Genomic DNA, 133,541 nt, shown 5'->3' on the forward strand with positions numbered 1-133,541 from the left:
CAATGAAGAAATGGGCAGAGGACATGAACAGACATTTCTGCAAAGAATACATCCAAATGGCCAACAGACACATGAAAAAATGCTCCACATTACTCGGCATCAGGGAAATACAAATCAAAACCAGAATGAGATACCACCTCACACCTTTCAGAATGGCTAAAATGAACAAGTCAGTCAATGACAGATGCTGGCGAGGGTGTGGAGAAAGGGCAACCCTCCTACACTGTACGTGGGAATGCAAGCTGGTGCAACCACTCTGGAAAACAGCGTGGAAGTGCCTCAAAATGCTGAAAATAGAACTACCCTATGACCCAGTGATTGTAGTACTGGGTATATACCCTACAGATACAATCGTGGCATTCTGAAGGGGCACATGCACCCAAATGTTTATAGCAGCAATGTCCACAATCATTAAACTATGGAAAGAACCTAAATGTCCTTCAACAGATGAATCAATAAATAAGATGTGGTATATATGCACAATGGAATACTATGCAGCCATCAAAAGAAATGAAATCCTGCTATTTGTGATGACGTGGATGGAACTAGAGGGTATTATGCTTGGCGAAATAAATCAATCTGAGAAAGACAACTATCCTATGATCTCCCTGATATGATGAAGTAGAGATGCAACATAGGCGGTTTCGGGTGTACGAAAAGGAAAATAAAAGAAGATGGGATTGGGAGGGAGACAAACCATAAAAGACTGAATCTCACAAAACAGACTGAGGGTTGCTGGGGGGAGGTGTGTTGGGAGAGGATGGTGGGAGTATGGACATTGGGGAGGGCAGGTGCTATGGTGGGTGATGGTGAGTGCTGTGAAATGTGTAAACCTGGAGATTCACAGACGTGTACCCCTAGGGATAAAAACACATTATATGTTTATAAAAAATTTAAAAAAATAATTTAAAAAATCCATTAAAGAAAAAATACATATTGCAAGCCAGAGTTAATCTCATATTCAATCAAAAAAGTTTGAAAGTTTTCCTTTTAAAGATCAGAAAAAAGACAAGTGTGTCCACTTTCACTACTCTCATTTGACATAGTACTGGATGTCCTAGCCAGAGAAACATGGAACACAAAGAAATAAGAGACTTCAAAAAAAAAAAGAAGAGGTAAAATTTTCTTTTTTTGGATAACATGAACTTACATATTAAAAAATCCTAAACACTTCACAAAAAAATTTGAATAAACAAATTTAGTAAAGCTGCCAATAACAAGATCAATATATAAAAGACAAGAATTTTGTTTTGTTTCATTTTTTTTAATATGGACTGCTTCCCAGTTTTTCATGTCATCCTTGTTCAGTGATCACGCTAATTTTCTCTGCATCATTCCAATTTTAGTATATGTGCTGCCAAAGTAAGCACAAGACAGGAGCATTTTAACACTCTAATGATGAACTATCTGAAAAACTAAAGAAAACAATCTAATTCACAATAGCATCAAAAATTATAAAATACTTAGGAATAGATTTAACTAAGAAGATGAAAGATCTGTACTCCATAAATTATGGCATTGATAAAGAAATGGAAGGAGACACAAATGGAAAGATAGCTCATATTTATGAATGGTAAGAATTAACATTGTTAAAATGTCCATACTCCCGAAAACCATCTGTAAATCCAATTCCTATCAAAAATCCAATGTTAGGGGCGCCTGGGTGGCTCAGTGGGTTAAGCCGCTGCCTTCAGCTCAGGTCATGATCCCAGGGTCCTGGGATAGAGCCCTGCATCAGGCTCTCTGCTCAGCAGGAAGCCTGCTTCCTCTTCTCTCTCCGCCTGCCTCTCTGCCTGATTGTCATCTCTCTCTGTCAAATAAATAAATTAAAAATCTTAAAAAAAAATCCAATATTATTTTTTTACAGAAGTAAGTAAAGAATCCTAAAATTTATATGAAACCATAAAAGAAAACAAATAATCAAAGCAGTTCTGAGAAACAATGAAGAAGAGAAATTACACTTCTTGATTTGAAACTATACTACAAAGCCCTCATGCTCAAAACAATAAAGTATACTGGCATAAAAACAGACCAATAAACAAGTAGAACAGAATTGAGAGTCCAGAAATAAATCCTTTCATACAGTCACCTAATATTTGACAGGGGCCAACATATGTAATGGGTAAATAATCTGTTCAATAAATGATATTTAAAACTGAATAGTCACATAAACAGTATGAAACTGGAACCTTATATCACTCATAAGTTTTAACTTGAAATAGATGAAAGGTGATGCATGAAACTTCATTTCCTAAAGGAAAACATAGGAAAAATTCTCCTTGACATTGGTCTTGCCAATAGTTTTCTGGATATCAGACCAAAAACAAAAGCAAAAAAAGCAAAAATAAATAAATGGTATTACATCAAACTAAAGTTTCTGCATTGCCAAAAAAAAAAGAGAGAGAGAAAGAATGAAAACACAATCCACAGAATGTAAGAAAATACTTACAAATCTTATATCTGAAAAGATGTTAATAACCAACAGATACAAATAGAAAAAATATATATAATTAAAAAAATAGCAATAGGATCTCAATAGACTTTTTTTTTCAAAAAAGTTATATAAATGACCAACAGGAGCATTAAAAAGTGCTCAACGTAAAAAACTCAGGGCAAAGTCATTATGTTGTTGTTGCTGTTGTTTACCTCTGAAAAACACAGCAAGATATTACTACCTATTAGAATATATACCACCAAAAAATTGAAACTAACAAATTTTGGTAAATATTGGGGAAAATGGGGAACTTATGCACTGTGATAGGGATATAAATTTGTATGGAAAACAGTATGGAGATTATTCATATTATTAAAAGTAAAATTACCATATGATTCAGTAATCCCACTTCTAGGTATATATCTAAAGGAAACGAAGTCACTGTTCAAAGACATATCTGCACTCTTATGTTTATTATAAAATTATTAACTCTAAGCAAGAGATGGAAATAACTTCAGTATCCATTAATGGATGAATGAATAAAATAAGTATGGTAAATATATACTATGGAATACTACTTAACCATGAAAAATTAAGAAATACTGCCATTTACAACAGCCTGGATGGCTCTTGAAGGTGTTATACTAAGTGAAATATTTCAGAGATTTTATATATTTTTTAATTTATGTATTGTGATATCCCTTACATACAGAATCTGAGGAAAAGGCAAACTAATGGAAACTTAGAGTTGAGTTGACAAGGGGTGAACCTGGCGTGGAGTAAGGTGGTCAAAGGGTGCAAACTTGCAACTATAATATGAAAAAGTTCTGGGGATCTAATGTACAGCATCATGATCATAGTTAATAAAATATACATACTTTTTTATTGTGCTTCCCTTTATTAAACTTTGCATATATCACATTCTTACAAGTTGAAAGTTTATAGCAATCTTGTATAAAAGAGGTCTGCTGCCACCATTTTTCTAACAACATTTGCTCATTTTGTGTCTCTCTGTCACATGTTGGTAATTCTTGCAATATTTCAAGTTTTTTCATTATTATTGTATTTGTTATGGTGATCTGTGATCAGTAATTATGACCCACTGAAAACTCAGAACTAGTTTACTTAAGGTATATACATTGTTTTTGTTTAAAAACATAATGCTTTTGAACAGTACAGTATAGTGTTTAATTTTTATATGCACTGGGAAACATAATTTTTATATGCACTGGGAAACCAAAAAAAATAATAATAATTTGACTTAGTTTATTGAGATAATCACTTTATTGAGGCAGTCTGGAACAAAACCCACAAGACCTCTGAAGTTTATCTCTACTATACTATATACATAAAAGTTGCTATGAGAGTAGATCTTAAAATTCCTTACGATACATGCATAAAAAACAGTGGCCACTATACGAGATAGTAGATGTATTAACATTTTTATGTAGATTATATTGCAATAAAGATGTATACCAATTTATCAAATTGTACAAAATTGACACAATGTTAAAAGTTTGCAATGTTATAAGAAATCATTTCTTAAATTTACAAATTATAATATGTCGATTATTTTTCAATAAAGCTTGAAAAAACTTTTTGTAGAATTAATCTATTTTTCAAAAAAGGAAGTAAGGAAGTAGAAACTGCAACTAACTCTGAAATAATAGAATATAAAATCCATTTTCGTTATATACACTGTGACAAAAACTATTACTTAGTTTACAATGAAGGAGTACTTATGAAGCATGCAGGATGGTCTATAAATAAGGCTGAAAGAGCTCAGCTTTAAGGTTTAAATTTAAAATCTTCTTTTGAAATACTAAACTGACCACCCAGTTTTCCAAACATAAATGTCTTAACTGCATGAATTTATTTCATACAACTCTATCATCTAGGTTCATAAGAAAGCAGCATGCAAATTTTGAATAAGACAGACTTGCTTAAGCTTCTTTATGTTCAACAGTAAAGGATACTTCCCTCAAAATAAAGAGAAGAAAAATCAGCATATTTATTCTGATAATTATTATTCATAATGAGATTCATATTGAATTAGGGAATATATATCCTCAGAGGGGGTAAAGTAAAATGAAATTTATTTTGGTAAATGTGTCTATGAATAGTCAATACAATGCCTCAATATAAATGAATATTACCATTTTGAACAATTTAATTACTATTATTAGAATTATTAGAAGTATAAAAATAGCTATCATTTTAGCATGGAATATGAGACTCTCATGCTCCATGCTTCATCACACCCACAAAACAACTCTGCATAATAAGTATTATCATCACCATTTCATGGGTGAAAAAACTGAGGCTAACACATTTAGATAACTGGTTTATGATTACATGGCTAGTAAAGATGCATCACACTAATTTAGGCTTTATGATTTCAGAATTGTCCTCTTTCCACTGCACATTCTATTACTCTGTAAATACTTGGCCTGTTTTCATTTAGTTCTTTAATTTTGTTCATGTGGTGATGGCTTAAAGCTTTATTTAAAGGAAGCTTAAAAAATTCATTTAACCAAAAGCTCCCAAGAATTAAAAATGTCATGGATCTAATGTAGACATGGATATCATTAGTTAATGGGTAACTATTTTCCACTCTAGTAAGATAACAATCAGAGTATCTTTCTAAGTTTTAGTCTCTCAGTGTTAAAAAGGACTTTGTTAAAATAGAAATATTTAGACAAAGTGATCAAAAGTCTGGATCAGGTCACTTTAAGATAAATATTAGGAAACTGAGGAAACAAATGGAGATTTAAACACTGAGCTATGATATAATGAATGGTTTCAAGTATTTAGTAGTGTCTAGAAAAGCCCTTTAAAGCCTGGTCTTAGCCTAGCATTGCAGCTTCTGGGATATCTGTCTATCTATCATCTATCTATCTAGATATAAATTTGAAAACTTTTTTAACTTAAAGATTTTGAGAAATAGAACATAATCAGCACCATAGAAGATCTGTTTATGATAACAACCTAGCCCCTCATCCCAGTTTGTTAATATTCTCTCTTATTTAATGTAACATTGTGCAAATAGACCACTACTGATCTGCCGTTATGAATGAAATAGCTATAATCATCTGTTTGCATATCCTGGTGAAAATATTCATTTAGTTCCATGTTGTCTTTCTAGGAATGGACCAAATCTTTATTTTTATTTTTAAGTATTCTAAATACTGTCCAACTTACCTCAAATGTTTTCATTATGGGCACTTTCATTCTTTCATTCTTGCAAGACAATTTTACTGTTGCCCAATATGGTAAGTGTGTAATAGTATGTCATTTTAGGTTTTAATTTATTTTTAATTTAATTTAATTTAATTCCAGATTCATAATAAAGCTAAACAGTTTTTATATATGAGTGGTCATTTGGATTACCCTTTCTGTAAAGTACATGCTCCAATCTTTTGATATCTTAACATTGTGTCATACTGACTTCTTTAATAGTAGATTTTCTGAATGAACTTTTAGCTGTGTAGGTCTTCTCTATTTTATTTTGAACTTGTTTTCATTTCAAAATCTTTATATTTATTTTCATAATCTGCTTTTATTTTGCTTTGTCTATTATCTATCTATCTATCTATCTATCTATCTATTTATTTGCAAGCAAGAGAGAGCGAGCAAGTGAGAGCGCAGGGAGGGATAGAAAAAGAAGGGAAAAGAATCTTAAGCAGGCTCCAGGCTCAGCACAGAGCCCAACTCTGGGCTCTATTTCACAACCCTGACATCATGACCTGAGCCAAAGTGAAAGAAATAAAATAAAATTAAGGTGTTAAAAAAAAAAGTAAAAAGAATTGGAGGGTTAATTAAGTGAGCCACCCAGGCACCCCTGTGGTATCTTAAATTAGCTGTCATATCTATAAAGTTTTAGAGTATCCATTTGGTTCATTTATAAAACCTTTCTCAATATCATTTTTAGTTTCAGTTTTTTGTTCAATTTGCTTCCCCTCTCATTTCTTTGAGCAGAGTAATCAAGCCATTTTACAATCTTTATTGATCATTTTAACATCATACTTAATCCCATTTTGTCTATCAAATCTTGTTAATGGTTTTTCTTTGTGTGCTTTGTTCCATTTTGCTATGTTCAAGACATTATATTTGAAACTCTTATTGAGTAGGGATAATTAAGAGCTATAATAATGGTATGGTCCTCCTTGGCAGGATATCCCTTATATCTGAGACTCTACAAGACAATCATACTCCAAATTCAGTGATTGACTTTATCAGTTTACACAGAAGTCTTATTTCTGCTTCTCCTTGTGCTTTGGGGATCTCAACTTACATTTGGGTTGTACCAAAGTCCTCAAATTTGATTGCTGCTGGATTTTGAATTTTGTTTCTCTAGTGTCAAGAGTCTATTAACAACACAGCTCAGTGTGTTTTAGCAGTTTCAAATGCTCTCATAGCTAAAATGGCTTCAGGGCATATATCTCTAGGCTCTCATTGTATTTCGTATTTTGGCCCAGTAATCCCACACTTAATTTTTATAATCTTTCTGATATTTTTAATTTTAAAAGCTATTTTGTCTGGATTTTTAGTTGTCCTAAGTAGGAGTTTTTAGATCACCATTACTAGAATCAACACCAAATATACATGAAAATGTCCGCAGTAGTTTATCACATCTTTATGGCTTTGAACTTCCATAAGCTGAGGCATCCTTCTCTAATCACTTAGGCAAACTCCAATTTACCCTTTAAAACAACACAAGAATTGCTTCATTTAAGAACATGTTCAGGGATGACTCTTCCCCACTGTTCTTACCAACATTCCCACACACTCTTTGCTTCCCACACATTGTTTATGAACTTTCATTAGGTATATCACCGTGACCAGAATTTTGCTCTATTGTATTTTGGTCCTTTAAAGCTTTAATTAAATATGAATTCCATAGAAAGTCTGTCCCATTTCTTTCAAACCTGGGTTAGTTATTTCTAGTGTTAGTTATTTCTTCTCATTCTTTGTCCGAAGTTACTTTATTAGAGAAACTTATAGCTCTATTGTGACTTTGGATCCTTTACAGTTTTTTGACTGGAAAAATCACCCATCCCTGAGATTTTTACGCAGCTTCCTAGCTGATATTATTCAGAAATCTGTTCAAAACAGACTTTTTCAGGGAGGCCCTTTCGGACCACTCAGTTAAAAAGCCTCTTCTCAATCACTGCTCTTTTTAAAATGTGCTTATTTAGTTCAAATATGCATCACTATTAAAGAAAAACCAGTACTTTTTTTTTCCAGTAATTTTTTTTTAAGTTGGCTTACTTATCATCTATCTCTCCCATTAAAATGATTCCTCTGGGCTGGGGTTTTGTTGTGCTCATCTTAGGCCAAGCACTCAATAAATTGTCTCTGAATGAGTGAATTGTTTGACTCCCTTGCTAGATTCTCAACTTCATGAGGCCAAGGATTGTTCTATTCAGTCCTTCTTTATCCTCAATGTCTGTTATATTGCAGTCACTTACGTGACTAATGGGAAAAATCACAGAAAGAAAGAGTTAAAACTACAGAAAAACCCTGTAGGTTCAATAACACAAAGCTTTCTAAAATTATTTAGCCCAGGAATTGAATACTGGCTGCACTTTTGATTTTTTTTTAAATGGTATTGAATTTAATTTAAATTGAAATACTTGAATGGTAGAATAATAAAACAATTATAAAAGCAACTTGCTCCTTAAAGTAAGAATTATATAGGGCATGTCTTCTAGAAGCAATATTTTCAAATGTCAAATATCTGAAAGCATAGAAGGAGAAGTAAGAGTGTGAATTGTATTTCAATGCTCTTTTCTTTATATTCAGCAAACAGCTTCATTCACACCTTTCCAATTTTTTCAACTCTTTTGACAAAGCCTTCAGAGGAGTTACTGCTGATGACAACCATCACAGCCTAACAGGAGAAATTTTATAAAGAAAAATAATAGCATGTTTTTCCCACGTTGTTAAGGATATGGTGAAGCTCTGTCGGATTCAACGGAGGAATGTGCAGTTCCATGCTATATATAATAATAACTTATTTTAATAGTGGCTTTGCAATTTTTCAGATATATCCATTTACTGAAACCACTATCAAATAAACAAAAACAAACAAATTAACAGGGGTTCGAGACAGAAGTTATCTAATCTAAAAATAGCACATGTTCACAGAATACACAACACATATCCCAAGTACTACTCTAGGTTTCAAGTAATAGTCAAAACAATAGTAAAAATGATTCAGACCCTACCAGTCAAATCATAAATGGGACCTTAACTGTAAATCCTTATCTTTAGATCAAAGCGGGTATTTAATTGGGTGCTGAAGATACATTATAGAACTAATATGTTATAGAACTCCTCTGAAATGAGTCATTTCTTCCATCACTTTTCTTGCACAGCTGCTGACCCATGTTTTGGTTCCTGGAAATAGCTGCTACCCTGTCATACTTCTTAAAAGCACATATATTGATAACTCTACTCATTCCTCCATTCCTCTGTGACTGTCACTGTGTTAAAATGTGGAGTCAGCTGACTCACTTGTGGTGGTAATAAAGTAGATGACTTTTCAAAGTATTTTGTTATTTCTAAAAATGCAAAAACCAAAATCCATTGAAATCATAAGGGGTATTTCAGGGAGAGCTGTAGGATGTGGTTTCTTGTGTAATCCACAGAGATTAGCTCCAACACATATTTAAACTCTCCTCTAGGAGCAACCTTAGTGGTAAAGCAAGAAGATAAACAGATGTATACACACCCTGGCACAAAATTATCACTTATGTTTGGCTTCCTAGTCTCCTCGTGTTACTTATATATCCTAACTTCTCTCTGAAATCAGGGAACACAGAATCTCAATAGTTGACATTTTTCTACTGAATTACCCAATAGTCTGATCATACCCCTAAGACTTTTTTAAATTATTTCACTCATAATCCCAAATCTGCTTTGCTTCCTCATCTTAGTACACTGTAATTTGATTTCAAAATGGGGACAGTTGTCAGTAATGCCACATTCATTCATCTATTTTACAATTCCATGTACTTATAACTATGAAGATATGTTAATAACATCCATTCCAATAAGCCACCCTAAACTTATTGTCATGAAACAAGACCTCAAGAAAGAGAATTCAAAATCATCCATGTATTTGCAACTTATTGCAATAAAGCCTTTATCAATAGACTTCCCTGTGCACATGGTGGTCAAATTGCTTGTGAAAAACAGCCAGATCTAGTATAAGCTTTCTTATGCCTTCTAGGTAACCCAAGTGAGCCTTTATTGATACTGGGAAGGGATAAAGCAGGAAAGGGATAAACAGTGATGTAAGAATTGGCTAGACAAAGTAATGACTCTCATTACAAAGTGAGTATTTTAAAGCAAAGAGTCTGTTGGGAATATTGTTTTATAAAATAGTGGTTTTATAAATTAACTTTTTAAAATTCAATTAGTTAACATATAGTGTACCATTAGTTTCAAATGTAGATTTCAGTTATTCATCCATAGCATATAATAGCTAATGCTCAGTACTTACTGTTATAGCTTCTTGAAAGCAGAATTTTAACCCACTGAGCCACCCAGGCGCCCTTGAAAGCAGACTTTTAGATCCCATTTTCTGATTACTTCCACATAGTACAACACTTTCCTGCTAGCAACTTCAAAACATACTGTTTGTTAGAGGAATTTCTTGAATAATAAATAAATAGGAATTTATTTAAATTTATAAATATATAAAATAAATAGGAATTTGTTTAAATTTATTTAAATATTGCACACTGTTTCATTGTTCATAAATAAGGTGATGATATTATAGCCATTAGTTGGTAGCACTGATATATCACTTTCTTTTTACTTCTCAGTGCATTCTCTTTACACAAAATAGATATATATTTTAAAAGAATCTGAATCTGTGGCAAACTTTTAGAAAGCCCTATACAGTAAAGTTTATCATTTTAAGTAATCTCAATTATCTTCCCCAATTGTGATAGTATATCCTTCTCTCTAGGCCAGATATTGTATGAGGGATTTGAAGAGACATACTTTTCTAAATTTCACATTTCTCATCTGCAAAATGCTTATCATGATCCTACAATAAAATACACTTACAATTTTTTGATGAAAATTTATTTATTTATTTTAAGATTTTATTTCTTTATCAGAGAGAGTGGGCGAGAGAGCAAGCACAGGCAGACAGAATGGCAGGCAGAGGCAGAGGGAGAAGCAGGCTCCCGGCTGAGCAAGGAGCCCGATGCGGGACTCGATCCCAGGACGCTGGGATCATGACCTGAGCCAAAGACAGCTGCTTAACCAACTGAGCCACCCAGGCATCCCTTTTGATGAAAATTTAATCTGTATAAACAATATATTTGCTGTAATGCGTGGTTCATGGAAAATATTTAATTATAAGCAACAACAGTATTAGAAATTAAGTAAATGTGTCTCTAATATTTAAAGTTTTAACACATAATTCCAGTGCTTTGCCTTATTTTCTCAAATCCCTTTACCACTTTCACTGACAGAGTCAAATGTACTTTTTCTACTAGTAGCCAGCTCTTTGTCTTTTGCCAGAAAGATGCCCTTGTGAATTATTTATAATAGAGATATTAGCAATAATAATAATAATAATAATAAGTAGCAATAAAAATGTTTTTAAAAAGTTTTCTTAACTAATTAGGGTTCTTAGACATCAATTAGAGGAACCACCTCCGGCAAGCAAATTAATCTGCAAAACATTCCCAGAATTAACAAGTCAGTCAGATACAGGGTTGTCCGTAGACTGAAAGGTGAAGCAAAAGGACTAGGTTTGGAAAATAGGTAAGGACACTGAAGAAAATGATCAAATTTTTGGGCAAAATAAATTCTTAGGTGTCCTTTCAATGGAGTCCTGGGCATTATGTGGCAGAAACTCTGGAGATTATGTCAATCCATTGGAGTCACCCCGTTTATTAGCTTGCTATTGACAAAGGTATTTACAAACTGTAGAGCAAGAGGTTGTAATGTAGAAAACTGATGATAATGCACAAGATTCTTGTTAACAATAATGCTAGTTAGTGATTTTTCATTAGAGAACATAAATTCTATAACCCAAATTATGGGCCCAGAGCACTTCTGCTGCACAACTCTGCTTATATCCCAAATACCCATGTGAACTAATTTTAATATCTGCTTCTCTTATTAATTTTTGAATAAAAATTCTTGACACAAATATTTTTATAATTGTGTGATAATCATGCATTTAATTTCTTGGAGAACAAAACACACTTTAGCATAACTGGGTTCGTTCACAGAACCAGCCTTGATAAAACACTTCTGTATGTTAGAAATGATGTAATAAATGTAGAATATTGGGCACTTGTTTGGTATTCTTTGCCATGTTTTGCACTATCTAAAAAGAGATCAGTGAACTTGGACTGGAGTTAGTAGACATGGAAGAAAATAAAATATTACAGAGAAGAATACTCTGTGGTCCACAACCTAAACGGGCTGGGATTCCCATCATTTGGATCCCTGTAGCTTTACAAAAGTCCATTAAATTTTTGTATCTCCGATTAAAGTTGATTCCCCAGTACTTTTTCAAACATCTCTTGTCAAGTATTGTTTCCCAGAAAAAAAGGGATGTTGCACATGTATCTGCCTTTGTCTCTGGTCATGATCTCAGTCAGGATCCTTGGATCGAGCCCCATATCGGGCTTCCTGCTCATTAGGGAATATACTTCTCAGTCTCTCTCTGCCGCTACATCCCCCTGCCCCACTCATGCTCTCTCTCTCTCAAATAAATAAATACAATCTTTAATTTTTTAATTAAAAATAAGATAAATAAAATAAAATAAAAAGTCTGGTCTTACTGCCCCATTTAGCTCCTTTTTTTTTTTTGAGTTGTATTTAAAGCAGCATGAGAGAACATGAGACTCTCAAACTTAAAAAAAAAAGGAAAAAATTGAGTTTTGTTAGGATTTAAGATCTTGTCTGCTAGACAAAAACATTGGCTTTGTTAACATGTGAAAATTAACAAAAGAGAATAAGATAGAATTCTAATAATTTTTGTAGAAATTAGAAATTTCTTCCAACCCAATTACATACAGACCCATTAAGTAAATTCATTCCAATGTCCCAAACCAACCTTTTCTAATAGTAATGCATCTGTGTAAACAGGGTCAACCCAAGGAATAAATAAATATTATTATTTTTTTCCTGTCTCTTCCACAGTCACATATGGGTATATTGGTAGCAAGACAATTATCTATCTTCTAAGACATGATATCATAAGGAAGGGTATTCTGTCCATTTGGAACAACTGAAAATCATTGTAATTTTATCTTGGTGCAGTAACTTGAGATGGCACAGTGTGGGTTATGAATATATTTTATTTTTTTTTACTGGGAAGAAGAGATTATAGAGATATTGGTTATCCAAGAGAGACTGACAGGTGTTGATAGTTGCCAGGTCAATATCCATCTGCTTTTTCCTTTAATATCAGAAAGCACTGAGGGATTGACAACAAAGAAACTTAAAACAACATCAAATATTTTATTGTCTCTTTTCTAGTTACATTGCAACCATATGACAAGGTATCAGTCATACAAGATATCATTCTCTTTTACCTCTATCTTTCTGCCAGAAATGTGGGCTTAATAGTGAGAACCACAACAGCAATTTTTGCAACTGTGAATAAAAAGCCAGGAAAACCTCTAAGATACTTCACTTGACTTTCTTAAGACTCTGAACCAACACCAGAAAACACTCTCTGTAGTCTTCTTGTTAAATGAAAAAATATGGTTAAACCACTTTTGACAGTCTACTACCTACAGCAAAATGTAAATCTTAATTGAAATAGGTCCTCTCAGCTGTGCTTAAGCAACTGAGTCCTGAGCTTTTCAGGTTTTCAGTCTGAAAGAGTACACCTCTGGTGCTCTGAAAGGGAAGAGAAAGGACACCCTGTTCTCCATATAAATTAAAGAAGAGAAATCTGTGCATTTAAGTGGGCCATATAAAATTTATCAAGCAATTATCTCCTAACTCCTTCCTATCCAAATTACCTGATATGCTCTCCCTACTCCTTTATTCCACGTTACTGCCTTTTCCAGGATTCTGTATCACATCACAACATGTCTTCTGTTATTTCCTTCTTGCAAGCTAGTTTTGTTTTCTCCATCTAAAAAAATCAACAATCATTGTGTATTTCAATTCCCATTTTCCTCAAATGCACTGATTCTTCTTATCTATTACTCTTTTCTCATACTCAGTGTCTTTGTCTTTATGGGGTTTGTACTTTGCTTTTCCCCATCCTTTACTGCCATTATATAATCAAATCTAACAACTTCTTAGAGAAAGTTAAAAATTCCTGCATAGCCACACGTGAACACAAAGTCACTGATTTTTAGCAAACCTATAAGATAGTCAGACATCCATTCAATTTCTTTTTATTAAGATTTTATTTATTTATTTATTTATTTATTTATTTATTTATTTGACAGAGAGAGATGACAAGCAGGCAGAGAGGCAGGCAGAGAGAGAGGAGGAAGCAGGCTCCCTGCTGAGCAGAGAGCCTGATTTGGGGCTCTGTCCCAGGACGCTGGGATCATGACCTGAGCCGAAGACAGTGGCTTAACCCACTGAGCCACCCATGCGTCCCTCCATTCAATTTCTTTTTTTTAAGGATTTTATTTATTTATTTGAGAGAGAGAGACAGTGAGAGAGAACATGAGCGAGGAGAAGGTCAGAGGGAGAAGCAGACTCCCCATGGAGCTGGGAGCCCGATGTGGGACTTGATTCTGGGACTCCATGATCATGACCTGAGCTGAAGGCAGTCGTCCAACCAACTGAGCCACCCAGGCGCCCCTCTCCATTCAATTTCTTAACTGAGTCTCAAATGCATCCTGAGTTCTAACCTAAATCTAAATTCTACTTCTTACACGTTGTTCTATGACCAAATTTTCAGTTCAGTATTTTGTAACATTTAAATATTAATCAATTGATGCTTTGTTTGTGTATTTCTATGAAAATAATTTGAATACTGTAGATTTATTGTTATATTTATAGATTTATAATCAAAGTTTCATCAGTTGAAGTTTTTGGAAATTTAAGATATAATGATTAACCTAAAGTGATACTGCCTCAAATCCCTGTGATATCAAGGCCCAACACCTGATTATAGCCAAACCTGTGGTGGATAGTTCCATGGGAAATTGCAGTTACTTAACACTGATAGCATCTCATGTTCTCTCTCTCATTTTAGAATGTCTCCAACACAACCCAAAAGTGTAGGAGAGTTAATGTCCTCTGAGGACAGCTCTCAGTGAAGTGGAAATAAGAACCATAGGTAAAATTGTCAGTTTTCAGGTCTTCATGAGGACAACTTAAAGAAGTTTCTCAGGACCTTTCAGTAAAAGCAAGCCTTCATTTTCTATCCACAACAATTATATCAACAATGTACCTCTTTGACAAAGTTGCTTCTTCACTGTATCACTTTCCCATTCTTTTCTACCTTGGATAATCTCCCAGATAAACCAACAGTACTCAAATCCTTTGTCCTACTCTTTGCTCTCAGGATAAATGGAGCCAAAAGACTTAGATTAATATCAAGTTCTGAATGGGATCTTAGAGCTATTTCTGTCCAGATTTTCATAAACATAGGGACCTTTGAATTATCAGGCTATAAATAAGTTCTAAATGGAGGGGGCAAAAGCAAAAAGTAGAAATGTTTATGTTTGATTTTTCATCATGATTAATTGACTTTATTGATTATTAAAAATACTAACCTTATAAAAGTGTGGATCTTTGTAAAACAATGTCATAATGTAAGAAATAAGTTGCATAGTCCTTTTGAGAATATTAAACCAAGTGTTCAGGTGCCATCTAATTTCTTGTTTAATCCAGAACTTTGGTGTGCATTATCTTGAGGAATAGGATTTTGAAGTCCAGACAGACTAACAGAAAACTGATCCAAATGTGTGTGTTTATATTTGTGCTTTTGTTGTAAAAATCAAAGTGTGATTGCTGGTTTAAAATGGTAAAACTAATAATGTTCATGGACTCTATTATAAATTTTCTAATTGTATGGGAAGAATCCAATAAACATAGAATTAATTGATTTGCAAATCCTCAAAGAGCTACAGGATCAGTTAGTGGTGTGTTTTGATTCAACAGCATCATAATGCAGCATTTTATATGTGTGGCTAATGGATATTTTCATGAATGTTTGCTAGCTAGTCAGCCAATACAGAGAAATATTAGGTAGAGTAATTACTCACAGTTGTGTTTAATAAAATGAGAGAAAATTATCAAATGACACTACTAATATTAATCCTATAGCAGGCTAAATAATTCAATGATAATTACAAGTATTAATCCAGCTTTCTTCCCTGATTATGACTCTTCTCTCCTCTATCCTAATGGGAGTAGCAGATTGTCTGCAATGAATTGTGAAAACCCAGCAGTGACTTTGGCAGTGAAGGCCTCCCATCAATTTTGATAGGTTAAAATGATTCTGGTTGGTCTTGAGCAAATGTGTCAATTTTTTTTTCTGTGTGTGTCATAAAAGAAAGAAGCAATAGTAAATTCTTGCTGTTATTCCATGGAGCCAATAAAATCATACTGCCAACAAGAGGCTGTTGACACCGTAAGTATAGTTAACTGTCTTGAAATACTAGGCCTGGAAATAAAATTCCAATATTTCACATAACCTCTTTTTTTTAAAGAAAACAAAACAAAACAAAACAAAACAACTATACTGCTTACATATAGGGCCCTGCTGTTGTGTAACTATTTTTGAACATGTCTACTGTAAGTGTATATATATATTTTTTTTTCTGTGCAATACATTCATTTAGAGATAAATTTGGATTGCAAATTATTTTGGGGGAGGCATGGTATTTGTGGCTAGTCTTACAAGTAAAAAAGACTAAAAGAAAGAAGAAAAACATTTTTTATTACAGCATATTTACATCTGTCCAAAGTACTTATTTACTATAATACTGACTAATGTATAATACTGTACACAAAGAAAGAAGTTAAATGAGTTATAATTCAGTCGAAGTATAGCTGGCCATTTTACAACTTACCACTGAATCTGTCTGGTATGAAATGTGATATCTGGCAATCTGGTCCAGTTCATTACATCAGGTCATTTGTATGTTCTTATTACCATTTTGATAGCATAGCACATTTTATAACCCAGACATTTAACAATGGAACTATGATGCATGTATTTTCAAAAGTATAGACATACACGAAGCTATGAGGTCAAAAAAGATGAATGTCCGTAGTACCATATAGACTCAACAAATAAAAGTGTCCAAGGCTCTGAGTGAGATTTATGAATATTGTATAAGATTAGGCCAACATGTGGTTTTGATATAAATAATCTGTTCTTAAATTAGAATTACAATCGTTGAGTACAGTGTTGAAAATGGCAGATAGATTTTAGCTATCTTTGCTCACTAGGGAAAATGGAAAAATGTTTAGTTTGGTCAGATTTTCACTTAACTTCTGAAAAATCTTACGTTTGAGAGAACCCTTCTGAAATAAGAATCCTTAAAGACATAACCCCTTTGGCACAAGTTTCAAGAAACTTGTTTGATGTTGTAGACAATTATATGGCACACGTACTGTTCTAGATGTTTCTGGCCAATAATATGTAAGCCATACCAAGGCTACTATTCATATAGAGATGTTCCTCAGCTTACAAGGGGGCTATGTACAGAGAAACACATAAAAAATTGAAAATGCATTTAATACCCCTAAACTATCAAATATCATAGCTTACCTTAAGCTTATTTAAACATACTCAGAATACTTACATTTACCTGCATTTGGGCAAAATCATCTTAAGCAAAGCCTATTTTATAACAAAGTATCATATATCACATGCAATTTATTAAATATTACACTAAAAAAAAGAAGAATGGTTATATATAGAATGCTTGTAAGAATATCAGGTGTTCACCCCTGTAATCTTCTAGCTGACTGGGAGATGTGGCTCACTGCCGCTGCCCAGCATCACAATATGGCACCATACCACATGTCACTGGCTCTTTTTATAAAGAACCAAATTCAAAATTCAAAGTACAGTTTCTACTGAATCACTTTCACTTTCACATCATTGCCAAATATATCATAAGTTGAATCATTGTAAATCAGGAGCCTTCTTATTTGAAAGTTAAATCACAGTCACCCATATACACACAAAAAAAGGCCTTCATGTAGGGCCATCTATGCATCTCTAAACAACATAGCATGACTTATCAACAGCAAAAAATGGATGTGAAGGAGACAATTGCTTTGCGTCAGTACTCTGAGCAGTAACATACATGGCCTTACTCACCTAGCAGAACTCCAGAGCTAGCTGATGGCAAGGAATTTTCCAAATGTTTGCTGAACAGGTTAAGCACTATTCTTTTTAAATTAGTGTGCATATCTGTTTTCTAAAGATATGTTAATTTATTTTATTGACTTATTACAAAACCAAATAATTTCCTCTTATTTAAGTGGCAGGCAAATAGAATTCTTTGTAATTGAAATCAAATGGCTCTTTAGGGAAAATATACTAAAAATTCTGAAACTTGTATTGCTTATGAATCTTTTATTGGAATCCTTATCAAGTTGTATTTTTCAAGTTTTTCCTAAATAATCTTCAATGAATTGAAAATATTTTTTGGATTTTATTCAAGGCTATTAACACACAATTTCACTTTGTTAAATATAGTGCTAAACTTTCAACCAAAACGTTGTGTCTTTGTTTTCCCACTACCACATCAACCATCTACTGACTGGATTCTCTCCCCAACTAGCACATATATACCATGGTCTATCTTTAGGATAAGTAAGGGTCATCTTTTGTCTTTATTCTATTCCTCGTATGCTTCTGAACTTGTTGAATTTTAATATAGTCACACCATAAGCATCACATATTTGATTCCCCTTTAAATAGTAAACAGTGCACAACCAGAGCATACCTTCAAAGCTATCAATATACTTACTCTGATATACTATTTTTGTATTTTTGTAAATTAAAATAATTAAATTATAGAACAAGAGTTTCAGGTGGTAGGTGTTGTAAGTTTTACCCAAACTGACTTTTGTCAAACTGGTTTTTGTCATCATATATGTCAAGTAGTTTTCTCGGGTTTATTTTTAGAATATCCTTGTATAATGAATATTTACACTGATATCTAGTATAAAAATCTTGCAAAATATTTTAGAAACATTAAGATATTGAAAATCAATCTATTTCTTTAATTCACTGAAGACATTTTTGGCTTGTTTCCAGTATTTTCTTACTGGTTAAAAAATGAATTTGAAGTAGTCTGAATTTCATTATTATATGGCACTTTCCCTTTGATGAATACAAAGATGATATTCTATATTAGCTATCTGAGAAGAATTCATTTTTTAAATTTTATTTATTTGTAAGAGAGAGAGTGAGAGAGAGCACAAGCAGGGGGAGCAGCAGGGGGAGGGAGAAGCAAACTCCCGGCTAAGCAGGGAATCTGTTGCAGAACTGAGTCCCAGGACCCTAAGATCATGACCTGAGCTAAAGGCTCAGGCGTTTAACTGACTGAGCCACCCAGGGGTCCCAATCTGAGAAGAGTTCTGTATGTTATTCCTATTAATATGCAGTTTAAAGTCTAGGTAATTAACTTAATATTTTAGTGGCTATTACATAGATAGCACTATGTTCCAGGCAGAGAGTAAGAAAGAAATATTAAATCAACCATATTCTATGCATTCTAAATGAAAATAATTAATCAATCATAATAAATCCTTCTATTTATGGAATATCAACTTATAAGCTTTTCTCCATATGAACAATGCCAAATACCAGAATAAAGGGTCATCTAATACAAATAAAGGATAGAATTAAAGAACTCTGGTAAGCCATTTAATTTTGAAAAATGGTGTTCTATTGTTGCTGAGTTGTGGTTTTCAGTTACATAATATCTGATAAGTGTAGAAGTAACATGAGTGTTACATGAGATGAGAAATGGTATATAATTAAGATATTTTTAAAAGTACAGATAAATACAAATTTGTAAACATAGCATTATGGAGGAATAAAAATAAAATACACACTCTAAAGTGAATAAATCTTGGAAAGCTAATAGAGAAGTAAAACAAGGACAGTGCAAAAAGTATGGTGCATTTTTATAAAGTTCAAACAAATTCTGTGAAACCATAGATGGACTTAAAGGTACTATTGTGTATCAAATATTGTAAAAATTAAGCAAGGAAATAGCAAACATAAAATAACCAAAGCATACAAACTTGGGTAGATACAATAGGTGTGATCATGTTCTACTTCATAAAGAGATGAGTTAATAGATAAATAGAAGTAACTAGACTTTTTAGAAGTTAATAAAACTTTGCCTGTTATTTCTTAGTAATATAAAATATATGGTTTTCTAACAAAAACGTTTATCTTAAAAATATTTAAAAATAAATTTCAGGCTACTCATAAGGTTATATTTACTTTTCCACTGAAGGAAAAGCTGGTTGTTGTAGTTGTAGTTGTAGTTGTTTGTTTGTTTTAGTCTCCTCCTAGTTTTTATTATTATAATGTGGAATGAGGAATGTTAGATGGAAAAGTGAATTATTTTATAGACAAAAATCATTACTTGATTCACTTCCTGGTACAGCAGATGGAACTCCTGAAAATATGCCCTTATGCCTTATGGAAGAGTAACAGTTATGCTTACTTCTGAAACATACTTGGTGGTGGCCCTAAATAGTGACACCATAGTAAACATTTTGAAAATTTGCAATTAATCTTTATAGTCATAGGGCTCCAAAAGGCACTGCTGGTATCTTAGCAGGTATTTCAATAAAGCTAAAAGTTGCCTGACTGTTTAAAAATATTAACAAGGCACAAAACATGGCAGAAGTATTGTCCTCAGATATTATTTTTTTCCATATGCTCCTGATTCCAGACATGACAAGTTATTTTTAAAAATTTTTTTATAAAAGATTTTATTTATTTATTTGACAGAGATCACAAGTAGGCAGAGTCAGGCAGAGAGAGAGAGAGGAGGAAGCAGGCTCCCTGCTGAGCTGAGAGCCCAATGTGGGACTCGATCCAAGGATCCTGGGATCATGACCTGAGCCAAAGGCAGAGGCTTTAACCCACTGAGCCATCCAGGCGCCCCCATGACAAGTGATTTTTGATAGATATAAATACAATGTATTTTCAAGTTATAGGAAAAATGGTTCTGCTATTTTTAACCTTTTTTTTTAATTACATAATTTTTAATTAAAATTTTATTTTTTAATGTTTTACATTTCTTTTCTTTTTTAAAGATTTTATTTATTTATTTGACAGACAGAGATCACAAGTAGGCAGAGAGGCAGGCAGAGAGAGAGAGAGGGAAGCAGGCTCCCTGCGGAGCAGAGAGCCTGATGCGCGGCTCAATCCCAGGACCCTGAGATCATGACCTGAGCCGAAGGCAGCAGCCCAAACCACTGAGCCCCCAGGCGCCCCAATGTTTTACTTTTCAATATACTACTTAGAACATAAAACCTATTCCATTTTGTAAGAAGTTTAACCATTTTAAAAATGGTAATTTTCTCATTGTGTCTTCCCCTCACATTGCTTTATTTTGAATAAAAAATTTCACAATAAACATAACTGATGCTTTCCTTCTGACGGTCCCTCTGTTGGTCATATTGTATATGAGCCATGACATTTAGTTTTACAAAATTTATTGATGTTTGTTGATATGTTTTATCATAACTAATTTTCCCTCCCTTATCTAGATTCCCCAGCTTTCAGACAGGTGGACACTTCAATAAACCATACCCAAGGGATGTATCAAGTACTTCTTAGACATTCTCTCAGATCCTTGAGGTCTCCTTTTGCCTAGGGATTTGCAATAGGTTCTGCCAGAGGCACCACTGTGACAACTGATGTCCATGGTCTATCTCCTGCTAAGCTCAAGAGGTCACTGGTTTCCAAGTTTATCTATACAATTAATGCATTCCAGCAAGTTCTTTTTTTTAATATTAACACACTTATTTTAAAGTTTATATGGAGAGGCAAAGACTCACAATAGTCAACATAGTGTTGAAGGAGAACAAAGACTGAGGACTGACTTCAATGTTTACCATAACGATGGGGCACCTGGGTGGCTCAGTGGGTTAAGCCTCTGCTTTCGGCTCAGGTCATGATCCCAGGGGCCTGGGATCGAGTCCCGCATTGGGCACTCTGCTCAGCAGGGAGCCTGCTTCTCCTCATCTCTCTCTCTGTCTGTCTCTCTGCCTATTTGTGATCTCTCTCTCTGTCAAATAAATAAATAAAATCTTAAAAAAAAAAGTTTCCCATAACGATAATTGTAAGCAAGATATTGTAATACCACAGAAAGACTAGATTAAAGCAACAGAATATATATTATCAATTATATTTTATATTTAATATAAAAGCAAAAGCAATACAAGAGAGCAAAATACAATCTTTTAAACAAATGGTTCTGGAGTAAAAATATAATATAAAATAAAATAATAAAATAAAATAAATCCAGGCAGATATCATACACTCTTCACAAAAATTAACTCAGATTGGATTATAAACCTAAACATGAAACATGTAGAAGGTAATATAGAAGAAAATTTAAATGACCTTGGTTTTGGCAATAACTTTAGCTACAAAAGCACAAGCACTGAATTTAAAAATGTCTACTCTGTGAAACACAATGCCAAGAGAATGAAAAGGCAAAGCACACACTATGAGAAAAAATTTGCAAAATACACATCTGGCAAAGGACTGTTAATCAAAAATACACAAAGACCCCTTAAAACTCAACAATGGGGGAAAAACCTGATTAAAAATGAGCCAAAGACCTTAGCAGATACCTCACAAAAGAAAATATTACAGATGGCAAATAAGCATATAAAAAGATGCTTCACATCATATGTCATCAGGAAAATGCAAATTAAAACAAAAAAGAGACACCAGTACATACCCAGAATCCAGAGCACTGACAACAGAACACGAAATGTTGGTGAGGATGTGGAGCAACAGGAATGTTCTTCCATGTCTATTGAGAATAAAGAATGGAAAACAACTTGGCAGTTTCTTACAAAACTAAACATTTTCTTGCCAGATGATTCAGCAGTAGCAGTTCTTGGTATTCATCCAAAGAAGATGAAATCTATACCACAAAGATGTCTATAACTGACAAAAGCTTGGAAGCAACCAAGATATCCTTCCATAGGTGAAAGGACAAATAAAGTGTAGTACATGCAAACAATGGAATATTATTTAATGCTAGAGAAATGAATTACCAAGCCATGAAAAGATATGGATATAAATATTTAATAAATATTTGATTTTAGGCTTCTACCAGTCTATCAATAGTATTAGTATATTTTAACAGTGAATGCTCAGCATTCATGAATTTACCTAATAAAATATTTTGGGTTCAATATTTTAAATACTTCAACCTCTATGATTATATTCCTAATAATTTTATATTGGGTTAAATAAACCTTAATTTTTTGTAGCTTGTTTCTTATTGCAAAAGAGCTCAATGAAATTTGAGAAAATAAAAATTTACCAAAAAAAAGTTTAGTTTACTATTGCCAAATAATTTAAAACTTTATCTTATATTCAAATACATACATTTTTCTAAATTGATTTATATGTTACTAAAACCAAAAACTTTTAGTTATACTAGATTTCATATCATGCAATCAATGCCAGAAATCCATCTGGCAATGATTTGTCTTAAATAGAGTTAAGATGGGTGTTATAACAATGCAAGATGGAAACAAAGATAGTATAACAATTGGTGTTACATAACTTTTCCGTTTTGATCAAGTTCTAATCTACAAAAGGCTTTTATCAGTGACAGACTTGAGAATTTAACAAAACTTTAAAACAAGCATGTGCGACCCATTCCTAGAAAACAACACAATCAGTAACACTTTATTTAGATTAAATCATGACTATTTCTCCATTTGAATAAAAAAGGTAGCAACCCCAATAAGTTTACTGAACATGAAAAGTTGAAATGCTATAATGTTCCTAAGGAATTAAATGATCCAGTCATGAATTACAAAAAAAGGATATAAATTACCAAAGTGTTTGTATAATTGTAATGTACAACTGCCCATTATCGTTCAATAGTGTAGGCTTGTACAAGAACTCTATAAAAGAACTCCATTCTAAACCGTGGAAAATATGTTCCCTTTCCCCCGATATACAACTATTAAGCCATTCATTTAGCTTTTAAAATACCCACTTAATACAGGCTTTTTACACATTTGAACAGGCAGCAGGCCTCTATTCTTATGGCTTACATCTGAAGGATAGACTTCTAGCGTAAGAGGTAAAGCCCATAAAGGAGCCCAATAATAACAACAAAATACAGTTTAGTGAGCCCTTACAATCTGCCAGCTACCTTTCTGAGAATACTTCAATTAATAAAACATATAAAATACCTGACCACAAAGAGCTTACATTCTTTTGAAATATAATAGTGAAATAATCCAATAATAGAGGGGCACCTCGGTGGCTCAGTCCATTGAGTGACTGCCTTTGGATTGGGTCATGATCACAGGGTCCTGGGATGTAACTCCCCAGCAGGCTTTCTAGGCAGTGGGGTGTTTTCTTCTTCCTCTGCGCACCGTCCCAATTCTCTCTCTCTCTGTCTCCAATAAGAAAATAAACCAGTAATAGAATAATGATTGATGGTTGATGGTGATAAGTGTTACAAAGAAATACAAGAAAGGTAAAAGCCATTGGAGAATTCTGGGATGAAAGTTAATTTTATTTTGTGTTGGGTGGTTATATCTCATTTATGAGATGTTATTTGCACAAAGACCCAGGAAGTGAAGGAGAGTGTTATACAGATATTAAAGGAAAAGATTGCTCTAGGCAGAGCAAGTAAGTATATAGACTTTGTGTGAACAGCTTGTCTGTTACTTTTGAGGAAAAGCAAGGAGGCCAATGAGGAGTTCATAGTGGTGGAGAGAGGAAGAACGTATTGATGTATGACCTTCTAGTACATTGAAACACCTTCAGTTTTTATTTAATATGAAAGGGGAAGATACCAAAAGACTTTCAACAGCAGAATAAAATCATCTGACTTGATTTTTAGGTTAAATTGCTGTACCAAAATAAATTTGCAGGGAGAAAGGAGTGCAGTATGTGTGGAAGTGGGGTTATCAATCAAGTCAATAATTCAGGAACATATGATGGTGTTTTTAGCATGCGGGGTGGTAATAGAAGTGGTGAGGGATGGTTTTCATTTTGCATATATTTTGATGGTGAATATTCTGGTGAACAGGATGGGGTATGTGCAGAACAGACGATATCAACATTTATTTTACCTGCACAAACAGAAGGGTGGAGTCTTCAATCCCTGATATGGAGAGAACTCAGAGTTCAAATGTTCTTTCTCATTAAATGGCATAGTGATGATGAGGATTTAGTCAGACAGTGAAAGAGAGCAGTAAGCATAGTGTAAAGCGGTATGGCATTATAATACATTTGAACATCAAAAAACGTTGTGTTGGATCATCTTTTTATGTGAGTAAATAAATAAATAAAGCTTCCTGGGGTTCTGATAGAGGTAAAGAAGACTGCTATATGATCCAAACGGGCACGTGCACCAAAAGTTTATAGCAGTAATATCCACAATAGCCAAACTATGGAAAGAACCTAGATGTCCATCAACAAACATCAAAAAATGAATGGTGTATATATATATATATACATATATATGTATATATATATATAATGGAATGCTATGCTATATATGTACATATATATATATATATATATATATATATATATATATATATATGATGGAATGCTATGCAGCCATCAAAAGAAATAAAATATTGCCATTTGCGTTGACATGGATGGAACTAGAGGTTATTATGCTTAGCAAAATAAGTCAACCAGAGAAAGACACTATCATATGATCTCCCTGATATGAGGAAATGGAGGTGCAATGTGGGGGGTTTGGGGGACAGGAAAAGAGTAAATGAAACAAGATGGGATTGGAGGGAGATAAACCATAAGAGACTCTTAATCGCACAAAACAAACTGAGAGTTGCCGGGGGGGGGGGGGAGGGTAGGGAGTGGGTGGTGCGGTTATGAACATTGGTGAGGGTATGTGCTGTGGTGAGTGCTGTGAAGTGCATAAAACTGGCGATTCACAGACATGTAGCCCTGGGGCTAATAATACATTATAGGATAATTAAAAAAAAGAAGAAGACTACAATAAATCAAATGCTATGGTGTTCAGCAAAGAGTGTCTAATCAGGCATATTTTATTAAAGTAACCAAGTAAAATGATGGTCGAAAATTGAAATAACAGAAAACATAAAAATCTGAGATTTTAAAAAGAGGTATGGGACAGTGTAGAGAATATAGTCAATGATATTATAATAGTGTTATATGGTGACAGATGGTGGCTATATTTGTAGTGATCATAGAATAATGTATGGAGATATTGAAAACCTGAAACCAATGTAACACTGAATATCAACTATACTCAAATAAAAAAATAGTAAAAATAAAACATTTTAATTTAAAAAGATAAAAAGAGGGACAAGAATTTGAAAAGTGAATTTCAACAAGAGTAAAGATGAGGCTAAGACATACTCTGAACCTTGAGGAAAACACCATTTTGAAAATTCTTCCCATTTTGAGAAAACTCAAATGAATCAATACCTTAAAAGAACCCATTTTAACTGAGAGATGTAATGAATGCTCAAGAAATAATTTTATGAAAGGATAATTCTTACCTATGAAACAGCATGCAGAAACCAGGGGAAACACCTGGAAGCAAAATAAACTATACTGAAAATAAGAATTAGGAAAAAGATAAATGATGAAAGATAATAAATTAGACCTGCGACAGAGACCTAGTGAAGAGAATTTTTAGCTTGTGGTTTAATGTTTTTGAGGATAATCTAGAGTTCATAACTGCCTGGAGGCAGGCTGGTTGTAGTCAGTTTAGGCAGACCCCTTGACAGGCCTACTTTGGGCAGGTGGTGTTGGAGGAGGCCATTGGGCTGGACAAAGACAAATCCAACCATTTGACTAAAGTGTTTTTGAAGATGTTGAAGTCAGATGCAACAGAGAAAGACCGGTCAAACCTAATCTCAGAAATGGAGATGATGAAGATGATTGGACACACAAGGACACCATCCACCTGCTGGGTCCTGCACACAGGACGGCCCTTCGTACACTCTCATGGAATATGCCTCCAAAGACAACATACAGGAGTACCTGCAGGCCCAGAGGCCTCCTGACCTGGAGTACTGTTACAATATCAGCCTCAATGCAGCAGAGCAACTCTCCTCCAAGGACCTGGTATCCTGTGCCTACCAGGTAGCCTGAGGCATGGAGTACCTTGCCTCCAAGAAGTGCATACACCAAGACCTGGCCACCAGGGAAGTGCTGGTGACAAAGGACAACATGATGAAGATCTCAGACTTCAGCCTTGCCAGAGATATCACCACATCAGTTACTATAAAAAGACAACCAACAGTGGACTGCCTGTGAAGTGGATGGTCCCTAAGGCCATGTTTGACCAGATCTACATCCACCAGAGTGACTTCTGGTCTTTTGGGGTGATCCTGTGCAAAATTTTCACTCTGGAAGCCTCCCATATCCTGGAGTGCCTGTGGAGGTGGTTTTCAAGCTGCTGAAGGAGTCATTTGATGGATAAGCCAATAAGTGCACCAGAGAGTTATACACAATAATGAGGGGTGGCTGGCATGTGGTACCTTCAAGCTGCTGGTAGAAGACCTGGATCATACTGTGGCCTTGACCTCCAACCAGGAGTACCCGGACCTGTCCTTGGCCCTGGAACAATACTGTCTATGCTTTCCCAACACCCAAAGCTCCACCTGCTCCTCAGAGAAGAAGAATTCCACCTTCTCTCATGTGCCGTTGCCCAGGGAGGCCTATCTGCCCTGACACCCAGCCCAGCTTGCCAATGGTGGACTCAAATGTCTAGTATCCCTATTACTCCTGTCCAGATTCCATCATAAGGTGTAACCCTTACCCCCCACCCTCCCTGAAAGACTCACTGCCTCTCCTTTGTCCCTTTCCTACTGGCAGGAGCCAGCTGCCTACCTGAGGCCTTCACCCCTTGAAGTTCACCTCTCTTCCCCTTCCTCTTCCTCCTCCTTACAACCTGCTCATGAAAGAAAGGAACAGAGAGGCAGGTACTTGCTTGTGGCTACTTCCTTCCCTCCCATATGTTGGACCAAGACCCCTCCCTGTCATCTGGTACTGCCTGGACGTTGAGGGAGTTGGAGATGAGGCATGCCAGTGAAAGCTGTCGGAGCTTTCCTGTTTTGGTTTTGTCTGCTTAGCATAACATGTAAGACTGAGTTCTGGTGGCAGGGACCTACTCCTTGGGGCTATAGCACTAGCGAGGGAAGGTCCACTGGTCTGGGCCTTGGCTAAGAGCAACCCCTGCTCCAGAGATATGGTGCCAAGGGCTTATTAATATTGATACTAATTTGCTTTGCTGACCAAATACCTGGTATCAAAAGATGGGAAGGCAAAGACTGGAAGCAGTGTTGTGACCATGGGGTCCAGCCCCAAACTATGAAGAAAACACAAAGTGTATAAATCTGAGTAAGTATATATTTACACACCTTTTAAAATAGGTTGTTATCAAAGATTTAATCAATGGGTAATATGCTCCTCGTGGCTGGGAAGCATCAGTTGCCATATATTAAAAACAAAGAAAAGAGGTGTCTGGGTGGCTTCCTCCATTAAGTGTCCCTTCTTTTCAGGTCATGATACCAGGGTCCTGGGATGGAGCCCCACATCAGGCTCTCTTCTCAGTGGGAAACCTGCTTCTCCTTTTCCCTCTGCCCTGCTGTAGTTCCTCTTCCTGTCTCTCTGTCTGTCAAATAAATAAAATATTAAAACAAATACAAGAAAGAAACAAAATGTTTTTAAAAGGTCTTTTTTTTTTAATTTTCTATGGGTGCCTGGATGACTCAGTTGTTTAAGCAGATGCTTGCCTGAGGTCATGATTCCAGTGTACAGGGATCCAGCCCTGCATGGGACTACTTGCACCCCAAGGAGCTTGCTTCTTCCTCTCCCTTTGCACGTGATTCCCCCTGCTTGTGTGCTTCTTCTCTCTCTCTCTCTCTCTCTCTATCTCTCTCTTGCTGTCAATAAACAAAATAAAATCTTTTACTAAATAAATAAATGAATAAATAAATTTCTAAACCTACTTTCAGTTTAGGTCCCTTAACAAAAATTGCTACTGCTTCATTTAAAAAAAAAGATAATTTAGAATGATGCTTCCAGAGTTAAAAAGCTGTTTTGTTACTTTGTCAAAATTAAATATAGAAGTGCTTTAAAAAGTAAAAAAAAAAATATGCTGTATTAACACTAATCACACTATAACTTTGGTGGTTATATCAAGATAATGAAAAGTGATTTTAAGCAAATTTCATTATCAGACATAAAGATCACGTCAAAATTACAGAAGAGTCAAAGGATGAATTCATCAGGGAGTATAATAATTCTTGACTTTTAATACTTAATAACAGATTTGGGGATATATAGGGAAATACTAAGAAGAAAAATCATAACTTCCACCTTAGAAGAGAAACGGAAAAAAATTTCAACACCCTTATTTTAAGATTATATAGACAAATGGTCATCAAATTGGTAAGATATGTAAGACTTGAACAAAATTATCAACTAACTAGATATGCTTGATATTACAGAACGCTACCAACAACCACAGACTACATATATCTTAAGCCATGATTTTCTTTGCAAAGGTCAACATTGATAATGTTCTAGTCATACCTCCGTGTACCAGGAAAGAAGGAGCATATTTCTTGAAAAACACAGCTATCAAAGCTCCATTGAGAAACCGTAAAGATGGAGAAGGTATTTGCAAATTCTATATCTGATAATGGACATCTACTCTGATTATTAAAATATGAATAAAAATAAAAAAACCTTACTAATAACCAAACAGAGTATCCAATTTTACATGTGAAGGAAATTATTGAAGAGACATGTCACCAAAAGGATATGGATGGCTTATAAGCACATGACAAATTTCTCAACATTTAGACATTAAAGAAATACAAATTAAAATCATAATGAGACATGCTTACCTATCTATTAGAATGGCTAAAATTATAAAGGCTAATTGTACTTCGTCTGAGCTAGATTGGGAAGCAACAAAAAATCTAAACTGTTGTTGGCATATATCATGATATCACCACTTTGGAAAATAGTTTGAAAATTTTTTTAAATGCAAAATATGTTGCAGTTACACAAATAGCCATTTTACTTCTAGGCATTTAACCAAGAGAAACAAACCCTATGTTCATACAAGGACTTGTATATGAATTTCATAGCAGCTTTATTTTTAAGAATTGAAAACAGTGGAAATGTTCATCAATGTCCATCAATAGAGCAAAGACAAATTATGATCTATTCATTAAAGAGATTACTATTCAACATCAAAATAAACTATTTACAATTGGAGATTCTCAAAGTAATGATGCTGAGAAAAGAAAAGCCAGGCAATAAATAGTATATACTGTGTGATTCCATGACTATAAAAAATCTAGAAAATACAAATTTATATATAGTCACAGTCATCAAATATATTGGTGTGATTTTAGTGCCTTCATCTGTGCTCCCATAGCTTCCTACACTTGGATCTCCGAGCATTTGTTACACCATGTGAAAATATGAACTCTTTTTCTTTATTCTGTCTTTCTAGAATAAGAACCCTTGAAATTTTATGGACATTTGAACTCTCAGTTATTAGCAGAAATTCTATCACACAGTAAGTTTCCAAATATAAAAGCCAGAGTTTTACAATGACTTCTAAGCTTTTACATGATCTAGCCACTCATTTAACCTCGGTGACCTCTTTCCCTGCTACTCTTCAGTCACTCACAGTGGCCTCCTTGCTATTCCTCAGATATGCCAGGCATGGTCCAAACTTATGGCCTTCAAGATAGCCAATTCCTTTGTCTGGAGTGACCTTATTGCTGATAGTTCTGGGCAAATTCATCACCTTTCCATACCTTTGTTCAATTGTCAGCTTCATTGTAACTACCCTGATCTTCCTATTGAAACTTTTAGCTCCCCATCCCCTGCCTAGCAACCTTGATTTTTCTCACCCTGATCGAATTTTTCTTTTTCCCCATTGTACTCATCATTTTTGAATGCACTATGCAATTTTTATTAAGGTTTATAGCTTTTAATTGTCTCACCCATTAAAATAAAAGTTCTACAAAGCCAAGTATTTCATTTACCAGTGTAGTCTGAAGTAATATCTGCCATATAATAGATTCAGTAGACAACTGGTAAATTTCAAAATAAATTAATGTTGAGTGTATACTGAATTTCATAAGTCATTTCAATATTTTTTCCAAAAAATAAACTATGTAAAACATACTTTAGCCCTGCACAAAATGCCTGGTGAAGCCACAGAAACCGTCCCTGCTACAGAGCAGGCAGGAGTTGCCACAGCCCCAGGCTGAGACAGTTTCTGGAACAGAATCTGACAGTGATGAATCAGTACCAGAGCTTGAGGAACAGGATTCCACACAGGCAACCACACAACAAGCCCAGCTGGCAGCAGCCGCTATAATTGACGAAGAACCAGTCAGTAAAGCAAAACAGAGCCGGAGTGAAAAGAAGGCACGGAAGGCTATGTCCAAACTGGGTCTTCGACAGGTTACAGGAGTTACAAGATTCACTATCAGGAAATCTAAGAATATTCTCTTTGTCATCACAAAACCAGATGTCTACAAGAGCCCAGCTTCAGATACCTACATAGTTTTTGGGGAAGCCAAGATCGAGGATTTATCTCAGCAAGCACAACTGGCAGCTGCTGAGAAATTCAAAGTTCAAGGTGAAGCTGTCTCAAACATTCAAGAAAACACACAGACTCCAACTGTACAAGAGGAGAGTGAAGAGGAAGAGGTTGATGAAACCGGTGTAGAGGTTAAGGACATAAAATTGGTCATGTCACAAGCAAATGTGTCAAGAGCAAAGGCAGTCCGAGCCCTGAAGAACAACAGTAATGATATTGTAAATGCTATTATGGAATTAACAATGTATCCATCTGAAAACGAGGACCTTTTTTTGGTGTTCCAAAAGAATAACTGCAGCTTGGTTTGAAATTTGTACTGTTTCTATCATTAATAAAGTTATGGGTTCTTGTTGGATGAAAAAAAAAAACATACTTTAAATTTACTTTCAAAATATTTTATAGCATATAATGGACAATATACATAAGCCTTAAAGAAACAATCATATAAATAACCATTTCATACCTACTTAAAAATTGCATAATACCACACTCCTAGATCCTCTCTGAATGCTCTAAAATAACCCTTCAAAGGAAATACATTTTTAAGAATAATAGATTTTTTGTCAAATAATTTAATAAAATAAAAGTTTCATTCATCTATGTAGATCATAATAAATGTTTTTAATAAGCATGAAATTATAACTCTGAAGTGTGCTAAAATGAAACCACCTGCGAAGGGTGAGAGAACAAAAATAAGCATCATTATTCCAAATAATAGGTATTTATTACCTTTGAATCAAAGCATGTGGATTTGTTCAAACTGGCAATAAAGGAATATGGAGACACAAACCATAGAAAGTCATATGTTAGATTTCTAAAAGACTTCGAAGTGAAGAGTATACATTTTTTAAATGCTACATAATGCTACATAATGACAAGATGACAGGTTGTGACAAAGAGCATTTAAAAGCTCTACTCATAATGGAACGGAAGGTCATTTCCTGTAATTTTATATAAATCATTAATTTACTATATCTGGATACAACATATTACCAAACAGAAGTTCATCAAAGACTAAATCATTTTTAATGGAACATTATAATTTGAACCTACATGTATTAATCATTTTTTTCGATCTAACATTTATAGTCTCGCTAAACATTTTATCAGTTGTCGACAAAATTCAAAAAAAAATAGGATAAAAAGTCGTGTTTGGAAGAGTAGATTTTTTTCAAATTTGCATTTAAATGAAAATATTTGCTGATATTTTTAAAACTTTAAATGTAATTTTATATATATCTGACCTATCAGATGATATAAAGTTTTTGGAGAAAATATGACATATTTTTTGATCTTGGTTGAAGGTATTAATAAAGAGCAACTGTTTGTATTATTTGTATTGTGATATCTTAGTAAATAAACATGAATAACTGGTATAAAATATGTTTTTTAAAAAATTTTATTTATTTACTTGACAGAGATCACAGGAAGGCAGAGAGGCAGCCAGAGAGAGAGGAATGGAAGCAGGCTCCCTGCTGAGAAGAGAGCCCACTGTGGGACTCAATCCCAGGAACCTGGAATCATGACCTGAGCCGAAGGCAGAGATTTTAACCCACTGAGCCACCTAGGCGCCCTAAGATATGTTTTTTTTATATAGAATTATAGTTCTTGCCAAAATATGGAACTAGCTGGAACTGAATGCCTCCTTCAAAGTCAGCTCTGGAGAAATTATGCAAGTGTAATATGGAACTATTTCAGATATTAACCAAAAACAAAGAAATGATGATAAATTCCTTAAAAGACTCAAAGTTGCTCTTGACTGGTATGTTTCAAGCTCTATTCCTGGTTTGAAGACAGGTTTTAACAGGCCTGTCACTGTAGAAATCAGCTGGATGTTTAGAGGCTATCAGAACTGTACAAAAACCTTGAAGGGGTAAAGACTTGAAAATTCTTTAGAGAGGTTAGCTCCCTAAGGCATTATTCCTCCACACATTTTCCTCCAATCAATTAAGACTGATGGATGAGGGCACCTGAGTGGCTCTCTCATCACGTGGGTGGTAGGTTAAGCCTCTGCCTTCATCTCAAGGCATGGTCTCTGGGTCCTGGGATGCAGCCCCACATCGGGCTCTGCTCAAAAGGAAGCCTGCTTCCCTCCCTGCTTGCCTGCCTCTCTGCTTACTTGTGATCTCTCTCTCTTTCTGTGTGTGTCCAATAAATAAATAAAATCTTAAAAAAAAAGGCTGATGGATGATAAATTATGAAAACTGCTCCCTCCAAATGATGCTTCTTCATAAGGATTTAAGAATTTAAAATTGTAAGAATTTAAAATTGAAACTTGATCGTAGGATTTATCTTATAGAATAACATCAAGTGAAGGCAGTTATTATTAGTTCTGAAGTATTTGTGATTCTGAATTCTTGGCCTCATTAGTAAATTTGTTTTTAAATTCTCCCATGGAGTGGTGATTGGCCTTCAGTCTTTCATTAATGTACATCATTGGCTCAAATGAGTTGTGTGTGCCCAGAACTATATATAATCTTCTTTGTATTTCACTGGAGATGGCATTTCTGAGTTTTGTTCAATTGAATTAGGACAGATGTTTTAATAGTCACTTCTAGAGTTGGCCCTGGAGAATATCTTCCTTTTTTTCTCTTCCCAATTCTCTGAAAAACCCTGACTAATTCACATTATCACAGTGATATCACAATTCAAGTTTTTCCAAACACTATAGCTGCCAAATAGAAGGAAGCTACTCAGAATGTAATACTATTGTGAATGATTGTGAAAGAAAACATTATCATAATTAAGCTACCAGGTTTCAATGTATTTTATTGTTGCTTAGAAAATCCTAGCATACCCAGACTTTACAGAGATTTGATGATCCTAAGAGGAGCTGAACTCATGGACCAAAATAACTATGCACATAAAAAGTACAATCACTTAACTAAAAAGGATGATGTGGAACCAGAAAAGACCTCGAATAGCTAAAGGGATATTGAAAAAGAAAGCCAACATTGGGGGCATCACAATCCCGGACTTCAAGCTCTATTACAAAGCTGTCTTCATCAAGACAGCATGGTACTGGCACAAAAACAGACCCATAGATCAATGGAACAGAATAGAGAGCCCAGAAATAGACCCTCAAATCTATGGTCAACTAATCTTTGACAAAGCAGGAAAGAATGTCCAATGGAAAAAAGACAGCCTCTTCAATAAATGGTGCTGGGAAAATTGGATAGCCACATGCAGAAAAATGAAATTGGACCATTTCCTTACACCACACACGAAAATAGACTCAAAATGGATGAAGGACCTTAATGTGCGAAAGGAATCCATCAAAATCCTTGAGGAGAACACAGGCAGCAACCTCTTCGACCTCAGCCACAGCAACATCTTCCTAGGAACAACGCAAAAGGCAAGGGAAGCAAGGGCAAAAATGAACTATTGGGAATTCATCAAGATCAAAAGCTTTTGCACAGCAAAGGAAACAGTTAACAAAATCAAAAGACAACTGACAGAATGGGAGAAGATATTTGCAAACGACATATCAGATAAAGGACTAGTGTCCAGAATCTATAAAGAACTTAGCAAACTCAACACCCAAAGAACAAATAATCCAATCAAGAAATGGGCAGAGGACATGAACAGACATTTCTGCAAAGAAGACATCCAGATGGCCAACAGACACATGAAAAAGTGCTCCATATCACTCGGCATCAGGGAAATACAAATCAAAACCACAATGAGATATCACCTCACACCAGTCAGAATGGCTAAAATCAACAAGTCAGGAAATGACAGATGCTGGCGAGGATGCGGAGAAAGGGGAACCCTCCTACACTGTTGGTGGGAATGCAAGCTGGTGCAACCTCTCTGGAAAACAGCATGGAGGTTCCTCAAAATGTTGAAAATAGAACTGCCCTATGACCCAGCAATTGCACTATTGGGTATTTACCCTAAAGATACAAACGTAGTGATCCAAAGGGGCACGTATACTCGAATGTTTATAGCAGCAATATCCACAATAGCCAAACTATGGAAAGAACCTAGATGTCCCTCAACAGATGAATGGATCAAAAAGATGTGGTATATATACACAATGGAATACTATGCAGCCATCAAAAGAAATGAAATCTTGCCATTTGCGACAACATGGATGGAACTAGAGCGTATCATGCTTAGCGAAATAAGTCAAGCGGAGAAAGACAACTATCATATGATCTCCCTGATATGAGGAAGTGGTGATGCAACATGGGGGCTTAAGTGGGTACGAGAAGAATAAATGAAAGAAGATGGGATTGGGAGGGAGACAAACCATAAGTGACTCTTAATCTCACAAAACAAACTGAGGGTTGCTGGGGGGAGGGGGTTTGGGAGAAGGGGGTGGTATTATGGACATTGGGGAGGGTATGTGTTTTGGTGAGTGCTGTGAAGTGTGTAAACCTGGTGATTCACAGACCTGTACCCCTGGGGATAAAAATATATGTTTATAAAAAATAAAAAATTATATTGAAAAAAAAGATGATGTGGTTAACTTTATATGGCAATCCAAGTTTTATTGGAACAGAAATTTAAAAAATAGCTTAGGGGCGCCTAGGTGGCGCAGTGGATTAAGCCACTGCCTTCAGCTCAGGTCATGATCTCAGGGTCCTGGGATCAAGTCCTGCATCAGGCTCTCTGCTCAGCAGGGAGTCAGCTCCCCCCACCTCTCTCTCTCTGCCTGCCCTCCGTCTACTTGTGATCTCTCTCTGTCAAATAAATAAATAAAGAAAATCTTAAAAAAAAAAAAAGAATGACTGTACTTTTAAAAAATAGCTTAAAAGGGTGCCTAGGTGGCTCAGTGGGTTAAGCCGCTGCCTTCGGTTCAGGTCATGATCTCAGGGTCCTGGGATCAAGCCCCACATCAGGCTTTCTGCTCAGCAGGTAGCCTGCTTCCCTTCCTCTCTCTCTGCCTGCCTCTCTGCCTACTTGTGATCTCTCACTGTCAAATAAATAAATAAATTATTTTTAAAAATAGCTTAAAAGTATATGATAAAATAATGATATACATATACAAAGAAAAGATACTATACTGTGAATATAAATTAAGTGAAAATTGTTGAAATAAAGAATACGATAAATGGAGACTAAGATGAATATAGCTGTAAAAGCTAAAATTTTTGGTCATGGATTCTTGCTAAAATATAACTTTCCCAAAGAAAATTAATGTTATGAATTTTCATTGATTGTTATTGATCATGAAGAATATAACAACCACGATAAAAAGAGTAGGAAAAACATGATATCTCTTCTGTAAGGGCATGTGGAAAGTAGGAAATGCTAATAAAAATAACTACCATTATTTCCTAAGTTAACATAATATAACGGAACACAAATATTTCATAACAATATTTTCTAGGCTCATTCTGATAACTCTTTTCAACATTCAAATTTAAAGTTTGAGGCATGTGATATATATTACACAAAAGACATCCCAAGGAATTCGTTAAAAAAAAAAAACTCTTAAAATTGGACAAATCCAAAGGAATTTTTTTCTAATTTAATTAACAAATTATGAATCGACTTACCTATTTCATCACAGTGTATCAGGCACCAATAATATTTTTGAATCGTCATACCTGATGCAATAGTTACCATCTTTCAGACATACTGATCAGGAACAAGCAAATAAACAAGAGCACCATAGCTTAAGATCTACCTGCATAACTATAGGACTAATTCAGACAATCTCTTCACCACAACATAGCAATGAATAGAAATCATACATGCTCTGTAATGGACATACAGATGAGATAGAAGGGATGGGTGTTAATATATGCAGAATCTTTATTAATTACATTGTAAAACATAATATGGAAAAACAGAATACAATTTTAGAAATACCCAGGTCACCATCATTGTTTTATTTTTATATGTGTAGGTAAGGAGTTTAATCAACAATCCATGACTATTCAACTTCTTATATTTTGAAAATTTTAGCAAAAGTAACAAACCTAGCAACTAGAAAATTGTATCTATCTGCAAAATACAGCTTTGCCAGTATGGTAGAGGAAAAGCAAAACAAAATAAGTAAGAAAAGTTTAACATTTCACAAGAGTTTTACTTTTATTTTTTTATTTATTATTTTTTATTTTTCATTTATTATTTACTTCTATTTTCTACTTTATTTTAATGAAAATGTCATGACCATAACATAAGAGCAGAATTAAACCAACATGAGAAATTATTTTTTCATAAGTTAAAATAAACTAGCTTGGTGATTAATTCAAAAATTATATTACAAACTTCAGTGTTCTTGCAGTAAGTATCACTGCATAAACAAATAAATCAGGAATCATAAACTAATGATGATTCTAAATGTTATTTAGAGAGACATTCTGTTCTTAATATATTTCAAATATTCTACACAAGGCAAAGTGGATCCAAGTAATCTGTAGGCAAAATAAGATTTTAGAGAAGTATATATTTCCAACAGTATTTATAAAATATTACCTTTATGTAAGGCATCATCCTGGACTTTGTGGAAAACACACAAAGGAGTAAGAAGTGGCCCTTCAAGAAACATATACAATATCAAGGTTTAACATGAAGCAGCATGACTTCTCTAAGTAAAAAAACATTGTACCAACTGACTTTACTGAAACTTTATATTTATTGCTCTCGTTTTAGGTCATAGTGTCCTTCTACATGCAGGCTGCTAGAACGGACATGATATAGACTGAATAGCTTATAAAAAACAGGAATTTATTTCTCACAGTTCTAGAACTGAGAAGTTCAAGATTAAGGAATGGGCAGATCCAGGGAGAGCCCACTTCCTCATAGATGGCTATCTTCTCACTGTAAACGTACATGATGAATGAATCAAGAGAACTCTCTGGGGTCTCCTTTAAAAGGACTGTAATCCCACTTATGACCTAATCACCCCCCAAAGGCCCCTATGTTTTAATACTACCACTTCCAGAGTTAGATTTCATAATATGATTTTGGGAGACATAAACATTCACACCATAGTATATATAAACAAAAAAAGACACAAAAACAACAAACAACAAAAATTATTTTAACTACCTATTATTTTCAACTACATAAATTTTTAATTTGTTTCTATATAATATTAAATAACTCATTTGAGTGATTCACTTATATCCAATGCATCTGAGTGCAATTAAATTTGCTTACCCAACATATCCAGCAGCATATTTCTGCAGAATATCCCATTCCCCACCATACGGGATTTACCACAATTAGAAGACAGGGGACAGAGGATAGATAGAAAGATGTATACGTAAACACACTTGTACATACACATATGCATATTTTTTCCTGTTAATCATACTCATGCAAATAAATTTTAAGCTCAAGGAAACCTGTCTTGTGTGTTACTTAATACCCAGTTTTTAGTCAACATCCAAAAACAAATAATCCAATAAAAACATGGATAGAAGACATGAACAATTGTTTCCCCAAAGAACACATTCAAATGTTCAGTAGATAACATGAAAAGATGTCCATCATCATGTATCATCAGGAAATTGCAAAGCAAAACTAGAAAGACATACCACCTCACACCTGTCAGAATGGCTAAAATCAACACTACAAGAAACAAAAGGTGTTGGAGAGGATGTGAAAAAGTAACACTTGTGGGGGGTGCCTGGGAGGCTCAGTGGGTTAAGCCTCTGCCTTCAGCTCAGGTCATGATCTCAGGGTCCTGGGATCAAGTCCCACATCGGGCTCTCTGCCAGGCATGGAGCCTGCTCCCTCCTCTCTTTCTCTACTTGTGATCTCTCTCTGTCAAATGAATAAAATCTTAAAAAAAAAAAGAAAAAATAACAATTGAGAACTGTTGGTGGTGATGCAAACTGATACAGCCATATTTGAAAACAGTATGGAATTTCCATAAAATTTAAAAATAGAAGTCCTTTGTGATCCAACAATCCTGCTGGTGTGTATTTACCCAATGAATATAAGAAAACTTATTCAAAGGGATGCTAGCACCCCTATGTTTATAGCAGCATTATTTGTAAAGCTAAGATATGGAAAGAGCCCATGTATCCATCAATTGATGAATAAATAAAGAATAAGTGGTATGTATATACACTGGAATATTATTCTGCCATAAAAAAGACTGAAATCTTGCCATTTGCAATAACATGGATGGAACTAGACAGTATAATGCTAAAAGTGAAATAAGTCAGTCAGAGAAAGACAAATACCTTTACTCATATATGGAATAAAAGAAACAAAACAAACAAGCAAAGGGGAAAATAACAAGACATAGAAAGAGAAACAAAGCAAGAAACAGACATTTCATTACAGAGAACAAACTGATGGTTACTTGAGGGGATCTTAAAGGAGTGATGGATTAAATAAGTGATGGGGGTTAATTAGAGCACTTGTCATGATGAGCACTGAGTGCTATATGTTATATTGTACACATGATATATGTTAACTAACTGGATTTCAAATGAAAACTTTTTTAAAATCCCAGTTTTTAGCTCACATTCTGGCTTACAAAAGGGATTTAGTCAGGAATTTGGAGATTAGTTAATGAACAAATAAGGGGTGAACAGGCAGTTGTTAGATAAAATTACTATCCTTTCTGGCATGATCTTATACCTTTTATCTAGAATTATTTTTATCACTTTAGACTCTTCCTATTTTATTTTGAGTCATTAAACAAAAATTTCCTCAAAGGACCTTAGACTCCATCCAATTTGAGCAACAGTGTGAGAGAGGAAATGGTGTCCAGGAGGAAAAAAAAAAAGATGAAACTACTTTTGTTTACTAGTGAATGCATAGTTCTTCCACAGAAGAAGCTCTAAATGGTCATGGCTCCAGCTTTATATGTGTTCACTCATATGTTCAGAAGTAGGTAACACTATCAAAAAATATAAAGCATCTGAGATTATTTTCTCTTATTTGAAAGCTGGTGTATGAGTCTGCCGTGGTTTCTTGGGTGTTGATAGAAGACGCAGACTCATGGTTCAGAAATAATATAGCTTATTATTCACAGCAATAGAGGTAGCCAGAATTTTAACAGTATTTGTGTGTGTGTGTGTGTTTGTGTGTGTGTGTGTGTGTGTGTGTGTGTGTGTGTGTGTAGGGGTGGCAGTTATATATCAGTTCTGAGCCTCAGTTCCCACAAGAAGAATCAAAAAAGAGGCAGATAATATTTGCAAACACAACAGGTTAAGTTAAAAAAAAAGATACCTTTCTGTCTTCCAAGTCTATTCAATACAACCATCTTCAAAGGATGGTCTAGAACAAATAATAAATGCAGAAATGTAAGCAACCAATTGAAAAGTGTCTCCCAAGAAACACACTTTGAGAGTCTTCATTTGACAAAAATATTATAAGATATTACATGGATCAGGTGCATTGAATACGGGAAGGTTAAAATTACAAGGGACCAAATATTTTTAAGCAGTTCTGTCATCCAGTAGAGTTCAAATAGGTTTTATAAGATTGAGGAAAGAAGCCATCAAAACCTGGGCCCAGGGGCGCCTGGGTAGCTCAGTGGGTTAAGCCTCTGCCTTTGGCTAGGCCATGATCTCAGGGTCCTGGGATCGAGCTCTGCATCAGGCTCTCTGTTCAGCAGGGAGCCTGCTTCCCCCTCTCTCTCTGCCTCTCTGCCTACTTGTGGTCTCTGTCTGTCAAATAAATAAATAAAATCTTAAAACAAAACAAAAAACCTGGGCCCAATTTTCCCAAAAGTATGATTCTCATTCTAGTCTCTATGATGTTATCCCTTGAAGACAATGTCTCTAATTGAGTTGAATTAGTTTACTAAAGAGCATACCCCCATTTGTTGTAGGAGATGAACAATATGCAAGGGGCAAAATGCCACATGGAAGCCAACTGGTCTTCAGTGGAATATAGAATCAGTTCCTTTGGGATGAATTTGTTCCACATTTGACTTCCCACTTAAGGGAAAATAAGAGTGCCTTCTAATAGATTTTAAATAGGAAATGACAACGGAAGCTTATACAAGATTATAAAATGGGAAATTTCATTTAGATAAGCAATAATTTCAAAGTCATCTTCTTAATATGACAGACTCTTCACATAATCATAATTTTATTTTGGTATTTTATAGTAATTTCAAATATGGTAAATATAAAGAATTTACCTCTGTAATTATAGCGAGTCTGGTCGTAGTTTAATGGCAACAAAACTTCAATTTAGAAGTATGGTCTACCAATTATTAATACATTTGGAAATGGTGTGTCATCTTCACTCCACTTGTCTCACTAAAACAGTGAGCCAAAAAAGTAGGTCCAAGCTGTTTACTATGGTCAAAATGGGTTGCTTTTGCACTTGGTAAAGAAGCAGTCATATTTTGGAAGAAGAAAATGAGGCTATTAATATTTTCAACTTATTTTCAGAAAAGGAAAGAAAGGATAATCTAAGCTAAAGCCAAAATCTTACACAAGGTGGCAGGAGAATGATCTTTTCCCAGATAAAGGGTTTTTGAACTTAGCCATGTTAGGAGGAAGAAGAGATGAGACATTGTGGACTTGACTAACGTTTGTACACTGTTCAAAAAGTTTTCAAAATAATGTGTATTATTTTTCTTCTTTTAGTTGAGACAAAACAAACAAACAAACAAAAAACCACTAATGAGCTTACTCTTAAAAGGAGGTAAACAAGAAACTAGCAAAGATTGAGTGTTAGGAATTGTCCCCCTCCTTTTTTTTTTTTAAATTATGTTATGTTGGTTACCATGAAATACATCATTAGTTTTTGAAGTAGTGTTCCATGATTCATTGTTTGTGTAAAAGACCCAGTGCCCCATGCAATATGTGCCCTCCTTAATACCCATCACCAGGCTCACCCATCCCCACATCCTTCTCATCTTTAAAACCCTCAGTTTGTTTCTTGGAGTCCATAGTTTTTCATGTTTCATTTCCCCCTCCAATCCCCCCACTTCATTTTTCCTTTCCTTCTCCTAATGTCCTCCATGCTATTCCTTAGGTTCCACAAATAAGTGAAACCATATGATGATTGACTTTCTCTGCTTGACTTATTTCACTTAACATAATCTCCTCCAGTCCCATCCATGTTGATGCAAAAGTTGGGTATTTATCCTTTCTGATGACTGAGTGATATTCCATTGTATCCATAGATCACATCTTCTTTATCCGTTTGTCTGTTGAAGGGGATCTTGGCTCTTTCAACAGAACGGCTATTGTGGACATTGCTGCTATGAACACTTGGGTGCATATGGCCCTTCTTTCCAGTAAAATAGAGCTAGCCTATGACCCAGCGATTGCACTACTGAGTATTGACCTCAAAGATACAGATGTAGTGAAAAGAATTAGGTATTGTTAAAGCACAAATGCAGGGGATAGAAGTTATGGTACAGAAGAGGGAAGGGCAACCATATGGCAGAGTAGAATAAAGTAGCTCAGGAAGAAATTAGTCATATCCAGATATTGTAAGGCATGTGGGGTTGGCAGGGAGAGCATGAGAAATCATGAGAGAAGAGAGAGAAAATGGACCAGGCAGGAGAGGTTTATAACATTTTAACATCTAAGGTAAACATATGCAAAGGAGAATAGGGAAAGAAATAAAAGTTTTTATAAGGCTCAATACATAAGGAATAACGTGGAGGACACTGGGAGATGGAGAGAAGTGTGCTGGGGGAAATTGGAGGGAGAGACAAACCATGAGAGACTGTGGACTCTGAGAAACAAACTGAGGGTTTTGAAGAGGAGGGTGGCAGGTGGTTGGGTGAGCCCAGTGGTGGGTATTAAGGAGGGAATTTATTACATGAAGCACTGGGTGTGGTGCATAAACAATGAATTTTGGATCACTGAAAATAAATTAAATGAAAAAAAAAAGACTGACTACAGACATGGACCTCAGTGTTACACACATATGGAACTCAATGTAATACCAGCCACTTCCCACCGACACACACAGACTATGATAATAATAAATAATTATGCAATTAATAAAATTGCCTGCCAAATAATTTTTCCTCTTTTTTATTTTTATGATTATTATTTTTATTTTATTTTTAAAGTTTTTATTTAAATTCCAGTTAGTTAAAATAAGGATAATATTAGTTTCAGGTGTACAATATAGTGATCAACACTGCCATACAATGGCTTAAATAAAAAAAGGAAAAAAAATTTTAAAGATTTTATTTTTAAAAACCTCTACACCCAAGGTGGATTTCAAACGTAAAACCCCAAGATCAAGAGTTACATATTTTACTGACTGATACAGCCAGGCACCCCAACAAATAAAAATTTTATAAAATTGTTGAGTTTGTGGGAGTCTCATTTGCCCATTCAGTTAAGTGTCTGCCTTTGGCTCAGTTCATGATCTCAAGAGTCCTGGGATCGAGCCCCATATTGCTCATTCTCTCTCTCTCTCTCTCTCTCTCTGGCTTTTGCTCTTAAATAAATAAAAAAAAATTTCAAAAAAATTGTTGAGTTTGTTTAACTAGTTTTAAACTAGTAGACAGAGATGAAGATAAAGTATGATGTCATGGCAGGGAAAAATACAACTTACACGTTTTAAAAATAAAATGTGCAATGCAAGTTACATCACTTCTTTTATCACCACACTGGGACTTTCCCTACTGAGTTGTTGTAATGTAAGGACCTATTTTATATTTTTATATTTTAGCAAGAGGCTTTCATTGAGGTTAACCCTTAAACTGTCCTTGCTCCCCTTCCCCCAGGGGATTCACTTAAAAACAAGTCCTGGAAATCAGCTCCAGGTAACAAAGCCCATATACAAGAGTGGGTCAGGCCAGGTGGAGACATCAATCAGCGGGAGGAGGGGCGGTGTTTGCATATTGTCTCCCTAGATACTAAGGAGTATGCCCCACTCCTCCGCCCTTTGGGAACCGTTTTGGCACCAATCCTAATCAAGGTGTAATAGGCTGGGTCAAATGTCTATACTAGGGTCAATTGAACCTCAATTGGTCACCTAGCCTCACTGTGGAGTTTCCTGTGTGTGTTAAAATCTCATTGGTCACCTGTGCGTGGCCAGGCCTGACTGCATGGCCTTTGCCCTTAAAAGCTAGACTGTGAAACAGGGAAGGGTTGCCTTCTCTCAAAAGAGGTGTGGCCCCGAACGTTCAGTTAGATTCTTAATGCTTGGCATGAAATAAAGCTTTGCTTGACCTTCGATTTACATCAGTCTCGCTCCTTTAATCATAGACCCATTATTGGGGCATAACAGTATTAATCTTATAGTTATAAGTCCACAATGCATCCATCATCCATTCTAACCCTTAACATTCCCCTTTGGACAGACCCATGATCTAGAACAAGCCTTATTTTATAGTGCCTTGTAGGAGATTTTTGCTGCTGCCTAAATTGCCTACTTTCCTCTCACCATTACCATGGAAATTGGGTCCACTGAAACAAAGGGGCAGTGTAAGAAATTAACAACTTCCATAAATCGATTTAAATAACAAAGTATAAGATAGTGATACCTTTTTTTCTGCCACATAACCAATTCTTGCAAGAATAAGGTCATATAAGAGAATTTACAACACATGCTAGCATTATCCTACTGGACCCAGATCATTTGTATGTTTCTCTGTCTCTGAGAAATGTAGTTATTTACATGACTGAAACCTACAAATTGTTTGATATGACTACTAATATCACCTACATTATTTTAAAGCCTGTTTAAGGCTTCTGAAATACATAGGTTTGTAAACACTTATTAAGCATCTTGTATATATCAAACACTTTAAAAATCTCTGCTTTAAAAACAAAACAAAAAACCTCTACCTCAATGGAACTTTGAGTCTGAAAAAGATACAGGCAATATACAAGGCAACAGATAGAATAATTACATATTTGATTATATACTCCGAGGATGTCACATTAAATTGATATGAAAATGATGAGAAGGATCTGGATTTCTTGTCAAAATTTTTTGCCTTAAAAAGAAATTGATATTTAGGGAAAGTTGTTACTGAAAAAGGTCCTGTGTCAACCAAAAATGTTAAACCATGATCTGAATAAATTTTCCAGTTGTGATCATTGCTTTGATTAGCTGTTTTATATTAAGACTGAATTTAGTAATTCAGTCTCAGGTTTCAGTAAGTCTTTTTTTTTAATGATTTTATTTATTTATTAGAGAGAGAGAGGGAGGGGCAGAGGGAGAGGAAGAACCAGACTCCTTGCTGAGCAGGCAGCTGATGCAGGACTGGATCCTAGTACCCTGGCATCATGACCTAATCTGAAGGAAGACACTTAACCAACTGAGCCATGTAAACTTCTTAAAGGTAAAAAAGTTTATACTTCTAGTAGTTCCACAGACATTTCTCACATCCATAAGAAAGCATGTACTGATGTAAAATGCCAGCAAATCAAATTATTTAAAAAAGAAAGAAAGAAAGAAAAGATATATCTGGATAAAGAGAAAAACAGAAAATCTAATAATACATTGAATTATTAGAGCAAAGAGTGGAGGAAGAGAAAATAAATATGAAATAGAGATTTCCACTAAAAGAAAAAAATTGAATAAGGCAGGAGATTTAGAAAATTATTATGACAGATGAGAAAAATAAAATAGGAATTTTTAGAAAATAACAATGAATGAAAAGGTAAATTGTTCCTACCTCTATAATATTAGCTGTTTGTTGTTGTTGTTGTTGCTAATTTACCTATTTAAGCTAATAAACAAAGAAAGGTTTCATTTGGGGATAAGGTTTCGATATATATATATTTTTTCCATTTAGGGTAAGATATATATATATATGTACATATTATATATATAATATGTATATATATATATATTAATTTTAATTGTTAGAAAATGTGTCACAGAAAGTGTTTATACTTTAAGATACAGATGCAACATGTAACGAACTACATTGTTTGAACGTCTAATTTGTAAATGCTGTTAGAGGAAACTTGGTGGAAATGTCCTTATGTGGTTGTGTTTCTGGAACTAAGTATATTTATTAATAAGGAATAGTTTAAAATTATGAAATGACCAGGAGTGGACAATTTTCCTAATCCTATCAGCTCTTTGCAGCCCTTTTATTAGACCCCTTCAGGAAAATCAGCTTTATTTATCTAATTAAATTTTATATTAATGTGCTTTTGACTTTTGGGCTTTCTCTTCCTTCTGTTCTTTTTTTCCCCTAAATTACATGTTTCTGTTTAAGAGCTACTATCAATTCTTTGATATGAATTCTCAACATCAATTTACTAACTCCAGAGATGAAGCAGCATCAATATTTAGAAGCGAAGAATACAAAGCCTTGGGCATCTGGATGGCTCAGTCAGTGAAGCATCTGCCTTCGACTCAGGTGGTGATCCCAGGGTCGTGGGATGGAACCCCAGGTTGAACTTTCTGCTCAGCTGGGAGCCTACTTCTCCCTCTCCCTCTGCCTGCAACTCCCTTTGCTTGCGTTCTCCCTCTCTTTGTCAACTAAATAAAATAAAGTAAAATAAAATAATGTAAATAATACATTTATTTATTTATTAAAATGCAATTATTACACAATACATAATGTATTGCATAATTATAATAATGATTAAATAATTTATTGAATATTTATATTAAATATATCAATTTAATTAAATAAATATTTTTTAGAATTTTAAATATTTCAAATTTAGATTGTTAAATATTAAATCATTAATTTAATAAATAAATATCTAAACATAATTAAATAAAATAATTCATTTATTAAAATGAATAAAATAATGTTGTCATTACCTGAGCATGTATTTTTAAATAGTCTAAAAAAACCATCTAATAAAGTCTAAATACATTGAGTTCAGATATTTATACAAGTTAACCCAGATACTCAACCCACAGACAGTTTCAAAACATTTGTTTTTATCTACTACTCAAAATACGGTTGTAATGTATTTATTTATAAGTTTGACATAGCAAGGAAACTTGGAGGAAAAGGAGACATTTGCTTTTAATATTTGAAAATTATTTTGTTGATTTAAAAAAAATAAAGACCTTAACACATGAGCATTTCTTCTTAAATAACACTGTGAAGTTTCTGAGTCGCATTCTATTAAAAGTGCTGGTAAAATGGCCTCAGTTACTCATTTAAATTATCAGCTGAATGGGTAACAAATGAAGTAGAGAGCTTTTTAATTATTTATGAATGTATTGCTTGTGGATGGAGTGCCACATAGAGTTACCTCTCTTTTTGGCTTTGTTTTGTGAGCAGCAGTGGAATCTATGAATGAGATTAAACATAAGGACATTCACAGAAATTCTTAATGAACTTCTGGGGAAGGGCAATAAGTGCAAGGAAAAAACTGCAGCAAGACTAATTACAAATTTCAAGTGGTCATCGCTTAATTATAGAAGCTTTTAAGTTCAAGTAATATATCTATTTTATGAGCCTATCATATTGTATTAATTACCACAAACTGCACTTTTGAACACTTATCTTTTCACATATTTCTTATTCTTAGTACTTAAAATTACCCTTATGATTGATAAGTAAATGGATTTTACTGACAATGCATTTATTTACATAAATAAATAATGCTGTTTATATATATAAAAACAATTGAATATGTGTATGTGTTCAATGAAATTTTTTTTCAAATTAACATCTTAATTCTACCACATTGGTTCCAAATAGATATAGACTTTATAGATTCATCAAATATTTTATTCTCAAATTTATATCTCCTTTGTGAAGTAAATGAAACTCTAGATATTAAATATAATCCTATCACATGTAACAGTTACTAGTGCATCCCAGGGCATACATAGGTCAGGTCCTACTCAAGGCATCACGGGTAACTGGATTTAACTTTCTATCCTAGGAGTCTTCTGTATATTTCTGTGGCTTTTATACTACAATCAGGAGGAAGAATTCCTTTGCTAAAAGCTTCCAAATCACTATGTGAGTAGATTATTTGTAGACTAGTGATATAATATTATAGTTTAATATGTAAAGCATGATAAAATAAAATGCTATTGCCATATTTAATTTGTTCAGTAAAGCATTCATTTAGTTATCAAGCATTCATTTGCTTTTTTTTAAAAGATTTTGTTTATTTATTTGACAGACAGAGATCACAAGTAGACAGAGAGGCAGGCAGAGAGAAAGGAAGGGAAGCAGGGTCCCTGCTGAGCAGAGAGCCTGATGTGGGGCTCTATCCCAGGACTCTGGGATCATGACCTGAGCAGAAGGCAGAGGCTTTAACGCACTGAGCCACCCAAGAGCCGCAAGCATTCATTTTCTTTATACAGAAGAGATAGAACAATATTATATAGTAGAAAATACAGTAAATAATCTAGAAACCTTGATCATTTTGTTTTGGCAATTTTAGAACATAAAATTAGCTAAAGCTCAAGTGCAAGTTATATTTGTATCATAGGAAGAAAAGTTACTTAAAAGTTTGTTTATTACCATAGTTTAACACTTCAACAAAATGATAATGAGTCAAAAATTAATGAATATATGAAGTATACAATAAAAACAATAATCTTGAGTGTATGTGACTCACTGTAGGTATTGATAGGCTAGAAACCAAAGGGAAAGTATCTATAGGGTTTGTTCAGTTCCATGCTCATCAGATTAATAGGCTTTCTCATATTGCTTCCTTCACCACATTAATTTGTCTAATGAAGTTTTCAAGAGTTAGAGACAGTGATAGGTTCATGGCTGGAGAGAAGGTACAGAATCTAAGATAGTTCAGCAGTGCTTATTATTTAAGAGAAAGACAGCATGGGAGGTGAGGGGGGGAAGGAAAGGGATAAGAAGAGAGAATCTTAAGCAACCTCCTTGCCTAGCACAGAGCCTGTAGGGGCTTCATCTCATCGCCCTGAGATAACAACCTGAGCTGAAATCTAGTGTCAGATGCTTATCTAATTGAGTCACCCAAGTGCACCATTTTTTTTCCTGTATCTTTATTCTCATCTCTTTCTGTAACTGAGTTTCCCTTCAAAATCAGGACTTGCATACACAACCTAAATAATTATTTTGGAATTTGATCACGTGGAAGAGGAGAGAATGAGAAGAGCTAAGTGGTCCAGGAGAAACATATATGAGTTCAGACTGAGTGGATTATGATTGTGGACAACTGAGCATCAATCCTAATGCACAGAATACATCTCAGAATTCTTTTCCTGAAACAAGAAAGAATCTGTTTAACCCACTGGCTTCTGCATCCTATCCACAGTGGTTAAAATTCATCCCAGAAGTAATTAATGTCCCTGACTTTTCTATTACTGGGCATGAGAGAGGAGCTGAGTGGGCTTGGTCAGTGTCCCACCTAATGAAAGGCAGAGCAGATTCAGGCCAAAAAAAAAAATTATTAGTTCTTTCCAAATTAGATTTAATGGGATTCTATTTTTCATTCCTGAATTCATTTTACATTTTATATTTCATCGATTTTTCTAAGCTTTGGCCAATATTCACTGCATTTTTGAATAGCTTTTATCTATTATTGTAAATCATTTTTCTGCTACATTTGTTTAGTCATGGTTATCCATTTCTTCTTCCAAGTTTTTCAGATATGTGATATCAATTTCCAAATAAATTATTTAAAATGTTTATTTTTTATACTAAACTTCCATGAAAAACATTGATACATGTATTATGGCATATTGTTCCCCTTTCAACTTATTTTTTAAAATGTGAATGTTCCTTGGCAAATATATATTGTTTCTTTTTATGTTTATGTAGATTCTTCATAATTTTCCCAAGCTCATTGGCTTATGGTTTATATTTTTTAATAATTTTCCAACTGCCAATTAATAGATTTTTTTCCATTACCTTGTCTAAGTTGCTATTGCCATTATAAGTAAAAAGCATCTGGAAATCTATATCCCTGTCCAGTTTCCTCAGATCACTCATTATTTTCAGGATCTAGTTGGATTTTCTTACAGGTTCCAGGTGGACAAGCTTTTGAACTGGTGCTAATTATTATTTCCGTTTCTGGCTTCCTGCATTTACCAGCTGAGGGATCATTTTTAACAATTATGATGAAATGAGGCATCATATTCTTATTCTCAACTTCATTAATAATGATATTAGTGTAACATGTCCTACAAGATAATAATAGATACATGTAAAATAATTTCATTGACCAAAAAAGTGGTGGAAAATGTAAATAAAACACAGTGGCAACCAACTAGTCATTTCAAGTTGAGCTATTTTTTCCCCCTTTATCTCCCTCCCTCTTTAATTTCCTGTAGCACATTCCTACAAAGTATTTTAAGGTGTTTTAAATGCACATACATAGAGATCATCATGGAGTCTAAATCTAATAATTCCTTGTCAGTTTTAAATATTTTAAGTATTGTTCATTCCTATGTCAGTTGTCTATTAACTTTTTCTCCACACTGCACTTAATTGCAAGGAAATATTTAATTTTAATATAAATTAATTAATCACTTTAATAAATATTTTTACATTATGGATTAATCTTTGATGCTTATTTCTTAATTTTTTTAACTTTTAATATTTTATTTATTGAGAGAGAGAGAGAGAGAACAAGTGCCAGCAGGGGAAGCTGCAGAGGAAGAGGGAAAAGAAGAAGCATGTTCCCCACCAAGCAGGGAGTCAAGCTCAGTCTCAGGGCCTTGGGATCATGATCTGAGGTGAAGGCAGAGGCTTAGCTGACTGAGCCATTGAGTCTAATTGTTATCTTTGATATTTAAGGAAATACTTTATCATCTCTAATTGATCCCCTATGTCACAAATACAGTTTTCTCTATGGTGCTATTAATTTTATTGTCTTCAAATTAGACTCCTTTTCTAGAAGCATTTTTAATCAGTCTCTTAGGTCTATAATTTAGTTTTTATACATTTCATTTAGTATTTTATTTTATCTTCATCATCTCTGAGTATTTCTGACCAGTACTCATTGGTCAAATCTTTCTTATTAATCTATTCCAAAAATTTGTTTGTTTCTATAAGATTTTGTTATTACTGCTGTTGTTCTTAGGTTTTGCCTTTATATTCTTTTTGTTTTGATTTGTTGTTTTATGCTTTGGTGTTTTTGTTGTATTGTTTTGTTTTTCTTTTGAATTAATACAATTAAACCTTTAGATTTCCTTCATACCTTTAATTATTGTCACTTGTTTCACAAATGATATTACCATAGTACAGTAATTCTAAATATTTCTGAATTAGCTGTATTATTTCTTTTTAGGTATAAAGTTAACTTCCAGGATTACATGGACTTAATATTTTGGTCATTCTATTCTAGTTTTATTGCCTTATCATTGGAAAATATAGCCTGATACTTAACTCTAGGGAATGATGTGGGAGAGCTAGGTTCTTGTCTCTTGGAGTCAAAGAAGGAATCTCGTGGGCAATGGAGAGTGAGTAAGTGACAGAAGTTTATCAAGTGAATATATAGAAAAAGCTCTCACAACTAAGAGGGGTCCCCACACAGTTAACAATGAGTGCCTTCAGGGTTTATTTTTTATAAAAAGGTAACCAGGCAACTTTAATCATCTCTATCAATAACTGCTGCAATGGCTTACCACCTTTTTAGGGTCTGATTATTCTTTTTTGGTTACAGGTGTTTATCATAGAGACACCCACCCCACATGACCCACCCCATACACCTAGGGCAGGGTGGTCCTCCATCCCACAGGCCTAGATCAGGGTGCTCTTCCCTGGGGTAGGGTGGCCCAATTTATCTCTTTACTCTGGTTTTCCCACACCACATTTTGGGGATTTCTGAGAGCCTGTTCACAAAGTTCCCTATGGATCTCTTCCTCCCTAGCCCCACCTGTCCGTTACTCATTTTGAGAGTTGATATTACCAAAGTACTGTAATTCTTAAAATTTCTGAATTAGCTGTATTATTTCATTTTAGGTATGAAGTTAACTTCCAATTATATGAATTTAATATTTTGGTCATTGTTTTCTAATTTTATTGCCTCATTCTTGAAAAATATAACCTGATATTTAACTCTAGGAATTTATTGGCATATACTTCTGACCTAAATAATGGCCTGTTTGTGTAAATGTTCAACTTATGCTTATATACTTACTGAAGACTATGGTTTTGGGGTCAGGATGGCTACATTTATTAATAGATCAGGACTATTAGATTCTCTAAATTTTGATGTCTCTTAATTTAATCTAATTAAATTATCAGTTAATGAAAGAAGTTAAATTTTTTATGTACTACTGCATCTAAACTTATCAAAGTCTTTTGCTATAATTAGACAAGTATGTCATCCTGTTTTTATACCAAGTCTTACATTAAAAAAATCATACTATCTGAAATATTATTTATTATTATTATTATTATTATTATTATTATTATTTTTAAAGATTGTATTCATTGGGGTATCTGAGTGGTTCAGTCAGTTAAGTGTCTACCTATAGCTCAGGTCATAATACCCGGGTCCTGGGATAGAGCCCCACAGGGGGTTCCCTGCTCAGTGGGGTGCTTCTCCCTCTCCCTCTGTTATTCCCCCTGCTGTGTGCATGTTTTTCTTTTCTCACTCTCTCTCAAATAAATAAGTAAAATTTAGAGATTATCTCTCTCAAATAAATAAGTCAAATTTTTTTTCTCAATGGGAGGGAGAAGCAGACTCTCCACTGAGAAGGGAGCCTGATGCAGGGCTCAATACCAGGATCCTGGGATCATCACCTGAGCTGAAGGCAGACACTTGAACCGACTAAGTCACCCAGGCACTCCAGTTGTTTATTTATTTATTTATTTTTATTATGCATATGTTTTATCTCTCTTTTCTTCAAGTCTTTTTTTCGATCTTTTTATTTTTTTCATAAAACTGAATTATTTCAAGATGACTTGGTCATCCTCTTTTCCCCCACCCCATAGGTCATAGAGTACATTTTAACTGTTAAAATAATATTAGTATTTAAGTGCTGCCTACACAAATTAAGGAAAATTATCTGTGGTCTGTATTCCTGAAAATATTTTTTTTTATTATGCCTTCCTATTCCAATGACATTTTAGAAGAATCTAAATGTTTACATTTGTGATTATTTTATTCAAGATAATAAAGCTATTACCTCATTCTTTTTTATATCTGATGTTATTTAAAAAATTTCTGTCAGTCTGATTCTTGTTTCTTTATTAATGAATTATTTTTTTTTTCTCTCTAACACTTATGATTTTGTGTTTTTTTTGTCTTTGGTATGTATGCCCTAGTTTGGGATTCATAGTGTCAACTATAGTTATGAATATTTTCTTTCTTTTCTTGTATGTAAGTTTTAATACAGTGTCTTGACTATTTTATGCTTGAGAAATAGATGTACATTAATATTCAAATATTTCCTTCCTTTTTCTTCTTTCATTTAAAAAAAGTCATTTATTTTTATTTTATTTAAAAAATATTTATTTATTTATTTGGAGTAGAGAGAGAGGGTCATGAAGAGTGGCTGATTATATACTTTCAATTTGGGAGGAGCTGAGGGATAGCACAAGCCTCCAAGGTATTTTATAAACAAGGTTTCCAGGACCTCTAGGGGGCTAGCTATTGTTAGGGAAAGGTCATTTATTACTATTTGGTAAAAACTCAGGGAAGAGACTCTTCTGATGTGTATCAGTGGGTATATGCTTGGGAGATGATTGCCAATGTATATCTTGAGGGCAGGGGTGGGGAGTAGAGATAAAGAAGTTTCCAAAGTAATTTTTACATGTGAAAGTAGATTTTCAGTATCCTGGGGGGTGGACTAAGAATGCTTTTTGCCCTGAGTGGATGTGTCCACATGGAAGCAGCTGAGTCCCCAGAGGAACTTCAAGGACTTGTCAACAGGCTATGAGTAGTAAGGAAATCTAATTTTTTCTCTAGCTTTTGTTCCACACACATCACCTACATCTTACACCTCTTTTATATTGATAATTTTAAGGCTTTGCTGGTATCCAGATGACTATATCCTTAAGTGACTTCTTATCTCTATTGGATCCATTACGTATTCTATCCATTGTATTCTTAATTCAACTAGATTACATATATTTAATCTATTAGCACCACTAGGTTCTTATACTTGTTTTTATTTCAAAATCTTTCCTTATTTCCTTACATTATTTATTGGGTATATTTTAAATCCCTGATATACTCACTTATTATATATAAGCTGTCAACCTTATTCTTATTTTGAGGTAGCTATATCTTTTTGGGTTTTAGGACATCATACCAACAATGCCAAATAATTTTCAGAAAACAGCAGGATCTCCAAGAATTCAACTAAATTCTGACACTATCTACCTGAACATAGTGTAAGATTTTATCAGTTAAGGGATCAGTCCTCCAAGACTATCTCCAACCCCACCTCAGATGCCAGTCTCACTGTAGGCCCTAGGTTATTACCTGTGCTTGTGACTGAGCAACTACAGGTTGGAGGTCCCAGTGGCCTACTTCTTACATTCTTTTAATTTGTTACAGGGACTCACAAAACTCAGAAAAATACTTACTTTATGTTTGCCAGCTTATTAAAAGATATAATAGAAGATTTAAGTCAATAGATAGATAAAGAAGTGCACAGGGCAAGGTATGGAGAATGGGCACAGAGCTTCTATTACCTTCTGGAAGACTGCCACTCTTCCTGCCTTTTCATACATTTCACAAACTAAAAGCTTTCTGAACCCAGTCCTTTCAGGTTTTCTGTGGAAGCTTCGTGACATAGTCATGACTGACTAAATCATTGTCATTTGCTGATCTAATCTCCAGCTCCTCTTCCCTCCCCAGATAATCCTGAATTGGGAGGAAGGGGAGGCATGTTGGGCAAAAAGTTATGAAGGCTTTCACCAAGTGGTTGGTCCTTAAGGCAAACAGCCCTTGCCTTGAGTGAGGTCTGAAGGTCACTTTATTAACATAACAAAACACACCTCTCTCACCCTTATCACAAAAAATTCCAAGAGTTTTAGGAGCTGTGAGTCAGTAGCCATGGTTGAAAACTAAATATTCAGATGACCAAAATATATTTCTTGAAAACCACTACATTACACTACATGCTTAAGTATTTAATTATGTGATCTTTTAAACTAATATTTTTCTAAGAGTCTAAACTGTTCTGTCAGTTATCTGGATTGGGGAGTGATGTATTGCCAAATTTCTATCATTTCAGTCCAGGAAGTCAAAGAGAAACAACAGGAGAGCCCCTTAGGGCAGGAAGTTCAAAGTTACAATGTTTACTACTACTCCCTTTTCTTGATTTTTTTTTAAACAAGCAAATCATCTCTTCAGAGTTGCTGTTTAAAGCCAAGAATATGCGGAATTGGGAGGAAATAATAGTTAAATTTGGAGACTTGCAGAGGTAGAATCAGAGTAGTGAAAGCCATTACAGTAACTGAACTAACTGAGGTCAGTCTTTGGTGAATCACAGAAACAGGTGGAGTTGTCAAACAAAGGAATCTTTGTTTACAACATACAAGGAGATCACAGGGAATAAGTTCCAAGGCCTTGACTGTTTGAACAGGAGAGAGAGATTTTTATTTCGTATTTAAGATGAATACTCAGAAGGGAGAGTTTTATTATCCCGTGTATGGTTGGTCATAAGGTTGTGGATGCATGCACATCCACATATGTATTTGTGCAATATGTATTGCATGTTCACCTGAATGAAGCTTGTATTCCACCGAGGGCAGAAACTTCAACGTTAGAATAAAGCAGAGGTAACTGTTGGACAAGGGAAAGGGACTCTGCAGGCTTCAAGAGCAGATATAAAGTAGATGGGGTCTTGGACTCATTTTCTGGGACAAGGAATGCAAGGCCTTGATTACTTTTGAAATAGCACTAGGAGTTTTACCACTGATTTATTGTCTCAATAGCTTAGGCTATTTCCTGGTCTGGTGGTGACTGTTAGTTTTCCCATTGCCTTGTTCCCTCAAAATCCTTAACTAGTGAGGTTTTTGCATTTCTTTGTAAGAACCTCCCAGGAAGTTTTGGAAGAAGTGTGCTTGGGCAAGTACACAGGTGGGGTATAGATCATTGAAAATAGCTGGGGACAAAAAATGACTTTTCTTATGTCAGGAAAACTATATCTCATCTTTAATTTTCTGGGAACCTCTAACTCTTTCTGCTGATGTTAGCAGCAGGCATCTGAGATACTACTGATTGTTCTCTTGAACCTAAGGAAAAGGGAATGTAGAAAGCAAAAGACAAAACTTTAAAATCTATCCTGCAACTCATCAATTCACTGCAGCCACCTCTCTGTCTTTCCCGTTCTCTTTTTCTCTCTTTCTCTTTTTCTCTCACTTTCTCTCTCACATACGCACAACACACGCAAATCAACTTAAAACAATTTTTAATTTTCCCTATTCCATTTTAATATACTTGAGGCATGATCATTTTCTTAGTAAATACAAGAAAAAAAATCGAGGATTCCATCATTCTGTGTGATTAAAGTATTGAGGAATTTACTTCCAATAGCACTTATAAAAACATATTTTATTTAAGTAATATTATATAATCAGGTGCCTGCATTTTTCTTATTCTCCAACTAGTGTTATTTGGCAATTAATATTTTGTCAATCAATATTCCCCTATATCTGAATGTGTGGGCAGTGAGAGGTGAGTTAGAGGCAAGGATGGTGAACACTCCCAACAACTGCAGACTACATATATCTTAAGCCATGATTTTGTTTGCAAAGGTCAACATTGATAATGGGTGAGACCTGGTACCTCCGTGTACCAGGAAAGAAGTAGCATATTTCTTGAAAGACACAGCTATCAAAGCTCCATTGAGAAACCGTAAAGATGGAGAAGGGATTTGCAAATACTATATCTGATAATGGACATCTACTCTGATTATTAAAAAATGAAAAAAAAATAAAAAACCTTACTAATAACCAAACAGAGTATCCAATTTTACATGTGAAGGAAATAATGGAAGAGACATGTCACCAAAAGGATATGGATGGCTTATAAGCACATGACAAATTTCTCAACATTTAGACATTAAAGAAATACAAATTAAAATCCTAATGAGGCATGCTTACATATCTATTAGAATGGCTAAAATTATAAAGGCTAATTGTACTTGGTCTGAGCTAGAATGAGAAGCAACAAAAAATCTAAATTGTTGTTGGCATATATCATGATACCACCACTTTGGAAAATAGTTTGAAAATTTTTTTAAATGCAAAATATGTTGCAGTTACACAAATAGCCATTTTACTTCTAGGCATTTAACCAAGAGAAACATACCCTATGTTCATACAAGGACTTGTATGTGAATTTCATAGCAGCTTTTAGAATTGAAAACAGTGGAAATGTTGTTCATCAATGTCCATCAATAGAGAAAAGACAGATTATGATCTATTCATTAAAGAGATTACTATTCAACATCAAAATGAACTATTTACAATTGGAGATTCTCAAAGTAATGATGCTGAGAAAAGAAAAGCCAGGCAATGAATAGTATATACTGTGTGATTCCATGACTATAAAAAATCTAGAAAATACAAATGTATATATAGTCACAGTCATCAAATATTTTGGTGTGATTTTAGTGCCTTCATCTGTGCTCCCATAGCTTCCTACACTTGGATCTCCGAGCATTTGTTACACCATGTGAAAATATGAACTCTTTTTCTTTATTCTGTCTTACTAGAATAAGAATCCTTGAAATTTTATGGACATTTGAACTCTCAGTTATTAGCAGAAATTCTATCACACAGTAAGTTTCCAAATATAAAAGCCAGAGTTTTACAATGACTTCTAAGCTTTCACATGATCTAGCCACTCATTTAACCTCGGTGACCTCTTTCCCTGCTACTCTTCAGTCACTCACAGTGGCCTCCTTGCTATTCCTCAGATATGCCAGGCATGATCCAACCTTATGGCCTTCAAGATAGCCAATTCCTTTGTCTGGAGTGACCTTATTGCTGATAGTTCTGGGCAAATTCATCACCTTTCCATACCTTTGTTCAATTGTCAGCTTCATTGTAACTACCCTGATCTTCCTATTGAAACTTTTAGCTCCCCATCCCCTGCCTAGCAACCTTGATTTTTCTCACCCTGATCGAATTTTTCTTTTTCCCCATTGTACTCATCATTTTTGAATGCACTATGCAATTTTTATTAAGGTTTATAGCTTTTAATTGTCTCACCCATTAAAATAAAAGTTCTAGGGCGCCTGGGTGGCTCAGTGGGTTAGGCCGCTGCCTTCGGCTTCAGGTCATGATCTCAGGGTCCTGGGATCGAGTCCCGCATGGGGCTCTCTGCTCAGCAGGGAGCCTGCTTCCTCCTCTCTCTCTCTCTCTGCCTGCCTCTCTGCCTACTTGTGATCTCTCTCTCTGTCAAATAAATAAATAAAATATTTAAAAAAAATAAAATAAAATAAAAGTTCTACAAAGCCAAGTATTTCATTTACCAGTGTAGTCTGAAGTAATATCTGCCATATAATAGGTTCAATAGACAATTGGTAAATTTCAGAATAAATTAATGTTGAGAGTATACTGACTTTCATAAGTCATTTCAATAATTTTTTCCAAAAAATAAACTATGTAAAACATTCCTTAAATTTACTTTCAAAATATTTTATAGCATATAATGGACAATATACATAAGCCTTAAAGAAACAATCATATAAATAACCATTTCATACCTACTTAAAAACTGCATAATACCACACTCCTAGATCCTCTCTGAACGCTCTAAAATAACCCTTCAAAGGAAATACATTTTTTAAAATAACAGATTTTATGTCAAATAATTTAATAAAAGTTTCATTCATCTATGTAGATCATAATAAATGTTTTTAATAAGCATGAAATTATAACTCTGAAGTGTGCTAAAATGAAACCACCTGCGAAGGGTGAGAGAACAAAAATAAACATCATTTTTCCAAATAAGAGGAATTTATTACCTTTGAATCAAAGCATGTGGATTTGTTCAAACTGGCCATAAAGGAATATGGAGACACAAACCATAGAAACGTTTGCTGCTTTTCTGCATTTTTCAAAGCTGAGTTTTTAGCTGGAGGCCGCTCCTTTATGAAAAATTGCTGATACCATATAGTAAAAGCTATTATATGATCTTTTACAAACCATTTCCTATCTTTGCATTCTCATGTGCCAAGACAGACACGGATTATTTAAAACCCTGAAGAGAGTTCTCTTGCATTTAAATTGCCTATAACCTTCGTGTAATAGATTTATGATTGATGATAGATTTAGTTAAAATATAACTATTTTACATATTTACTCTCAGTAAACAATTTCAACCTATGCTCACTTAAGTAACTTGGTGCATAATCCCTTTCCTATTAAACCATGGTGCAAGGACCAATGCCGCGTTTCCGAGGGAACCCCAAGCTATTTTTCTAGAATGGCCATATGCTTATATATCAGGTGACCTGTTTGCACTCCCTTTGTGGAGCACCTACCCTGGAGGTCATGTAATAACCAATGACCAAAAAAACAAACAAAAAACCCAAACATCCAGGTCAAAGTGCCATCCCTGCCTGGAGACAAGGAGACTGCTCAGACACATCCAGGGCAGGCATCTCAGCCCAGGCCTGTGCTGGGGAAGCTGGTTCCTGGCTTTGGGCGCAATCTGGAAGCCAGCAAACTGACCCAAGAGTGCAGCTGGCGTTAAGACTGATGATCTTTTGCAGCCAGGCCGCGGGCAGACACCCGCTCAGGGAGCCAGGCTAGGAGGCTGCCCAGCGCGCCAGCGCTGGCAAGGCTCGCACACCGCAAGGGCTTAGCCCTGCAACCCAGCCCAGGCCCAGCCTCAGGAGGGATGGTGGCGGGGGCGGCGCAGAGAAGGGGCTTTTTCTAATTCCCAAAGCAAGAAGTGAGCTCACGGAGGACTCAGGAGGGAGGTGGGCGGGGGCGGGTCGGGGGCGGCCCAGAGAAGGGGCTTTGCTAATTGCCAAGACGGGAAGTGAGCTCACGGAGGACTTGGCAGAGACTCTGGGAGGACCAGGAGGGGCTGGCGGAGGAGGGGCGCGCAGCGCCAGGGTGTTGTGCTGTGGCCCAGTCGGGACTGCAGGACCCACCGGACTCGCCGCTGCCTGTGCTCTACTGAGCTCCAGCCCAGCCCCCCAGGCAGCTCTGTCCTGTTCCTGCTGCCTGCTGCCCCTCCCCGCCCCATGGCTTCTCAGGAGAACCCTCTGCTCACAGGTAAAGTGACACCTCGCCGCGCCCTCACCTAGAGTAGAAAACGAGGGCCACTAGCGGGGGTCGGGGGTGTCCGGGCCTAGGCTCCCGTGAACCCCAGGGCACTGGGACAACCCCGGACACCGCGCCACACCCTGTCCGCAAGGGGTCCAGCCTGGGACAGCGCTGCAGGAGGTACCCCCCACCCGCCAGCGGGCAGGCTAGCCCCCGTCCTTGGCACACCCACGCGCATGTCAGAGCCTCCTGCCATTCCCAGGGCACCCAGAACCCAGAGAGTGAGGCCTTGGGTGCTTTCTTGTGACAGATTCAAGGCAATTCTTCGACTTTGGGGCTTCAGAGTTAACATAGTTTTCATTTGAGATAATTATTTTTGTGTGGGGGCCATAGCTTTTCATTTGCCCTATGGTTGTTTTCACTCCCGGTTCTGAAGAAGCCCCTAAATCCTAACCCTGTTGAGGACTCCAAAAGCTCTCAGAGCAGCAGGGCTGGGGGACAGTGTGGCACATGGTTTGGTTTCTCCTCTGGCCTGATTCTGTGGCAGCCCCGCTCTGTCCTCAGACATCAGAGCAATATGTGAACAAGTGGAGAAGGGACCAGGGGGTCAGGAAGGTGGCCACCGAAGAGTGACTTCTCTGGAGGGTGGCTGAGCTAGCAAGTGAGCATGTTAGTCCACCTCTGCCTGCAGTCAGGATGGAGCAGAACAGGGGCCAGGGAAGGGGAGGAGGAGCAGAGAGCAGGGACAAAGGGACCAAAGAGGAGATTCGGATGAAGGGAAGTAATGGGGAGCAAAGAGAAGAAACTCTAGAAGACAGGCATGTAGAAAGGAAAAGGGATGAAGTGGGCATTGGGAAAGGGCACCACCAGGGAAGGAGAGAGGGGAAGGGAAGAGAGAGGAAGAGAGGAAAGGGGAAAGGGAGAAGGGAGGAGTCAGCATGCCAGGGCTCCCCCTGCATCTGAAGAAGAGGTGGCTGGTCCAGCTTGTCAAACAGGGTGCTCACTCTTTGGTCCCAGTTTCTGCTCCCAGTGCTACTGGGCTTTGCAAGGAAGGCAGGCTGTCCCCTGGGAACTACTGGAGCCCACTGGAGCCCACATGAGGGTGGGAGAGGTAAGATGCCACCGGGTCCTGTCCTGAGCTGCTCCCAGCCACCAGCCTCACCACATGGTGCAAGAGGGACCCCAGAACAAAGGAAGGACACAGGCCCGCATGTCTGCCGGTGGCCCTAGACACTTAGCTCATCGCAGTGAACCACACCGCCTCCTCAACCCAGGCTTTCAAAGCCTCCTTCTTCGTTCCTGGCTTTCATGTCTCTAGAAACATGAGCCAGATCTAACTCATCTCTGACAGACAATTCTGACTCACCCTGTGTCAGATTTTTATTAGTGGCTGTGAGAGAGTAAGTTAGCAATGCTCCAACAAACGGACTGTTTCCTCCCACTTGACCTCAACAGTCTTATACATTTTCTTAGAGAAAAACATCTTGTCTCCTTCCATTAAGCTCATAACATGGTCTAATAGTATACACGTGCCTTCATTTGATGCGAAGCGATACAGGGGTCCTTTGTTTTTTTTTTTAATTTTATAAGGTAAAGTCAGTGAACACATCCAACTTGACGAATACGTCTCTAAAATGTCAATCCAGGCAAAGCTTTTTCTGCCTACAATTTGGAGCCTACGTGGTGACGTTTTTAAAATGCTTTCAGTCCCTCAGTGAGGCTCTTAGAAGCTAGCCAGGGCCTACTACGTGCCAGGCACTGTGTCAGGTGTTGGAGCTAAAGGGAAGGAGAGCTTGGAGGCTGGCTGGGGAGGGACATCCATGACACAACCACAGCTAGAAACGGAGGCCAGTGCTTGAAAAGAGAGAGCAGGCTGCATGGAGAGTGTGTACCATGGGGCTTGTGGGCTCACGAATAAGTGGGAGTAACTGGAGTGGGGAGATGGGGGAGAGGAAGAGGGTCTTCCCATCAATGGGAATCACCTGTGCTTGGAGGCAGGCACCATGAGGGGTCTCCACAGGAAGAGGGAGGCAGTGTGGTTGAAGGGCAGAGAGATGGGGCAGAACAGGCATCAGTCAGTTGGAGGGGTATGAAGAGACTGATGGGAGGATTATGGGTGCCTTTGGAGGACTGAGAATTTGTTAGAAGATCAGTGCAGATTTCTATGGAGACAAATGCCAGGAACTGATAGGTCTTTGAAAGGTCACTCTGGCTGCCTTTTGGCAAAGGGGTTGGTAAAAGGCACTTGCAGGTGTGAACACACCAGGTGGGAGGTGAGTGCAGGAAATCAGGTGAGGGAGCATGGGAACTTGGTCCGGAGCTATAGAAGGGAGAATAGCCTTTAAGGAGTTCCACAAATTGGCACCAGCTGTGGCTTCATTACAGAGCTGGAAGGGGGAGGTGGGTGTGTCCTGGAGGTTACAGAAATTACATGAGAAAGGGACGTCTTTTTAGATCTTTTTTTCAACTAGAGGAACTCTCACCTTATTGATAGAATTCCAGAGTTGGAACCGATGGACATGAGGACGTCTTTGAAATGTCTGAATATGTTCTTCAACATCTTTGCAAGTGACGAGGAGACCTTGACCTTAGGAGGCCTCGGCCCTCTTTGTAGCCAAAAAGACTTCACCTACAGATTTGGGTTCTCCATTTTAAAGTCAAGGAGACAGTCCTTCCAAAGGACACCTCCTATCATTTTACCCTCTCATCATGCCTCACGTGCTGGGATCTCCAAGACCCTCTGTTCCAGGTTGTGAGTATCCACTTTGGCCGGGCTGGTCTTGCCAAGAACACCACCACAGGAAATCTAGAGCCTGTAGTGCTATGAATAACATCATCTAAGACTGTATTTGCTGCCCTCATGGCCTCTTCCCACCATGACTCACTGAAGCTTTTTACACATTGTATCCATTAAGCTATAGTTCCCAAAGCTCATCTTCTCTACTGCGATTAATTTTTAGGGGTTTTAAGGTTTGCCTGCAAACCTTAAACTTGTCCCCCTTAATTGGATCCCTGTGCCCCCACAATGTCTTTGAATGCCTTTCACCATGATCCTTGAATGAGATCTGAGACCACTGCTGGTACCTAACACTTCTTGGCACCTTGTCTGTTAGGTTCTTGGAAGAGGAGGTGGCTATGGAGATGAGTGGGAATGAGAGTGGGAGGATTTCTCCCTTCACTTCCCTTTTGTTTTTTCCAATAATGGGTTTTGAGAGGGAGGGAAAGGTTAACCAGACCATTTATTTCCATCTCCCATTGATAAAATGTTTACCACTCCCCACTGGAAGAACTTAGATCTTTCATTTGAATCTCCAGGAAAATCTCCCAAACCCAGACCACCACCATGTGGATTCAGCCATCTTCTGATTCACCTCCAGACTGTCACCTCCTAACTGCTCAAGCCACAGGTTAAGGGCGAAATGTTCAATGCACAAGCAAGTAAGTGGGGAACACGTTTATCTAAGCAATTGCATGCAGCTCTGTATCTGCATACAGGGGGTCTCTCCCAAGCCTTTCCAACCTCAGAAAAACAAGACAAAGCCCCAGCGATCTGGGGTATATATTATTCATTCATTCCTGGGTTCAACACTCATGGCGGATCCCCACCAAGACAGTGGGAGAGCAAGGACTGGAGAAATCCTCGAGGCTGAAGTCTGAGGAGGATTTCAATATCATCAGTTGTGGATAACCCTTGGTGCTCATCATATCACGTGTCCTCCTTAATGCCTATCACCCAGTTACTCCATGTCTCCCACTTCCCTTCCCACACAGCATCTCTCAGTTTGTTTCCTATAGTTAAAGGTGCCTCATGGTTTGTCTCCCTTTCTGATGACTCCCATTCAGATTTCCCTTCCTTCCCTCTGATCATCTGTACTACATCTTAATCTCAACAGTCAAGCAGTGGTAGTGTTTCAGTCATGGAGTCATGCATATTCTAAATCTGATGAGGTGGATTCCTACACTGCCTTTGTCTCTGCTAGAGCGCTTACATTTGTTATATTATTGCTGCTGTGTTCATCTTTCTCGTTCACTGAATGTCTGATAAAAGAATTAGTAAAATGTGTGACTGCAGAAAATACAATGGTCATGGATGATGAAGATTTTCTCCTTGACCAGACTGGAGTCAAGATCCTCTGAGTCCTCTTTCTGTCCAGCCTTGACCTCAGGCTCCACCCACTAAGCCCAGTTTTAGCAAGAAATCTGCTTAGTCATTTTTCAGCAATCTCCTATCCTACTCTTGATATCTGATCAAATTCCTTATCTCTCACCCCTGGTATCTTAACACTCTTTTTTTTTTTTTTAAGATTTATTTATTTTGACAGAGAGAGAGCCTGAGCAGGGGGAATAGCAGAGGGAGAGAGAGAACCAGACTCCCCACTGAGCAGCAAGCCCAATGCCAGGCTTGATCCTGGGACCAGATCATGACCTAAGCCAAAGCCAGAGATTTAACCAACTAAGCCACCCAGGTGCTTCAGTATCTATAACACTTAATATCTGATCAAATCCCTTATACCCAGGGCACCTGGTTGATGCAGCTGGTTGAACAGCTTAGTTTCTGCTCTGGTCATGATGTCACGGTCCTGAGATTAAGCCTCACGTCAGGCTCTATGCTCAGTGAAGAGTCTGATTAAAATTCTCTTTCCCTCTCTCTCTACCCCTACCCCTGCTCCCTCTCTCTAAAATGTATTAATAGGTGTTTTAAAAAATTCCTTATCCCCTGATCTCAATAGTTTAGGACCCTAGCTTTCCTTCAACAATATTACTGTCCAGATGGTTTAGCCAGAATCCCTTCATCCTTACCCTTGATGTTCCATCTTAATTTTACATTCAGTGACCCCCACCATGCTCTTTAGCTGTAAATCTCCATTTGTCTGAGCTGAGCCAGATTTCTCTCCCATACTATAAAATAAAATCCAATCGTAGTAGCATCTCCTGAATAAAATCTTCCTTACTGTCTTTAATGGGTGTCACAAATTTTTTTTTTCTTTAACAGTCAGGAGGGTGCTAATGGAGTACCATGACAAAAGGCCTAACTTCCTATAATGGACATTTCCTTGCTTTACCTGACAAATACTCTTTCTCTCTTCTAAGGAAAATTTCCCGTTCTCAGTATAACTGCTAACTGGCCCAGGGGTAGACAAGTGAGTCAGATGAGACCAAAATGAAAGTTCTGTTGAGACACTGGACCTTGTGGATTCAAGCCAAGGACAAAAAAGTGTTGGTACTTCATTATTCTGATGGTCCATTAACTCTTACTTTTTTGATTCCTGTGTCTATTACTGCCCCTGCCTTTTTGAAGATAATGACCATTCATCTGAGTACACGGTTCACAGAATCCCTTTGCAATGGCCCATGCGGGCCAAGGTAGTAGAGCATAATAGATCTCTGTAAGTTTTTAAAAAATGTCTTTGTCCCTGTTGCCCATGGCCATTAAAGACAAAAGGTCGAGGGTAGGGGGATATTGGAAAAGGTGAAGTTCTAGTTACTCACTGATTTTTTGATTGGTAGAGAGAAAGCAACACCTACACACAGGGCCAGTGGGTGAGTGGAGGAAACATCTTTGGCTCTAGGAGGAATGGGGAAAGGAGAAATATTAATATTCTTTGTCTTTGGAAGTGCCCCTGAAGACTTCCCCACACAGGAAAATGACCTAGCGTGACTCTCCTAAACTTCGGCAAGCCCCTTCAATTTAACTGACATCTAGATCTGATACTCCCTGCTGGACAACTCTGATCATTATTTGATTGTTATTTATTTTATTTTAAAATTATTTTTAAAGAAAATTTTAATCTAAATACAATTAATTAACATATAATACTAGTGTCAGACATACAGGTTAGTGATTCATCAGTCTTTTATTTTTATTTTTTTTTAAAGATTTATTTATTTAACAGAGAGAAATCATAAGTAGACAGAGAGGCAGCCAGAGAGAGAGAGAGGGAAGCAGGCTCCCTGCTGAGCAGAGAGCCCGACGCAGGACTCGATCCCAGGACCCTCAGATCATGACCTGAGCCAAAGGCAGCGGCTTAATCCACTGAGCCATCCAGGCGCCCCATCAGTCTTTTATAACACCCAGTGCTCACTGTATCACATGCCTTCCTTAATGTCCATCACCCAGTTACCCCATCCACCCATCCCCCTCCCCTCCAAGAACCCTCAGTTTGTTTACTGTGATTAAGAGTCTCTTCTGAGGGGTACCTGGCTGGCTCAGTGGGTTAAAGCCTCTGCCTTCAACTCAGGTTATGATCTCAGGGTCCTGGGATCGAGCCCCACATCAGGCTCTCTGCTCCCTGGGGAGTCTGCATCCTCCTCTCTCTCTCTTCCTGCCTCTCTGCCTACTTGTGATCTCTGTTTGTCAAATAAGTAAATAAAAATCCTTTTTTTTTTAAAGTCTCTTCTGGTTTGTCTCCCTCTTTGACTTCATCTTGTTTTATTTTTGTCCTTTATTCCCCTATGATTCTGTTTTGTTTCTTAAACTCCACATATGAGTGAGATCATATGATAATTTTCTTTCTCTGACTGACTTATTTCGCTTGGCATAATACCCTCTACTTTCATCCCTGTCATTGCAAATAATTGCCATTTAATTTAAGTCGACAGAGAAGGCCACTAGAAACAGAGGTGATGTCCCCAGCTCCTGTCCCTCCATGCAGAACATCTGTCAACACCTGTGGACATCTTTTCCTCCCCCCATTCCTATGAATGTTGCTCAGTTGTTACATGGCATGGACAAATGCTGTTGGCTGGTGGCATGGACACACTGGACAAGCTTGGCCTTCGGTAAAACAAAGACTGGATTCAATTACTCAAACTGAAACAGGAATGCTTGGATGAACAAGCCTGCCAGGAAGTCCCACTGGAGGTATTCAACCCGTGCCCCTTCCCTCTTTGGACCAAGAACCTGAACTTGAGAGATGAATGGCTTATCCAAGGTTATGGCAAGGTTACACAGAGCTGAAACTAGACACAGGTGTACATGCCTATTGATCAAGGCTGGCTGTGCAATCGAACTGCCTCAAATCTTGATTCTTTTTGCCACTTCTTATTCTCTGACCCTGTTTTTAATAGCTTAGGATGTAGGAATAATAAAAATATCAGCTAATGGGGTATCCTGACATTTTGATGTTTTAGTTCTTGTCAGACATGTACCATAATGCTTAGCACATGGATATGTGTGTGCACACACATGCACATGCTTGACACTCAAAACATTGTTCCCTGATATTAACCTTATTAGTGCACTTTACATCCACCACCAATTGGCTGTTTTGTCACAAACTGATTAAAGCAGAACTGTCAAGTGAGGAACTTCAAAGCCAAAGCATTAAGTGCTTTGAAAAACCAGCACCTGGGAGGATTTGTCTCAGCATCTGTGATTAGAAGGTAGCAAAAAGAGACTTTGGGGACACAGTTCACCCCTTCGTGGAGCAGCCATTCAGAACTTTCTCCGAAGGGCTAATGCCTAATCTTCCAAAGACCAGCAAGAACAAGCTTATGGTCTGTTAAAATCAGATTTTTAAAAGATTTTTATTTATTTATTTGAGAGAGAGAGAGAGAGAGAGCATGAGAGGGGAGAAGGTCAGAGGGAGAAGCGGACTCCCCATGAAGCTGAGAGCCTGATGCAGTCCTCGATCCTGGGACTCCTGAATCAAAATCAGATTGATTGACTCAATACAGTCAGGGAGGACATTCCTCAGGAGTCACAGAATGCTGGTTGCCATGATGGAGGAGTCTTTTACAAAGTCTGGGCTCTCACAGAAGGAGTCTGAAGCACGTGTATGGAAAGCAGAGGTCAGTTCTGGATTAGAAGCTCTTCCTGAGGGGAAATGAGTAGAAGCAGGGATTATCCAGGACTTGGGCTCTGCCTTATTCAGTTCAAGTTGCTGCAACAAATGATGACAGACTGGGTGGCTGAAACAGCAAAACATGTACTATTCCTTGCAGTTCTAGAGACTGAGAAGTCCAAAGGCATGATCCTGGGAGATCTGATATCTAGCAAGGGACTGCTCCATTATATATAGATGCCCATATTTCTGTTGTAGCCTTGCATGGATGACAGCTGGCAGAACAATCTCTCAGGTCTTTTCTCAGAAGTGCTTTTATCTCATTCACAAGTGTTCCAATCTCATGACCTCATCACCTCTCAAAGCCCATACCTCCTGATGGCACTCCTTGAGGGTCAGGGCTTCAACATCTGAAATGGGACAAGACACACACATTCAGTCCATTAGCAAGTGTTGTCATGAGGACAGCGTAGCTTATCAACTGGGTATCCCCAGGAATCCATGGGACTAGCAAAGCAGAATCTGGGGGCGTCACTGGTAGGAAAACAGGAGTTCCCCAAGAGACAGTCCTCATAGCATTTTACAGAGACAGCATGACCCTTGAGAAACAATAGTTTCCGTGACCCATACACCAGCCTTTATCTCTGCCTGTCCTCCCTGCTAGATTCACAGCAAGCCTACTTCTTTCTTTTCCAGTACAAATGGATTTCCACTCTCTGAATCCTGATGAATTTTTGCTCTTTTGCAGTTAGTAGGATGTCAGTCAGGATTCTGCATGTCTGGATTTGCAATCGTGGCAACTGCCATTTGTCTAGGGACCTTCGCGGCAGAACCCGGCCTCTACCACTATTGCCCAAGGTAGGGACTCTGGTCCCTTGAGCGTCCTGTGCTGCTGTCAAAGGTCTGTGTGCATTGGCTTATTGTTTTTTTTTTTAAATGTAATTGCTTATACGTGTGTTTTATCATGCTCAAGTGGCCTTGCTGTAGAAATAGTGGCCAAGCCACACCTAGAAGTCACTGAAGAAAGTTCTAAGAACTCCTGGTTGGTATGAGGCTAGAGAGAGAGAGAGAAAGAGAGAAAAGAAATCTGCCTCTCTGCATTTTGCAAGTCCCTGGGCAAAATCTGTTGGCTGTGCACTCCTCACACGGAGATTCCAGGCAGGGAGGCCCTCCTGAGCCTCATCTCACTGAGTTCCTCCTCCAGGAGCAATCCCTAGTTTGAGTCCAGGGTTAGGGAAGGAAGAGCAGCAAAGCAGGGTCCAGAAGGAAGGACTGCCACAGACCATGGAGCACCAGAGGGCCAGGCTGGTACCTTCTCACTGTTGGGGTACAAATGGGCTCAGCTCATCAGGTACAGGGGTGCCCTTGGCCCCTCTGGTGGGCTTTGCAGTGCCCCAAACTCAAAGAAAAAAGGCTGGCTCCGGTGACTTATTTTTGAGTGGGAAGGAGCTGACAGCAATGGAATTAAACAAGTAGGGAATGATGTTGGAAAGTTGGAGGGTTTGTCCTTTATATCTCAGCTTTCTCTCCTATCTTCTCTTGCTCTGTAGTGTGTTCTCAAAGAAGATTTTGGCATGATATTCCTGTTCACTGATTTACCCCTGAGCTGTGTCTTTTCTGCTGTTCAGCTCATCTGGTGAATTCTTTTACTGTAAAAAGTATCTTGCCCTTGCAAGGGCAAGGGCAAGACCTGAGAAATCCCAGAGATTTCAGCTTGCCACCCAGAAGGAAACCAGGCTATTTGGAATGCTGGAAAGGATTCAGAGTAGGGGAAATCGTCTTGGACATCTGAGACCACCCCCACATTCAGCGGTCCCCTGGACACAAACCCAGACCTTGATACTGATCCTGAACCATGCTCTCAACTCAGACCCCTGTGATCCTCGCCACAGTGCTTTCAGATCAGTGCAGCCATGCCCATAGGCACAAACTCTTAAGCCTAGATTCTGTCCTGAGAGGTCTGTCCCCGACGGTTGGATCCAAAGCCTCAGAGATTGGGGACAGTGAGGAACACCATAGGACTCACCCTGCCACCCTGAAAGGAACCATGCCATTTGGAACTCCAGAAAGGATTCAGAGGAACTGAAATCTGCATGCCCAGCTGAGGACACACCCACACAGAGCTGACTCCTGGACACAAAACCAGAGCCAGACACTCACCCTCACCTACACTGTCAACTCAGCCACCCAGACAGCTCTGCATGGGGTCTTCAGGTCAGTCGTGCCATGACCCTGGTCCCTAACACTAACACTTGGATGGGTTCTTTAATGATCTCCTCATTTCAGGTTATGTGGTGGTTCTACAGGACATTGTCCTGGTGTGGGAACAAACACACTGAAGCATCCCGTGTGAAGTGGCAATCGTGGTAAAGAAATGACGGCTGGGGAATCTGAGTGTGGAGACAGCACGTATTTGTGCTGCTATAACAAGCTGACTGCACTTTGAAATCACCGCAGAGGAAATGACTCTTCCAAACATCCATGTTAGCACGACGACACGGAAGCAGAGAGAACATCAGACTTTGGGGTGGAGGCCAAGCCCTCCCAGATACAGGTCACCCAACATGGAGAGGACACATGTTAGCAAGAGACTCGTGGGAGGATTAAATCATGGGCCCCTGTATCTCAGGTGCAGAAGAAGCAGTGGATTTGGAATTTCAGTTTTCCACAACGTTCCAGCACAAGCTGGTTAGAACTGTGCAAAAGCAGGAAGGGAAGCCCCAGTAAAGTGGACTGGGGATGCCAGAAGGGGAGGCTGGAAGTGGGCGCCTGGTGCTCAGTGCCCATTACAGACCCCACATTGCAATCCCCCACAGGAGAGACTCACCAATTTCAGGCCCCACAGGGGAAGCCGGAGGTTCATCTCCTGACTTTTTGTAGGAGCTTTGCAGCTCAGCTGGTGAGAATTCTCCATCACCCTGCCTTTCTCTGGGGGACTTTCCTTCAAGCACCCTTCCCAACTTCTTCCTCCTCCATGAAATAATGTTCCTCTCCTTTGTTTCTCGCACTTGCCTGTGATGGGACCGTAGCTTGCTCAGCCCAGACTGCCATTCTCTGCTCTTCCCAAATAAACCCATGCTGCTGGTCAAATAACTGGCAGATTGAGTTTAAGGCAAATCGAACTAATAAATTCAAGAACTTGCAAGGAACACAATCAATATGCACAAATTAGTGGCACTCCTACGTCCTCGGAAGGAACCATCAGAAAGAGACTACGGAGAACGATCTCATTTACACCTGCATCCAAGACAGCAAGATACCCGGGAGGCCCCTGAACCAAGAAGGTGACAGACCTGTCCTCTGACAGCCCTGCAACAATGACGACAGACAGGGAGGGGGACACACGGAGATGGGGAGGCACTGTGCTCAGGGAAGAACCCACACTGGGAAAATGCTCCTCTCCCCAAAACCGTCTAAAGAGTCCTCACTCTGGCTCCTGAATTTCCAGACTTTGGTGCAAGCCTGGATTGGGTGTGGACACGGGAAGGACCCCGCAGGGCTGAGGTGGGGGGAGCACAAGCACCGAAGCAGGCGGACGCTCCCTGACTGCAGACCATCTGAGGAGCCCCAGGAACCGAATCCGCTAGCACACAAACACAGACAAGGACCGAGGAGCACCCGAGCCCAGAAAGGGGGGACCCCACAGCCCCGCGCACAGCACAGCAGGAGGCCACGTCTCCTCACACAAAACGACGGAAGTCCCAGTGTCTACACAGGGCGCCCTTCCTCTGTGGGGTCCTGAGACCACGAACCCCTTGACAGTCCACTCAGGCGGCTTCTCCTCACCTCCTCCAGCGTCTGGTCCTTAGGAGGTTGGACTGCTGCCAGTGTGGGCGCGTCCTCCACAACGGGTCCGGTCAGTTTGGCTGCAGAGCCACACCCTCCTCAGCTTGTCCTGTCAGGGTGGGAGGCGCCCCACATTCTCCAGAAGTCTCCACAGTGGGTCCTGAAGAGGCGGGGCTCTGGTCCCAGCTGTGGCTGTGCAGCCTGGGCTCAGGGCGGGACCTGCGGTCTGCCGCCCTCTGCAGGCGGTGGAAGGCAGTGCAGGACTGTGGGAGCTCACCCTTCAGTGGAAGGTCCTGCTCCCTCCTGGGGTCCAGCTGATGCCATTTCATTCCAGAAATGCAAGCTGCATGTAGCCCAATCCCCCCCAACTTCCCCCAAATAGCTAAGGAACAATGAATTGGAAACAATGTGGAATTACAACAGTCCTTGACCCAAACAGTGGCACTGAACATGGCCCTGATGCAGACCCACACTCTGACCTCAACTTGGTCTCAAGCCTGGACCCTACCCTAATCCAAGACTCTAACCCTAGCCCCCAACCCAAACAATGTTCACAAGAATCAAAAGGTAGAAACTGCAAATATCCATCAATGGCAAGTGCATAAGCAAAGTGTGGTGAAGGGTTTGAATTTGGGTTCAGGTTCAGGTTTTAGTCAGAGTTCTAGATCAGGCTTTGGGTTTAGTGTTAGGGTGAGGATTTAGAGTGAAGGACAAGGGAACAGAGTTATAGTTTAGGGCTTTTAGTTTATGATTCAGGCTTTAAGACTCAGGGCTTATGGGATAAAGTTCAAGGTCAAATTTGGGGTTTGGCTTCATGCTGAGATTTGGGTTCAGGGTTCATGACTTGGAGGTCTGGTTTAGGGTTTGGGTTCGTGGTTCAGGGCTTGGGTCCAGGGCTCAGTACAGGCATTAGGTTCCATTTCAGGTTTGGGATTCAGGGTTCTAGTTTGGGCTTTAAGGTCAGCTTAGGTTTCAGCGTTGTTAGGGGTTAAGGTTAGGTTTAGGGATGACACATTTTCTTCAGTTGTCATCATGGACAAAAAAATTCTATCTGAAGTTTCTAAATCAGAAATGTATTTCATCTGGGGGCGCCTGGGTGGCTCCGCGTGTTAAGCCTCTGCCTTGGGCTCAGGTCCTGATCTCAGGGTCCTGGGATCGAGCCTTTCATCAGGCTTTCTGTTTGGCGGGGAGCCTGCTTCCCCATCTTTCTCTCTGCCTGCATCTCTGCCTACTTGTGATCTCTGTCTGTCATATAAATAGAATTAGTAAAAGCTATTATATGATCTTTTACAAACCATTTCCTATCTTTGCATTCTCATGTGCCAAGACAGACACTTAACTCTCCTCATTGTCAGTTTTATTAAATGATTTTCTTCTGCATGTTGACCCGAATAGCTATTTCAAGAATGAATATACAGGAAACTGAGTCGGAGCCCACCTGTGAGAGCCCACCTGTAGAGGCCTTTCATTAGAATGGTCTCTGGTTCTAGCCTCAGTTCTGAATACTGCATGTACCTGAGGACCGAGTCTAGATGTTTCTTTCATCTCTGACTTGAATTTGAAATCCTCCTCAGACTTCAGCTTCCAGGATTTCTCCAGTCCTTGCTCTCCCACTGTCTTGGTGGGGATCAGCCATGAGTGTTGAACACAGGAATGAATGAATGATATATACTTCAGATCGCTGGGGCTTTGCCTTGTTTTTCTGAGGTTGGAATGGCTAGGGAGAGACCCCCTGTATGCAGATACAGAGCTGCATACAATTGCTTAGATAAACGTGTTCCCCACTTATTGCTTGGGCATTGAACATTTCGCCCTTAACCTGTGGCTTGAGCAGTTAGGAGGAGACAATCTGGAGGTGAATCAGAAGATGGCTGAATCCACATGGTGGTGGTCTGGGTTTGGGAGATTTTCCTGGAGATTCAAACGAAAGAACTAAATTCTTCCAGTGGGGAGTGGTAAACATTTTATCGATGGGAGATGGAAAATAAATGGTCTGGTTAAACTTTCCCTCCCCCTCAAAACCCATTATTGGAAAAAACAAAAGGGAAGTGAAGGGAGAAATCCTCCCACTCACATCCCCACTCATCTCCATACCCACCTCCTCTTCCAAGAACCTAACAGACAAGGTGCCAAGAAGTGTTAGGTACCAGCAGTGGTCTCAGATCTCATTCAAGGATCATGGTGAAAGGCATTCAAAGACATTTTGGGGGCACAGGGATCCAATTAAGGGGGACAAGTTTAAGGTTTGCAGGCAAACCTTAAAACCCCTAAAAATTAATGGCAGTAGAGAAGATGAGCTTTGGGAACTATAGCTTAATGGATACAATGTGTAAAAAGCTTCAGTGAGTCATGGTGGGAAGAGGCCATGAGGGCAGCAAATACAGTCTTAGATGATGTTATTCATAGCACTACAGGCTCTAGATTTCCTGTGGTGGTGTTCTTGGCAAGACCAGCCCGGCCAAAGTGGATACTCACAACCTGGAACAGAGGGTCTTGGAGATCCCAGCACGTGAGGCATGATGAGAGGGTAAAATGATAGGAGGTGTCCTTTGGAAGGACTGTCTCCTTGACTTTAAAAGGGAGAACCCAAATCTGTAGGTGAAGTCTTTTTGGCTACAAAGAGGGCCGAGGCCTCCTAAGGTCAAGGTCTCCTCGTCACTTGCAAAGATGTCGAAGAACATATTCAGACATTTCAAAGATGTCCTCATGTCCATCGGTTCCCACTCTGGAATTCTATCAATAAGGTGAGAGTTCCTCTAGTTGAAAAAGAGATCTAAAAAGACGTCCCTTTCTCATGTAATTTCTGTAACCTCCAGGACACACCCACCTCCCCCTTCCAGCTCTGTAATGAAGCCACAGCTGGTGCCAATTTGTGGAACTCCTTAAAGGCTATTCTCCCTTCTATAGCCCCGGACCAAGTTCCCATGCTCCCTCACCTGATTTCCTGCACTCACCTCCCACCTGGTGTGTTCACACCTGCAAGTGCCTTTTACCAACCCCTTTGCCAAAAGGCAGCCAGAGTGACCTTTCAAAGACCTATCAGTTCCTGGCATTTGTCTCCATAGAAATCTGCACTGATCTTCTAACAAATTCTCAGTCCTCCAAAGGCACCCATAATCCTCCCATCAGTCTCTTCATACCCCTCCAACTGACTGATGCCTGTTCTGCCCCATCTCTCTGCCCTTCAACCACACTGCCTCCCTCTTCCTGTGGAGACCCCTCATGGTGCCTGCGTCGAAGCACAGGTGATTCCCATTGATGGGAAGACCCTCTTCTTCTCCCCAACCTCCCCACTCCAGTTACTCCCACTTATTCATGAGCTCACAAGCCGCATGGTACACACTCTCCATGCAGCCTGCTCTCTCTTTTCTAGCACTGGCCTCCGTTTCTAGCTGTGGTTGTGTCATGGATATCCCTCCCAGCCAGCCTCCAAGCTCTCCTTCCCTTTAGCTCCAACACCTAACACAGTGCCTGGCACGTAGTAAGCCCTGGCCAGCTTCTAAGAGCCTCACTGAGGGACTGAAAGCATTTTAAAAACGTCACCATGTAGGCTCCAAACTGTAGGCAGAAAAAGCTTTGCCAGGATTGACATTTTAGAGATGTATTCGTCTAGTTGGATGTGTTCACTGACTTTACCTTGTAAATTAAAAAAAAAAAAAAAAAGGACCTCTGTATCGCTTTGCATCCAACGAAGGCACGTGTATACTATTAGACCACGTTATGAGCTTAATGGAAGGAGACAAGATGTTTTCGCTAAGAAAATGTATAAGACTGTTGAGGTCAAGTGGGAGGACACAGTCCGTTTTTTGGAGCATTGCTATCTTACTCTATCACAGCCACTAATAAAAATCTGACACAGGGTGAGTCAGAATGGTCTGTCAGAGATGAGTTAGATCTGGCTCATGTTCCTAGAGACATGAAAGCCAGGAATGAATAAGGAGGCTTTGAAAGAATGGGTTGAGGAGGCGGTGTGGTTTACTGCGATGAGCTAAGTGCCCAGGGCCACCGGCAGATATGCGTGCCTGTGTCCTTCCTTTGTTCTGGGGTCCCTCTTGCACCATGTGGTGAGGCTGGTGGCTGGGAGCAGCTCAGGACAGGACCCCGTGTCATCATACCTCTCCCACCCTCATGTGGGCTCCAGTGGGCTTCAGTAGGTCCCAGGGGACAGCCTGCCTTCCTTGGAAAGCCCAGTAGCACTGGGAGCAGAAACTGGGACCAAAGAGTGAGCACCCCGATTGACAAGCTAGACCAGCCACCTCTTCTTCAGATGCAGGGGGAGCCCTGGCATGCTGACTCCTCCCTTCTCCCTTTCCCCTTTCCTCTCTTTTTCCCTCTTCCCTTCCCCTCTCTCCTTCCCTGGTGGTGCCCTTTCCCAATGCCCACTTCATCCCTTTTCCTTTCTACATGCCTGTCTTCTAGAGTTTCTTCTCTTTCCTCCCCATTACTTCCCTTCATCCGAATCTCCTCTTTGGTCCCTTTGTCCCTGCTATCTGCTCCTCCTCCCCTTCCCTGGCCCCTGTTCTGCTCCATCCTGACTGCAGGCAGAGGTGGCCTAACATGCTCACTTGCTAGCTCAGCCACCCTCCAGAGAAGTCACTCTTCGGTGGCCACCTTCCTGACCCCCTGGTCCCTTGTCCACTTGTTCAGATATTGCTCTGAAGTCTGAGGAGGACAGAGCAGGGCTGCCACAGAATCAGGCCAGAGGAGAAACCAAACCATGTGTCCACACTGTCCCGAGCACTGCTGCTCTGACAGCTTACAGAGTCCTCAACAGGGTTAGGATTTAGGGGCTTCTCGGAATCGGGAGTGAAAACAACCATAGGTCAAAAGAAAAGCTATGGCCCCCCACACAAAAATAATAATCTCAAATGAAAACTATGTTAACTGTGAAGTCTCAAAGTCGAATAATTGCCTTGAATCTCTCACTAAAAAGCACCCAAGGACTCACTCTCTGGGTTCTGGGTGCCCTGGGAATGGCAGGAGGCTCTGAACGCACGTGGGGGTGCAGAACCATGGGGGCTACCCGCCTGCTTGCGGGGGGGTTTACCTCGTGCAGCGGTGTCCCCGGCCGACCCCTTGCGGACAGGGTGCGGCGCGGCGTCCCGGGTGGTCCCGGTGCCCTGGGGTTCGGGAGAGGCTAGGCCTGTACATCCCCCCCCCCCCAGCTCGTGGCCCGCGTTTTCTGCTCCAGGTGAGGGCGCAGCGCAGTGTCACTTTACCTGTGAGCAGAGGGTGCTCCGGAGAAGCCAAGGGGCGGGGAGGGGCAGCAGGCGGCGGGAACGGTACAGCGCGGCATCCGCCTCAGTCGCTGGTCTGGAGCGCGGGAGCGCAGGGGCGGCGAATATGGTGGGCTTGAAGTCCCGCCTGGGCCTCAGCACAGCACCATGGCGCTGCACGCCCCTCCTCCGCCAGCCCCTCCACCTCCTCACAGACTCTCCGCCACGCCCTCCAGGAGCTCACTTCCCACCTTGGCAATTAGCAGAGCCCATTCTCCCGGCCGCTCCCGCCCAGCCCCCGCCCCCCTCCCTCCTGAGTCCTCCGCGAGCTCACTTCCCGCTTTGGAAATTAGCAAAGCCCCTTCTCTGCGCCTCCTCAGCCCCACTCCCTCCTGAGGCCCGGCCACGGCTGGGGTGCGGGGCGAAGCCCTGGCGGGCTGCGAGCATTGCCAGCTCAGGCGCTGCGCAGCCTCCTAGCCTGGCTCCCTGAGCGGGTGTCCGCGCGCGGACTGGCTGCGAAAAGATCATCAGTCCCAAACGCCGGCTGCACTCTTGGGTCAGTTTGCTGGCTTCCAGATTGCGCCCAAAGCCAGGAACCAGCTTCCCCAGCACAGGCCTGGGCTGAGATGCCTGCCCTGGATGTGTCTGAGCAGTCTCCTTGTCTCCAGGCAGGTATGGCACTTCGACCTAAATGTTTGGGTTGTTTCTTTTTTTGGTCATTGGTTATTACATAACCTCCAGGGTAGGTGCTCCACAAAGGGAGTGAAAACAGGACGCCTGATATATAGGCTTACGGCCATTCTAGAAAAATAGCTTGGGGTTCTCTCGGAAAAGCGGCATTGGTCCTTGCACTATGGTTTAATAGAAAAGGGATTATGCACCAAGTTACTTAAATGAGCATAGGTTGAAATCGTTTACTGAGAGTAAATATTTTAAGTAGTTATATTTTAACTAAATCTATCATCAATCATAAACCTATTACACGAAGGTTACAGGCAATTTAAATGCAAGAGCACTCTCTTCAGGGTTTTAAATAATCCCTGTCTATCTTGGCACATGAGAATGCAAAGATAGGAAATGGTTTGTAAAAGATCATATAATAGCTTTTACTAATTCTATTTATTTGACAGACAGAGAACACAAGTAGGTAGAGAGGCAGGCAGAGAGAAAGATAGGGAAGCAGGCTCCCCCCCAAGCAGAGTACCTGATGAAGGGCTCTATCCCAGGACCCTGAGATCATGACCTGAGCCCAAGGCAGTGGTTTAACACGCAGAGCCACCCAGGCGCCCCCAGATGAAATACATTTCTGACTTAGAAACTTCAGATAGAATTTTTTTGTCCATGATGACAACTGAAGAAAATGTGTCATCCCTAAACCTAACCTTAACCCCTAACAACGCTGAAACCTAAGCTGACCTTAAAGCCCAAACTAGAACCCTGAATCCCAAACCTGAAATGGAACCCAATGCCTGTACCTGAGCCCTGGACCCAAGCCCTGAACCACGAACCCAAACCCTAAACCAGACCTCCAAGTCAGGAACCCTGAACCCAAATCTCAGCATAAAGCCAAACCCCAAATTTGACCTTGAACTTTATCCCATAAGCCCTGAATCTTAAAGCCTAAATCATAAACTGAAAGCCCTAAAATATAACTCTGTTCCCTTGTCCTTCACTCTAAATCCTCACCCTAACACTAAACCCAAAGCCTGATCTAGAACTCTGACTAAAACCTGAACCCAAATTGAAAACCTTCACCACACTTTGCTTATGCACTTGCCATTGATAGATATTTGCAGTTTCTACCTTTTGATTCTTGTGAACATTGTTTGGGTTGGGGGCTAGGGTTAGGGTCTTGGATTAGGGTAGGGTCCAGGCTTGAGACCAAGTTGAGGTCAGAGTGTGGGTCTGCATCAGGGCCATGTTCAGTGCCACTGTTTGGGTCAAGGACTGTTGTAATTCCACATTGTTTCCAATTCATTGTTCCTTAGCTATTTGGGGGAAGTTGGGGGGGATTGGGCTACATGCAGCTTGCATTTCTGGAATGAAATGGCATCAGCTGGACCCCAGGAGGGAGCAGGACCTTCCACTGAAGGGTGAGCTCCCACAGTCCTGCACTGCCTTCCACCGCCTGCAGAGGGCGGCAGACCGCAGGTCCCGCCCTGAGCCCAGGCTGCACAGCCACAGCTGGGACCAGAGCCCCGCCTCTTCAGGACCCACTGTGGAGACTTCTGGAGAATGTGGGGCGCCTCCCACCCTGACAGGACAAGCTGAGGAGGGTGTGGCTCTGCAGCCAAACTGACCGGACCCGTTGTGGAGGACGCGCCCACACTGGCAGCAGTCCAACCTCCTAAGGACCAGACGCTGGAGGAGGTGAGGAGAAGCCGCCTGAGTGGACTGTCAAGGGGTTCGTGGTCTCAGGACCCCACAGAGGAAGGGCGCCCTGTGTAGACACTGGGACTTCCGTCGTTTTGTGTGAGGAGACGTGGCCTCCTGCTGTGCTGTGCGCGGGGCTGTGGGGTCCCCCCTTTCTGGGCTCGGGTGCTCCTCGGTCCTTGTCTGTGTTTGTGTGCTAGCGGATTCGGTTCCTGGGGCTCCTCAGATGGTCTGCAGTCAGGGAGCGTCCGCCTGCTTCGGTGCTTGTGCTCCCTTCACCTCAGCCCTGCGGGGTCCTTCCCGTGTCCACACCCAATCCAGGCTTGCGCCGAAGTCTGGAAATTCAGGAGCCAGAGTGAGGACTCTTTAGACGGTTTTGGGGAGAGGAGCATTTTCCCAGTGTGGGTTCTTCCCTGAGCACAGTGCCTCCCCATCTCCGTGTGTCCCCCTCCCTGTCTGTCGTCATTGTTGCAGGGCTGTCAGAGGACAGGTCTGTCACCTTCTTGGTTCAGGAGCCTCCCGGGTATCTTGCTGTCTTGGATGCAGGTGTAAATGAGATCGTTCTCCGTAGTCTCTTTCTGATGGTTCCTTCCGAGGACGTAGGAGTGCCACTAATTTGTGCATATTGATTGTGTTACTTGCAAGTTCTTGAATTTATTAGTTCGATTTGCCTTAAACTCAATCTGCCAGTTATTTGACCAGCAGCATGGGTTTATTTGGGAAGAGCAGAGAATGGCAGTCTCGGCTGAGCAAGCTACGGTTCCATCACAGGCAAGTGCGAGAAACAAAGGAGAGGAACATTATTTCATGGAGGAGGAAGAAGTTGGGAAGGGTGCTTGAAGGAAAGTCCCCTGGAGAAAGGCAGGGTGATGGAGAATTCTCACCAGCTGAGCTGCAAAGGTCCTACAAAAAGTCAGGAGATGAACCTCCGGCTTCCCCTGTGGGGCCTGAAATTGGTGAGTCTCTCCTGTGGGGGATTGCAATGTGGGGTCTGTAATGGGCACTGAGCACCAGGCGCCCACTTCCAGCCTCCCCTTCTGGCATCCCCAGTCCACTTTACTGGGGCTTCCCTTCCTGCTTTTGCACAGTTCTAACCAGCTTGTGCTGGAACGTTGTGGAAAACTGAAATTCCAAATCCACTGCTTCTTCTGCACCTGAGATACAGGGGCCCATGATTTAATCCTCCCACGAGTCTCTTGCTAACATGTGTCCTCTCCATGTTGGGTGACCTGGATCTGGGAGGGCTTGGCCTCCATCCCAAAGACTGATGTTCTCTCTACTTCCGTGTCGTCGTGCTAACATGGATGTTTGGAAGAGTCATTTCCTCTGTGGTGATTTCAAAGTGCAGTCAGCTTGTTATAGCAGCACAAATACGTGCTGTCTCCACACTCAGATTCTCCAGCCGTCATTTCTTTACCACGTTTGCCACTTCACACGGGATGCTTCAGTGTGTTTGATCCCACACCAGGACAATGTCCTGTAGAACCACCACATAACCTGAAATAAGGAGATCATTACAGAACCCATCCAAGGGTTAGTGTTAGGGACCAGGGACATGGCAGGATTGACCTGAAGACCCCATGGAGATGGTCTGAGTTGACAGTGTAGGTGAGGGTGAGTGTCTGGCTCTGGCTTTGTGTCCAGGAGTCAGCTCTGTGTGGGTGTGTCCTCAGCTGGGCATGCAGATTTCTGCTCCTCTGAATCCTTTCCGGAGTTCCAAATGGCAGTTTCCTTCTGGGCGGCAGGCTGAGTCCTCTGGGATTGCCCAGGTGTCCCAAAATTGTAGGGCACCTACTGCAAGGATTTTGGGGTCAGAATCCTGAGAACCAAACCAAAGGTTATGGTTAGGGCCCACCACATGGCAGGCCCGATCTGCCAGCACTCTGTCCATCTTTCTGGGGAAGGGGGCAGTTGAGGGATTTGTTCAGGGTGAGTGTCAAGCTCCAGGTTTGCATCCAGGGGCCTGCTGAATATGGGGGTGTCCAGAGGTAGGAATGCAGATTTCAGTTCCTCTGAATCCTTTCTGGAGTTCCAAATGGCATGGTTCCTTTCAGGGTGGCAGGGTGAGTCCTATGGTGTTCCTCACTGTCCCCAATCTCTGAGGCTTTGGAGCCAGGCTGTCGGGGACAGAACTCTCAGGACAGAATCTAGGCTTAAGAGTTTGTGCCTATGGGCATGGCTGCACTGATCTGAATGCACTGTGGTGAGGATCACAGGGGTCTGAGTTGAGAGCATGGTTCAGGATCAGTATCAAGGTCTGGGTTTGTGTCCAGGGGACCGCTGAATGTGGGGGTGGTCTCAGATGTCCAAGACGATTTCCCCTACTCTGAATCCTTTCCAGCATTCCAAATAGCCTGGTTTCCTTCTGGATGGCAAGCTGAAATCTCTGGGATTTCTCAGGTCTTGCCCTTGCCCTTGCAAGGGCAAGATACTTTTTACAGTAAAAGAATTCACCAGATGAGCTGAACAGCATAAAAGACACAGCTCAGGAGTAAATCAGTGAACAGGAATATCAGGCCAAAATCTTCTTTAAGAACACACTACAGAGCAAGGGAAGATAGAAGAGAAAGCTGAGATATAAAGGACAAACCCTCCAACTTTCCAACATCATTCCCTACTTGTTTAATTCCATTGCTGTCAGCTCCTTCCCTGTCAAAAATAAGTCACCTGAGCCAGCCCTTTTTCTTCCTGAGTTTGGGGCACTGCAAAGCCCACCAGAGGGGCCAAGGGCACCCCTGTACCTGATGAGCTGAGCCCATTTGTACCCCAACAGTGAGAAGGTACCAGCCTGGCCCTCTGGTGCTCCATGGTCTGTGGCAGTCCTTCCTTCTGGACCCTGCTTTGCTGCTCTTCCTTTCCTAACCCTCGTCTCAAACTAGGGATTGCTCCTGGAGGAGGAACTCAGGGAGATGAGGCTCAGGAGGGCCTCCCTGCCTGGAATCTCCGTGTGAGGAGTGCACAGCCAACAGATTTTGCCCAGGGACTTGCAAAATGCAGAGAGGCAGATTTCTTTTCTCTCTTTCTCTCTCTCTCTCTAGCCTCATACCAACCAGGAGTTCTTAGAACTTTCTTCAGTGACTTCCAGGTGTAGCTTGGCCACTATTTCCACAGCAAGGCCACTTGAGCATGATCAAACACACGTATAAGCAATTACATTTAAAAAAAAACCAATAAGCCAATGCACACAGAACTTTGACAGCAGCACAGGACGCTCAAGGGACCAGAGTCCCTACCTTGGACAATAGTGGTAGAGGCCGGGTTCTGCCGCGCAGGTCCCTAGACAAATGGCAGTTGCCACGATTGCAAATCCAGACATGCAGAATCCTGACTGACATCCTACTAACTGCAAAAGAGCAAAAATTCATCAGGATTCAGAGAGTGGAAATCCATTTGTACTGGAAAAGAAAGAAGTAGGCTTGCTGTGAATCCAGCAGGGAGGACAGGCAGAGATAAAGGCTGGTGTATGGGTCACGGAAACTATTGTTTCTCAAGGGTCATGCTGTCTCTGTAAAATGCTATGAGGACTGTCTTTTGGGGAACTCCTGCTTTCCTACCAGTGACGCCCCCAGATTCTGCTTTGCTAGTCCCATGGATTCCTGGGGATACCCAGTTGATAAGCTACGCTGTCCTCATGACAACACTTGCTAATGGACTGAATGTGTGTGTCTTGTCCCATTTCAGATGTTGAAGCCCTGACCCTCAAGGAGTGCCATCAGGAGGTATGGTCTTTGAGAAGTGATGAGGTCATGAGATTGGAACACTTGTGAATGAGATAAAAGCACTTCTGAGAAAAGACCTGAGAGATTGTTCTGCCAGCTGTCATCCATGCAAGGCTACAACAGAAATATGGGCATCTATGGATAATGAAGCAGTCCCTTGCTAGATATCAGATCTCCCAGGATCTTGCTTTTGGACTTCTCAGTCTCTAGAACTGCAAGGAATAGTACATGTTTTGCTGTTTCAGCCACCCAGTCTGTCATCATTTGTTGCAGCAACTTGAACTGAATAAGGCAGAGCCCAAGTCCTGGTTTATCCCTGCTTCTACTCATTTCCCCTCAGAAAGAGCTTCTAATCCAGAACTGACCTCTGCTTTCCATACACGTGCTTCAGACTCCTTCTGTGAGAGCCCAGACTTTGTAAAAGACTCCTCCATCATGGCAACCAGCATTCTGTGACTCCTGAGGAATGTCTTCCCTGACTGTATTGAGTCAATCAATCGGATTTTGATTCTGGAGTCCCAGGATCAAGGACTGCATCAGGCTCCCAGCTTCATGGGGAGTCCGCTTCTCCCTCTAACCTTCTCCCCTCTCATGCTCTCTCTCTCTCACTCTCTCTCTCTCTCTCTCAAATAAATAAATAAAAATCTTTTAAAAATCTGATTTTAATAGACCATAAGCTTGTTCTTGCTGGTCTTTGGAAGATTAGGCATTAGCCCTTCGGAGAAAGTTCTGAATGGCTGCTCCACGAAGGGGTGAACTGTGTCCCCAAAGTCTCTTTTTGCTGCCTTCTAATCACAGATGCTGAGACAAATCCTCCCAGGTGCTGGTTTTTCAAAGCACTTAATGCTTTGGCTTTGAAATTCCTCACTTGACAGTTCTGCTTTAATCAGTTTGTGACAAAACAGACAATTGGTGATGGATGCAAAGTGCACTGATAAAGTTAATATCAGGGAACAATGTTTTGAGTGTCAAGCATGTGCATGTGTGTGCACACACATATCCATGTGCTAAGCATTATGGTACATGTCTGACAAGAACTAAAACATCAAAATGTCAGGATACCCCATTAGCTGATATTTTTATTATTCCTACATCCTAAGCTATGAAAAACAGGGTCAGAGAATAAGAAGTGGCAAAAAGAATCAAGATTTGAGGCAGTTCGATTGCACAGCCAGCCTTGATCAATAGGCATGTACACCTGTGTCTAGTTTCAGCTCTGTGTAACCTTGCCATAACCTTGGATAAGCCATTCATCTCTCAAGTTCAGGTTCTTGGTCCAAAGAGGGAAGGGGCACAGGTTGAGTACCTCCAGTGGGAATTCCTGGCAGGCTTGTTCATCCAAGCATTCCTGTTTCAGTTTGAGTAATTGAATCCAGTCTTTGTTTTACCGAAGGCCAAGCTTGTCCAGTGTGTCCATGCCACCAGCCAACAGCATTTGTCCATGCCATGTAACAACTGAGCAACATTTATAGGAATGGGGGGAGGAAAAGATGTCCACAGGTGTTGACAGATGTTCTGCATGGAGGGTCAGGAGCTGGGGCCATCACCTCTGTTTCTAGTGGCCTTCTCTGTCGAGTTAAAATAAATGGCAATTATTTGCAACGAGAGGGATGAAAGTAGAGGGTATTATGCCAAGTGAAATAAGTCAGTCAGAGAAAGACAATTATCATATAATCTCACTCATATGTGGAGTTTAAGAAAAAAAAACAGAATCATGGGGGAATAAAGGAAAAAAATAAAACAAGATGAAGTCAAAGAGGGAGACAAACCAGAAGAGACTTTATAAAAAAAAGGATTTTTATTTACTTATTTGACAAACAGAGATCACAAGTAGGCAGAGAGGCAGGAAGAGAGAGAGAGGATGAAGCAGACTCCCCACGGAGCAGAGAGCCTGATGTGGGGCTCGATCCCAGGACCCTGAGATCATAACCTGAGTTGAAGGCAGAGGCTTTAACACACTGAGCCAGCCAGGTACCCCTCAGAAGAGACTCTTAATCACAGTAAACAAACTGAGGGTTCTTGAAGGGGAGGGGGATGGGTGGATGGGGTAACTGGGTGATGTACATTAAGGAAGGTATGTGATACAGTGAGCACTGGGTGTTATAAAAGACTGATGAATCACTAACCTGTATGTCTGAAACTAGTATTATATGTTAATTAATTGTATTTAGATTAAAATTTTCTTTAAAAATAATTTTAAAATAAAATAAATAACAATCAAATAATGATCAGAGTTATCCAGCAGGGAGTATCAGATCTAGATGTCAGTTAAATTGAAGGGGCTTGCCGAAGTTTAGGAGAGTCACGCTAGGTCATTTTCCTGTGTGGGGCAGTCTTCAGGGGCAGTTCCAAAGACAAAGAATATTAATATTTCTCCTTCCCCCATTCCTCCTAGAGCCAAAGATGTTTCCTCCACTCACCCACTGGCCCTGTGTGTAGGTGTTGCTTTCTCTCTACCAATCAAAAAATCAGTGAGTAACTAGAACTTCACCTTTTCCAATATCCCCCTACCCCCGACCTTTTGTCTTTAATGGCCATGGGCAACAGGGACAAAGACATTTTTTAAAAACTTACAGAGATCTATTATGCTCTACTACCTTGGCCCGCATGGGCCATTGCAAAGGGATTCTGTGAACCGTGTACTCAGATGAATGGTCATTATCTTCAAAAAGACAGGGGCAGTGATAGACACAGGAATCAAAAAACTAAGAGTTAATGGACCATCAGAATAATGAAGTACCAACACATTTTTGTCCTTGGCTTGAATCCTCAAGGTCCAGTGTCTCACAGAATTTTCATTTTGGTCTCATCTGACTCACTTGTCCACCCCTGGGCCAGTTGGCAGTTATACTGAGAACTGGAAATTTTCCTTAGAAGAGAGAAAGAGTATTTGTCAGGTAAAGCAAGGAAATGTCCATTATAGAAAGTTAGGCCTTTTGTCATGGTACTCCATTAGCACCCTCCTGACTGTTAAAGAAAAAAAAAAATTGTGACACCCATTAAAGACAGTAAGGAAGATTTTATTCAAGGGATGCTACTACGATTGGATTTTATTTTATAGTATGGGAGAGAAATCTGGCTCAGCTCAGACAAATGGAGATTTACAGCTAAAGAGCATGGTGGGGGTCACTGAATGTAAAATTAAGATGGAACATCAAGGGTAAGGATGAAGGGATTCTGGCTAAACCATCTGGACAGTAGTATTGTTGAAGGAAGGCTAGGGTCATAAACTATTGAGATCAGGGGATAAGGAATTTTTTAAAAGACTTATTAATACATTTTAGAGAGAGGGAGCAGGGGTAGGGGTAGAGGGAGAGGGAAAGAGAATTTTAATCAGTCTCTTCACTGAGCATAGACCCTGACGTGAGGCTTAATCTCAGAACCGTGACATCATGACCAGAGCAGAAACCAAGAGTCAAACGTTCAACCAGCTGCATCAACCAGGTGCCCTGGCAATAAGGGATTTGATCAGATATTAAGCGTTATAGATACTGAAGAACCTGGGTGGCTTAGTTGGTTAAATCTCTGGCTTTGGCTTAGGTCATGATCTGATCCCAGGATCAAGCCTGGCATTGGGCTTGCTGCTCAGTGGGGAGTCTGGTTCTCTCTCTCCCTCTGCTATTCCCCCTGCTCAGGCTCTCTCTCTGTCAAAATAAATAAATCTTTTAAAAAAAAAAAAAGAGTGGTAAGATACCAGGGGTGAGAGATAAGGAATTTGATCAGATATCAAGAGTAGGATAGGAGATTGCTGAAAAATGACTAAGCAGATTTCTTGCTAAAACTGGGCTCAGTGGGTGGAGCCTGAGGTCAAGGCTGGACAGAAAGAGGACTCAGAGGAACTTGACTCCAGTCTGGTCAAGGAGAAAATCTTCATCATCCATGACCATTGTATTTTCTGCAGTCACACATTTTACTAATTCTTTTATCAGACATTCAGTGAACGAGAAACATGAACACAGGAGCAATAATATAACAAATGTTAGCGCTCTAGCAGAGACAAAGGCAGTGTAGGAATCCACCTCATCAGATTTAGAATATGCATGACTCCATGACTGAAACACTACCACTGCTTGACTGTTGAGATTAAGATGTAGTACAGAGGATCAGAGGGAAGGAAGGGAAATCTGAATGGGAGTCATCAGAAAGGGAGACAAACCATGAGGCACCTTTAACTATAGGAAACAAACTGAAAGATGCTCGTGGGAAGGGAAGTGGGAGATATGGAGTAACTGGGTGATAGGCATTAAGGAGGACACGTGATATGATGAGCACCAAGGGTTATCCACAACTGATGAATTTGAAATCCTCCTCAGACTTCAGCCTCGAGGATTTCTCCAGTCCTTGCTCTCCCACTGTCTTGGTGGGGATCCGCCATGAGTGTTGAACCCAGGAATGAATGAATGATATATACCCCAGATCGCTGGGGCTTTGCCTTGTTTTTCTGAGGTTGGAATGGCTAGGGAGAGACCCCCTGTATGCAGATACAGAGCTGCATGCAATTGCTTAGATAAACGTGTTCCCCACTTACTTGCTTGGGCATTGAACATTTCGCCCTTAACCTGTGGCTTGAGCAGTTAGGAGGTGACAGTCTGGAGGTGAATCAGAAGATGGCTGAATCCACATGGTGGTGGTCTGGGTTTGGGAGATTTAAATGAAAGACCCAAATTCTTCCAGTGGGGAGTGGTAAACATTTTATCGATGGGAGATGGAAAATAAATGGTCTGGTTAACCTTTCCCTCCCCCTCAAAACCCATTATTTGAAAAAACAAAAAGGGAATTGAAGGGAGAAATCCTCCCACTCCCATCCCCACTCATCTCCATACCCACCTCCTCTTCCAAGAACCTAACAGACACGGTGCCAAGAAGTGTTAGATACCAGCAGTGGTCTGAGATCTCATTCAAGGATCATGGTGAAAGGCATTCAAAGACATTTTGGGGGCACAGGGATCCAATTAAGGGGGACAAGTTACAAAGAGGGCCGAGGACTCCTAAGGTCAAGGTCTCCTCGTCACTTGCAAAGATGTTGAAGAACATATTCAGACATTTCAAAGATGTCCTCATGTCCATCGGTTCCCACTCTGGAATTCTATCAATAAGGTGAGAGTTCCTCTAGTTGAAAAAGAGATCTAAAAAGACGTCCCTTTCTCATGTAATTTCTGTAACTTCCAGAACACACCCACCTCCCCCTTCCAGCTCTGTAATGAAGCGACAGCTGGTGCCAATTTGTGGAACTCCTTAAAGGCTATTCTCCCTTCTATAGCTCCGGACCAAGTTCCCATGCTCCCTCACCTGATTTCCTGCACTCACCTCCCACCTGGTGTGTTCACACCTGCAAGTGCCTTTTACCAACCCCTTTGCCAAAAGGCAGCCAGAGTGACCTTTCAAAGACCTATCAGTTCCTGGCATTTGTCTCCATAGAAATCTGCACTGATCTTCTAACAAATTCTCAGTCCTCCAAAGGCACCCATAATCCTCCCATCAGTCTCTTCATACCCCTCCAACTGACTGATGCCTGTTCTGCCCCATCTCTCTGCCCTTCAGCCACACTGCCTCCCTCTTCCTGTGGAGACCCCTCATGGTGCCTGCCTCCAAGCACAGGTGATTCCCATTGATGGGAAGACCCTCTTCCTCTCCCCCATCTCCCCACTCCAGTTACTCCCACTTATTCGTGAGCCCACAAGCCCCATGGTACACACTCTCCATGCAGCCTGCTCTCTCTTTTCAAGCACTGGCCTCCGTTTCTAGCTGTGGTTGTGTCATGGATGTCCCTCCCCAGCCAGCCTCCAAGCTCTCCTTCCCTTTAGCTCCAACACCTGACACAGTGCCTGGCACGTAGTAGGCCCTGGCTAGCTTCTAAGAGCCTCACTGAGGGACTGAAAGCATTTTAAAAACGTCACCACGTAGGCTCCAAACTGTAGGCAGAAAAAGCTTTGCCTGGATTGACATTTTAGAGACGTATTCGTCAAGTTGGATGTGTTCACTGACTTTCCCTTATAAAATTAAAAAAAAAAAAACAAAGGACCTCTGTATCGCTTCGCATCAAACGAAGGCACGTGTATACTATTAGACCATGTTATGAGCTTAATGGAAGGAGACAAGATGTTTTTCTCTAAGAAAATGTATAAGACTGTTGAGGTCAAGTGGGAGGAAACAGTCCGTTTGTTGGAGCATTGCTAACTTACTCTCTCACAGCCACTAATAAAAATCTGACACAGGGTGAGTCAGAATTGTCTGTCAGAGATGAGTTAGATCTGGCTCATGTTTCTAGAGACATGAAAGCCAGGAACGAAGAAGGAGGCTTTGAAAACCTGGGTTGAGGAGGCGGTGTGGTTCACTGCGATGAGCTAAGTGTCTAGGGCCACCGGCAGACATGCGGGCCTGTGTCCTTCCTTTGTTCTGGGGTCCCTCTTGCACCATGTGGTGAGGCTGGTGGCTGGGAGCAGCTCAGGACAGGACCCGGTGGCATCTTACCTCTCCCACCCTCATGTGGGCTCCAGTGGGCTCCAGTAGATCCCAGGGGACAGCCTGCCTTCCTTGCAAAGCCCAGTAGCACTGGGAGCAGAAACTGGGACCAAAGAGTGAGCATCCTGTTTGACAAGCTGGACCAGCCACCTCTTCTTCAGATGCAGGGGGAGCCCTGGCATGCTGACTCCTCCCTTCTCCCTTTCCCCTTTCCTCTCTTCCTCTCTCTTCCCTTCCCCTCTCTCCTTCCCTGGTGGTGCCCTTTCCCAATGCCCACTTCATCCCTTTTCCTTTCTACATGCCTGTCTTCTAGAGTTTCTTCTCTTTGCTCCCCATTACTTCCCTTCATCCGAATCTCCTCTTTGGTCCCTTTGTCCCTGCTCTCTGCTCCTCCTCCCCTTCCCTGGCCCCTGTTCTGCTCTATCCTGACTGCAGGCAGAGGTGGACTAACATGCTCACTTGCTAGCTCAGCCACCCTCCAGAGAAGTCACTCTTCGGTGGCCACCTTCCTGACCCCCTGGTCCCTTCTCCACTTGTTCACATATTGCTCTGAAGTCTGAGGACAGAGCGGGGCTGCCACAGAATCAGGCCAGAGGAGAAACCAAACCATGTGCCACACTGTCCCCCAGCCCTGCTGCTCTGAGAGCTTTTGGAGTCCTCAACATGGTTAGGATTTAGGGGCTTCTTCAGAACTGGGAGTGAAAACAACCATAGGGCAAATGAAAAGCTATGGCCCCCACACAAAAATAATAATCTCAAATGAAAACTATGTTAACTCTGAAGCCCCAAAGTCGAAGAATTGCCTTGAATCTGTCACAAGAAAGCACCCAAGGCCTCACTCTCTGGGTTCTGGGTGCCCTGGGAATGGCAGGAGGCTCTGACATGCGCGTGGGTGTGCCAAGGACGGGGGCTAGCCTGCCCGCTGGCGGGTGGGGGGTACCTCCTGCAGCGCTGTCCCAGGCCGGACCCCTTGCGGACAGGGTGTGGCGCGGTGTCCGGGGTTGTCCCAGTGCCCTGGGGTTCGCGGGAGCCTAGGCCCGGACACCCCCGACCCCCGCTAGTGGCCCTCGTTTTCTGCTCCAGGTGAGGGCGCGGCGAGGTGTCACTTTACCTGTGAGCAGAGGGTTCTCCTGAGAAGCCATGGGGCGGGGAGGGGCAGCAGGCAGCAGGAACAGGACAGAGCTGCCTGGGGGGCTGGGCTGGAGCTCAGTAGAGCACAGGCAGCGGCGAGTCCGGTGGGTCCTGCAGTCCCGACTGGGCCACAGCACAACACCCTGGCGCTGCGCGCCCCTCCTCCGCCAGCCCCTCCTGGTCCTCCCAGAGTCTCTGCCAAGTCCTCCGTGAGCTCACTTCCCGTCTTGGCAATTAGCAAAGCCCCTTCTCTGGGCCGCCCCTGACCCGCCCCCGCCCACCTCCCTCCTGAGTCCTCCGTGAGCTCACTTCCTGCTTTGGGAATTAGAAAAAGCCCCTTCTCTGCGCCCCCCCCGCCACCATCCCTCCTGAGGCTGGGCCTGGGCTGGGTTGCAGGGCTAAGCCCTTGCGGTGTGCGAGCCTTGGCAGCGCTGGCGCGCTGGGCAGCCTCCTAGCCTGGCTCCCTGAGCGGGTGTCTGCCCGCGGCCTGGCTGCAAAAGATCATCAGTCCTAACGCCAGCTGCACTCTTGGGTCAGTTTGCTGGCTTCCAGATTGCGCCCAAAGCCAGGAACCAGCTTCCCCAGCACAGGCCTGGGCTGAGATGCCTGCCCTGGATGTGTCTGAGCAGTCTCCTTGTCTCCAGGCAGGGATGGCACTTTGACCTGGATGTTTGGGTTTCTTGTTTGTTTTTTTGGTCATTGGTTATTACATGACCTCCAGGGTAGGTGCTCCACAAAGGGAGTGCAAACAGGTCACCTGATATATAAGCATATGGCCATTCTAGAAAAATAGCTTGGGGTTCCCTCGGAAACGCGGCATTGGTCCTTGCACCATGGTTTAATAGAAAAGGGATTATGCACCAAGTTACTTAAGTGAACATAGGTTGAAATTGTTTACTGAGAGTAAATATGTAAAATAGTTATATTTTAACTAAATCTATCATCAATCATAAATCTATTACACGAAGGTTACAGGCAATTTAAATGCAAGAGAACTCTCTTCAGGGTTTTAAAAGCATCCGTGTCTGTCTTGGCACATGAGAATGCAAAGATAGGAAATGGTTTGTAAAAGATCATATAATAGCTTTTACTATATGGTATCAGCAATTCTTCATAAAGGAGCGGCCTCCAGCTAAAAACTCAGCTTTGAAAAATGCAGAAAAGCAGCAAACGTTTCTATGGTTTGTGTCTCCATATTCCTTTATGGCCAGTTTGAACAAATCCACATGCTTTGATTCAAAGGTAATAAATTCCTCTTATTTGGAAAAATGATGTTTATTTTTGTTCTCTCACCCTTCGCAGGTGGTTTCATTTTAGCACACTTCAGAGTTATAATTTCATGCTTATTAAAAACATTTATTATGATCTACATAGATGAATGAAACTTTTATTAAATTATTTGACATAAAATCTGTTATTTTAAAAAATGTATTTCCTTTGAAGGGTTATTTTAGAGCGTTCAGAGAGGATCTAGGAGTGTGGTATTATGCAGTTTTTAAGTAGGTATGAAATGGTTATTTATATGATTGTTTCTTTAAGGCTTATGTATATTGTCCATTATATGCTATAAAATATTTTGAAAGTAAATTTAAGGAATGTTTTACATAGTTTATTTTTTGGAAAAAATTATTGAAATGACTTATGAAAGTCAGTATACTCTCAACATTAATTTATTCTGAAATTTACCAATTGTCTATTGAACCTATTATATGGCAGATATTACTTCAGACTACACTGGTAAATGAAATACTTGGCTTTGTAGAACTTTTATTTTATTTTATTTTTTTTAAATATTTTATTTATTTATTTGACAGAGAGAGAGATCACAAGTAGGCAGAGAGGCAGGCAGAGAGAGAGAGAGAGGAGGAAGCAGGCTCCCTGCTGAGCAGAGAGCCCCATGCGGGACTCGATCCCAGGACCCTGAGATCATGACCTGAAGCCGAAGGCAGCGGCCTAACCCACTGAGCCACCCAGGCGCCCTAGAACTTTTATTTTAATGGGTGAGACAATTAAAAGCTATAAACCTTAATAAAAATTGCATAGTGCATTCAAAAATGATGAGTACAATGGGGAAAAAGAAAAATTCGATCAGGGTGAGAAAAATCAAGGTTGCTAGGCAGGGGATGGGGAGCTAAAAGTTTCAATAGGAAGATCAGGGTAGTTACAATGAAGCTGACAATTGAACAAAGGTATGGAAAGGTGATGAATTTGCCCAGAACTATCAGCAATAAGGTCACTCCAGACAAAGGAATTGGCTATCTTGAAGGCCATAAGGTTGGATCATGCCTGGCATATCTGAGGAATAGCAAGGAGGCCACTGTGAGTGACTGAAGAGTAGCAGGGAAAGAGGTCACCGAGGTTAAATGAGTGGCTAGATCATGTGAAAGCTTAGAAGTCATTGTAAAACTCTGGCTTTTATATTTGGAAACTTACTGTGTGATAGAATTTCTGCTAATAACTGAGAGTTCAAATGTCCATAAAATTTCAAGGATTCTTATTCTAGTAAGACAGAATAAAGAAAAAGAGTTCATATTTTCACATGGTGTAACAAATGCTCGGAGATCCAAGTGTAGGAAGCTATGGGAGCACAGAAGAAGGCACTAAAATCACACCAAAATATTTGATGACTGTGACTATATATACATTTGTATTTTCTAGATTTTTTATAGTCATGGAATCACACAGTATATACTATTCATTGCCTGGCTTTTCTTTTCTCAGCATCATTACTTTGAGAATCTCCAATTGTAAATAGTTCATTTTGATGTTGAATAGTAATCTCTTTAATGAATAGATCATAATTTGTCTTTTCTCTATTGATGGACATTGATGAACAACATTTCCACTGTTTTCAATTCTAAAAGCTGCTATGAAATTCACATACAAGTCCTTGTATGAACATAGGGTATGTTTCTCTTGGTTAAATGCCTAGAAGTAAAATGGCTATTTGTGTAACTGCAACATATTTTGCATTTAAAAAAATTTTCAAACTATTTTCCAAAGTGGTGGTATCATGATATATGCCAACAACAATTTAGATTTTTTGTTGCTTCTCATTCTAGCTCAGACCAAGTACAATTAGCCTTTATAATTTTAGCCATTCTAATAGATATGTAAGCATGCCTCATTAGGATTTTAATTTGTATTTCTTTAATGTCTAAATGTTGAGAAATTTGTCATGTGCTTATAAGCCATCCATATCCTTTTGGTGACATGTCTCTTCCATTATTTCCTTCACATGTAAAATTGGATACTCTGTTTGGTTATTAGTAAGGTTTTTTATTTTTTTTTCATTTTTTAATAATCAGAGTAGATGTCCATTATCAGATATAGTATTTGCAAATCCCTTCTCCATCTTTACGGTTTCTCAATGGAGCTTTGATAGCTGTGTCTTTCAAGAAATATGCTACTTCTTTCCTGGTACACGGAGGTACCAGGTCTCACCCATTATCAATGTTGACCTTTGCAAACAAAATCATGGCTTAAGATATATGTAGTCTGCAGTTGTTGGGAGTGTTCACCATCCTTGCCTCTAACTCACCTCTCACTGCCCACACATTCAGATATAGGGGAATATTGATTGACAAAATATTAATTGCCAAATACCACTAGTTGGAGAATAAGAAAAATGCAGGCACCTGATTATATAATATTACTTAAATAAAATATGTTTTTATAAGTGCTATTGGAAGTAAATTCCTCAATACTTTAATCACACAGAATGATGGAATCCTCGATTTTTTTTCTTGTATTTACTAAGAAAATGATCATGCCTCAAGTATATTAAAATGGAATAGGGAAAATTAAAAATTGTTTTAAGTTGATTTGCGTGTGTTGTGCGTATGTGAGAGAGAAAGTGAGAGAAAAAGAGAAAGAGAGAAAAAGAGAACGGGAAAGACAGAGAGGTGGCTGCAGTGAATTGATGAGTTGCAGGATAGATTTTAAAGTTTTGTCTTTTGCTTTCTACATTCCCTTTTCCTTAGGTTCAAGAGAACAATCAGTAGTATCTCAGATGCCTGCTGCTAACATCAGCAGAAAGAGTTAGAGGTTCCCAGAAAATTAAAGATGAGATATAGTTTTCCTGACATAAGAAAAGTCATTTTTTGTCCCCAGCTATTTTCAATGATCTATACCCCACCTGTGTACTTGCCCAAGCACACTTCTTCCAAAACTTCCTGGGAGGTTCTTACAAAGAAATGCAAAAACCTCACTAGTTAAGGATTTTGAGGGAACAAGGCAATGGGAAAACTAACAGTCACCACCAGACCAGGAAATAGCCTAAGCTATTGAGACAATAAATCAGTGGTAAAACTCCTAGTGCTATTTCAAAAGTAATCAAGGCCTTGCATTCCTTGTCCCAGAAAATGAGTCCAAGACCCCATCTACTTTATATCTGCTCTTGAAGCCTGCAGAGTCCCTTTCCCTTGTCCAACAGTTACCTCTGCTTTATTCTAACGTTGAAGTTTCTGCCCTCAGTGGAATACAAGCTTCATTCAGGTGAACATGCAATACATATTGCACAAATACATATGTGGATGTGCATGCATCCACAACCTTATGACCAACCATACACGGGATAATAAAACTCTCCCTTCTGAGTATTCATCTTAAATACGAAATAAAAATCTCTCTCTCCTGTTCAAACAGTCAAGGCCTTGGAACTTATTCCCTGTGATCTCCTTGTATGTTGTAAACAAAGATTCCTTTGTTTGACAACTCCACCTGTTTCTGTGATTCACCAAAGACTGACCTCAGTTAGTTCAGTTACTGTAATGGCTTTCACTACTCTGATTCTACCTCTGCAAGTCTCCAAATTTAACTATTATTTCCTCCCAATTCCGCATATTCTTGGCTTTAAACAGCAACTCTGAAGAGATGATTTGCTTGTTTAAAAAAAAATCAAGAAAAGGGAGTAGTAGTAAACATTGTAACTTTGAACTTCCTGCCCTAAGGGGCTCTCCTGTTGTTTCTCTTTGACTTCCTGGACTGAAATGATAGAAATTTGGCAATACATCACTCCCCAATCCAGATAACTGACAGAACAGTTTAGACTCTTAGAAAAATATTAGTTTAAAAGATCACATAATTAAATACTTAAGCATGTAGTGTAATGTAGTGGTTTTCAAGAAATATATTTTGGTCATCTGAATATTTAGTTTTCAACCATGGCTACTGACTCACAGCTCCTAAAACTCTTGGAATTTTTTGTGATAAGGGTGAGAGAGGTGTGTTTTGTTATGTTAATGAAGTGACCTTCAGACCTCACTCAAGGCAAGGGCTGTTTGCCTTAAGGACCAACCACTTGGTGAAAGCCTTCATAACTTTTTGCCCAACATGCCTCCCCTTCCTCCCAATTCAGGATTATCTGGGGAGGGAAGAGGAGCTGGAGATTAGATCAGCAAATGACAATGATTTAGTCAGTCATGACTATGTCACGAAGCTTCCACAGAAAACCTGAAAGGACTGGGTTCAGAAAGCTTTTAGTTTGTGAAATGTATGAAAAGGCAGGAAGAGTGGCAGTCTTCCAGAAGGTAATAGAAGCTCTGTGCCCATTCTCCATACCTTGCCCTGTGCACTTCTTTATCTATCTATTGACTTAAATCTTCTATTATATCTTTTAATAAGCTGGCAAACATAAAGTAAGTATTTTTCTGAGTTTTGTGAGTCCCTGTAACAAATTAAAAGAACGTAAGAAGTAGGCCACTGGGACCTCCAACCTGTAGTTGCTCAGTCACAAGCACAGGTAATAACCTAGGGCCTACAGTGAGACTGGCATCTGAGGTGGGGTTGGAGATAGTCTTGGAGGACTGATCCCTTAACTGATAAAATCTTACACTATGTTCAGGTAGATAGTGTCAGAATTTAGTTGAATTCTTGGAGATCCTGCTGTTTTCTGAAAATTATTTGGCATTGTTGGTATGATGTCCTAAAACCCAAAAAGATATAGCTACCTCAAAATAAGAATAAGGTTGACAGCTTATATATAATAAGTGAGTATATCAGGGATTTAAAATATACCCAATAAATAATGTAAGGAAATAAGGAAAGATTTTGAAATAAAAACAAGTATAAGAACCTAGTGGTGCTAATAGATTAAATATATGTAATCTAGTTGAATTAAGAATACAATGGATAGAATACGTAATGGATCCAATAGAGATAAGAAGTCACTTAAGGATATAGTCATCTGGATACCAGCAAAGCCTTAAAATTATCAATATAAAAGAGGTGTAAGATGTAGGTGATGTGTGTGGAACAAAAGCTAGAGAAAAAATTAGATTTCCTTACTACTCATAGCCTGTTGACAAGTCCTTGAAGTTCCTCTGGGGACTCAGCTGCTTCCATGTGGACACATCCACTCAGGGCAAAAAGCATTCTTAGTCCACCCCCCAGGATACTGAAAATCTACTTTCACATGTAAAAATTACTTTGGAAACTTCTTTATCTCTACTCCCCACCCCTGCCCTCAAGATATACATTGGCAATCATCTCCCAAGCATATACCCACTGATACACATCAGAAGAGTCTCTTCCCTGAGTTTTTACCAAATAGTAATAAATGACCTTTCCCTAACAATAGCTAGCCCCCTAGAGGTCCTGGAAACCTTGTTTATAAAATACCTTGGAGGCTTGTGCTATCCCTCAGCTCCTCCCAAATTGAAAGTATATAATCAGCCACTCTTCATGACCCTCTCTCTCTACTCCAAATAAATAAATAAATATTTTTTAAATAAAATAAAAATAAATGACTTTTTTTAAATGAAAGAAGAAAAAGGAAGGAAATATTTGAATATTAATGTACATCTATTTCTCAAGCATAAAATAGTCAAGACACTGTATTAAAACTTACATACAAGAAAAGAAAGAAAATATTCATAACTATAGTTGACACTATGAATCCCAAACTAGGGCATACATACCAAAGACAAAAAAAACACAAAATCATAAGTGTTAGAGAGAAAAAAAAAATAATTCATTAATAAAGAAACAAGAATCAGACTGACAGAAATTTTTTAAATAACATCAGATATAAAAAAGAATGAGGTAATAGCTTTATTATCTTGAATAAAATAATCACAAATGTAAACATTTAGATTCTTCTAAAATGTCATTGGAATAGGAAGGCATAATAAAAAAAAATATTTTCAGGAATACAGACCACAGATAATTTTCCTTAATTTGTGTAGGCAGCACTTAAATACTAATATTATTTTAACAGTTAAAATGTACTCTATGACCTATGGGGTGGGGGAAAAGAGGATGACCAAGTCATCTTGAAATAATTCAGTTTTATGAAAAAAATAAAAAGATCGAAAAAAAGACTTGAAGAAAAGAGAGATAAAACATATGCATAATAAAAATAAATAAATAAATAAACAACTGGAGTGCCTGGGTGACTTAGTCGGTTCAAGTGTCTGCCTTCAGCTCAGGTGATGATCCCAGGATCCTGGTATTGAGCCCTGCATCAGGCTCCCTTCTCAGTGGAGAGTCTGCTTCTCCCTCCCATTGAGAAAAAAAATTTGACTTATTTATTTGAGAGAGATAATCTCTAAATTTTACTTATTTATTTGAGAGAGAGTGAGAAAAGAAAAACATGCACACAGCAGGGGGAATAACAGAGGGAGAGGGAGAAGCACCCCACTGAGCAGGGAACCCCCTGTGGGGCTCTATCCCAGGACCCGGGTATTATGACCTGAGCTATAGGTAGACACTTAACTGACTGAACCACTCAGATACCCCAATGAATACAATCTTTAAAAATAATAATAATAATAATAATAATAATAATAATAAATAATATTTCAGATAGTATGATTTTTTTAATGTAAGACTTGGTATAAAAACAGGATGACATACTTGTCTAATTATAGCAAAAGACTTTGATAAGTTTAGATGCAGTAGTACATAAAAAATTTAACTTCTTTCATTAACTGATAATTTAATTAGATTAAATTAAGAGACATCAAAATTTAGAGAATCTAATAGTCCTGATCTATTAATAAATGTAGCCATCCTGACCCCAAAACCATAGTCTTCAGTAAGTATATAAGCATAAGTTGAACATTTACACAAACAGGCCATTATTTAGGTCAGAAGTATATGCCAATAAATTCCTAGAGTTAAATATCAGGTTATATTTTTCAAGAATGAGGCAATAAAATTAGAAAACAATGACCAAAATATTAAATTCATATAATTGGAAGTTAACTTCATACCTAAAATGAAATAATACAGCTAATTCAGAAATTTTAAGAATTACAGTACTTTGGTAATATCAACTCTCAAAATGAGTAACGGACAGGTGGGGCTAGGGAGGAAGAGATCCATAGGGAACTTTGTGAACAGGCTCTCAGAAATCCCCAAAATGTGGTGTGGGAAAACCAGAGTAAAGAGATAAATTGGGCCACCCTACCCCAGGGAAGAGCACCCTGATCTAGGCCTGTGGGATGGAGGACCACCCTGCCCTAGGTGTATGGGGTGGGTCATGTGGGGTGGGTGTCTCTATGATAAACACCTGTAACCAAAAAAGAATAATCAGACCCTAAAAAGGTGGTAAGCCATTGCAGCAGTTATTGATAGAGATGATTAAAGTTGCCTGGTTACCTTTTTATAAAAAATAAACCCTGAAGGCACTCATTGTTAACTGTGTGGGGACCCCTCTTAGTTGTGAGAGCTTTTTCTATATATTCACTTGATAAACTTCTGTCACTTACTCACTCTCCATTGCCCACGAGATTCCTTCTTTGACTCCAAGAGACAAGAACCTAGCTCTCCCACATCATTCCCTAGAGTTAAGTATCAGGCTATATTTTCCAATGATAAGGCAATAAAACTAGAATAGAATGACCAAAATATTAAGTCCATGTAATCCTGGAAGTTAACTTTATACCTAAAAAGAAATAATACAGCTAATTCAGAAATATTTAGAATTACTGTACTATGGTAATATCATTTGTGAAACAAGTGACAATAATTAAAGGTATGAAGGAAATCTAAAGGTTTAATTGTATTAATTCAAAAGAAAAACAAAACAATACAACAAAAACACCAAAGCATAAAACAACAAATCAAAACAAAAAGAATATAAAGGCAAAACCTAAGAACAACAGCAGTAATAACAAAATCTTATAGAAACAAACAAATTTTTGGAATAGATTAATAAGAAAGATTTGACCAATGAGTACTGGTCAGAAATACTCAGAGATGATGAAGATAAAATAAAATACTAAATGAAATGTATAAAAACTAAATTATAGACCTAAGAGACTGATTAAAAATGCTTCTAGAAAAGGAGTCTAATTTGAAGACAATAAAATTAATAGCACCATAGAGAAAACTGTATTTGTGACATAGGGGATCAATTAGAGATGATAAAGTATTTCCTTAAATATCAAAGATAACAATTAGACTCAATGGCTCAGTCAGCTAAGCCTCTGCCTTCACCTCAGATCATGATCCCAAGGCCCTGAGACTGAGCTTGACTCCCTGCTTGGTGGGGAACATGCTTCTTCTTTTCCCTCTTCCTCTGCAGCTTCCCCTGCTGGCACTTGTTCTCTCTCTCTCTCTCTCAATAAATAAAATATTAAAAGTTAAAAAAATTAAGAAATAAGCATCAAAGATTAATCCATAATGTAAAAATATTTATTAAAGTGATTAATTAATTTATATTAAAATTAAATATTTCCTTGCAATTAAGTGCAGTGTGGAGAAAAAGTTAATAGACAACTGACATAGGAATGAACAATACTTAAAATATTTAAAACTGACAAGGAATTATTAGATTTAGACTCCATGATGATCTCTATGTATGTGCATTTAAAACACCTTAAAATACTTTGTAGGAATGTGCTACAGGAAATTAAAGAGGGAGGGAGATAAAGGGGGAAAAAATAGCTCAACTTGAAATGACTAGTTGGTTGCCACTGTGTTTTATTTACATTTTCCACCACTTTTTTGGTCAATGAAATTATTTTACATGTATCTATTATTATCTTGTAGGACATGTTACACTAATATCATTATTAATGAAGTTGAGAATAAGAATATGATGCCTCATTTCATCATAATTGTTAAAAATGATCCCTCAGCTGGTAAATGCAGGAAGCCAGAAACGGAAATAATAATTAGCACCAGTTCAAAAGCTTGTCCACCTGGAACCTGTAAGAAAATCCAACTAGATCCTGAAAATAATGAGTGATCTGAGGAAACTGGACAGGGATATAGATTTCCAGATGCTTTTTACTTATAATGGCAATAGCAACTTAGACAAGGTAATGGAAAAAAATCTATTAATTGGCAGTTGGAAAATTATTAAAAAATATAAACCATAAGCCAATGAGCTTGGGAAAATTATGAAGAATCTACATAAACATAAAAAGAAACAATATATATTTGCCAAGGAACATTCACATTTTAAAAAATAAGTTGAAAGGGGAACAATATGCCATAATACATGTATCAATGTTTTTCATGGAAGTTTAGTATAAAAAATAAACATTTTAAATAATTTATTTGGAAATTGATATCACATATCTGAAAAACTTGGAAGAAGAAATGGATAACCATGACTAAACAAATGTAGCAGAAAAATGATTTACAATAATAGATAAAAGCTATTCAAAAATGCAGTGAATATTGGCCAAAGCTTAGAAAAATCGATGAAATATAAAATGTAAAATGAATTCAGGAATGAAAAATAGAATCCCATTAAATCTAATTTGGAAAGAACTAATAATTTTTTTTTTTGGCCTGAATCTGCTCTGCCTTTCATTAGGTGGGACACTGACCAAGCCCACTCAGCTCCTCTCTCATGCCCAGTAATAGAAAAGTCAGGGACATTAATTACTTCTGGGATGAATTTTAACCACTGTGGATAGGATGCAGAAGCCAGTGGGTTAAACAGATTCTTTCTTGTTTCAGGAAAAGAATTCTGAGATGTATTCTGTGCATTAGGATTGATGCTCAGTTGTCCACAATCATAATCCACTCAGTCTGAACTCATATATGTTTCTCCTGGACCACTTAGCTCTTCTCATTCTCTCCTCTTCCACGTGATCAAATTCCAAAATAATTATTTAGGTTGTGTATGCAAGTCCTGATTTTGAAGGGAAACTCAGTTACAGAAAGAGATGAGAATAAAGATACAGGAAAAAAAATGGTGCACTTGGGTGACTCAATTAGATAAGCATCTGACACTAGATTTCAGCTCAGGTTGTTATCTCAGGGCGATGAGATGAAGCCCCTACAGGCTCTGTGCTAGGCAAGGAGGTTGCTTAAGATTCTCTCTTCTTATCCCTTTCCTTCCCCCCCTCACCTCCCATGCTGTCTTTCTCTTAAATAATAAGCACTGCTGAACTATCTTAGATTCTGTACCTTCTCTCCAGCCATGAACCTATCACTGTCTCTAACTCTTGAAAACTTCATTAGACAAATTAATGTGGTGAAGGAAGCAATATGAGAAAGCCTATTAATCTGATGAGCATGGAACTGAACAAACCCTATAGATACTTTCCCTTTGGTTTCTAGCCTATCAATACCTACAGTGAGTCACATACACTCAAGATTATTGTTTTTATTGTATACTTCATATATTCATTAATTTTTGACTCATTATCATTTTGTTGAAGTGTTAAACTATGGTAATAAACAAACTTTTAAGTAACTTTTCTTCCTATGATACAAATATAACTTGCACTTGAGCTTTAGCTAATTTTATGTTCTAAAATTGCCAAAACAAAATGATCAAGGTTTCTAGATTATTTACTGTATTTTCTACTATATAATATTGTTCTATCTCTTCTGTATAAAGAAAATGAATGCTTGCGGCTCTTGGGTGGCTCAGTGCGTTAAAGCCTCTGCCTTCTGCTCAGGTCATGATCCCAGAGTCCTGGGATAGAGCCCCACATCAGGCTCTCTGCTCAGCAGGGACCCTGCTTCCCTTCCTTTCTCTCTGCCTGCCTCTCTGTCTACTTGTGATCTCTGTCTGTCAAATAAATAAACAAAATCTTTTTAAAAAAAGCAAATGAATGCTTGATAACTAAATGAATGCTTTACTGAACAAATTAAATATGGCAATAGCATTTTATTTTATCATGCTTTACATATTAAACTATAATATTATATCACTAGTCTACAAATAATCTACTCACATAGTGATTTGGAAGCTTTTAGCAAAGGAATTCTTCCTCCTGATTGTAGTATAAAAGCCACAGAAATATACAGAAGACTCCTAGGATAGAAAGTTAAATCCAGTTACCCGTGATGCCTTGAGTAGGACCTGACCTATGTATGCCCTGGGATGCACTAGTAACTGTTACATGTGATAGGATTATATTTAATATCTAGAGTTTCATTTACTTCACAAAGGAGATATAAATTTGAGAATAAAATATTTGATGAATCTATAAAGTCTATATCTATTTGGAACCAATGTGGTAGAATTAAGATGTTAATTTGAAAAAAAATTTCATTGAACACATACACATATTCAATTGTTTTTATATATATAAACAGCATTATTTATTTATGTAAATAAATGCATTGTCAGTAAAATCCATTTACTTATCAATCATAAGGGTAATTTTAAGTACTAAGAATAAGAAATATGTGAAAAGATAAGTGTTCAAAAGTGCAGTTTGTGGTAATTAATACAATATGATAGGCTCATAAAATAGATATATTACTTGAACTTAAAAGCTTCTATAATTAAGCGATGACCACTTGAAATTTGTAATTAGTCTTGCTGCAGTTTTTTCCTTGCACTTATTGCCCTTCCCCAGAAGTTCATTAAGAATTTCTGTGAATGTCCTTATGTTTAATCTCATTCATAGATTCCACTGCTGCTCACAAAACAAAGCCAAAAAGAGAGGTAACTCTATGTGGCACTCCATCCACAAGCAATACATTCATAAATAATTAAAAAGCTCTCTACTTCATTTGTTACCCATTCAGCTGATAATTTAAATGAGTAACTGAGGCCATTTTACCAGCACTTTTAATAGAATGCGACTCAGAAACTTCACAGTGTTATTTAAGAAGAAATGCTCATGTGTTAAGGTCTTTATTTTTTTTAAATCAACAAAATAATTTTCAAATATTAAAAGCAAATGTCTCCTTTTCCTCCAAGTTTCCTTGCTATGTCAAACTTATAAATAAATACATTACAACCGTATTTTGAGTAGTAGATAAAAACAAATGTTTTGAAACTGTCTGTGGGTTGAGTATCTGGGTTAACTTGTATAAATATCTGAACTCAATGTATTTAGACTTTATTAGATGGTTTTTTTAGACTATTTAAAAATACATGCTCAGGTAATGACAACATTATTTTATTCATTTTAATAAATAAATTATTTTATTTAATTATGTTTAGATATTTGTTTATTAAATTAATGATTTAATATTTAACAATCTAAATTTGAAATATTTAAAATTCTAAAAAATATTTATTTAATTAAATTGATATATTTAATATAAATATTCAATAAATTATTTAATCATTATTATAATTATGCAATACATTATGTATTGTGTAATAATTGCATTTTAATAAATAAATAAATGTATTATTTACATTATTTTATTTTACTTTATTTTATTTAGTTGACAAAGAGAGGGAGAACGCAAGCAAAGGGAGTTGCAGGCAGAGGGAGAGGGAGAAGTAGGCTCCCAGCTGAGCAGAAAGTTCAACCTGGGGTTCCATCCCACGACCCTGGGATCACCACCTGAGTCGAAGGCAGATGCTTCACTGACTGAGCCATCCAGATGCCCAAGGCTTTGTATTCTTCGCTTCTAAATATTGATGCTGCTTCATCTCTGGAGTTAGTAAATTGATGTTGAGAATTCATATCAAAGAATTGATAGTAGCTCTTAAACAGAAACATGTAATTTAGGGGAAAAAAAGAACAGAAGGAAGAGAAAGCCCAAAAGTCAAAAGCACATTAATATAAAATTTAATTAGATAAATAAAGCTGATTTTCCTGAAGGGGTCTAATAAAAGGGCTGCAAAGAGCTGATAGGATTAGGAAAATTGTCCACTCCTGGTCATTTCATAATTTTAAACTATTCCTTATTAATAAATATACTTAGTTCCAGAAACACAACCACATAAGGACATTTCCACCAAGTTTCCTCTAACAGCATTTACAAATTAGACGTTCAAACAATGTAGTTCGTTACATGTTGCATCTGTATCTTAAAGTATAAACACTTTCTGTGACACATTTTCTAACAATTAAAATTAATATATATATATATACATATTATATATATAATATGTACATATATATATATATCTTACCCTAAATGGAAAAAATATATATATATCGAAACCTTATCCCCAAATGAAACCTTTCTTTGTTTATTAGCTTAAATAGGTAAATTAGCAACAACAACAACAACAAACAGCTAATATTATAGAGGTAGGAACAATTTACCTTTTCATTCATTGTTATTTTCTAAAAATTCCTATTTTATTTTTCTCATCTGTCATAATAATTTTCTAAATCTCCTGCCTTATTCAATTTTTTTCTTTTAGTGGAAATCTCTATTTCATATTTATTTTCTCTTCCTCCACTCTTTGCTCTAATAATTCAATGTATTATTAGATTTTCTGTTTTTCTCTTTATCCAGATATATCTTTTCTTTCTTTCTTTCTTTTTTAAATAATTTGATTTGCTGGCATTTTACATCAGTACATGCTTTCTTATGGATGTGAGAAATGTCTGTGGAACTACTAGAAGTATAAACTTTTTTACCTTTAAGAAGTTTACATGGCTCAGTTGGTTAAGTGTCTTCCTTCAGATTAGGTCATGATGCCAGGGTACTAGGATCCAGTCCTGCATCAGCTGCCTGCTCAGCAAGGAGTCTGGTTCTTCCTCTCCCTCTGCCCCTCCCTCTCTCTCTCTAATAAATAAATAAAATCATTAAAAAAAAAGACTTACTGAAACCTGAGACTGAATTACTAAATTCAGTCTTAATATAAAACAGCTAATCAAAGCAATGATCACAACTGGAAAATTTATTCAGATCATGGTTTAACATTTTTGGTTGACACAGGACCTTTTTCAGTAACAACTTTCCCTAAATATCAATTTCTTTTTAAGGCAAAAAATTTTGACAAGAAATCCAGATCCTTCTCATCATTTTCATATCAATTTAATGTGACATCCTCGGAGTATATAATCAAATATGTAATTATTCTATCTGTTGCCTTGTATATTGCCTGTATCTTTTTCAGACTCAAAGTTCCATTGAGGTAGAGGTTTTTTGTTTTGTTTTTAAAGCAGAGATTTTTAAAGTGTTTGATATATACAAGATGCTTAATAAGTGTTTACAAACCTATGTATTTCAGAAGCCTTAAACAGGCTTTAAAATAATGTAGGTGATATTAGTAGTCATATCAAACAATTTGTAGGTTTCAGTCATGTAAATAACTACATTTCTCAGAGACAGAGAAACATACAAATGATCTGGGTCCAGTAGGATAATGCTAGCATGTGTTGTAAATTCTCTTATATGACCTTATTCTTGCAAGAATTGGTTATGTGGCAGAAAAAAAGGTATCACTATCTTATACTTTGTTATTTAAATCGATTTATGGAAGTTGTTAATTTCTTACACTGCCCCTTTGTTTCAGTGGACCCAATTTCCATGGTAATGGTGAGAGGAAAGTAGGCAATTTAGGCAGCAGCAAAAATCTCCTACAAGGCACTATAAAATAAGGCTTGTTCTAGATCATGGGTCTGTCCAAAGGGGAATGTTAAGGGGTAGAATGGATGATGGATGCATTGTGGACTTATAACTATAAGATTAATACTGTTATGCCCCAATAATGGGTCTATGATTAAAGGAGCGAGACTGATGTAAATCGAAGGTCAAGCAAAGCTTTATTTCATGCCAAGCATTAAGAATCTAACTGAACGTTCGGGGCCACACCTCTTTTGAGAGAAGGCAACCCTTCCCTGTTTCACAGTCTAGCTTTTAAGGGCAAAGGCCATGCAGTCAGGCCTGGCCACGCACAGGTGACCAATGAGATTTTAACACACACAGGAAACTCCACAGTGAGGCTAGGTGACCAATTGAGGTTCAATTGACCCTAGTATAGACATTTGACCCAGCCTATTACACCTTGATTAGGATTGGTGCCAAAACGGTTCCCAAAGGGCGGAGGAGTGGGGCATACTCCTTAGTATCTAGGGAGACAATATGCAAACACCGCCCCTCCTCCCGCTGATTGATGTCTCCACCTGGCCTGACCCACTCTTGTATATGGGCTTTGTTACCTGGAGCTGATTTCCAGGACTTGTTTTTAAGTGAATCCCCTGGGGGAAGGGGAGCAAGGACAGTTTAAGGGTTAACCTCAATGAAAGCCTCTTGCTAAAATATAAAAATATAAAATAGGTCCTTACATTACAACAACTCAGTAGGGAAAGTCCCAGTGTGGTGATAAAAGAAGTGATGTAACTTGCATTGCACATTTTATTTTTAAAACGTGTAAGTTGTATTTTTCCCTGCCATGACATCATACTTTATCTTCATCTCTGTCTACTAGTTTAAAACTAGTTAAACAAACTCAACAATTTTTTTGAAATTTTTTTTTATTTATTTAAGAGCAAAAGCCAGAGAGAGAGAGAGAGAGAGAGAGAATGAGCAATATGGGGCTCGATCCCAGGACTCTTGAGATCATGAACTGAGCCAAAGGCAGACACTTAACTGAATGGGCAAATGAGACTCCCACAAACTCAACAATTTTATAAAATTTTTATTTGTTGGGGTGCCTGGCTGTATCAGTCAGTAAAATATGTAACTCTTGATCTTGGGGTTTTACGTTTGAAATCCACCTTGGGTGTAGAGGTTTTTAAAAATAAAATCTTTAAAATTTTTTTTCCTTTTTTTATTTAAGCCATTGTATGGCAGTGTTGATCACTATATTGTACACCTGAAACTAATATTATCCTTATTTTAACTAACTGGAATTTAAATAAAAACTTTAAAAATAAAATAAAAATAATAATCATAAAAATAAAAAAGAGGAAAAATTATTTGGCAGGCAATTTTATTAATTGCATAATTATTTATTATTATCATAGTCTGTGTGTGTCGGTGGGAAGTGGCTGGTATTACATTGAGTTCCATATGTGTGTAACACTGAGGTCCATGTCTGTAGTCAGTCTTTTTTTTTTCATTTAATTTATTTTCAGTGATCCAAAATTCATTGTTTATGCACCACACCCAGTGCTTCATGTAATAAATTCCCTCCTTAATACCCACCACTGGGCTCACCCAACCACCTGCCACCCTCCTCATCAAAACCCTCAGTTTGTTTCTCAGAGTCCACAGTCTCTCATGGTTTGTCTCTCCCTCCAATTTCCCCCAGCACACTTCTCTCCATCTCCCAGTGTCCTCCACGTTATTCCTTATGTATTGAGCCTTATAAAAACTTTTATTTCTTTCCCTATTCTCCTTTGCATATGTTTACCTTAGATGTTAAAATGTTATAAACCTCTCCTGCCTGGTCCATTTTCTCTCTCTTCTCTCATGATTTCTCATGCTCTCCCTGCCAACCCCACATGCCTTACAATATCTGGATATGACTAATTTCTTCCTGAGCTACTTTATTCTACTCTGCCATATGGTTGCCCTTCCCTCTTCTGTACCATAACTTCTATCCCCTGCATTTGTGCTTTAACAATACCTAATTCTTTTCACTACATCTGTATCTTTGAGGTCAATACTCAGTAGTGCAATCGCTGGGTCATAGGCTAGCTCTATTTTACTGGAAAAAAGGGCCATATGCACCCAAGTGTTCATAGCAGCAATGTCCACAATAGCCGTTCTGTTGAAAGAGCCAAGATCCCCTTCAACAGACAAACGGATAAAGAAGATGTGATCTATGGATACAATGGAATATCACTCAGTCATCAGAAAGGATAAATACCCAACTTTTGCATCAACATGGATGGGACTGGAGGAGATTATGTTAAGTGAAATAAGTCAAGCAGAGAAAGTCAATCATCATATGGTTTCACTTATTTGTGGAACCTAAGGAATAGCATGGAGGACATTAGGAGAAGGAAAGGAAAAATGAAGTGGGGGGATTGGAGGGGGAAATGAAACATGAAAAACTATGGACTCCAAGAAACAAACTGAGGGTTTTAAAGATGAGAAGGATGTGGGGATGGGTGAGCCTGGTGATGGGTATTAAGGAGGGCACATATTGCATGGGGCACTGGGTCTTTTACACAAACAATGAATCATGGAACACTACTTCAAAAACTAATGATGTATTTCATGGTAACCAACATAACATAATTTAAAAAAAAAAAAGGAGGGGGACAATTCCTAACACTCAATCTTTGCTAGTTTCTTGTTTACCTCCTTTTAAGAGTAAGCTCATTAGTGGTTTTTTGTTTGTTTGTTTGTTTTGTCTCAACTAAAAGAAGAAAAATAATACACATTATTTTGAAAACTTTTTGAACAGTGTACAAACGTTAGTCAAGTCCACAATGTCTCATCTCTTCTTCCTCCTAACATGGCTAAGTTCAAAAACCCTTTATCTGGGAAAAGATCATTCTCCTGCCACCTTGTGTAAGATTTTGGCTTTAGCTTAGATTATCCTTTCTTTCCTTTTCTGAAAATAAGTTGAAAATATTAATAGCCTCATTTTCTTCTTCCAAAATATGACTGCTTCTTTACCAAGTGCAAAAGCAACCCATTTTGACCATAGTAAACAGCTTGGACCTACTTTTTTGGCTCACTGTTTTAGTGAGACAAGTGGAGTGAAGATGACACACCATTTCCAAATGTATTAATAATTGGTAGACCATACTTCTAAATTGAAGTTTTGTTGCCATTAAACTACGACCAGACTCGCTATAATTACAGAGGTAAATTCTTTATATTTACCATATTTGAAATTACTATAAAATACCAAAATAAAATTATGATTATGTGAAGAGTCTGTCATATTAAGAAGATGACTTTGAAATTATTGCTTATCTAAATGAAATTTCCCATTTTATAATCTTGTATAAGCTTCCGTTGTCATTTCCTATTTAAAATCTATTAGAAGGCACTCTTATTTTCCCTTAAGTGGGAAGTCAAATGTGGAACAAATTCATCCCAAAGGAACTGATTCTATATTCCACTGAAGACCAGTTGGCTTCCATGTGGCATTTTGCCCCTTGCATATTGTTCATCTCCTACAACAAATGGGGGTATGCTCTTTAGTAAACTAATTCAACTCAATTAGAGACATTGTCTTCAAGGGATAACATCATAGAGACTAGAATGAGAATCATACTTTTGGGAAAATTGGGCCCAGGTTTTTTGTTTTGTTTTAAGATTTTATTTATTTATTTGACAGACAGAGACCACAAGTAGGCAGAGAGGCAGAGAGAGAGGGGGAAGCAGGCTCCCTGCTGAACAGAGAGCCTGATGCAGAGCTCGATCCCAGGACCCTGAGATCATGGCCTAGCCAAAGGCAGAGGCTTAACCCACTGAGCTACCCAGGCGCCCCTGGGCCCAGGTTTTGATGGCTTCTTTCCTCAATCTTATAAAACCTATTTGAACTCTACTGGATGACAGAACTGCTTAAAAATATTTGGTCCCTTGTAATTTTAACCTTCCCGTATTCAATGCACCTGATCCATGTAATATCTTATAATATTTTTGTCAAATGAAGACTCTCAAAGTGTGTTTCTTGGGAGACACTTTTCAATTGGTTGCTTACATTTCTGCATTTATTATTTGTTCTAGACCATCCTTTGAAGATGGTTGTATTGAATAGACTTGGAAGACAGAAAGGTATCTTTTTTTTTAACTTAACCTGTTGTGTTTGCAAATATTATCTGCCTCTTTTTTGATTCTTCTTGTGGGAACTGAGGCTCAGAACTGATATATAACTGCCACCCCTACACACACACACACACACACACACACACACACAAACACACACACACACACAAATACTGTTAAAATTCCGGCTACCTCTATTGCTGTGAATAATAAGCTATATTATTTCTGAACCATGAGTCTGCGTCTTCTATCAACACCCAAGAAACCACGGCAGACTCATACACCAGCTTTCAAATAAGAGAAAATAATCTCAGATGCTTTATATTTTTTGATAGTGTTACCTACTTCTGAACATATGAGTGAACACATATAAAGCTGGAGCCATGACCATTTAGAGCTTCTTCTGTGGAAGAACTATGCATTCACTAGTAAACAAAAGTAGTTTCATCTTTTTTTTTTTTCCTCCTGGACACCATTTCCTCTCTCACACTGTTGCTCAAATTGGATGGAGTCTAAGGTCCTTTGAGGAAATTTTTGTTTAATGACTCAAAATAAAATAGGAAGAGTCTAAAGTGATAAAAATAATTCTAGATAAAAGGTATAAGATCATGCCAGAAAGGATAGTAATTTTATCTAACAACTGCCTGTTCACCCCTTATTTGTTCATTAACTAATCTCCAAATTCCTGACTAAATCCCTTTTGTAAGCCAGAATGTGAGCTAAAAACTGGGATTTTAAAAAAGTTTTCATTTGAAATCCAGTTAGTTAACATATATCATGTGTACAATATAACATATAGCACTCAGTGCTCATCATGACAAGTGCTCTAATTAACCCCCATCACTTATTTAATCCATCACTCCTTTAAGATCCCCTCAAGTAACCATCAGTTTGTTCTCTGTAATGAAATGTCTGTTTCTTGCTTTGTTTCTCTTTCTATGTCTTGTTATTTTCCCCTTTGCTTGTTTGTTTTGTTTCTTTTATTCCATATATGAGTAAAGGTATTTGTCTTTCTCTGACTGACTTATTTCACTTTTAGCATTATACTGTCTAGTTCCATCCATGTTATTGCAAATGGCAAGATTTCAGTCTTTTTTATGGCAGAATAATATTCCAGTGTATATACATACCACTTATTCTTTATTTATTCATCAATTGATGGATACATGGGCTCTTTCCATATCTTAGCTTTACAAATAATGCTGCTATAAACATAGGGGTGCTAGCATCCCTTTGAATAAGTTTTCTTATATTCATTGGGTAAATACACACCAGCAGGATTGTTGGATCACAAAGGACTTCTATTTTTAAATTTTATGGAAATTCCATACTGTTTTCAAATATGGCTGTATCAGTTTGCATCACCACCAACAGTTCTCAATTGTTATTTTTTCTTTTTTTTTTTAAGATTTTATTCATTTGACAGAGAGAGATCACAAGTAGAGAAAGAGAGGAGGGAGCAGGCTCCATGCCTGGCAGAGAGCCCGATGTGGGACTTGATCCCAGGACCCTGAGATCATGACCTGAGCTGAAGGCAGAGGCTTAACCCACTGAGCCTCCCAGGCACCCCCCACAAGTGTTACTTTTTCACATCCTCTCCAACACCTTTTGTTTCTTGTAGTGTTGATTTTAGCCATTCTGACAGGTGTGAGGTGGTATGTCTTTCTAGTTTTGCTTTGCAATTTCCTGATGATACATGATGATGGACATCTTTTCATGTTATCTACTGAACATTTGAATGTGTTCTTTGGGGAAACAATTGTTCATGTCTTCTATCCATGTTTTTATTGGATTATTTGTTTTTGGATGTTGACTAAAAACTGGGTATTAAGTAACACACAAGACAGGTTTCCTTGAGCTTAAAATTTATTTGCATGAGTATGATTAACAGGAAAAAATATGCATATGTGTATGTACAAGTGTGTTTACGTATACATCTTTCTATCTATCCTCTGTCCCCTGTCTTCTAATTGTGGTAAATCCCGTATGGTGGGGAATGGGATATTCTGCAGAAATATGCTGCTGGATATGTTGGGTAAGCAAATTTAATTGCACTCAGATGCATTGGATATAAGTGAATCACTCAAATGAGTTATTTAATATTATATAGAAACAAATTAAAAATTTATGTAGTTGAAAATAATAGGTAGTTAAAATAATTTTTGTTGTTTGTTGTTTTTGTGTCTTTTTTTGTTTATATATACTATGGTGTGAATGTTTATGTCTCCCAAAATCATATTATGAAATCTAACTCTGGAAGTGGTAGTATTAAAACATAGGGGCCTTTGGGGGGTGATTAGGTCATAAGTGGGATTACAGTCCTTTTAAAGGAGACCCCAGAGAGTTCTCTTGATTCATTCATCATGTACGTTTACAGTGAGAAGATAGCCATCTATGAGGAAGTGGGCTCTCCCTGGATCTGCCCATTCCTTAATCTTGAACTTCTCAGTTCTAGAACTGTGAGAAATAAATTCCTGTTTTTTATAAGCTATTCAGTCTATATCATGTCCGTTCTAGCAGCCTGCATGTAGAAGGACACTATGACCTAAAACGAGAGCAATAAATATAAAGTTTCAGTAAAGTCAGTTGGTACAATGTTTTTTTACTTAGAGAAGTCATGCTGCTTCATGTTAAACCTTGATATTGTATATGTTTCTTGAAGGGCCACTTCTTACTCCTTTGTGTGTTTTCCACAAAGTCCAGGATGATGCCTTACATAAAGGTAATATTTTATAAATACTGTTGGAAATATATACTTCTCTAAAATCTTATTTTGCCTACAGATTACTTGGATCCACTTTGCCTTGTGTAGAATATTTGAAATATATTAAGAACAGAATGTCTCTCTAAATAACATTTAGAATCATCATTAGTTTATGATTCCTGATTTATTTGTTTATGCAGTGATACTTACTGCAAGAACACTGAAGTTTGTAATATAATTTTTGAATTAATCACCAAGCTAGTTTATTTTAACTTATGAAAAAATAATTTCTCATGTTGGTTTAATTCTGCTCTTATGTTATGGTCATGACATTTTCATTAAAATAAAGTAGAAAATAGAAGTAAATAATAAATGAAAAATAAAAAATAATAAATAAAAAAATAAAAGTAAAACTCTTGTGAAATGTTAAACTTTTCTTACTTATTTTGTTTTGCTTTTCCTCTACCATACTGGCAAAGCTGTATTTTGCAGATAGATACAATTTTCTAGTTGCTAGGTTTGTTACTTTTGCTAAAATTTTCAAAATATAAGAAGTTGAATAGTCATGGATTGTTGATTAAACTCCTTACCTACACATATAAAAATAAAACAATGATGGTGACCTGGGTATTTCTAAAATTGTATTCTGTTTTTCCATATTATGTTTTACAATGTAATTAATAAAGATTCTGCATATATTAACACCCATCCCTTCTATCTCATCTGTATGTCCATTACAGAGCATGTATGATTTCTATTCATTGCTATGTTGTGGTGAAGAGATTGTCTGAATTAGTCCTATAGTTATGCAGGTAGATCTTAAGCTATGGTGCTCTTGTTTATTTGCTTGTTCCTGATCAGTATGTCTGAAAGATGGTAACTATTGCATCAGGTATGACGATTCAAAAATATTATTGGTGCCTGATACACTGTGATGAAATAGGTAAGTCGATTCATAATTTGTTAATTAAATTAGAAAAAAATTCCTTTGGATTTGTCCAATTTTAAGAGTTTTTTTTTTTTAACGAATTCCTTGGGATGTCTTTTGTGTAATATATATCACATGCCTCAAACTTTAAATTTGAATGTTGAAAAGAGTTATCAGAATGAGCCTAGAAAATATTGTTATGAAATATTTGTGTTCCGTTATATTATGTTAACTTAGGAAATAATGGTAGTTATTTTTATTAGCATTTCCTACTTTCCACATGCCCTTACAGAAGAGATATCATGTTTTTCCTACTCTTTTTATCGTGGTTGTTATATTCTTCATGATCAATAACAATCAATGAAAATTCATAACATTAATTTTCTTTGGGAAAGTTATATTTTAGCAAGAATCCATGACCAAAAATTTTAGCTTTTACAGCTATATTCATCTTAGTCTCCATTTATCGTATTCTTTATTTCAACAATTTTCACTTAATTTATATTCACAGTATAGTATCTTTTCTTTGTATATGTATATCATTATTTTATCATATACTTTTAAGCTATTTTTAAAAATAATTTATTTATTTATTTGACAGTGAGAGATCACAAGTAGGCAGAGAGGCAGGCAGAGAGAGAGGAAGGGAAGCAGGCTACCTGCTGAGCAGAAAGCCCGATGTGGGGCTTGATCCCAGGACCCTGAGATCATGACCTGAACCGAAGGCAGCGGCTTAACCCACTGAGCCACCTAGGCACCCTTTTAAGCTATTTTTTAAAAGTACAGTCATTCTTTTTTTTTTTTAAGATTTTCTTTATTTATTTATTTGACAGAGAGAGATCACAAGTAGACGGAGGGCAGGCAGAGAGAGAGAGGTGGGGGGAGCTGACTCCCTGCTGAGCAGAGAGCCTGATGCAGGACTTGATCCCAGGACCCTGAGATCATGACCTGAGCTGAAGGCAGTGGCTTAATCCACTGCGCCACCTAGGCGCCCCTAAGCTATTTTTTAAATTTCTGTTCCAATAAAACTTGGATTGCCATATAAAGTTAACCACATCATCTTTTTTTTTAATATAATTTTTTATTTTTTATAAACATATATTTTTATCCCCAGGGGTACAGGTCTGTGAATCACCAGGTTTACACACTTCACAGCACTCACCAAAACACATACCCTCCCCAATGTCCATAATACCACCCCCTTCTCCCAAACCCCCTCCCCCCAGCAACCCTCAGTTTGTTTTGTGAGATTAAGAGTCACTTATGGTTTGTCTCCCTCCCAATCCCATCTTCTTTCATTTATTCTTCTCGTACCCACTTAAGCCCCCATGTTGCATCACCACTTCCTCATATCAGGGAGATCATATGATAGTTGTCTTTCTCCGCTTGACTTATTTCGCTAAGCATGATACGCTCTAGTTCCATCCATGTTGTCGCAAATGGCAAGATTTCATTTCTTTTGATGGCTGCATAGTATTCCATTGTGTATATATACCACATCTTTTTGATCCATTCATCTGTTGAGGGACATCTAGGTTCTTTCCATAGTTTGGCTATTGTGGATATTGCTGCTATAAACATTCGAGTATACGTGCCCCTTTGGATCACTACGTTTGTATCTTTAGGGTAAATACCCAATAGTGCAATTGCTGGGTCATAGGGCAGTTCTATTTTCAACATTTTGAGGAACCTCCATGCTGTTTTCCAGAGAGGTTGCACCAGCTTGCATTCCCACCAACAGTGTAGGAGGGTTCCCCTTTCTCCGCATCCTCGCCAGCATCTGTCATTTCCTGACTTGTTGATTTTAGCCATTCTGACTGGTGTGAGGTGATATCTCATTGTGGTTTTGATTTGTATTTCCCTGATGCCGAGTGATATGGAGCACTTTTTCATGTGTCTGTTGGCCATCTGGATGTCTTCTTTGCAGAAATGTCTGTTCATGTCCTCTGCCCATTTCTTGATTGGATTATTTGTTCTTTGGGTGTTGAGTTTGCTAAGTTCTTTATAGATTCTGGACACTAGTCCTTTATCTGATATGTCGTTTGCAAATATCTTCTCCCATTCTGTCAGTTGTCTTTTGATTTTGTTAACTGTTTCCTTTGCTGTGCAAAAGCTTTTGATCTTGATGAATTCCCAATAGTTCATTTTTGCCCTTGCTTCCCTTGCCTTTTGCGTTGTTCCTAGGAAGATGTTGCTGTGGCTGAGGTCGAAGAGGTTGCTGCCTGTGTTCTCCTCAAGGATTTTGATGGATTCCTTTCGCACATTAAGGTCCTTCATCCATTTTGAGTCTATTTTCGTGTGTGGTGTAAGGAAATGGTCCAATTTCATTTTTCTGCATGTGGCTATCCAATTTTCCCAGCACCATTTATTGAAGAGGCTGTCTTTTTTCCATTGGACATTCTTTCCTGCTTTGTCAAAGATTAGTTGACCATAGATTTGAGGGTCTATTTCTGGGCTCTCTATTCTGTTCCATTGATCTATGGGTCTGTTTTTGTGCCAGTACCATGCTGTCTTGATGAAGACAGCTTTGTAATAGAGCTTGAAGTCCGGGATTGTGATGCCCCCAATGTTGGCTTTCTTTTTCAATATCCCTTTAGCTATTCGAGGTCTTTTCTGGTTCCACATCATCCTTTTTAGTTAAGTGATTGTACTTTTTATGTGCATAGTTATTTTGGTCCATGAGTTCAGCTCCTCTTAGGATCATCAAATCTCTGTAAAGTCTGGGTATGCTAGGATTTTCTAAGCAACAATAAAATACATTGAAACCTGGTAGCTTAATTATGATAATGTTTTCTTTCACAATCATTCACAATAGTATTACATTCTGAGTAGCTTCCTTCTATTTGGCAGCTATAGTGTTTGGAAAAACTTGAATTGTGATATCACTGTGATAATGTGAATTAGTCAGGGTTTTTCAGAGAATTGGGAAGAGAAAAAAAGGAAGATATTCTCCAGGGCCAACTCTAGAAGTGACTATTAAAACATCTGTCCTAATTCAATTGAACAAAACTCAGAAATGCCATCTCCAGTGAAATACAAAGAAGATTATATATAGTTCTGGGCACACACAACTCATTTGAGCCAATGATGTACATTAATGAAAGACTGAAGGCCAATCACCACTCCATGGGAGAATTTAAAAACAAATTTACTAATGAGGCCAAGAATTCAGAATCACAAATACTTCAGAACTAATAATAACTGCCTTCACTTGATGTTATTCTATAAGATAAATCCTACGATCAAGTTTCAATTTTAAATTCTTACAATTTTAAATTCTTAAATCCTTATGAAGAAGCATCATTTGGAGGGAGCAGTTTTCATAATTTATCATCCATCAGCCTTTTTTTTTAAGATTTTATTTATTTATTGGACACACACAGAAAGAGAGAGAGATCACAAGTAAGCAGAGAGGCAGGCAAGCAGGGAGGGAAGCAGGCTTCCTTTTGAGCAGAGCCCGATGTGGGGCTGCATCCCAGGACCCAGAGACCATGCCTTGAGATGAAGGCAGAGGCTTAACCTACCACCCACGTGATGAGAGAGCCACTCAGGTGCCCTCATCCATCAGTCTTAATTGATTGGAGGAAAATGTGTGGAGGAATAATGCCTTAGGGAGCTAACCTCTCTAAAGAATTTTCAAGTCTTTACCCCTTCAAGGTTTTTGTACAGTTCTGATAGCCTCTAAACATCCAGCTGATTTCTACAGTGACAGGCCTGTTAAAACCTGTCTTCAAACCAGGAATAGAGCTTGAAACATACCAGTCAAGAGCAACTTTGAGTCTTTTAAGGAATTTATCATCATTTCTTTGTTTTTGGTTAATATCTGAAATAGTTCCATATTACACTTGCATAATTTCTCCAGAGCTGACTTTGAAGGAGGCATTCAGTTCCAGCTAGTTCCATATTTTGGCAAGAACTATAATTCTATATAAAAAAAACATATCTTAGGGCGCCTAGGTGGCTCAGTGGGTTAAAATCTCTGCCTTCGGCTCAGGTCATGATTCCAGGTTCCTGGGATTGAGTCCCACAGTGGGCTCTCTTCTCAGCAGGGAGCCTGCTTCCATTCCTCTCTCTCTGGCTGCCTCTCTGCCTTCCTGTGATCTCTGTCAAGTAAATAAATAAAATTTTTTAAAAAACATATTTTATACCAGTTATTCATGTTTATTTACTAAGATATCACAATACAAATAATACAAACAGTTGCTCTTTATTAATACCTTCAACCAAGATCAAAAAATATGTCATATTTTCTCCAAAAACTTTATATCATCTGATAGGTCAGATATATATAAAATTACATTTAAAGTTTTAAAAATATCAGCAAATATTTTCATTTAAATGCAAATTTGAAAAAAATCTACTCTTCCAAACACGACTTTTTATCCTATTTTTTTTTGAATTTTGTCGACAACTGATAAAATGTTTAGCGAGACTATAAATGTTAGATCGAAAAAAATGATTAATACATGTAGGTTCAAATTATAATGTTCCATTAAAAATGATTTAGTCTTTGATGAACTTCTGTTTGGTAATATGTTGTATCCAGATATAGTAAATTAATGATTTATATAAAATTACAGGAAATGACCTTCCGTTCCATTATGAGTAGAGCTTTTAAATGCTCTTTGTCACAACCTGTCATCTTGTCATTATGTAGCATTATGTAGCATTTAAAAAATGTATACTCTTCACTTCGAAGTCTTTTAGAAATCTAACATATGACTTTCTATGGTTTGTGTCTCCATATTCCTTTATTGCCAGTTTGAACAAATCCACATGCTTTGATTCAAAGGTAATAAATACCTATTATTTGGAATAATGATGCTTATTTTTGTTCTCTCACCCTTCGCAGGTGGTTTCATTTTAGCACACTTCAGAGTTATAATTTCATGCTTATTAAAAACATTTATTATGATCTACATAGATGAATGAAACTTTTATTTTATTAAATTATTTGACAAAAAATCTATTATTCTTAAAAATGTATTTCCTTTGAAGGGTTATTTTAGAGCATTCAGAGAGGATCTAGGAGTGTGGTATTATGCAATTTTTAAGTAGGTATGAAATGGTTATTTATATGATTGTTTCTTTAAGGCTTATGTATATTGTCCATTATATGCTATAAAATATTTTGAAAGTAAATTTAAAGTATGTTTTTTTTTTTCATCCAACAAGAACCCATAACTTTATTAATGATAGAAACAGTACAAATTTCAAACCAAGCTGCAGTTATTCTTTTGGAACACCAAAAAAAGGTCCTCGTTTTCAGATGGATACATTGTTAATTCCATAATAGCATTTACAATATCATTACTGTTGTTCTTCAGGGCTCGGACTGCCTTTGCTCTTGACACATTTGCTTGTGACATGACCAATTTTATGTCCTTAACCTCTACACCGGTTTCATCAACCTCTTCCTCTTCACTCTCCTCTTGTACAGTTGGAGTCTGTGTGTTTTCTTGAATGTTTGAGACAGCTTCACCTTGAACTTTGAATTTCTCAGCAGCTGCCAGTTGTGCTTGCTGAGATAAATCCTCGATCTTGGCTTCCCCAAAAACTATGTAGGTATCTGAAGCTGGGCTCTTGTAGACATCTGGTTTTGTGATGACAAAGAGAATATTCTTAGATTTCCTGATAGTGAATCTTGTAACTCCTGTAACCTGTCGAAGACCCAGTTTGGACATAGCCTTCCGTGCCTTCTTTTCACTCCGGCTCTGTTTTGCTTTACTGACTGGTTCTTCGTCAATTATAGCGGCTGCTGCCAGCTGGGCTTGTTGTGTGGTTGCCTGTGTGGAATCCTGTTCCTCAAGCTCTGGTACTGATTCATCACTGTCAGATTCTGTTCCAGAAACTGTCTCAGCCTGGGGCTGTGGCAACTCCTGCCTGCTCTGTAGCAGGGACGGTTTCTGTGGCTTCACCAGGCATTTTGTGCAGGGCTAAAGTATGTTTTACATAGTTTATTTTTTGGAAAAAATATTGAAATGACTTATGAAATTCAGTATACACTCAACATTAATTTATTTTGAAATTTACCAGTTGTCTACTGAATCTATTATATGGCAGATATTACTTCAGACTACACTGGTAAATGAAATACTTGGCTTTGTAGAACTTTTATTTTAATGGGTGAGACAATTAAAAGCTATAAACCTTAATAAAAATTGCATAGTGCATTCAAAAATGATGAGTACAATGGGGAAAAAGAAAAATTCGATCAGGGTGAGAAAAATCAAGGTTGCTAGGCAGGGGATGGGGAGCTAAAAGTTTCAATAGGAAGATCAGGGTAGTTACAATGAAGCTGACAATTGAACAAAGGTATGGAAAGGTGATGAATTTGCCCAGAACTATCAGCAATAAGGTCACTCCAGACAAAGGAATTGGCTATCTTGAAGGCCATAAGTTTGGACCATGCCTGGCATATCTGAGGAATAGCAAGGAGGCCACTGTGAGTGACTGAAGAGTAGCAGGGAAAGAGGTCACCGAGGTTAAATGAGTGGCTAGATCATGTAAAAGCTTAGAAGTCATTGTAAAACTCTGGCTTTTATATTTGGAAACTTACTGTGTGATAGAATTTCTGCTAATAACTGAGAGTTCAAATGTCCATAAAATTTCAAGGGTTCTTATTCTAGAAAGACAGAATAAAGAAAAAGAGTTCATATTTTCACATGGTGTAACAAATGCTCGGAGATCCAAGTGTAGGAAGCTATGGGAGCACAGATGAAGGCACTAAAATCACACCAATATATTTGATGACTGTGACTATATATAAATTTGTATTTTCTAGATTTTTTATAGTCATGGAATCACACAGTATATACTATTTATTGCCTGGCTTTTCTTTTCTCAGCATCATTACTTTGAGAATCTCCAATTGTAAATAGTTTATTTTGATGTTGAATAGTAATCTCTTTAATGAATAGATCATAATTTGTCTTTGCTCTATTGATGGACATTGATGAACATTTCCACTGTTTTCAATTCTTAAAAATAAAGCTGCTATGAAATTCATATACAAGTCCTTGTATGAACATAGGGTTTGTTTCTCTTGGTTAAATGCCTAGAAGTAAAATGGCTATTTGTGTAACTGCAACATATTTTGCATTTAAAAAAATTTTCAAACTATTTTCCAAAGTGGTGATATCATGATATATGCCAACAACAGTTTAGATTTTTTGTTGCTTCCCAATCTAGCTCAGACGAAGTACAATTAGCCTTTATAATTTTAGCCATTCTAATAGATAGGTAAGCATGTCTCATTATGATTTTAATTTGTATTTCTTTAATGTCTAAATGTTGAGAAATTTGTCATGTGCTTATAAGCCATCCATATCCTTTTGGTGACATGTCTCTTCAATAATTTCCTTCACATGTAAAATTGGATACTCTGTTTGGTTATTAGTAAGGTTTTTTTATTTTTATTCATATTTTAATAATCAGAGTAGATGTCCATTATCAGATATAGAATTTGCAAATACCTTCTCCATCTTTACGGTTTCTCAATGGAGCTTTGATAGCTGTGTTTTTCAAGAAATATGCTCCTTCTTTCCTGGTACACGGAGGTATGACTAGAACATTATCAATGTTGACCTTTGCAAAGAAAATCATGGCTTAAGATATATGTAGTCTGTGGTTGTTGGTAGCGTTCTGTAATATCAAGCATATCTAGTTAGTTGATAATTTTGTTCAAGTCTTACATATCTTACCAATTTGATGACCATTTGTCTATATAATCTTAAAATAAGGGTGTTGAAATTTTTTTCCGTTTCTCTTCTAAGGTGGAAGTTATGATTTTTCTTCTTAGTATTTCCCTATATATCCCCAAATCTGTTATTAAGTATTAAAAGTCAAGAATTATTATACTCCCTGATGAATTCATCCTTTGACTCTTCTGTAATTTTGACGTGATCTTTATGTCTGATAATGAAATTTGCTTAAAATCACTTTTCATTATCTTGATATAACCACCAAAGTTATAGTGTGATTAGTGTTAATACAGCATATTTTTTTTTTTACTTTTTAAAGCACTTCTATATTTAATTTTGACAAAGTAACAAAACAGCTTTTTAACTCTGGAAGCATCATTCTAAATTATCTTTTTTTTTAAATGAAGCAGTAGCAATTTTTGTTAAGGGACCTAAACTGAAAGTAGGTTTAGAAATTTATTTATTCATTTATTTATTTAGTAAAAGATTTTATTTTGTTTATTGACAGCAAGAGAGAGATAGAGAGAGAGAGAGAGAGAGAAGAAGCACACAAGCAGGGGGAATCACGTGCAAAGGGAGAGGAAGAAGCAAGCTCCTTGGGGTGCAAGTAGTCCCATGCAGGGCTGGATCCCTGTACACTGGAATCATGACCTCAGGCAAGCATCTGCTTAAACAACTGAGTCATCCAGGCACCCATAGAAAATTAAAAAAAAAAGACCTTTTAAAAACATTTTGTTTCTTTCTTGTATTTGTTTTAATATTTTATTTATTTGACAGACAGAGAGACAGGAAGAGGAACTACAGCAGGGCAGAGGGAAAAGGAGAAGCAGGTTTCCCACTGAGAAGAGAGCCTGATGTGGGGCTCCATCCCAGGACCCTGGTATCATGACCTGAAAAGAAGGGACACTTAATGGAGGAAGCCACCCAGACACCTCTTTTCTTTGTTTTTAATATATGGCAACTGATGCTTCCCAGCCACGAGGAGCATATTACCCATTGATTAAATCTTTGATAACAACCTATTTTAAAAGGTGTGTAAATATATACTTACTCAGATTTATACACTTTGTGTTTTCTTCATAGTTTGGGGCTGGACCCCATGGTCACAACACTGCTTCCAGTCTTTGCCTTCCCATCTTTTGATACCAGGTATTTGGTCAGCAAAGCAAATTAGTATCAATATTAATAAGCCCTTGGCACCATATCTCTGGAGCAGGGGTTGCTCTTAGCCAAGGCCCAGACCAGTGGACCTTCCCTCGCTAGTGCTATAGCCCCAAGGAGTAGGTCCCTGCCACCAGAACTCAGTCTTACATGTTATGCTAAGCAGACAAAACCAAAACAGGAAAGCTCCGACAGCTTTCACTGGCATGCCTCATCTCCAACTCCCTCAACGTCCAGGCAGTACCAGATGACAGGGAGGGGTCTTGGTCCAACATATGGGAGGGAAGGAAGTAGCCACAAGCAAGTACCTGCCTCTCTGTTCCTTTCTTTCATGAGCAGGTTGTAAGGAGGAGGAAGAGGAAGGGGAAGAGAGGTGAACTTCAAGGGGTGAAGGCCTCAGGTAGGCAGCTGGCTCCTGCCAGTAGGAAAGGGACAAAGGAGAGGCAGTGAGTCTTTCAGGGAGGGTGGGGGGTAAGGGTTACACCTTATGATGGAATCTGGACAGGAGTAATAGGGATACTAGACATTTGAGTCCACCATTGGCAAGCTGGGCTGGGTGTCAGGGCAGATAGGCCTCCCTGGGCAACGGCACATGAGAGAAGGTGGAATTCTTCTTCTCTGAGGAGCAGGTGGAGCTTTGGGTGTTGGGAAAGCATAGACAGTATTGTTCCAGGGCCAAGGACAGGTCCGGGTACTCCTGGTTGGAGGTCAAGGCCACAGTATGATCCAGGTCTTCTACCAGCAGCTTGAAGGTACCACATGCCAGCCACCCCTCATTATTGTGTATAACTCTCTGGTGCACTTATTGGCTTATCCATCAAATGACTCCTTCAGCAGCTTGAAAACCACCTCCACAGGCACTCCAGGATATGGGAGGCTTCCAGAGTGAAAATTTTGCACAGGATCACCCCAAAAGACCAGAAGTCACTCTGGTGGATGTAGATCTGGTCAAACATGGCCTTAGGGACCATCCACTTCACAGGCAGTCCACTGTTGGTTGTCTTTTTATAGTAACTGATGTGGTGATATCTCTGGCAAGGCTGAAGTCTGAGATCTTCATCATGTTGTCCTTTGTCACCAGCACTTCCCTGGTGGCCAGGTCTTGGTGTATGCACTTCTTGGAGGCAAGGTACTCCATGCCTCAGGCTACCTGGTAGGCACAGGATACCAGGTCCTTGGAGGAGAGTTGCTCTGCTGCATTGAGGCTGATATTGTAACAGTACTCCAGGTCAGGAGGCCTCTGGGCCTGCAGGTACTCCTGTATGTTGTCTTTGGAGGCATATTCCATGAGAGTGTACGAAGGGCCGTCCTGTGTGCAGGACCCAGCAGGTGGATGGTGTCCTTGTGTGTCCAATCATCTTCATCATCTCCATTTCTGAGATTAGGTTTGACCGGTCTTTCTCTGTTGCATCTGACTTCAACATCTTCAAAAACACTTTAGTCAAATGGTTGGATTTGTCTTTGTCCAGCCCAATGGCCTCCTCCAACACCACCTGCCCAAAGTAGGCCTGTCAAGGGGTCTGCCTAAACTGACTACAACCAGCCTGCCTCCAGGCAGTTATGAACTCTAGATTATTCTCAAAAACATTAAACCACAAGCTAAAAATTCTCTTCACTAGGTCTCTGTCGCAGGTCTAATTTATTATCTTTCATCATTTATCTTTTTCCTAATTCTTATTTTCAGTATAGTTTATTTTGCTTCCAGGTGTTTCCCCTGGTTTCTGCATGCTGTTTCATAGGTAAGAATTATCCTTTCATAAAATTATTTCTTGAGCATTCATTACATCTCTCAGTTAAAATGGGTTCTTTTAAGGTATTGATTCATTTGAGTTTTCTCAAAATGGGAAGAATTTTCAAAATGGTGTTTTCCTCAAGGTTCAGAGTATGTCTTAGCCTCATCTTTACTCTTGTTGAAATTCACTTTTCAAATTCTTGTCCCTCTTTTTATCTTTTTAAATTAAAATGTTTTATTTTTACTATTTTTTTATTTGAGTATAGTTGATATTCAGTGTTACATTGGTTTCAGGTTTTCAATATCTCCATACATTATTCTATGATCACTACAAATATAGCCACCATCTGTCACCATATAACACTATTATAATATCATTGACTATATTCTCTACACTGTCCCATACCTCTTTTTAAAATCTCAGATTTTTATGTTTTCTGTTATTTCAATTTTCGACCATCATTTTACTTGGTTACTTTAATAAAATATGCCTGATTAGACACTCTTTGCTGAACACCATAGCATTTGATTTATTGTAGTCTTCTTCTTTTTTTTAATTATCCTATAATGTATTATTAGCCCCAGGGCTACATGTCTGTGAATCGCCAGTTTTATGCACTTCACAGCACTCACCACAGCACATACCCTCACCAATGTTCATAACCGCACCACCCACTCCCTACCCTCCCCCCCCCCCGGCAACTCTCAGTTTGTTTTGTGCGATTAAGAGTCTCTTATGGTTTATCTCCCTCCAATCCCATCTTGTTTCATTTACTCTTTTCCTGTCCCCCAAACCCCCCACATTGCACCTCCATTTCCTCATATCAGGGAGATCATATGATAGTGTCTTTCTCTGGTTGACTTATTTTGCTAAGCATAATAACCTCTAGTTCCATCCATGTCAACGCAAATGGCAATATTTTATTTCTTTTGATGGCTGCATAGCATTCCATCATATATATATATATATATATATATATATATATATATATATATGTACATATATAGCATAGCATTCCATTATATATATATATACATATATATGTATATATATATATATACACCATTCATTTTTTGATGTTTGTTGATGGACATCTAGGTTCTTTCCATAGTTTGGCTATTGTGGATATTACTGCTATAAACTTTTGGTGCACGTGCCCGTTTGGATCATATAGCAGTCTTCTTTACCTCTATCAGAACCCCAGGAAGCTTTATTTATTTATTTACTCACATAAAAAGATGATCCAACACAACGTTTTTTGATGTTCAAATGTATTATAATGCCATACCGCTTTACACTATGCTTACTGCTCTCTTTCACTGTCTGACTAAATCCTCATCATCACTATGCCATTTAATGAGAAAGAACATTTGAACTCTGAGTTCTCTCCATATCAGGGATTGAAGACTCCACCCTTCTGTTTGTGCAGGTAAAATAAATGTTGATATCGTCTGTTCTGCACATACCCCATCCTGTTCACCAGAATATTCACCATCAAAATATATGCAAAATGAAAACCATCCCTCACCACTTCTATTACCACCCCGCATGCTAAAAACACCATCATATGTTCCTGAATTATTGACTTGATTGATAACCCCACTTCCACACATACTGCACTCCTTTCTCCCTGCAAATTTATTTTGGTACAGCAATTTAACCTAAAAATCAAGTCAGATGATTTTATTCTGCTGTTGAAAGTCTTTTGGTATCTTCCCCTTTCATATTAAATAAAAACTGAAGGTGTTTCAATGTACTAGAAGGTCATACATCAATACGTTCTTCCTCTCTCCACCACTATGAACTCCTCATTGGCCTCCTTGCTTTTCCTCAAAAGTAACAGACAAGCTGTTCACACAAAGTCTATATACTTACTTGCTCTGCCTAGAGCAATCTTTTCCTTTAATATCTGTATAACACTCTCCTTCACTTCCTGGGTCTTTGTGCAAATAACATCTCATAAATGAGATATAACCACCCAACACAAAATAAAATTAACTTTCATCCCAGAATTCTCCAATGGCTTTTACCTTTCTTGTATTTCTTTGTAACACTTATCACCATCAACCATCAATCATTATTCTATTACTGGTTTATTTTCTTATTGGAGACAGAGAGAGAGAGAATTGGGACGGTGCGCAGAGGAAGAAGAAAACACCCCACTGCCTAGAAAGCCTGCTGGGGAGTTACATCCCAGGACCCTGTGATCATGACCCAATCCAAAGGCAGTCACTCAATGGACTGAGCCACCGAGGTGCCCCTCTATTATTGGATTATTTCACTATTATATTTCAAAAGAATGTAAGCTCTTTGTGGTCAGGTATTTTATATGTTTTATTAATTGAAGTATTCTCAGAAAGGTAGCTGGCAGATTGTAAGGGCTCACTAAACTGTATTTTGTTGTTATTATTGGGCTCCTTTATGGGCTTTACCTCTTACGCTAGAAGTCTATCCTTCAGATGTAAGCCATAAGAATAGAGGCCTGCTGCCTGTTCAAATGTGTAAAAAGCCTGTATTAAGTGGGTATTTTAAAAGCTAAATGAATGGCTTAATAGTTGTATATCGGGGGAAAGGGAACATATTTTCCACGGTTTAGAATGGAGTTCTTTTATAGAGTTCTTGTACAAGCCTACACTATTGAACGATAATGGGCAGTTGTACATTACAATTATACAAACACTTTGGTAATTTATATCCTTTTTTTGTAATTCATGACTGGATCATTTAATTCCTTAGGAACATTATAGCATTTCAACTTTTCATGTTCAGTAAACTTATTGGGGTTGCTACCTTTTTTATTCAAATGGAGAAATAGTCATGATTTAATCTAAATAAAGTGTTACTGATTGTGTTGTTTTCTAGGAATGGGTCGCACATGCTTGTTTTAAAGTTTTGTTAAATTCTCAAGTCTGTCACTGATAAAAGCCTTTTGTAGATTAGAACTTGATCAAAACGGAAAAGTTATGTAACACCAATTGTTATACTATCTTTGTTTCCATCTTGCATTGTTATAACACCCATCTTAACTCTATTTAAGACAAATCATTGCCAGATGGATTTCTGGCATTGATTGCATGATATGAAATCTAGTATAACTAAAAGTTTTTGGTTTTAGTAACATATAAATCAATTTAGAAAAATGTATGTATTTGAATATAAGATAAAGTTTTAAATTATTTGGCAATAGTAAACTAAACTTTTTTTTGGTAAATTTTTATTTTCTCAAATTTCATTGAGCTCTTTTGCAATAAGAAACAAGCTACAAAAAATTAAGGTTTATTTAACCCAATATAAAATTATTAGGAATATAATCATAGAGGTTGAAGTATTTAAAATATTGAACCCAAAATATTTTATTAGGTAAATTCATGAATGCTGAGCATTCACTGTTAAAATATACTAATACTATTGATAGACTGGTAGAAGCCTAAAATCAAATATTTATTAAATATTTATATCCATATCTTTTCATGGCTTGGTAATTCATTTCTCTAGCATTAAATAATATTCCATTGTTTGCATGTACTACACTTTATTTGTCCTTTCACCTATGGAAGGATATCTTGGTTGCTTCCAAGCTTTTGTCAGTTATAGACATCTTTGTGGTATAGATTTCATCTTCTTTGGATGAATACCAAGAACTGCTACTGCTGAATCATCTGGCAAGAAAATGTTTAGTTTTGTAAGAAACTGCCAAGTTGTTTTCCATTCTTTATTCTCAATAGACATGGAAGAACATTCCTGTTGCTCCACATCCTCACCAACATTTCGTGTTCTGTTGTCAGTGCTCTGGATTCTGGGTATGTACTGGTGTCTCCTTTTTGTTTTAATTTGCATTTTCCTGATGACATATGATGTGAAGCATCTTTTTATATGCTTATTTGCCATCTGTAATATTTTCTTTTGTGAGGTATCTGCTAAGGTCTTTGGCTCATTTTTAATCAGGTTTTTCCCCCATTGTTGAGTTTTAAGGGGTCTTTGTGTATTTTTGATTAACAGTCCTTTGCCAGATGTGTATTTTGCAAATTTTTTCTCATAGTGTGTGCTTTGCCTTTTCATTCTCTTGGCATTGTGTTTCACAGAGTAGACATTTTTAAATTCAGTGCTTGTGCTTTTGTAGCTAAAGTTATTGCCAAAACCAAGGTCATTTAAATTTTCTTCTATATTACCTTCTACATGTTTCATGTTTAGGTTTATAATCCAATCTGAGTTAATTTTTGTGAAGAGTGTATGATATCTGCCTGGATTTATTTTATTTTATTATTTTATTTTATATTATATTTTTACTCCAGAACCATTTGTTTAAAAGATTGTATTTTGCTCTCTTGTATTGCTTTTGCTTTTATATTAAATATAAAATATAATTGATAATATATATTCTGTTGCTTTAATCTAGTCTTTCTGTGGTATTACAATATCTTGCTTACAATTATCGTTATGGGAAACTTTTTTTTTTAAGATTTTATTTATTTATTTGACAGAGAGAGAGATCACAAATAGGCAGAGAGACAGACAGAGAGAGAGATGAGGAGAAGCAGGCTCCCTGCTGAGCAGAGTGCCCAATGCGGGACTCGATCCCAGGCCCCTGGGATCATGACCTGAGCCGAAAGCAGAGGCTTAACCCACTGAGCCACCCAGGTGCCCCATCGTTATGGTAAACATTGAAGTCAGTCCTCAGTCTTTGTTCTCCTTCAACACTATGTTGACTATTGTGAGTCTTTGCCTCTCCATATAAACTTTAAAATAAGTGTGTTAATATTAAAAAAAAGAACTTGCTGGAATGCATTAATTGTATAGATAAACTTGGAAACCAGTGACCTCTTGAGCTTAGCAGGAGATAGACCATGGACATCAGTTGTCACAGTGGTGCCTCTGGCAGAACCTATTGCAAATCCCTAGGCAAAAGGAGACCTCAAGGATCTGAGAGAATGTCTAAGAAGTACTTGATACATCCCTTGGGTATGGTTTATTGAAGTGTCCACCTGTCTGAAAGCTGGGGAATCTAGATAAGGGAGGGAAAATTAGTTATGATAAAACATATCAACAAACATCAATAAATTTTGTAAAACTAAATGTCATGGCTCATATACAATATGACCAACAGAGGGACCGTCAGAAGGAAAGCATCAGTTATGTTTATTGTGAAATTTTTTATTCAAAATAAAGCAATGTGAGGGGAAGACACAATGAGAAAATTACCATTTTTAAAATGGTTAAACTTCTTACAAAATGGAATAGGTTTTATGTTCTAAGTAGTATATTGAAAAGTAAAACATTGGGGCGCCTGGGGGCTCAGTGGTTTGGGCTGCTGCCTTCGGCTCAGGTCATGATCTCAGGGTCCTGGGATTGAGCCGCGCATCAGGCTCTCTGCTCCGCAGGGAGCCTGCTTCCCTCTCTCTCTCTCTGCCTGCCTCTCTGCCTACTTGTGATCTCTGTCTGTCAAATAAATAAATAAAATCTTTAAAAAAGAAAAGAAATGTAAAACATTAAAAAATAAAATTTTAATTAAAAATTATGTAATTAAAAAAAAAGGTTAAAAATAGCAGAACCATTTTTCCTATAACTTGAAAATACATTGTATTTATATCTATCAAAAATCACTTGTCATGGGGGCGCCTGGATGGCTCAGTGGGTTAAAGCCTCTGCCTTTGGCTCAGGTCATGATCCCAGGATCCTTGGATCGAGTCCCACATTGGGCTCTCAGCTCAGCAGGGAGCCTGCTTCCTCCTCTCTCTCTCTCTGCCTGACTCTGCCTACTTGTGATCTCTGTCAAATAAATAAATAAAATCTTTTATAAAAAAATTTTTAAAAATAACTTGTCATGTCTGGAATCAGGAGCATATGGAAAAAAATAATATCTGAGGACAATACTTCTGCCATGTTTTGTGCCTTGTTAATATTTTTAAACAGTCAGGCAACTTTTAGCTTTATTGAAATACCTGCTAAGATACCAGCAGTGCCTTTTGGAGCCCTATGACTATAAAGATTAATTGCAAATTTTCAAAATGTTTACTATGGTGTCACTATTTAGGGCCACCACCAAGTATGTTTCAGAAGTAAGCATAACTGTTACTCTTCCATAAGGCATAAGGGCATATTTTCAGGAGTTCCATCTGCTGTACCAGGAAGTGAATCAAGTAATGATTTTTGTCTATAAAATAATTCACTTTTCCATCTAACATTCCTCATTCCACATTATAATAATAAAAACTAGGAGGAGACTAAAACAAACAAACAACTACAACTACAACTACAACAACCAGCTTTTCCTTCAGTGGAAAAGTAAATATAACCTTATGAGTAGCCTGAAATTTATTTTTAAATATTTTTAAGATAAACGTTTTTGTTAGAAAACCATATATTTTATATTACTAAGAAATAACAGGCAAAGTTTTATTAACTTCTAAAAAGTCTAGTTACTTCTATTTATCTATTAACTCATCTCTTTTTGAAGTAGAACATGATCACACCTATTGTATCTACCCAAGTTTGTATGCTTTGGTTATTTTATGTTTGCTATTTCCTTGCTTAATTTTTACAATATTTGATACACAATAGTACCTTTAAGTCCATCTATGGTTTCACAGAATTTGTTTGAACTTTATAAAAATGCACCATACTTTTTGCACTGTCCTTGTTTTACTTCTCTATTAGCTTTCCAAGATTTATTCACTTTAGAGTGTGTATTTTATTTTTATTCCTCCATAATGCTATGTTTACAAATTTGTATTTATCTGTACTTTTAAAAATATCTTAATTATATACCATTTCTCATCTCATGTAACACTCATGTTACTTCTACACTTATCAGATATTATGTAACTGAAAACCACAACTCAGCAACAATAGAACACCATTTTTCAAAATTAAATGGCTTACCAGAGTTCTTTAATTCTATCCTTTATTTGTATTAGATGACCCTTTATTCTGGTATTTGGCATTGTTCATATGGAGAAAAGCTTATAAGTTGATATTCCATAAATAGAAGGATTTATTATGATTGATTAATTATTTTCATTTAGAATGCATAGAATATGGTTGATTTAATATTTCTTTCTTACTCTCTGCCTGGAACATAGTGCTATCTATGTAATAGCCACTAAAATATTAAGTTAATTACCTAGACTTTAAACTGCATATTAATAGGAATAACATACAGAACTCTTCTCAGATTGGGACCCCTGGGTGGCTCAGTCAGTTAAACGCCTGAGCCTTTAGCTCAGGTCATGATCTTAGGGTCCTGGGACTCAGTTCTGCAACAGATTCCCTGCTTAGCCGGGAGTTTGCTTCTCCCTCCCCCTGCTGCTCCCCCTGCTTGTGCTCTCTCTCACTCTCTCTCTTACAAATAAATAAAATTTAAAAAATGAATTCTTCTCAGATAGCTAATATAGAATATCATCTTTGTATTCATCAAAGGGAAAGTGCCATATAATAATGAAATTCAGACTACTTCAAATTCATTTTTTAACCAGTAAGAAAATACTGGAAACAAGCCAAAAATGTCTTCAGTGAATTAAAGAAATAGATTGATTTTCAATATCTTAATGTTTCTAAAATATTTTGCAAGATTTTTATACTAGATATCAGTGTAAATATTCATTATGCAAGGATATTCTAAAAATAAACCCGAGAAAACTACTTGACATATATGATGACAAAAACCAGTTTGACAAAAGTCAGTTTGGGTAAAACTTACAACACCTACCACCTGAAACTCTTGTTCTATAATTTAATTATTTTAATTTACAAAAATACAAAAATAGTATATCAGAGTAAGTATATTGATAGCTTTGAAGGTATGCTCTGGTTGTGCACTGTTTACTATTTAAAGGGGAATCAAATATGTGATGCTTATGGTGTGACTATATTAAAATTCAACAAGTTCAGAAGCATACGAGGAATAGAATAAAGACAAAAGATGACCCTTACTTATCCTAAAGATAGACCATGGTATATATGTGCTAGTTGGGGAGAGAATCCAGTCAGTAGATGGTTGATGTGGTAGTGGGAAAACAAAGACACAACGTTTTGGTTGAAAGTTTAGCACTATATTTAACAAAGTGAAATTGTGTGTTAATAGCCTTGAATAAAATCCAAAAAATATTTTCAATTCATTGAAGATTATTTAGGAAAAACTTGAAAAATACAACTTGATAAGGATTCCAATAAAAGATTCATAAGCAATACAAGTTTCAGAATTTTTAGTATATTTTCCCTAAAGAGCCATTTGATTTCAATTACAAAGAATTCTATTTGCCTGCCACTTAAATAAGAGGAAATTATTTGGTTTTGTAATAAGTCAATAAAATAAATTAACATATCTTTATAAAACAGATATGCACACTAATTTAAAAAGAATAGTGCTTAACCTGTTCAGCAAACATTTGGAAAATTCCTTGCCATCAGCTAGCTCTGGAGTTCTGCTAGGTGAGTAAGGCCATGTATGTTACTGCTCAGAGTACTGACGCAAAGCAATTGTCTCCTTCACATCCATTTTTTGCTGTTGATAAGTCATGCTATGTTGTTTAGAGATGCATAGATGGCCCTACATGAAGGCCTTTTTTTGTGTGTATATGGGTGACTGTGATTTAACTTTCAAATAAGAAGGCTCCTGATTTACAATGATTCAACTTATGATATATTTGGCAATGATGTGAAAGTGAAAGTGATTCAGTAGAAACTGTACTTTGAATTTTGAATTTGGTTCTTTATAAAAAGAGCCAGTGACATGTGGTATGGTGCCATATTGTGATGCTGGGCAGCGGCAGTGAGCCACATCTCCCAGTCAGCTAGAAGATTACAGGGGTGAACACCTGATATTCTTACAAGCATTCTATAT

At 38.2% G+C, this 133,541-nt stretch overlaps 2 pseudogenes across 2 annotated transcripts; one reads left to right on the forward strand and one right to left on the reverse strand.

Annotated features, from left to right (window-relative positions):
* The first annotated feature begins 30,824 nt into the window (after positions 1-30,824).
* On the forward strand, positions 30,825-31,450 carry LOC309857837 (nascent polypeptide-associated complex subunit alpha pseudogene; annotated as a pseudogene). The gene is made up of 2 exons: positions 30,825-31,370; positions 31,415-31,450. The product of its transcript is annotated as a nascent polypeptide-associated complex subunit alpha pseudogene (transcript).
* Positions 31,187-120,030, reverse strand: LOC309857838 (nascent polypeptide-associated complex subunit alpha-like; annotated as a pseudogene). Its single transcript has 2 exons — positions 119,352-120,030; positions 31,187-31,491 (listed from the first exon to the last, which is right to left on the reverse strand). The product of its transcript is annotated as a nascent polypeptide-associated complex subunit alpha-like (transcript).
* Positions 120,031-133,541: the final 13,511 nt, after the last annotated feature.

Source organism: Mustela nivalis, assembly GCF_964662115.1.
Source record: "Mustela nivalis genome assembly, contig: HAP1_SCAFFOLD_1383, whole genome shotgun sequence".
Taxonomy (NCBI): Eukaryota; Metazoa; Chordata; class Mammalia; order Carnivora; family Mustelidae; genus Mustela; species Mustela nivalis.